Source organism: Diuraphis noxia, unplaced genomic scaffold (assembly GCF_037042655.1).
Source record: "Diuraphis noxia isolate RWA-SAM2 unplaced genomic scaffold, SU_Dnox_SAM2 contig0002, whole genome shotgun sequence".
In the NCBI taxonomy this organism is placed as follows: domain Eukaryota; kingdom Metazoa; phylum Arthropoda; class Insecta; order Hemiptera; family Aphididae; genus Diuraphis; species Diuraphis noxia.
In genome coordinates, this window is record NW_028301712.1 from 40494703 (window position 1) to 40638881 (window position 144179).

A 144179-nucleotide genomic window follows, 5' to 3' on the forward strand; every position below is an offset into this window, starting at 1 on the left:
TTGTATAATCAGTGGCGTGGCAAAGGGGATAATCGAGAGGTGGCCATCTCTCAATTTTATAAGGGGTGGGTGCAGTGGCGTATATAGGAATTAATTTCGGGAGGGGTTTATAAAAAAATTTATATAAGTATTATTATAAATTAACTTTATTTTAATAACAAATTATTTCTTTTATTTCTATTATTCATTTTTGTTTTATCCCGTGTTGCGCTGTTCGGTTTTAGTTGATACATTGATTAAACAAATTCGTAAGTGCCGTACTAACAAAAAAATTCGGGTGGGGGGGGGGGGGTTGAACCCCTAAAACCCCCCCTATATACGCCACTGGGTGGGTGGGTGGGTAATAATTTAGTTTTATAAGAATGTTGTACAACTCAACTCTATAAAAATACATAAAGCAAAGTAATCTTTAAAAAAATATTGTTTCATTTCGTGTTATTTTAATTTATTTTACAATTATCTGTATGATTATAAAATTGTTTGCAAGAGGCTGTGGTTCAATTGTGGGTAGGTGGGGGAGGGGGGAGGGAGATTTATTCTTCCAAAGTCTTTTTTTTTAAATAACCATAATTAAATTCCTATAAGCACTTGACTTTAAACAATTTTAAAATAAGAAAATAAAAATTTATTAATTGAGATTTATTTTTATTTTACTAGTTTAAAATTACGATACCTCAACAATATTATATACAATTATATATGAAAATAAAATTATACGGCTCATAGTTAAAACAATTTTGGAAACGATTATTATACTATCATTTACCTCATTTAATTTATAATAACAAATTAATATAATACTATGATATACGAAATTTAATGGTCAAGGGAGGTGATAGCCCCCATTAAGATGATAATATAAATTTATATAGCACGCCACAACCAATTCCAAATTACGCCACTGGCAAGAGGCAATCACTCCCCACCACCATAAATGTTTTTTCGTAGGATAACTTTTAAGAGAGAGAGATAAAAACCCAGTGTTCAAGAATAGCTGTTGATGGATGGCTGTGTGTGCCTTGGTATAGGTGGATAGGTTGTAGGGTGGGTATCGAAAAATGTACATACCTCTGATAATATTTGAGTTTGCCACGCCACTGTGTAGAATGGCATAATGTTAATACAATTGTTTGATTTAATGTACGTACATACGTTGTACTGTAGATTTTATCTACATTGTAGTACATAAATACAATATGTGGATGTATTAACAATGATAATGTAGGTATTGATAAATAGTTATAATTTTAAATTTTAAGATGCAATAACAATAATAATAATAAATATGTGTATTATAAGTAATATTATTATTGTTATTACTTTATTATGAGAGACGAGAGTTTGAATGCGATATCGTCAGAGAGAGCCGAACATTTTTTGTCCCCTGGTAAGCGTGAGGCTTACGGTGACCACGGACACGAGGAACATGATCAGGCCTACGCACGCCGTGACGAAGCGACACCAACACCTTTGCTTCTTCCCCACTTTGATCTTCTGCATCAGCTTTTCGGCTTGCTGCGTGTCCAACGTAAATTGCAATCCACGTAACATGGCGCCGCAATCCTATAAAATGAGACAAAACAAACGAACGGTAATGGTAAAAATGGTATTATATAGTATTTAGTATTTATAGGTACCTAAATAATTTAAGTATTCCAATAAACACCGAACTTTTGCAAAGTCAAAATGTCGATTAGATATTTTATAGATAGATGGATCGATTAGCATCAGAATGTTATAAATTTTAAAACCATATAAAAATTACAAATCGTATAGGAAATTAGAGATGCCATGAACTCTATACATCTAGCACATTGCACATGCAGTAACTCCCCACATTAGTAATGAAACTCATCAGCCAATGCGGTTGTACAATTATTTTTTGGATAGGAAGATTAAGTTGTTTTTATGAAATTCTATTAATATCTTTCATATTTTTACGTCAAGTACCTCTCTGACAATTCTTTTTTTTTTAAGTGAGAGGTTAAATAATTTTTAAAGGACTACACAACTGAAAAAAAATTTTTTTTTTTATATTTTTGTGAAATATAACTAAATAATAAAAGATTATTGGCACCACTAAAAATTGTTAGCGTCCAATATTTAGCCAGTTACGGGTATTTGAAAAATACGCGTGACGTCATAATTTCGCCGCCGCCGTTTACTCTGTACACGGTTTTAAGGGAATATTACAAGTCTCGCTGTTTAAACGCGTATAACTCGGCTAATAATAAATTTATTGATTTAGACCCTTATAATAATTTGAAGCTTTAGAACTAAATTTTTAATTTAATATTATTTTCTTGTAAAATTATTAAACGGTTTATTTATACGGAAGAAGAACATTTACGGCACGTGTCAAATAATTCAGATAAACACTCCCAAAATATAATAAAGCATGAATTATTACTAATTTTATTTGAATTATCTGTAAGTTGTTGTGATTGGTCATTATTATCACTTTCAGAAAATTCCTCAAACTCTTCATCTTCTTCTGACAAATCATCTTCCGATGGAAGATCAAACGATAATTCATTTACGTTGTCACGACGTAAATAGTCATTTTCGATGTCACATTGTATACCAACATCATTTGTACCAAATTTGATTTTTTTTGATTTTATTGTACTTGTAGAAGCACTATCAAAACTGCCGTCTACAGATTCACTTTCTGATATATATGTTTCGATGTTATTGCATGAATTGTTATTTTTTTTCGGTGTACTTGTTTTGGCAGTTACTGAATTTACCATATTTTGCAATTTTGTTCTAGAAGAACGTTGCGAACGGTTTAACGTTTGATTAGAATCCTGTTGTGAAAAAATAGTAGGGAAAACACCAGCATTTAAATGAACAAGGACCTTAGAATTCGGCATAAGTTTTTGACGAAGTAAATCAGATTGATTTAAATCATTTTTGTTAAAATGTTTTGAACATATTACAGCTGATTTTCCTGGAACGAAATTTTTTCTTTTACAGAATTCACTCCATTTTTTAAATCGTTTAGGAGATTTTTGTCTTTTAGGAAATGTAAAAAAATGTATTTTTTCTGGGCCTGTTTTAACACCTTCTTCACTATGATTAGAACAACCATAAACGGAACACAACATTTTAATAGGTGCAATCTTTTATTTTATTGTATAAATATAAACTATACTGCGCATACGAAAACTAAACATACGATTACACGAAACACGATGAGTACGCACTCGCGACGTACGACTGAGGCCTAGACGACGAGTAGACGACTAGACAGTATTATTTATATTAATTATTACAGTTTTTATTTTGATACACCACTGGGCAAATATTGTTATTTATATTACGATAAACACAACATTATACTAAGTTAAACAATACTGTAAATATTATCTACAAACATGTATAAATAATTAATATAGTTACATTTACACAATAATAATACGGTGCACAACAGTCCTAAAATAGTCTACAGTCGTATAAATAAATGTTTGTTTAATTTTTAATTGAATCATATGATGAACTTATTATTGTAAAAAACATGCAATAAAAGAAAAATTTGTGAACTTTAAATTATTATAAAGGTCTACATCAATAAATTGAGTATTAGCCGACTTATAAGAGATTAAACAGCGAAAGTTGTATTACTCCCGTAAAATCGTATACAGAGTAATCGGCGGCGGCGAAATTATGACGTCACACGTATTTTTCAAATGACTGCCGCAGGCTAAATAATAGTTGTAAATATATTTTAATGGTATCTCTGTTTTTATTTCACTTAATACTATATTTTAAAATAGACTTATTTTTTTGAGTGTTATGGTCCTTTAAGATACTAGTGCCATACAGTTTTTAAATATTAAGTTATAGATACTTAAAAGTTTGACACTCAACTTAAAAATTTGTTTTAACTGTTAAAAACTGAGAGGACTTTAATTTACACATTGAAATGATGATGCCTCCTGGAAAACTCTTGCCCACCCACAAGTAATCGTATGGGAATATAATATACGTAATATAATCGATAGAAATGTCTAAAATAATTTTTATTGTAGACATTTTTCTTTGTCTGACAAAAATGGAATTGTTGAGTCATCAACCACTTCCCATATATTATACGGTTGTCCGCAAGTTTTTATTGTATTATTAATATGGTTATACTTATAACACATATGACATGTGATATTAGCGCGTTTCAGTGTAGGTCTTAAGATCAAATATTTTTTACAGTTCCCTAACTTCTAAACAACTGCAATTGTATGTGGTACGTTAACCCCAGCTGTCATTCATGTATAGGCACTAGGCAGTAGGGTATTAATTATTTGTTAAAACGGGAACAATTATTATGAAATGATTCATTACATCTTACATGTTTATAAAAAAAATCTCCCAAACGATCATCAAATTGCTCGACAGCATTCCACCTTTCAAGCAATCTCGGCTCTCGAAATAAAATAATGGTTCGACAGTCTCAAGCACGTGTAATAATACATTTAAATAAAGCTATAATATTGTATGTTATAATTATGTATGTCGATGATCCACGCCGTTCACTCCAAGAATCAAGACGTGTTTAGAATGTTTAGATTAATCAAAAAGCGATAATAGGATACCTATCACCTATGTATAAACAGAACTGGTATATTATATCATCACCGAAACCACGTTGAATGCACAATGCATCGAGTCAAGATACGTGTGATATTGATTATTGACCAACAACAGCATCGTATGAATTATTTTGCAAAAGCCAAATAGGTTATTTGTACTATATTGTCTATACATATTATAATAGTTAGGTAGACATAAAATAACGACTTAAAATTATGCTAGTACAAGTAGTACATTAAATGTAGTACATGTCATGATACTTTAGGTTTTATGGCCGTGGCCTTACAACTGCGTACCGTGTATTAGCTCGAGGATCTAGTTACGAGACGCCGAGGTTTGGAATAGCATCCTCCCGGATCGTCATAAGGACCACTAGCACCGGACCCGAAGGTCTGCATCTTACTGATTTGGGTCAGCTGAGCTTACGCCTTAGGGTCCATCCTCTCACCAAGGTAGGGTGGTTTTGTTACTATCTAGCGCTGGTCCCACAACCACCGCGTTTCAGACGAGGTAGGTTTCTCAACCTTGAGGGGCACCGAGTGCAGAACGGCATGCCGGTCTGGCGTACGATAGGGCTCCCTCTCCCGCGGTACCGACGAGGTTTAAAGTTGACGTCGGTGGGTCGACGTCGAGAAATGTTATAATTAAAATAGGTTAAAATTAAAAGTGATGGAATAAACAAAATAAATAAATATTATAAATATTGACCATATGTAGGTATAACATTTTTTTGTTATTCGTCAATAATTTGTTCATAAATAACGGTTGTGATCACCCATATTATGCAAATTAACCATAATCTACAACTTATAAGTAAAGTAATTTTAACCATATTATTGGGAAAAGTTATGTTATATTTATTATTTACTTTATCTACTTATAATATCTACCGGCTACCGGTTACCACAATAACAACGCGACATTATAATTATTAAATTATATAGAAATAAAATTAAGATATTAATCGATTATAAATTTTTATTTTTGTATTACCATCATTTGTTTTTTGTCAACAATCTTTTTAGAAATATTTAGCCATGTAGGTTTAAGTATTATACTGCTATACCTACCTGCATACATAATATGTATATATTATATAACAGTGATAAAAATAAAAATAAAAATTATTTTGATAATTTAAAAATGTTATTATTCAAATAAAAAATTATACTAGTACAAAATATGTATCATATAATTGTAATAAGATTACAATTTTTAAGTCTTCTAGTTAATATTAGCATTAATTATACTGTTATATTAAATTAATTTTTTTAATAATTTACTAATCACGCGTTTTATTGATTTTTACTAAATAATTTTAAATACTGCAGCTTGTTCTGACGTTTTTTATTCGAATAATAAAGTTTAGACATTATCCGAATAATACAATTTAGAAATTATCTAAATAATTTTTTATTCGAACAATACTGTTTTTGAACATTATTCGAATAAATGTGAAAAAATCATTCGAATAAAATGTTATCTTAATAAAATTTCATTCAAATATCGCCCTGCTCTGCCAGTATCCATAAGACAACATTTTACTTTTTACTTTTCATGAGCATTTTTGAGTTTTTTACTTTTAATGTTACAAATTCACACAATTGATTCTTTCGTTAATTAGAATACAAAATATTTAAAATACATTTCATGAATCAATGTGATTAAGATTTGTAAAGTTGCAGAATCTACATTTAAAAGCAATATGGGAAAAATATCGAAACAAGGAAATATAATTCAATTCTTAATAATAAAATCTTCAGTTCATTCCAAAATCAATTTATTGTTCACTGCCATTTCAAACCACATTTTAAATTAATCACCATTAAGCAACCATTTACTACAGTCTACAGATTGTAAATTTAATTTTGAAAATAGATTTTACAATAAAATTATATCACTTTAATAAAACCAATGGTCAACCACAAATTATAGAATTAATTCATTTTTAACAAAACAAATTCATTTTAGAAATCAAAAATTTCTACTTCAAAAAGTTTTACTTATTTTTGAGGAAATACTGCAATTGTTATTTCCGAAAAAAAAATTGTCCTCATATATTTATCGCATTTACCTATTTCATTTTTTGCATATTAAAACGCATATGTTATGGTTTTAAGCATACTCATATTTTGTTTTAAAGTGATGGTTTAAGTCTTGAGACCTGATAATAAACAACAGAATAGGTTGGTAAAAAAAAAGATTGGCAGTTTATTCTGGCTAGCATTAAAGAAATTTAAATTTTCCCCTGAATATTTTAAATGATTATTATAAATAGACATTCACGTAAGTATTAAAGTAATGCATTTCACTTTTTTCCTACAAGTCAGTCTCTACATTTATTGTAAGCAGTAGCTGCTAATAATTAATATACTTAATAAAATAATAAGTAATGCTGCTAATGCTGGTTACTAGTTAACTGCTAGTTACAGTGTATTAATGTATTATATATACTTAGATGTCAGAACAGAATTTAATACTACATTTTACATAATTTTATGCGCCGATTTGTGTAGCTATTTAAAATAAATAATATGTATAGAACACAAATATTCATAAAAATAAGTCATCTTTATTAAAAATGTATAAGTTAAAACTAAAATTAATGCAAAGACTAGTAAAGAATAATCTCTATATTATATAGTTTTAGGTTCTCATTAGCATTTAAATATTGATATTTCGCATTACGTGGCATATTGTTTTCCCGATTCACTACTATATAAGAATGTGTCCTTCTGGTAATGTCGTTAATATTTTATCACTTTATTTAAAATCATTTAGACGGAAAATATATTATGTACTATAGCGGACTGTACATCATCTTATTTCCTGTGATAAATATTTAAGGCGTTTGGTACCGGTTCTGCAATTCCGAACTGTACATGCCTGTGTATATATTATAATATTATATATATATATATATGTATTTATGTATATGTCTATATGGCTCTATATATTGTATTAAGTTGTTCGTCTTGATCGCGTAAATACTTTTCATCGTTATATAACTGTATTTACATATTTCACTGAAATAATTTCAAGGAGCAAAAATAGGGTTTAAAAAAAACCTAAAAATCTAACCAATCTTGCCACAGATTGCCTACAGAATTATCTGAATAATTTGTGTTCACGATAGTTGATCCGATATTTTGAATATTTCTCACCCAAATATTATGGTTTATTAAATATAATGAAAATAACGCAGGAACACATAATTTTTAAGGAAATTGAAACTACCATAAGACAAATGTCAATTTAACGTTTGAAATTAGTCTACAAAGAATGTAGTAAGACGTGATCCTAAAAATAAGTTGTTGTGAAATTATGATATTTTATTTAAAACAAAATTTTTCTTGACAACCTATTCTTTTGAAAACAAAAAATAATATAAAATAAAAATTTAATTGTGCTTGGACATTTGAATTTCTTCTATAATTTTACCTTATAATTGAATACCTTTATATAGGAACTTAAAATTTAAAAAAACTAAACAAATTTAAAAATCTTTATGCCTTTCTAACAATTCCATTATACCTATTTAAAATTTATAAATTCAGTCAAAATATAAAAACGCCAAATCAAAGATAATAATATTATGTATAACCTAATGTCCTAATACCTATATATTGTTTTTGAAATAAATTTGCTCATTTTAAATATTATACATTTTAACCAATAGTCCCGGTATTTTTGTTGACATATAAAGAGATTTGTACACAAATTACGCGTATATGACATAATATAATTCTCCTGATGTAAGTACCGAACTATGTATTATGATTCGGATTCTTGCAAATATATTATGTACCCATCATATATATTATATATATATAATGCACACGCGCGACACGCACAGACTAGAATAAAAATGAATACGTGCCAGTTATATATATGCGACTATATTATAGTATTACCTAATACTCTATACGCCGAAACCACGTGCTGAAAACTACCTATTCCGTATTTATATACACATTTCACATACTAGGCCATATTAATATAAATTTATACGGACATAACAGGTGATCTGAGCTATACACATCACATGAGTCGACGACGTCTGAAGAATTGTCGGGGTTCATAAAAAAAAAAAAAACGAAAACAGAATTGAAATAACAGAAAATAACCCATTCTTACGCTGCTGTACAAGATATTATTTTTTCCACTTATAAAATGCACATTTACAACAAAGTTTAATATTGTATGTTTATAGTGATGTCCAGGTCTTGCACACATGTAACATAAAGCGATCATATACATAGTGTGATAAAATATACGGCCGTATTATACGAGTATAATGATATAGTCGATACAATAGACGTGGCTGCCACACGTGGTCTTGTTGTGGGTGTGCTGCAGCCAGGTTGAATGTTGTAGATATTATACCTACACGGTCTACTTAAATTCAAAACTACCTCAAAAATCACATCTTATAATATATTGCACACATCACGTTCCATATATTATAAATTATATGACTTATAGTTCTATCGTTTTATATCGAAGAAGATCATTCATTATTATTATTATTTCAATAATTATTATATAAAACATTTTGAAAACAATTTTTTATACACAATCTGAAGTTATTAAAAAACAAAATTTTGGAAAAATGATATATCTTAAAAATTTTCCGTTGATTTTATTTTTAAGTTTTTTAATTTTTTAAATGCAAAACATAATATAGGTACCTAAACTTATGAACATTTTCCGGTAAAACACGATTGCGTACGGTCTGTATCGACATACGCAATCGTGAACATTAAATGTTCACGATTGCGTACGATTTTTATCTGCAACTTTGAAGCACTGTTGCCATTTTCTTATACTTATTAAGAAACATATAGAGCGCGTGGCCCTAAAAATAAATTCTAATATGATTGACTTTGGAATTGTCCAAGATCGACCGGTCGATTGCGATCGACTGTTAAGCGCTCAATATTGTTCTATATTATAGAACATATAATTTAAAATTAATTGAGATTCGATAGGTGATATTTAATAGGCGATAACGAAATCGGTTATTTTACTAGGATATTTTAGGATACTCGCACTCGATAAAATATTATGAATACTACAGTATAGGTACCTATCATCATTTAATAACTCAGTGAATAACCGTCGTTGGACTAATCAACTTCATCGCGTGTTTAGTGTTTTTCGAGTGAAATATGGAATATTATTTTTAATTATTTTATTTTGTATACTATATTATAACATATTTGTCGAAAATTGAGATTTTTAAGTGGTACCAAGTATAACATTTTTTACTATATTATTTAAACATTTTATTATTTTTAATTATTTTATTTTGTATACTATATTATAACATATTTGTCGAAAATTGAGATTTTTAAGTGGTACCAAGTATAACATTTTTTACTATATTATTTAAACATTTTATTATTTTTAATTATTTTATTTTGTATACTATATTATAACATATTTGTCGAAAATTGAGATTTTTAAGTGGTACCATAGCTTAAGTCATAAAATTTAAATTTTACTGATCAAAAATAAAAACATAAATTTGGCAACGTTGCACAGTAAATCGTACGCAATCGTTTGACTTTTGGGGTAAATATTAAAGTTAATGGTTTAACGTACGCAATCGTGTTAACGTACGCAATCGTGTTCTCAAAAAGATACATCGTACGCAATCGTGTGGTACCCACATTTTCAACATTTTCAACAATTTCAATTTCGTAACCGGGAACAAAAAAATATTTATAAAACAATATAGTTCTGTAATGTCTTCTAGCAATTACCTACCTACATTAAAAATATATTTTCAAATACGTTAATGATTATTCTTTAAATGAATCATTTATAGTAAACCGGTGGTATTGAGTCGAGTTTCGAAAGGGGTGCGTATGTTCACTGTACAGTGCGTTCCAAGAATGTGCGGACAGCGAACAAAGGCCACAATAAAATAAGACTATTATGTTGTATTGTTGCGCAACGCGTTTGTTTGAATATTACGTAAAATTGGTTTTATACACAAGCATCATGCGCATGTGTAGGGAGGATACAGAGACCATGTCATATCGTCAAGGTCATCCGGAAAAAGTGGTCGCGGTCGACACGGTTAAAGCGGACTTGAGAAAGCAAACAGGAGGATTTTCGTCAAGAGATTCATCGTCGTCAAGTTGACATGTCCGAATCGAATGCATCATGAATCATGATTAATTCGTTTGATATACCACTGAAAAATGACCCCATTTTCGCGGACGATTATAATATCCTTTTGCTGTCATAGAGGGATGTTTGTCAAAAAATTATAGGAACATGCAGCTTGAACTTTTTAAGTAATATACCTACAGGCTACAGAAGTACTTTTTCAGGGCTCAGAAAAATATCGGATGGTATTTCCTCCTCGCTTTTGCATAAAATATGGACGAGTAAATAGTAATCAACAGGTATTATAGGTACAACCTAACCTATTATTCGCAAAACATAATAAACCTACCAAACTATTTTAACTAATTTATATGTTCTGCGTTGTATAGTATAAATTCAAATCAATAGGTGTCATATTAAAATGAAAACAAGTAAAAACCTATTATATTATAATATTATATGGACAAGAATACGGTAAAACATTCGATTATTTTGCTATTTATTACAAACAATTCATTTCGAAAAATTGCAAAATTTATCTGAGGAAACGAGTTAAGTTAAAAAATATCACCTTGTATAATCTATATATCATGTATGCAAATATAATTATTTATGTAGACATACTCACGTAGAAGTATATACAGGGTGATTATTTGAATGTAAGACATTCAATATTAAATTTATATGAAAATAAATATTGTTTTGTACTATTCTATTTAAATGTGGCAAATAGTTTAAATCACTTTATATTATAAAAATTATGTAAAAACATACGTTTAGAATCACACCGTATATATTCTTATATTATTTTTCGATATAAACCCATAGGATAAAGAATTGTATAATATTATAACATAATATAGGTATATACGCACTGCCCATTGTCGGACGATACGCTTATTTCCGACTTATACATGCCCCGACCACCTTGACGACGATTGTTTTTTTTTTACGTAAATACCGTTGGAATGCGCGATCAACAATTGTATTCTATAGATGAGAAATGTACATTTCGTTTTTTACGTACACGCAAACCTACCACGCGTATATTTTAATACATTATAATTCAAAATAATATAATACGACTACAACAGCTGCTGAAATAGGCGTAGTATGTACAGCAGACCGTGTGTACGATCTTCATCGAGCGTGGGACGCAAGAACGAATACCTAATTATGTTTTACTCATTTTTGAAAATACTGTTCCCTGACGAATGAAGAATAAAACGACCACGCTAAAGCCAGACTAACATTAAAATATATCTATACATTAAATAACACATGCACATACCTATTTTGACTTGCCCATATTTCAAAACGCCTATATAAACCTGGGGACTTTAACGATCAAAACCACAATGCCAAATCGTGTTGGAAAAAATATATAAAAAAGTTTAAAACATTTAAACGTCGCTGTGCAGTATGATGCACCATAATATATGGCTCTATAATATATAATATTACATAATAATATAGATTTTGAAAGATCTTGTGTTATTAAGCTGAACCCCAATTTCGACCTCCATCCCCTACTCGTATTATTCAAAAATACTGAACATATGTAGGTGTATCGTGCATTATGTTACAAATTTTATTTTTATGCAATGAATCACAATTCACATTCCTACGTACCTAATTATAATATTAATTATTATAAATGTAAAATGGTTTCAATTTATTTTTGCACATTCAGCAACTTTCGTTTTTTTATAATATTGTATATTGTAGTTATATTACTTATATTATATATAGATATTAGATTATTGTTTATCAGCTTCCGTTTTAAATCCATTCGTTTCCCATAGTGCAAAATGTTATAGCCGTTATTATTATACGTTATTTCTATATTATTATTATTATTATTATTATTATCTAACAAGTGGCTATATAGTTAGTTCTACGCACGTAATATGACTAATATATTATACATACTTATTATATTAACACGTATACACGGTATACCTAATATAACCATTGCAGCATTACAAGCATGTTACCTTCGTTTTCATATTATATATACCTATATACAACCTATACACATAATTTATTCTGTGGTCATTAAATGTAATAAGAATATAATAATGCTCAATAGGTACTAATATTGTTTAATTGGTTCTCAGAACACGGGGTCACAAGTTTACTACATAGGTAATTAGAAGGAAAATTAATTAGGGTATACTATATACATATATACACTAACATACATTTTTTGTAGTATTCTTGTTATATGGATATTGGATAGCCTAGTAGAAATGGTTTTGATAATATTCAATTAATTTTTTTGGTATCTATGTATAGTAACCTACCCTTAAATTTTATAAATTGTAATTTTAATCAATCTGACTATAAATTAAAAAGTTTTGGTTTTATCATAATTTATCACTGATAACATTTTCTTGGATTTTGAATGCTTAACACTTTAAAACGAAACTTATTTCAAAATATGTTTTTGTTTTGTAATAAAATATGATAAATTGATAACTTACCATTAATAAACAATTATAGACAATAGAAACAAAAATATAAAATATTAGGAATATTTTTCCTAATATTAATGGACTCAAAGCAAAAATTATGGAATACAGATCAGTGAATTCAGTACTGGAAGACAGTATAGATGATGCAGTTAATTATCCAGTTTTATTTCTCAATTCATTCAACCCTCCTGGATTTCCACTACATTTATTAATACCTATTAAAAATTGGTTGTCCTATAATGCTTTTAAGAAATCATAGTCCACCAAAATTGTGCAATGTGACACGTCTACGGAATACGGATTATTGGTCTACAAAAGAATTTGATTGAAGCTATTATTATGACTGGATCTGCAAAAGGTGAATCAGTTCTTATTCCTCGCATACCAATGATACCATCAGATTATCCTTTTCAATTCGAGAGAATGCAGTTTCCTGTAAAAGTATGTTTTGCCATGACAATAAACAAATCACAAGGGCAAACCTTGAAATTTGCAGGGATCGATATACGAGATAAGATTGTTTTTCACATACCTACAGTACATTCAGTACGCCCACGAGTTTAGTTATTTTGGCACCAACCAGATTTATAGCTATTGTAATTTATAGAGAAATATTATATTAACGGTAAAAATCAGCTTAATAAATAATTAATATAATATTACATATTTTTTTAAACAATCTTATTTAAATTTAATTTAAATTGACAATATTTAATCTTACCAGATAACAACAATTAATAAACCCGACAACGACGGATAAAATTCAGCTAGTTTTATTTTAATTTATTTATGCATGGGCTATTGCCTATTTGTCGTCGTATTTTTGAGTGAAACAAAATACAATAGAGACATACACAGTGGAACATACAAAACAAATAAAAACTACCTATACCAATACATATAAAATATAGGTTAACGTTAATCTAACATAACCTAACGAGAATTTATTGTATAGTATTTAAACAAAATAAATTCCTATTAATTTAAAAAATCACAATTTTATTTGCATTTCAATTCAATTTTAAAATACTTAATAAAAGATGTCCTCCTATTATAAAAGTAATTCACTCTATTATACTGCATTATGCATTTAGCATGTTGTTTCATGTAGGAATATCATTTTAATCTGCATAATTCGTATAATGTGCATAGGAGCTATACACAATTTAAAAAATAATAATTTGTCATCTTTAATGTTAATAAATATAATAATGATTTAATATAAATAAAACAATTATTGAAAAAAAAAAATATTGATCCAAAAATAAATAATTACGGGTAGGTACCTTAATAACAAAATTTAAAAATGTATTGGCTATCCACATTTTATTGATTGTCAAAAACTGAAAAACACAATACGTCAATACCTAGATACATTGTTCCTAACAAAATATTATGCTATTTATAAAAAATATCTAGGTATTTTATTAGCACTTAGTATATAGAATATAGATACCTATTAAAGAAGTTAAAAAATTATATAATCAAATAACAAACATGTTTCACACTCTTATACTTACTTAAGGTACATTATATGACAGATGTAGAAAAAAACGAAATAGGCTATAATAAGTATAATATGAATTTTTTAACAAATAGTTGGTATATTATGTCAGAATAAGACATGTAACTAATGGTAAGGTTAATTATAATTTATAGGCTATGTACCACGTCAATCTGTCCTTATATGTACCAAAAACTTAACCTTTGGTGAAAAGTCGATTATTTTACACGAGACATTTAACCTTTATACACGCAGCTCTTCCACCCGCTGGTTTTAATTTCTTTTCGCTTTCATTATAATTCTCACGTTTCATACAGACAACATAATAATTAATCATGTATTTTTAATTATTATACATGATATATGAACATTGTTAAGAGTGTTAAGACACATTTATTCATTATTGTACTTGTATACCTACAAAGTATTTAAGTAGTGCATATGTATATGTTATGATCGATTTGACTTAATTTTTATAAACCTATTAAGTGTTGACATGTTGTCATGCTATTATAGTGTATTGTATATAGATATTAAGTTCACTTTCACGCAGATATTAAAACAAACCTGTATTTTAAAAGGAAATAATGGATGATATCATGCACTTGTTATAACAAAAATAAAAATTTTTTAGTATGTGTTATTTTATTTTTACATCTTTAGTTACTTCCAATAAATTGAAGTAAATTACAAGAATACAATTGCTAATTGCTGGTTGTAAATTATGTTTTTATACATAAATAATACATATTATATACCTTAAACATAAGAAATGTACCTTTTAAAGTTTCAACATCACCTTAAACTGCCTGTCAATATTACTAATAAGTTATTAGTAATCACAATATATAGCGAACATAATAATCAATCTATATATTAGTCAATTTCCTATTTGTATTTCGGTATTGGCTATGATAAGTATAAGATCAATACCGATCATTCAATGTGGCCATGCTAGACATTCTGTGTTGTCCTATCCTTCAAAAGTCTTACTGTTGCCTATCTGGAGAAAGGATTTATCCTCAAAGTTAGAAGAGTCATTCAGGATCTTCTACAAAATGGCGGAGGAGACCCTAACTCCAGGAGAGCGAAAAAGGGTTCACCAGGCAGTGTAGAGGCTGCTGGAACTAAATCTAGTATGGGCTTCGATAGTGGCAGGCTTTAGCCGCCTCAAGAAAAGGATTTCATTACGTTACGTCTAGGACTGCTGGCTTAGGCCGGTCTAAGAACTGAGAAGAGGTTCTGTTTAACGTGACGTCCTTGGCAGTGAACTTAGGTCGGTTCACGAATATTTTTGTCTTACAAATAAATAAGATACATATTGTATGTATTTAAATTCCTGTGAGGACATAAGCAGAGCACTCTCGTCTATCCTCATGCTAGCGGTCAGTTTAATTAGGTGTAATTGGTTTTCAGCTCTCGAAATGCTCGTTATTCACTTCTACCTCAGCGCACGCTGTGGAAAGTGGACTTTGACCTTATGAGAGCTTACCTATAAGTTGCATATATTATTGTTTTTTTTTTTTTTTTTTTTTTTTTTTTTTTTTTTTTTTATATATATATAAACGATGCTACATGGAGAATAGGTCACGTGAAAATAGTTTAGCTCTCATGTATAGTGATGCCATATGGAAAAAAGGTATATAAGATTATGTTCACGAATTGCGTTTCCAATTAAACTAAAAATGTCAATACTTGATAATTATTGTTCATTGTACCAATGAGATCGCACCGTATTTTTTCTATCGAATAGTTACAGATTTACAACCTATACTTAAGTTATACACACTTAACGAAGGTTTGAATTATATTAATTATTATCCGTATCCTAATACCTTAGTCTTAAAAAAGAAATAATATATGATTAATACGGAGGAATTGCAAGAAAAATACATTAACAATACACTAAGTTTACAGCTCAGTCAAGTCTGCAGAATTATAATATGTTATTATTTTATGAGAGTGAGAGTAATTTTATATGTAATAGTGTACCTAATAGTGTAATAGTAGGTAGGTAGTAGGTACCTATATAAACAATATTAAAATATCCACAAATATAAGCATAATACATAATTTATAGCTTTCTCGTTTGGTTCCGTTATTAAATATAACTATTCAAATTAAAATATGTATATTGCGTAGACACGCCATACACATAACACTATTATATGTATTATGATACTACTCAATGTACAATTGCCAATTGATACATTATTTTTTGAATTAACAATTAACTGTTATTAGACGTATTATTATGTATATTACGCATATCCAAAATTATATTTTAGTTGCTTGGTGATGAGGCGTGGTTGTACACTCAATCTGTGAAAATACACTGCAGAGCGTACGTGCCCGCCGAAGTTTATAGCTCCCGGATGGATGACCACCCGGAATTGTTAGCAACATATCCTTGCCACACATACATAAATGTTATAATCCTACCAAATTAAAAACCTCCGAACAAATACACAAAAAAAACCCCTACCGTAACACTCCGCGCCCAACAGTCTATGTTCGTGGGTTCCCCTAAATAAATTTAAAAAAAAAATTTTATTTTATACAAAATTTAAAAAGCGAATTGTGTTTGTTCGTAAAATATATGGATTTCCAAGACTAGTATAGAGTGTATAAGTTTGGGTGGCGGAAAAACAAATCAATGATTTTAATGCTGTTTCCAAAAATAACGTGATTAGAAAACATAACTAATCATGCAGATGGTTACGGATTAACAGACTGAAAAGTGTTTTGTTCGTTAATAGTTTATGATCTCGCTTTATTATTATTATTTTACAGTCAGTAGGTACTTGTTAAAAAATACAGTATTACTGTGAAGTAAAACGTACCATTTATTACTCAGGATTTTAATCGTGGTTATTGTCCGTTTTCTATGGTGTGTAAGCAAATAATTTTTATATGTATGCGTATAATAATGTAAAGGTATGTATATTAAGTGTATTATTAATAGCAATCATTTGGCCATGACATACTCCAGATTTAAATTGTTTTCAATTGCACAAACATACATATTTAACTATCTGTGATATATAACTATTAATATTTGAATATTTTGTAAATTTAATGTGATTTTAAGGAGAAAAACAATTATGTTTTGATAAAAGTTAAAATATTAAGCCATTATCATTATGACTGGCAAATAATGCAGTTGGTCCAGAAACAATAGTGTCAGCTGATTTCAGCCACAACAATAATCCTGAACAATACGTACCTAGGAACTTGGTAATATCAAAACAGATGAAAATACAAATTACAATTTCATGAATTCAATCCAAAATTTAGAATATTTTTATACAGTAATTCGAAAGGTTGGACAAATACATATATAAATCCTACATATCCGTGAAATTTCATATATATTAGAAATAAGAATATGTGTTATTCATTAGTCATTAATATATACGTAATTAGATAGACGATATAAAATTATAAAGGAATGGAGATATTATGGAGTATTTCAATCTTCAGTGTACCCTGTCCCGCCAAATTTAAATTTTAAACTGGTATTTAACTCATTAGGTCCTAAAGATCACAAAATATATCTTGGTAACCTCAGTATAAATTTGAGTCTCCATAGGATATATGTGTAACATTGTTTCAAATACCTATGCAATTACACTACAGTACTACACGTATAAATGCAAATAATTGCAATTACTGCGTCGCGGTCATAGAGTAGAACAGATAAAAGTAAAAAAATAAAAATGCAGTGTAAACTCCCACTGATTCAAGATCTGGCCGTGTTTTCGATATCATAATATTAATATGTTAAAATATAATAACATGTGTGGCTGTAGTATTTTTTGTTTATATGGAGCAATTTCCCATGGCAGTATTATAAGCTGTTTATATAAAATTATAAACACTATTATATTATAATAAATTTTAATTTATTAAAACGAGTGTTAATGTACGAGTATAAATACATGGTAATTGGAAACAAGTCGATACCGTGACCTGCAATATTTTATGGCAATATAATAAATTATTACTAGGTACAATATATTCGGGTGTAGGTATTATACTAAACGTTCACTCATCATAATAATAACATTCTAATAAATTATTTTATATTATATTATATTCCGTTCTCAACACACAACGTAGAGTACCTACTTTTGCGAGCTTATACCTAACTGATCGTATTTTTTTATTACACTGTTTTTTAATCATTCACTCCAATGTCATCCGCACGTTATAAATAATTACGCATAACGCCAATAAGTGTTAAAATAAATTTGTGGTGGTTTTTATTTATGTGCTGTATATTGCGTGTTAGCTTATGAATTATAATCAATCATACTCATATTAGGCTACAACACACTAAAGCAAAAGTCTGTTTTTAATATAATATTATAATTGTATAATACGATAAGCTTCTTGTATTACAATATACTACAGTGAAACCTCTAAATACTGGACACTCTCAGTCGCTTAAATGTCGTCCGCTATTAAGAAGGAAAATACAGTGAGTACACATTTCACCGTTCCCAAAATTCCGTCCGCTATTTGGAAGTGTCCGCTATTGGGAAGTGTCCGTTAAAGGAGGTTTCACTGTATATTATACATCCACAAATAAAATTATTAACATTAAGTAGCTACGTCGCTGGAAATTTATTTTGAGTAAAATTCTTATAGCCTATAGGCGTATGTCTTTCTGGTCAATTTGTAAACGTTAGTGTGCCCGCACGACAGAGTTTTGGTTTATTGTATTTATTATTTGCAAATATATTTTACACATACACAAAAGCATAAATCTGCTTTAAAAACACCTATTTTGTTGTTTCTGACATTAAATGATACCACAAAAAACAGTTTATGAAAATAGATCACACTTTGATACGAACAATATGGGTTAGGTATAATTTAAGAATTTTACGAACGCATGAACTAAAACCAATTTGTAAGATTTAAAAAAATAAAATTAGAATATTATCACTACTATAAGTAGTATTATACAGGCCAAATTTACTGTAATAACATAATGTATTGTACTAGCTGTAATAACATAATACATTGAAATGTATATTGTATAGGTACCATACTCATTCATAATATGATCCAAATGATGTTATACTGTTTATAAAATATATTAAAAAATAATATAGCCATTTTCAAAATTAAGAACTGAGTTTTTATTTACCGATTATTAGTAGGTATAGACACTAATAATAGTCTTGCGTGCATAATATAACAGAATGAATAATAATAATAATAAAAAAAAGACGGCAGACAGTATACTTAATTACGTCTATTGGTCTAGAATAATGCAAATTGTCATTTGTTATAATATTATAAGTATATTTACCTAATACAAACGAAATATTATTACAATAGATTTATATTAATTCAAACACATTTCATTCATAAACAAATTCATTTATTGGCGTTATGTTTAAACATGTACTACGTTACTACGTCTAAAATACCTGCAGGAAATATATTCGCGTTCCATTTGAATGCAATTTGTATATATTCTATATGATGGTCATGCTATGTAATACTCTATGATTATATATAGTTGCATACTTATATAGATAATATCGAGGTGGAAGAAACTAATTAAAAATGATACTGATAAAAATATTAACTCACACATGTTAAAATAATATTAATAATATATATTATACTTTCCCTGTCAATAACACTATACCATGTTGCTTGATCAGTGTCGTACGCAGAGGGGGGGGGGGGCGATATATCACTCCATGTGCTTTTTTTTTTTAGAATTACTGTAAAAGCCAGAAGAATGAATTTCCGCCTTGACTAAATTTTTTTTTATATACCTAATAATAAAGATTGAAAATAATATATTTTTATTAATGACATCCCCCCCTATACCAAATTCCTAGGCACGCCACTATGCTTGATAGTATGCAAATTTATTTTGTACACTTCATATTAATATAATAATGTATCGCCATTATGTATGTATATCTATATTTTTGTGTGCGAAAGATATATAAAATAAAGGTAGTACTTAACATTTGAGTTTTAAATACCTATTATTTATCTATCCATATACTATGATAAGGTCTACGTATTCTATAACGTATAAAAAAATAACGTTAAAGTCTGCAATCATTGGCGCAAATAAACACAAAAATATTATAGTGGCGTATGCCGTATGTACCCAAAAATTGTATACGAAGTAAAGTCGTGAGAGGCTTTACCCTTCACACTTCTCATATATCGGTATTCCTCCTTATAATCATTACATACAGTGATAGAAGTATGAAATATTTCACTATGAGATCAAATATTTCACAAAAACGTAAAACATTACAATTTTTTCCATACAAAAATTAATGATGATCATTTATCAATAACTTAATGATCTAACCAAAAAAAACTACCATTAACGAGTAGCTAGTAATTATCTCCCCTAATATAATAAAATATTGAAAGTAATTTATGACAATTAAACTTAATATTAAAAAAAAAAATTATTATGACTGAAAGTATTATAAATAAAAGATAAAAACCAACTTTGTGTTTGTATAGACCTGTAAATAATTTGTAGAAAAATTAATTCTTTTTAACTTATTTTAAAATATACATTTCTAACTTCTTAACAAAAAATTTGAATTAGGTACAAAATTCTGTTGAGATTCGAGGTGCTGGCATTAAAATTCAGCGTGGTAAGCTCCCTTCGATTTACGCCAATGTAATTGCAGTTGCTGTTATATTTTATTTGTTGGAGATAAAAATCTACGATGTTTTTAGTTCAAGAAAATTTCTTATTGTGGCATACTAAAATGTATTTGTACTTTGGTCTTTATATTATTATAATAGAAGGTGATCATTTAATGTGACGTTTGCTCTACAAAATAACACGAGTAACATTCTTATATGTATTTATATAAAGGCAAACGAAAAACGTGTCCACTACAACGCAAGGCCTCACAATATACGAATATTTATTTAAGTACCTACGAAAGTATAACCCAACTCTACCTGGTTGGAAATCATGTGGTTTACATGTGCACGTTTAACTGAGTACCCGCTATCATGAATAGTCGTATTAAAGATGTTCGTTTGTAATATTGGTCAATAGGTCGACGTATAGGTTTTACAACCATAATATGTGCCTAGTGCCTAGATATTTAATTCTACAAATATAAAAATTAACATATTATTAAATTAATATTATTTAAACACAAATTTATTACTCATCATTAGAGTAGCCGTATATAATTTTATTATTATTATTTAATATTCCCTGAGGGCCTGAGGTAAAATATTATATATTTTGAACGTATCATTGAAGGACTGAAGTATCAATAAACGTTGTATATAATGGGTAATATAATAGAAAGGGTTATAACGCATACAATAAATTACTATAGTTGTCAAATAAATGATGTGTTTAGCAGAATATGTTATAGAGATTCTTAAAAAAAATTATTTATATTGTTATTTAAATTCAAAACTCAGTAAAATGCATTAGTGTTTAGGCGTGTTTTGACTTATTAGAGTGTCCTTAAAACAAACAAAAAACTACCTAAGAAATACACAATCAGCTAGTATAACCTATACGGCCTTGCTTCAGAATCAAGCCTGTTGTATTTAGTGTACATAGCAAGAATATCAATATCTTAGAGTACCTACCTCATAATGAAATAAAATATAATAAACAAATGTACAATATAGATATCAGGCGCTATATTATTCGGGAAGCATTCCGCATGGTTTAAACGTATTAACATTAACTTAAAATAATAAAAAAAATATTTAAAAATGAACCGTTTTATTTAAAAAAATAAACAATTACGGTAGTTCGTTTAAAAATTAAATAAATCATATCTTATCATATATATTATGCATAATGTAATAATATAATAATAATATTTTATATTGAACTATATATTCAATATTGAAATATTACGAAACATAGACTGAACCTATAATCATTGTGCGTTCGTCCGGTTATCAACATACTATTGATATCTAAGCATTCTGTAATCTGTTCTGAAGTGACGGTCGAATGAATTATTTTTTTAACACACAGAATTAAAACAGAATATCGATCAAGATGCATTCTCTACTGTCCATCAAATGAAAAAACCATTTCACACTTGACATGCTGATAGAGGGATAATATTATATAAAGGAATATGCTGGTAGGTAACTACTCGAAAGCAATTTTCATCATCGCAGACGATATGGGAACAAGGATTTTAATTATTATTTTGAAACCTTTTGCAGCCAAATTTTGATGAAAATCATATTATTATTGCTTTATGCTTTATGCAAAAAATAAAGAATATCAACTATACCTATTTTAATCGCGTTTCATTAGAAAACAAATGATTTTCAACGAATAAATTACATAAATAGTAATAGACATTGGTATTTTTTTTTATAGTAACTATATAGTTTTAGATTCTGAGGAAAAAAATTTTGATATTTATAAATTTTCCAGTCGTAAGTAATGCCTAGTTTAATAGCCACCGAAGTAGGTAGGTTTATGTTTATATTTTCCCGCGTTAAATATGCCGTCATGCGGAACACGTGTGTATAACGCGCACGGAATCTCACTCTCTCACTATCTTTCTATATCCCTCCTTGCCACTCTTTTTCTATACATATTATTTTTCATACAAGTCCAATAATAATAACAGTGTGGATTGAGATAAGTCGTCGCAGAGCGGATAATAATAATAATGACAATAAATTATTATTATATTATTATTTGCAGCGCTCGGTTCACCGCGTGATCGACGTCATACAGGTTACCCAGCGGCCAGCAGCCCAGTATTTATATATTATTTACCTACCTATATGTATACTATGGTAGTACGGTGCCTGACTCGGGTCGAGCCGGTGCACTCCCAAGGCCACAACGTGCTTTGCCATTTTCACATCGCCTCTCCCGTAATTTGGGTCAATTCGAATCGCTTCCAAGGCTCGCGTGTGTTTCGAAACTCCATATTCGTTTAGTTATTTATTCACACAAATATAATATACGAATACGGTTTTACTTACAATGCTCTCTTTTCATTAGTTTTTAACCATTTTCGACTTTCGTGGTCCTCGTAGACACATTATTACGATATTAAACGGCATGCTTACGTATATAGTTTATGGTGCACGTACATAAGTATACACATATAGTATGCGTTTCAAATCGATTTATGATCATCTATACGACTATATCTTATTATATGCACATAGCACACGTAGAAACGATTAAACAAAATATTTAAAAAAAAAAAAATAAACAATCGCATCTAAATTTGTCTCCACAGTCACTCGAGAGGCTATAACGTGATTATTTGTACTTATAGAAGAACATTTTTATGACCACAAACGAATGTGCTGATTACGTCAGGTTTTTATTGATAATATGTTCCATAAAAATTATTCAATAATGATAAAATAAAAATAAAACCAATAAACAGGTATAATAGTATGTACTAACTAAATGTACGAGTATATTCGGGTAGGTTAGAACTTAGGTATACTTATAGGTACCTACGCCTCCTTATTTGTTTTAAAATTGAATTTTATTTGTGACTTAACGAAGATTAAAAAATGAAATGTTTAACTAATTGAAAAAATCTACTTTAGCCGATTAGTTTCACTTTGCACTATACACTTTCCGCACTGCTATACGGTTCTATAGTAAAATTAAATCTAAGCAATTAATGATTGTAAGTACAAAAAAAATGTCTATTTTATCTATACTAACTATACAATATTACTTTCGACTATGTAAAAGTACTGACAAATTATCTACGTATGCATGTGTTAAAATATCTACAATGAATTAAGTGAATATAATATATAATTACATTTTTTTAGATATTAATATTAGTTTTTTTAAATATAATTTTAAATTTTAATCGTTTACACACGATACGATATTAATTCATGTGGCATATAAATGTGTGTATATAACATAATATGCATGCATTGGTGGTACAGTGTGAAGTGTGGCATGAGATCCCAGATTCCCACATAATAATCGTAACTATTATTTCATAATCAGTTATATAGTATATATATACTATATAACTTCTTTCTACAAAATATATAGGTGAGTAGATAATCCGTTTCACTGTGGACGAAGTCATCTGAATTTTTTCGGTCATTGTCGTTTAAACTGCAGATTATGCTGCAGGTATGCAAATACTGCGGAAAACATCGAAAAATTGTCATCGATATTTTATGATACCTACACATAACGATGTTACGTAACTAAAATATTTATACCAAGCACATGCATTTGTGGGTAGGTTAAACCTAACCTACTAGGTTTGTCGCTATACTGGTATCTTACACGTTATGTGGAAGTTATTAAATATACAGCAATAGTGCCAACATTCAATACCAATTGTTAAATAAACCTATAGAAACGTAGAGTTAATGGGGTCGGTATGTGTGCATTATTTAAAACAAGATTTTAACTTAAAATGCAAGGGGAAAAGACATCTGTAATTTTTAATAGCCCCTAATGTGTGCGAGAGTGTATGCAGTATAATAGTATAGTATACACAATACAAGGGATAAAAAGTAAGCTTAACACAAATCGTATTTTCGCCCTACAGTTCGCGCACGTGCATTATCTTGTGTAGTTGTGTTTTTGTGCATACTGTATCGTATGAGAAGAAAATATATATTGTATACGAATGATTGCAGTTTGTATTTATTGTTGCAGGTTGCATATATAAGACTATGTAAGTATTACCCCTTAAAGAAATGTGTGGAGTATACTAATCACTGTCCTTATAATTATGCAGTATAGGTGATAAGAACTATTCATATTATAAAACACAAGAAGGAACCACTCTGTAGACAATGCAACGAACCACTCTCAATCATACACATAGTTCTAGCTGTCCGCTATTCTTCAACGCAAGAAATATCCTTAACCAATCATTGCAATCTTTATCGATAAAGGAAACACTAGGAGAGCATAATACGCACTTAATCCATAGCTTCTTCAAATCTATCAGCATCGAATCAACAATTTAATATTGAAAAAGACAGTATTACTAACGAAAATGTTAATATATACAATCCTGTAAAAACTAATAACCCCATAACCATTGTATAATAAATCACCAAACACGACTAAACTATCTATTAATAATAATGTAAATACAATCGCAGGCTATAATGACCTAGCTGTTAAAGATTTTATACTCAAAAAAAAAAATAATAATAATAATAAATAAATGAAATAAGTAATACGCATATTTTATATAATATTGGTATTTGGTACATAACGGCGCCGCGCTGCATGCGCTTAAACAATAATTGTGCATTATAAATTATGATAATATACTGGACTCGTTTCCGGATTCGTACACAGGCACGGTAATTAGTGAAAAATCCGTATCCTACAATTTCATCAGTAGCTGTGGAGTAGTACGTAATAAATATATATAATATTATATAGATCGCTCGACTGTTTACATCGTCGCGTAATATACCGATGATGCACTTGCGCCGTCCGCGCTGCAGTGTACGCGAAGCATTACAACAGAGGTGATAATCGAACATTTATATATACGACGCGGATGGCGTCCGTGAACCTATAATATCATATAAATTACAACAGCGCCACAATCAAGTAGGCATGATTTATAACACCATATTATTATTATATTTTATCAGTCTATTATATAATAATGATGACCACCAAAGACATGTATTTCCGAAAAAATCGAAAATTTTATATCCCAAGTTTGTTTTACATGCAATATGCATCTTTAAACGTGCACAATATGTGCAGCTCTCGTGCGAGATTCGGAGTGTGATGTACTGATGTATCTATTTCTAAATGAAATTTGCAGTTACACGTTTGATATGGTAAGTTCATGGTCATATAATATTAAATACACGAACATGAAACGCCATAATTATTATAATAACACGAATAGTTATTGCAGTGCGATGTATGTTTTGTAATAATTCATCATTCAATTTTACATAGCAACAGCGCAACAGTGATTCCTACTGCAACCTATATATTAAAATATAGTAGTCACGTTTTGATTTTCGTAAAAAATATTAGTTATTACAATTATAATTCAAACTAGGACTACTGCAGTCTGTAGCGTAGAAAAGTAAATGATAATATGACGATTTGAGTCGAGTATGCAATGCACATATACTAAACTATATATATATATATATATATATATATATAATATATAGGGACCAAAACACATATTTCCCCAACTATTAGAAAGTTTATATTTAAGATTCATTTTTTCGATCCACCCTAGTTAGTATGCATATATGTATAGCTGCCAACTGATATGATATGCGCTTTAGTTGTAGTCCACTATTTCGAAACTATTTTTTTTTTCAGTATTCTTTGAGTTTTCACACAGTGATCTTATCGCAACAATGATAATATTCACTAATCGTCTGCAAACGTGAAGTTTTTTCTTCTTCGTTTGTCGTAAGCTCGTTCGTTACAGGACGCTCGACGTGGTCAACCGTGCGTTACCGCAACCGCAGTACAATAGTACATGTACAGACAATATAACATATTATAATATTGGTCTATGCAGGGTATGCAGTATCGACATAATAACGCGCGAGGTACCTTATAACCGCATTTCACGTTGCGGTCGAGAGGGGTCAGCCAAAACGAAGACTAGGGAATATTATAATATATCTAATATAATACTATTATTATGCACCATACCACCCGAAGACGACCTCAAAAACGAGCACATCTCGCGCATACCCATAAACCGTTTATATTATTATATATAATAATATAATATAACATTAAACATCGTCTTGTTCATTGTGTCACCACACCACCGAGACGCCGTCGCTGTTGCGCAATGGTCGCCGGTCGTAGATACTTGTATAATGGCCATAATAATATAATATTAGCTATACTGCAGGCATGCAACAGGCGGTATTGTTGGCTTACAAACCGCGATAAACTGGGATCACGCACATTATATATATATATATATATATATATTATATATTGTATACTTTAGGTATATCATATATAACCATTATATTTATAGGTGGCATACGTTAGTGGTGTATATTTTATATTAACCTAACCGTCATTGCGGTCGTGCGGTAATAATAGGTATTTGAATCTTCACGACTAATTGGGCGGCGGCATCCATCTGCTGTATTACAATATATGGAGGTATAGGTATATAAATAAGTGGTCTGAAGATTTATTACCGGGTATTCGTACACACATAAGTCTCATCCAACCCCATCGTATATTATATTGCAACGGCTATGTCATTTAATCCCGTGGGTTAGTATACTTATGGTCTTCCTTTGCATGCATAATATTGGTTGATGGTGTGAATAATGTATCTGTATAATACTGCAGCTTAGGTACTTGCAATAATAATGAACACGCGGAGTGGCGATCGTGTCTTGTATTTATTTACGCACATTTTTGTAATGTATTGTGTATATATATATATATATATAATTATCATAATATGCAGAGAGCGTTTCGTCTTCCGGCCTATAAGCGTCCGCGTGCAGTTCGTGACGCGATATAACTGCATATATGTATGAACTGTGACATTGTTATTGGTATGTGTGTGGATATTATAATATATAGGCTTGTCTAACCACCACCATTACAAGCTAAAGCTCCTGCACTCTCGGTATGTCTTGAGGACGAGAATATTATATGAGATAGGCAATCACCTGTAATTATATTTAACAGCTATATCTGTCGGGAACCGGAGAGCCGTTTGTGGTTTCGATTTATGCACTACAATCCGCGAAGAGTCAATAATCTTTTTTATAATCATTTATAATCAGAGATGGGCGTAATACACATCACTTCGTAGAAATAAAAGTCTATGAAAATAAGTTTTGCCTATGGATTTCTAATATTTTCAAATTCCTACGCTAAAAACTTACGTAGTGGAATCTTTTAATCGATTTTCAAGCTTTTTTGACCAACTAAATAAAATTGTTTTAATCAACAGTTTAAAAAAATATCAAAAATTCAAACTTCCTTTAAAAAGGTTCCTTAAAATTAGTATAAATATTTCAAAAAATTCATTCGTGTATAGCAAAATTATAATTTAATTAATATTATAGAAGAATTTTTCAATTTTCTGATATTAATATGTTTTTGAATAATAACTGCAAAATAACAATGCTTGAATATATACCTACAATGTCATTAAAATTTTAAACTTCATTGATCAATAAAATGCATGTGGCATTATTTAAATTTTTTAACTTTTTGTTGGAATTATAAATAACCTATATTGAATTATATTTCCAAGCTTTTTTAATTTTCACTCAATTACAACAATATTTTAAAATATATAAATCGAAAAAAACAACTCCAACATTCTATAAGTAGATAAAACAAAGAAGCCAAGATGTTTTGATTATTAATTCAAGTCATTAAAATTATGTATTTTTGAATTTTAACATATAGAAACAAAATAGATTTATTAAAAACTGATCTTGCGAGAAATTTTAGTTTTTTTAACATTTTATCTTTTTTTTTTTGGAGAGGGAGAGTTAAGGGTTTCTCCGAATGGTATCTAATTATTCCATGCCGAAATGTTTACTCAAGGTAGAATGTTATATTTACGTAATAAGTAATCACTAAATACTACGTAATAACTAATTATAAGTAATAATTAAGGAACCCTTAGGATTTATATTTAATACATTTTGTAGTAAGATAATCAAATAATAAATTTTTTGCTTAAAACATTAAAATATTATAAATCATTGAACTTTGAACGCCCGCAATACCTACATGATTATATTCTATATGTGATAAGTCGTTTGTTTAAATCGTTTTTTAGATTCTGAATGAAGTGATGAATGTATTGATTTTACAATAATGTATGCTTTTTTTTGTGTCTGTCATCACGCTTTGCCGCTTTGGAGTAGAAACGATGCTTTGATTTTTGACTGCAGCCCCTCTTTGAAAAGGAAAATTTATCTGGTTGGTACTTTGGGGAGTCAAAAGTAAATTTGGGATTTTTACACATAATCAGTTTTCGACAAAATTGATTTTTTTTATTTTGCTGTAACTCAAAAATGAATCATTATAATACTTGAATTTCCACCTCATGTTTATATTACCGTTATATATTTACGATTAAATTTCAAAAATATTTTGACATATAACATTATCTTATGATATTTTCGATTTTTCTAAGTTTTTTTTTTTTGAAATGCCTTTAAAAAAAATTTGGCTCTCCAAAAATCTTTAAAATTTAATACAAGGTTTATTATAAGGTGTACCTACTTATTGTTGTAAAAAAAAATCGGAAATCGTTAGTCACAATTTTTGTTTATTAGCATTTAAAGTCCAAATGATGTTTACGAAATATGTCAAAATCACGAAAATTTGCATGGAATTATGATATAATTTAAATATAGGTAATATAATGTATCCTAGACTCGTTTTTTGTGTACAATGATACCTGTCATTGCATTCAAATTTAATACATCCATTATAGTGACCTATACTATCCATCTCTACTATGCAGCAGACTGCAGAGTGACACACACTTTTTTAAATAGTATATTTTTCGATTTGTGTAAATTAGTGACTCCGTTATAATTTATATTAATATAGTAAAATCAAAAGCTATATGCCTCTATTGATGTGTCACATTATAATATTAAGCCATCACTTCATATATATATATATATGTATTAGCTAACGCGTTGTATGTTGTCATGTATTAATACGGCTTTATATTATGGACTTTTTTTTTTTTAATTAGCAATGGCTTGTATTTAATAATAATATAATATATACCTATTAGTTTATACTACGATTACATCAATTAATTAGATGAAATTACATGAATTTTATTCCTGAAACCTGTGATTGTCATATGGGTTTCAGGAATAAAATTGGTTTCAACTCGTCAAAATAATATTTGTTTACACAAAACATTTTGTGCGATCGTTTTTACAACAGACGTCGACCTTACAATTATTAGAATTTGAAATTTTTTTTTATTATCCATCGACTTTATGATTTCACCCTGACTACATAAACCACCAGGCACCAACTAACTCTATGCAAAAAACCTTCAACTGTCTAACAGATATGATTTAGAGTAAAAGATTGCTTGGTAAATACCTACTTAATATTACAATTATCTCTAGTCAAATAAATTTTAAAGATAAAATAAATATCATCAAAAACGATGTTTTGTAATTGGTAATTACTATTTCTTAATAAATATAATGGGTAACTAGATTAATAATAGTAATATACTTTTCCTGTTACATAATCACATAACGGTATTAATACATAACTTTTTTTAACGAACTTATACACAGAATATGAATTGATATATTTTAAGGTCATCAATTAAATCGAGAAAATTTGCAGTTATTTATTAACCTGTTAGATACCTATTATATATATATATATATATATATAATATGTCATATGAGAATAGATCCTTATATTTGATTAGTAATACTTATATTACACGATTTGGATTAAAAATTATTATCGGGATAAAGAATTTTGTGTTGTATTATGTGGACTATAAAAATAATAAAACTAGTTAGAATATATTATTATTTATAGAAATTAAAGTATCTATATAATTATTATATATAATAATATGCATAATGTATATTGTATAATTATATTAACTATATTATTATAATTTATAACTATTTACAACAGTATATATAGCATAACATACGATTATTCTAACGTAGATAAGTTTAACAACGTGAAAACTAATTAAAAATAATATATATAGTTGGTTACATAAAATACGATGAAAACCATAATTCGTACTACCACGGTGTGTGATCGTAAATTATACACTTTTTAAAGAACTAACTATTGTTATGAAATGGCCCATTTAGAGTATGCTATTCACTATTCAATGTACTAGCCAATAGCTATTTATTACATGATAAAGTAGCAATATTGGACTTTAATAAAAGTATACCCATATGTATTGATGTGTTGATCTTTTGTCCGAATATAATATAATATATATCATGCTCACTCGATCCGCATTGTTATTATTATCATAAATTCAATACTCCACACAAAGTATATTTTAATATTTTATAACTGTCGTCACTATACATGTATATTTTTAACGTTACAGGGTAGTTTTTTATTTTTTTTATGATTTTTTATTCAGGGGAGGGGGTCATTACTCATATATTATGTAGTAACTGTACACAGATTAAATTAACAATATAATCAGAGCGTTACAATAATTCCTCATCACTCATTCATAGAGGTATAATGTGAGTACGACAGCGGATCCGTTCATTTTGACATAGTTTAAACATTGGGTTAAATTAATTAAGGTAATTATCAAATTAGATAAGACTATCTTACATTAGCATTGTCTTGTGAAGGTTTTTGTTTGCAAAATGTTTTTCGTGTTATTTTCTTATACGGTACGATGAATTTAATTAAAATATAACATCTAAAACAATGAATTAAGTGTCATTGGATGAAGCCTAGGACAGGAATATATAAATAATAAATATTTAAATTTTTTAACTACCTAATAATATTAACAACGGATACAACAGGTCTATCCTATCTTTTGTATCTTACACTAAGTATGTAATAATAATATAGTATTATTATAATACTATTATTGAATTAATTACGTTTATTATAAAATATATGAACATAATTAATTTAAGATAATTCAGCATAGTCATTTATAATATACAAATAGTAAATACACCAATGTGGTATAAGATTATAAGAGATAATAATAAGGTAATTTTAAATTTTCAAGTGATATAACAGTAACTAATTATAATATTATAATTCTTTAATTCATAATATACAAAATTTTCAAGAAGAAGAATTCGATACATATCGACTGGGAATAGTATTAGGTATACCGACTCGTATCGAAGTCTAAGCTCAATGCAGGTCGGTATATTGCTCGTATATTGAACGTGTAACTTCTTGAACCGTCAAAATTAAATCGATACGTATCGATACATTCCAATTTCCTCCTTGAAAATCTTGATATAATGTTGGCGGAAAAATTTTAGAGTGAAAAAATATTCATTGTTAAGTTTATGTACATAGTATATTATATTATTATATATATATATATATATATATATTGTCATCACTTATCACAATGTTATAGCATGAAAAAAATTACAATTTCTAAAAATGTGTTTTTTTTAAATCTCATATTTGCATCATATGTAATACATATATTTTTGTTTTGAACTCAGAAACGATTTCGGGTTTTACCCCGGATGTACAGACTCGACCGTGGAGCTTCCACAAGATGCGGACATAATATGTTCTTATAATATTAATTATTATATTTCTATGTGCGTATTAAAACGTATAATACATATTTTATCGATTCATATATTAAATGTTGAGTTTTGTAAACACGAAAACAAAAATAATAATAATATAATGTGGTCGAGACGGCGGCAGCGAGAGGAGGTCGGGCAGTATTATTAATATTATTATTGTTGTATCCAGTCTGGACGCCCGTTTACCTTGCAAGGACGGTCACCAACACGTAAACATTAGACTGGTTAGATTCTCTATTCAGCATAGGTATAAGCATACACACATACGCGAGTATAATACGTATCGGATTGCACTTATCGTAGGTCACGAGCGTAAGGACCTTTTTGTTTTTATGTTTGGTTTTTGGGAGGGAGCTCCGAGGGTATATATAATATATATATATACATACGTACGCGTGGTCCGATGAAAGTAATCGATATGTATATACATTATGTACAAGTGTGTTTGCTGTGAGCTTGATCTCAAGGTTCCTGGGAAGATCGTGTATGGTAAAATTCCAAGATAAACACAAATATACTATCTCAAGTCCGCGGAGAGAACTGATATCGAAAAAAGAAAAAAACAGGATCTATAATATGCGTATTACTTCGTATGTGTAATACGTACGTATGCGTGTATATTAATATTATATTATTGTACCTACACATGCCATTACAACACCATCATTATCCAAGTCACAAAAATGCATACCCCCCAAATCGATTCCAAATCATGCGGACGACCTCGTTTATGATACATTGATACAATAAATAATATAATAGACTATTGATCTCCGAATGATATTCTAAAAACATATCATTGCCTAATAACATCCAAAACGTATTTCAAAGTCCAAAGCGTATTGGACAATATTTTGATTTTTGACTGTGTACGACGATATTTGTTTTATGCACAGCACTACAGCGTAATATAGAAATACCTGCGAGAATTATATATAATAATTTAAATATAAGATATTAATATACGATTCTTTTCATAATTAACAAATAATATTTGCTCTCAATTCGATTGTTATATTATATCTACTTTAGTAAACTACAATTCGTACACAAATAAAAAAAAACCGGAATATTTTAAAACGTATAGACATTTTACCAAAGGTGGGCATTAACTAGTTAAAAAGTTAAAGTTAAGTTAAAAAGTTAATTTTTTTTTAACTTTTTAACTTAACTAGTTAGTTTGTTTTCTAATTAACTTATGAACTTAACTAGTTTAATTTACAGTTGAAATAACTTAGCTTTTATCAGTTGATTTTAAAATAAAACCAATAAGTTAAAATCATTTTGAAATTTTTCGTTTATACGTAAATATTACTTCATCAGTATAAAATAAAGATAATCCAATAATATAATAACACAAACATTTCTATACTTTTTCTTGATAACATAATTTTGAGTATAATATATTTTATTTGCAGTACAAATAAGTAATAACAATAATTTTAAATTTATTATCGATAAGAAAAATACAGCTGACCACCAGATTCTGAAAATCGGAAACAAAGTTCTAAAAATAACTTGAAAACTAAATTATCGTTTAAAGTAAATAGTGTATATTTATTTATAATTGATAATATTATGCTGGTCTATACTTGTAGTCTGTAGACAATAATACAATATTATGAATTATAGTGCGCATGCATCGACCAGTCCCTTACGTTGTTCGTTGTTCGTAATCGTACTTTGTCATAATCAAATTGATTTATAATTTATAAATTAGAAACTAGAAAGACACATTAACTCTTTATGTGATTTACTTAATAATTAAAAAAAAAATAGATTAACTTTTTTTAAACTGAGTTAAGTTAATTTTTTTTTCCATATTAACTTTTAACTTATCGAGTTAAATTTATAATGTGTTAACTGTTAACTTTTAACTTATCGATCTTGTGTCCTCTTAACTTAACTTAACTTGAGTTAATTATTTTCATTAACTTGCCCACCTTTGCATTTTACTATTGAAACCCTTTAGTACCTACCAAATTACCAACTAGATCCAAATGTCTTCAATTGACCACCCTCAAATCCTCAAGAAATCAAGATGATTTTTATTTGTATTGCTCTAAAAGCGATGACAGACAAAAAAAACCACATACCTACATCATTAAAAAACCATTACATTCACTGCTCCGCTCCAAATCTAAAACAATAGTTTATATCTCAGACTTTATTATGCATGTAAACATTGTAACATGTAATATCACTAAAATACTGTTAAAGTCTATAATCTATATCAAACACACTACACACATAATTATTTTGGCGCAGAAAAGGTTAATGGAAAAATGTTATACAGTAAAGAATATTACACATCAAAACCTCACTTTCGCTCTCACTTCAATCGCACAACACTTAATTCAATAATTATAAGACATAAGCTATGAGTGTAATAGCCTAGACACTTGGTAACCCCAACACTCCATTATTCGATGGAGACATTAAAGTTTGTTTTTGAGTATAGTTCTACCAGAATTTGACGAAGAAAATGTTTTTGATTATAGAAATCTAGTTATATTGTGCAACACGAACAATCACGATCTAAAATAACACTCTTAATTCATATGTTATAACACTATTTTATTCCTGCAATCTTCTCCTGGTTGTAAATATATAAATGTATCTATTGATATTTTTTAAATATTAATTTGCTAAACTATTAAAAGTAAAAACATTATATAGCAATGAATAGCTTATAAGAAATAAATGTGTATACATAAAATGAACCTATATATTTAAAGTAATAATAAAAAAAGTCATACGAAAGTAAATCTATATAGTATATAAATAAGTTGGCTCTCCAGTAACCAGAATGAAGGTACGGGAAATCTCTTATGAAATTAAAAGACGGTCAAAAATATCCACACTGCCCCTCCCCCCCCCCCCCCAACAATCCGATCAAGGGACACCTGAACCGATGCGGTACAGTCGTTAATTTGAATGTAAAAATTGTAGCATATTATTATATTCATGTGGTTATAGACGGCCTGCAGCTGCGATTTTTGCGAATTTCGCCCGATTTGGGCACGGTTTATAGAAGTGCACCAACACCGCGGGAATGGCTTGGAAATCAACAGTAATCTGCAGAAATTCATTGCCAACGGTTAGACGCAATAATAATCGTCAGCTTGCTGCCATAATGTATACAGGTAATCGATATTTCGCCACGGCGGCGGCGGCGGCGGCGGTTGATCGTGACACGCGGACAGTCGTGTTTCACATAATATGCACACTCAGTACTCGCATTATATTATATACATGCAAAATATTAGTACGCGACACGCGGCGGCGGCGATAGATTAAAATCTCATCGTCGCATACGGCGATTATCCTGTACGCAAAACTTAGTCGTGGGTATAGATACATAGCGGTAACAGTGATCAGCCTGCTAGTGCGGGGTATAGCGAGTAGTGGTAACTGTGGTAGTGCGTGTCGCGGTATAATCATAATAATATTGTACAGTGGTGACGTGCGCGTGCGCGTATGAACTCACTCGTGGCGCGAATTATCATAATAATAATAATAATAATAATATTATATTATTGTGCGCGTCGCGATATTTATAGTCCGCGAAGGGCAAAATCGAAGGACGGTGTCTCGACTTGCGCTGCCCCCCGGACAGTCGTACCGGGATTATCAAACAGTTACGCAGGCGATCGTACTTGCCGGGTGGTTCAGATAAATTCAAAAATAATTACAAATTACAAACATCGGGTACTCGTATTTTGCACACCGTAATACCTCATACCACGCATATGGCGTACACTTAGGCAATGTGAAGCGCCGAAGTGACCGGAAACTATTATACTACCACCAGCCTTATATAATATATAATATAACTTATAGAACCACTACGCCATATCGAATTTCAAAAGTCCAAGCTATTTAACTACCTATCGAGTTACGGTAACCTATGAGTTATCACCTAGAGCCCTACAGGAAAAATTCCTTTATATTTATATAGATATGATGAGTGATATTTGGCTTTTAAACAACATATAATTTTTATAAAAAGGTGTAAATGTGTAACGCACCGCATCTTACAGACTATACAGTATTAATATTAAATAATATATTAATATATTATGTTTATGGCCAATCACTTATTAAAACTACGAGTGCACTCTGTCATTCATATGCATGTTCAGTGCTCCCTCTCAGTGCCAATAGGATTCGTTCATGTAGACCTAGATACCTACGACAGTAAGACGAATCTATAATAATAAATGCGTTTGTGTGTATATTAATGTTATTGTGTATATTAATATATTGAACCACCTCATTTAATTTTATTGTGAAATTACTGAAATTACATTATGTATCTTAGTGACAACGGATAACGGATAACTACAATAGCTTAGATTAGAAAACTCAAACTAAAATTTAATCTTGTGGCGTAAACATCCTAGTAGGTATAACAATCTACAGTATGGCTGTATCGAACATGTATAATACTATGATAATATACTTAATTAAAGCGGGTATCACAATAATCAATAGAGACCGATTTATAAACATTTTATATTATTATTATAGTTTATTGCATCAAAAAACTTTAAGTACCTAAAAAATATAGCTTAATTGTTATCTGTTGCGTTATTTTCAGTTCGGGATGAACAAAAAATATGTCTATTCACAAACATAATATATTATACGATGATGATATTATCAAAGAAACAAATAAATATAAATTTGTTACAAGGACGATGCACTGTCGTCGTTTGTACTCCGTATAGTACCTATCATTAAGTCTATTTCTAATGTATAAAATATAATCAAATACCTATGTACATATCTAAGTACAATGTACATATAGGTAAATACGAGAAAATTAAGGACTACACAAAGTAGGTAAATAAGTACCTCCTACAATCTATATGAAAGACAAGTGCTGCAATAATCAGAAAGTTAAAACGATTAGCCATGGTGGTTTAACCACCTACTGACTGTTGTGCATGTCCACCATATCCGAACAAAAAACTCGATAACATGAATTAACGCTTCGCAGTAGCTGTAATTACAAGAACACACACAGCAGTTAACGTTTGATGTATATAAATATAAAGTACATATGGTCGCGTCTGCAAATAAGTATAATTACAAGTTGCCAAACGTTTATGTTTATATATATTATGTATACATGTATGATGTATTATATACACAGTATATTATGTGTATATAATATACCATAATATACAATGCAATAGTATTTACTATTTATTTATTTGCAGTTTCGAGTGTTTAATTATTGCGTAGCCACCAATTGTTTAGTTAACTGTAAAAATCGACGTTAAGGTTCCCCTTGTTACAACAATATTGGTTTTAATATGTCCTCTCTCCCGAAGATAGCAACAAGCAATATGAAAAAATATGAACAGAAAATATTCAACCCATAGATGATAATTAAGAAATACAATGCTCGAATATACTACTGTAGAATTCAATATTTTAGTAGCGCTGCAGAAATATATAGTATACAAGAATACGTGATCTACTGATCTACATAACGTGAATTATATAACTACAAATTTTTTTATTTTTTTTTATTTTACAATTTGAAATACAAAATCTGCACAATAAGTATATAAATATGATATTATAATAGTAGCATGAATATTTTGAATTAAGAAATCACCCATTTGTGACACTTGCAGGATGGGAATTAAAGTACAAATTATGAACGGATAATATGTACTAGCAAATTATATCTATTATGTTATAAATACTGAATAATATGTATATCACATGATTATTTTAGACCAAGGTTTACTTGGATTTTCCAAACACATGTACAATTACAGTACAAGCACCTTAAACTTTCATGGAGATGGATATATTTTCACTTGAGAGGGTGCGGTGGTAAGAGGCGACTCCTTTGGGGAGGGGTTTTATCGGCCCTTCGGGAAATCCTTGCCAGTTAAGTATATTATGATAAAATTGATAGCTAACTGCAAGTAGTCGCTCACTACGGCTACCGGCTTTGGTCGCAAAACTTCGCTACATCTATTGACCGTGTATGAATATGTTATCGCTTAAAAGTTATAACTATGAAACGTATATTATATGACTTGTCGGTAGTCTGCTGTCTGCACGATTGTGCGAAACTTGCTGACAGTCGACTTCCGTGATAAATGGTAAACTTCTATATAATTCCTATCAGTTTGAAACGAAGTCTGAGCGAAATTTTATAGTTGTACCATCGTTCTTATGTGTAGGTGATATGTACCTACGCAGTTCCAACAGTTTTCCGAAGCGCGTGGTAAAATACGCTTTATAGATTTTCTTTCTTGTACTGTATGAATTAATTAATTTTTTTTTTTTAATACCATCGCGCAAAACAAACTTGTGATTCACAAGACGTTTATTAATGTAGGTATGCATAATAATGATATATAATTTAACGTTCGGTGTCAGGGTGGAAAATTAAAATGATATAAGTAAATAAAAATAATATTATTATGTACTCACGTAGTGTAGGTTATCAGTCTTTTGGTTGAGTCTCAGGTCGACGGAATTCCATTTGTCTACCAGAGCCTTGTTGACGCCAACGCCGTCGCCGAAACGAGGGTCCAACGCCAATGGCGATTGATTGTAAACGACCGAACAGTTGCCGGCCGGCGACGGGTTGATGTCGTCTGAACACAATCCCGCGACGCCACCGCCACTGGAGGTGGTGCTCGTGCTGCCGGTGCTGATGGTGCCGCCGCCAAACGCGGACGAGTACCCGGAAAAGCTGTCACCACCGCTACCAATACCACCCGCAGGCTTACGGCCGCTGTTGGTGCTACTGGTGCTGCTACTGCTGGTGCTATTACTACGGCACCGGCATCGGGCGCAGTGCCTGCAGCTCTTGACCCGTGGTATGCGGTCCGATTCCGCGGCGTATCTGAGTACGCCACTATCGGCATGTCCCGGCCACACCGGCCGCGGTATGCAGTACTGATGCACGTCGATGACACCCTCTTTGATGGGCGACAGCAGCCATGGCGCCGACTTCCTTTGCACCGGACTGCCCAACGATTCGTCCGAAGACGGTGGTGACGTACCGTTCCTCAGACTCTTCGTGGCCGGCGGTGAACCCTTGTCCAAGCTCGAGTGGTCCGAGGGCGGTTGGCTGTCGTACCCGGAACTACCACTTTTGTTCTTCCACGTCTCATTGTTGTTGTGGTGATGCACTTGCTCGTCATCCACATAAATCGGATTTATTCTGTAACAGCGTAAACATGAAACATAATCGGATTAGTCCCGTATATAGCAATAATATTCCTATGATCCAATGCCAAGTATTTATTTGATTTTGGAGACTATATATATAAATATAAATAATATATGATATAGTTATATTTATTCTAAAATTCAAATATAAAAAAATATTAATACTAGTGAATATTACTACCTATATATTATATATATATATATATATAAATTAAATCAATATCGTTGAATTATAATTTAGTAATATTATTTGAAACTTTGTTTTTTTTTTACTTAAAACCATTTAACCAAATTTTTTTATTCTGTTTCTATAAATATGTGTCTAAAAAAAAGTATTAGATACCTCCTAAAAGTCATAGTGTAATATAACATAATAATTTAACTATACTAGTAATTATTATACCGACTTATGGCTATATTATATTATACACTTCAGTCGCTTTCGACGACGATTAGAACTAATTACAACAATTATCATTATTCATTATTAATGAAAAACCTGAATTGGAATTATTTAGTATAATAAAAATCATACAGACAATTTGCAAGATTATCGTGTTTAATCAGTAAATACTTCATATTATATGGTATCAGATAATCAGGTAAAATGTGAAATTTTTATAAATCGATCTTCATAAACCTATATGTTGTTGATTATCCACGGAAAATTATTGTACTTATTGAATTCAAATATTAGAATATTCGTGATTAATATTATTATACGGGGATGAAACGAATAGGATTGGGTTATAGTTGATATGCTAAAAAAAGTTAAAAAATTATACAACCATACGTATAGAATTTAAAATCGAAATATTATATTGACTCATATTATTTAAGCGTATATTAATATATTATATTGAATTTATATGCTTAAACTTAGTAGTTAAGTATTAAATACTTGAAAATTATTTTAAAGAGATTCATTAAGACCATGATTTTTAGTTCCATGTGTAATTATAATATTAATTAATCGAATTTATATGTTATTTTTAGAGAGTAGTAGGGTACCATTGTTTTTATTAGAATGTGTAATGTGTACTTACAACTATTAAATCAAATATTCTGTACATTACTTATTATAATGGAATACGAATACCTGCAGATGACTAAAACCTAGATTATATTATAGCAATATTAATAAATATATATATATATATATTTATATTAAATTTATAGCCATATATGTATATATGAACAGAAAGTACTTGTTATATGCCAGTTATTCTGCACTAATAGTTTTCACTTATGTTACTTTTAACAAATTAAAGTAACATGATTTTCCCGTATTAAATACAGTTCAAAAATAATTTGAACTTTTAACTTAAGCGTAAGATGAACATCAAAACCCATTATTTTGGTAACATGTGTTCTCAAATACCAATTATACAAGCACGAGTGAGATTTAATAATTTGTTAAATTGTGCTACATTATAATTATTAGTAACATCTTATAAAAATACGAAAACAATTCTAAAAGAAAAAGGGATGGGTTTAGCATCTATTTCTATGGATAGTTTATGTTCAATAATATTTATATGAACAATTTATTAAGTATAAAAAAAAAACACAAATAAATTATGTAAGAAATGTTTAGGATTCTAATATACCTACATAATTTTATACCGAATCAACGAGTTGGTGAAGTTTTTTCGGCTGGATAATAACAACAAAATTAATTATCTGTTATTACAAAACATCAAATACACGTATTAAAATTAGTATAAGAAATATTTATGTTATATTACCTATCTATATAGGTAGTTCAACAGTACCTAGTAAATAGCTGTGATAATTACGACCATTCATATACATTGTATTATGCTCACACAACGTGGCGCGAACAAATCATGAATGAAAATGAAATTAAAGTTTTTATCACGGAAGGTTATACTTACACATATACTATTACGCTATAATATTATGTACAAATACAATAAATGAATCACGCAATGTTCATTTAGGTCTATAGAACTGTAATCATTGTATAGTACTTAATAGTTATAATATAGGTACATATACTTAAAATACCTTAGATGTTGGAAGTATTATGAATGTGTATATGGGATGTTTAAACAACAACGGATTGGATAACGTTTTTCAAGGTAAAATGACTTATTTGTAAATTATGCTTAATAATATGTAATTACATACGATTTTACGAACAAATTAGAAGTAAAATGTCGTTAATAATTAAATGTTGCGAATTCTACCGAGTTTCTAATTAAAATAATTTTATGATCTTTGATTTATATGAGCACTAGGTATTTAATTCAGAAAAAAAATATTTTTTCACCTAATTTACGTGTAACTAATTAAAATTTCAAAATAATTTAACCTATCACTGACTTACAAGTGGCAAATTAATTTTTCTACGGTTATTTACTCATATATTAATATTTTCTATATATTTTTCAAAATGTTTATAATGTACAATTTAAAAACTTAGTAAATATTTCCAACCGTGAATTTTGAGTTACAAAATATGTAGATATTTCTGATAGTAAATGTAGGTTCATCAAAAATGTTGTAACGCAAAATTGATATTAGGTTATAGATTCCATTACATTATGTTCACAATCTAATATAATATCATCTTTGCTAAATTTCAGGCTGATAAAAATATCATAGACCGAACTACGACCTTCCTGCTAATGTCTATTAAAGAATTTCTCCATACTCCTTAAATTGCAGCCACTATCGACTAATTTCGTAAAAGCGGATTATTATCAAAACATAATCTAAAAGATAAAGTTGTAATTATTAATTTTTTTTTTTTTATATTGGTTATGACATTTTTATAACAACTAGTTGGAAGAAAATTTGTTGTAACCTATACTCTCTCAATGCTCTTTTGTTGTCAGTGGGTTTAATAATAATAGAAATATACATGTACATAATACTATATTTAAGTATGGTGAAATATAGCATAGGTATAACTAGAAAACTACATATTATGCCCACTAAAACAAATACTGAAACACCTATAATTTTGAAAAATTACGTTATATTTATACTTTAATGTATTATAATGATATGTATATTTGTATAAGCTGAAATGTTCAAACTTAAATAGTTGCCAATTCGGTAAGTAATATTATTATTAATAAGTAGGTATAAATATTATTTGTCGAGTGTATAGTGCAGTATATACGTAATACGTATATTACATTATATAATGCCTATATGTAAGTACTTGTTATGTTAGATATTATGAAAACCAGTGTGTCTTAAAATTTTAACGATATATTTAAAAAAAATAAAGTAATAATTTGCTTTAGCTCCAGCTCGTGATTATAAATACATCCTGGACGTGGATGGTGCAGGTGTATAATTGTACAGTCAGTGCGAATAGCCGTGATTCATGAACGATAAATGGAAATAAAAGAATAAAATATTATTTTATATTATTACTAAATATTTATATATATATATGCATTTCTCTTTCTCATCAGACCGTATAAGGTCAGCAGGAGGAATTGCAACATGATTTTGGTCTTCTTGTGCTACGGGGAGAATAACGCACGAACAATGGGAGCTGATCACGGTGCATATCAATCGTCCGACAAATTGTCACAAAAGAGAACCGAAGGATAAGTAAGTCATGTTCGCGGGAGCTGATTTTTGTTCGTGAAAATTTTTCGAAGTCGGCTGTAAATCTCGTATCGGCCCTGTGTCTTCGTGCCGAGGATATGAAGGTAAAACGATATTGTTACTTATGTATAAACTATATTTATATATATATAAAGGCTGTATTATAAGCACAGCTCGCACACTGACACTATATATAAAAAAAATACATCGCTCGTCGGCTGCAATGCACCACCGCGATGTAGTATATATAGTGACCTTCAGATGTGTATGCACGTATTTTATTTTTTATCTCAAATATCCAAGTACGTCCTTATTAGGTTTCTCTCGAATCTGCTGGACCATAACCGGCATAATACCGCATACGCCACCTCATTAATACCTGGATGCCGTGCCGATGCAGTTGCGCCTCTCGATTTTCGGGCTCATAATTTCGGTACAATAATAGGTAACAAATTATCCTCGCGTGTTCATGATGGAGTACACCGACCTGGATTGACGGGCTGGTTCGGAGTTCACGGATTCATTGTTTGTATCACGGTGCTGCGTGACGTACATGATTTTTCGTGTAATTTACCAAAATACCGAATTTTTAATGAAAACATTGTGAGATTGTTGTACGATTATTATATTTAATAACAATACTTTACGATATCGATTCATTTAAACGATTAATTTACTATACCCAAGAGCTATTTGCTAAAACTTTATAAGACTGTTATTGGTACTGTTGGGATTACTGTATATGGCGTGTGCGAATTTACATGGTAAATAACTAAAATCTACAGTTCAGTTAGTTTTTCAAAATTTAATATATAATATGTTTATTCGAAAAAAAAATACTGTTGCTCGTAATGAAAATCAATAAACTGGTTCGATTTTTTTAATTCTCGATGAAGTGTACTGGCAAATACAAATGGAAATCTCACTTTTCAGCTAATACTGCATCTAATAAACGTTGACTGAATATCGTCATCACTAATTTAAATGATGTGTAGAAACCAGTTTTTTGCCAGCTTAATTATTCACGTGGGATTCACCTTCGCTCTCTAATTCTCCGATAAACCACTGTAACCAATCGGAAGCAGGAAGTCGAAATTACTATGAAAACTAAAGAAATAAAAGAAATATGTTACTATACACACTTTTCGAAATAAAAATATTAACACTATATTAATCATTAATAGTCATCGCCGAAGATGAAGATTATAGCGAAGTACGAATATTATATACATTTTATTTGTAGTTAAGTGATTATCGAGTTAGTAATGTTCCTTAATGAGTGATGGGATTGATATTGAAACAATAATTTGGTATTTTCTAAATTTATTGTTTAAAAATTAAATACGCATATACATAATACATAAACTTCGAAGTTTAAACCATATGATTATGATGGGTTTATATTGGCTATTATACTAGGTATTGGTGCATCGTTCAAAACTATATTATCATAAAAATATATGAGTAAACAATGAAGTACCTAGAATATGTGTTTGATATTTTGACTGTGTGAAGAATTTTCTGTCATTGGATTGAACTATACGAAAATAAGGCTACGACTATTATCTTTTTTAATTCTATGTAATAAAATTATATCCTGTTATAATGTGGTTATTTACAAAATATACCTAGTAACGGCGTAGACATGTGACTTCTTGTAGTGGTTGATTGGATAAACAGTGGCCAGCGGATCGTCTGTCGGATTGGCCGGCAATTGCAGCCATTTGTGCATCTCTGAAGAAACACGCACCCATTACACTTCAAATAATGCCTGTAAAATTGTAAAAAGGCTGTCATTAGCTTAGAAATATTATATATATATATGTATAATATTAATCAATTGATTTATTTGTAATAATTTTTCTCTACATATAAACATATATATAAATGTCAAAAATTCAAAATTGATTCAAATGGTAAGGAAAATATCAACACAGAGTTAAAATAATATTAAATCTATGTAAAATTTGACGCTATTTAAATATTATAAGTTACATCATATTCCATGTTTGATTAATAGTCATACTGTCACTCCTTTCGATGCTTATTACTTATTATACTGTATCTTCTTACAAATTTCACTTTATTGTTATTCAAACTGTTAATACAAATTCGTTTTTTAACCCTATAATTTGTAATTCTTATAATAGTATTGATTAATTCCTATCAGAATGTAGGTGATTCGAGTTTCCATATAGTAAAACAAAATAGTAGTCTAAACAAAATTATAATTATAATAATTGTCATTATATAACTTTTTAGTCATATTAATAAAATACTGTATTAATTTTACGCTTTGTTTATATTAAAATAAATACTATTTTTATATTCCATTTTTTTATTTTAAATCTATATTTAATAATACAATAAGTAAATTTGATAAGGAGAACTTTTGATATAAGTTCACATGATAAAAGAAAATATCCATTAATATTACTCTATATAGTGTATATATATTTATATAACATTAAAATTATTTATAACTAATAAATTATCGTATTTACTATTTACTAAAATCATATGCTATTATTTTTTTTATTTAGTACAGTTTATATTATTGTAACGTAAATACCTCATACAATTTATAAAGTATCTATTATTACATATATTTTTATTATTATTATATTTCATTGTAATAGTTGTATTTTAACCAACGCAGATGAACAACAAGCAATTACATACACACATCTTTGATTTTAGAGTCACAAAAAAGGCGGAGAGAAACAAGTTTGGTTCATTTAAAAATATAAAACCAGATATTACCAGTAATATTATGTGGTTTTATGTTTCATAACAAATTTCTAGAGGTATAGTTCCAGTTTAATTTTACATATTAAATTTTTTTTTATATATATATATATTTTTAGTAGATAACTATAATGCTAATTTTTACAAATTAAAAAGAAAATGCAACTTACAATCTTTTCATTAAGAAAATTTGAAAAATAAATCTTTAAGGTAAAACGTATAAACTTTATTTGTTGCAGTTTTCATGGATTTTAATAAAATACTCCATATTTAATTTGTGAGTATAAATAAGTGCTTTTGTATTAAGTTTTTATCTAATTTATGTATAAAAAATTATTGAATACCTATTAAAAAAAAAAAAAATCAAGCAGAATAAAGACACATTTTTAAATCCATTCATTAGTTAAATACTTCTAATATATATTTAACTATTTACGTAAGCATATAATTTTTTGGTCCTTTTTTAGTTCCATTAGATATCTATAGAGAATAATCAGCCCTGATTATAAGACTGAGCAAGTTACTTTAACGAGCTTCTATTTTACTGATTGTTTATAAAAATCTATAACTTACAAACAAAACCAAAAAATAATATATATATATTGTAAAATCGATATTTTAATATTATGTAGGTATTGATAGTTAAATACAGTATACCTAGCTATATACTATAGGTATATAGTATATAGCATGGTATATACTTTTAAGTTTAAGTTAATATACATATTAAATAATATATTGCCTTTTAAAACAAATTAGTAAAAATAACTTCAAATATGTCCTTATAATTTCTTGAACACCTAACCAGCAGCAAAATGAGTTTGTTTTGTTAAAATAAAATATTTCTTAGTACCTATATTGAACGTTACTTTAACTTTTCAACACCAACAATAATTATTTAAATATTGTCACAACTTTGATTGGAATTGAAAAAAAGTGTGGAACTCATCAATCCCATAGATTTAACTATTATCAGCTAGCAGTAGTAATAAACATAATATGCATCGGAAACCTTGCCACATACTAAAGTTCAATCAACCCAATGTCGTCCAGTAGACTATAGCGTTGTGTCATTGGACAATGATGCAAAATGAAAGAAAAAAAAATGTAATCAATTCTATTATGAAAAAATTATTTTTACAATAAACACACGTCCCGAGGCATCTTCCACGTGTATAGCGGCCATTAGCGGGTATACAATACACACAATACGTATTGGACAATTATTATGAGATTGGATGTATCGTATTATATTATAACAATATATAACTGTTTTGGGACGAACATTATATTATGAATTTCGAGCAATTATAACTGTTGCATTTCCATTTCAACAACAACCCCCACGGCATCGCACGACGAAATACAACTGAGTCAGTCCCTATAATGGAGACGCGTCATGTGCAGACGCTGAAATGAAATTATATCGAATTGTTAACGCCGTCGTTATAATTTCTATGGTCTGTTTGTTTACATAAGTTTTTCTCGTTGCGTAACCCACATACCTACATAATATTACGTCTTGTATTAATTTATTATGCCTAATTATTTAGATAGGTAGCTAACGAATGGTCAGTATTTGCGTGGCATTATATCCGAAGAGGTGTGATTACCTACAAATGTATGATCTGTTCAACTGTGTGCGAAAATATATCCTGCGATAGTATCGCCAATACACTGAGCTATTAGCTCTAAATGATTTCAGACTAAAATAACGAAGGATAAACTGCTGAATCAGCACATTATCAATGTAGTGACTCAAAAGATTTCACAAAATGTTAAAATATTTAATGTTTATATCACAAAAAGTATTTCACAATTCACAATATTAGGTATTTAGGTATCTTATTATTTTTATTTTTATAGGTATACAAAAACAGTAAGTAGGTACTTCAAAACTGCGTTGTCAATAATGTAATTTTTACCGTAAGAAAATCATAAGTACCTAACTAAAAACAAATGTATTTTTGAGTTGTTGCACTAATATTGTAGGAGTATACTAACAACGAGAAATGTCTAACGTACTTATATTATAATTTGTCCTATAAATTTATTTTTTCCAATAACCACATAATTCCAGTATACGATTAATTATTTGTAATAATATTTTCTTTCCGCGATCTCTTATATACTGGCTATTCGCTTTCTGCTACAATATTTCTCGTTACTCATTCTTGTCATAAAATTCCCAATGCACAGGTTAATTTTCAAATTGCCACCACTTACTTTTTCCATCTTATCAGTTTAAGTTAAAACTTAAAAATAAACTTGTTGCTTCACTACACTACTTAATGGGGTTTTACCTGCATAACTTCTCGTCTGTTCCAACTGAGTTCTTGTCTATCTCTGCTTGGTTCTGTTTTATCTCGAAAGCAAACTTTTCTAAATCACCGTTCGGTGCTTTATATTATAGCTTTTATTTTATATCTTTTTAAAGTGTATATAGGTATCAATTATATATTTAAAATTATATTGTAATTAATATTATTTATTTAAAATAATATTATTTGTTGAGTTGTAATATGAACCGATAAAGTGATACAAAAATAAAACAAATATAAATATATATATACTCGTATATGCGGGTGTGTGTGTGTACTCATAATAATATATTATACTTATATTTTGCAGTTGTGTTATTAAGAAGTGAACAATGAAATGAGACGTACGAAAAATTAGAGCAATTAATGTCATAATATTATACCAATATAATTTAGATATAGATATAATTCATGTAATTTTTTTTTATATATATTTCTCACTTTAAACCCAATGGCCCATGTTGCCGAGGGTATTATTAATAAATAATTATAATTATACCAATATAAATAGGTCCTTTATATTATACAGACACCTTGCACCGTGTTTAAATAATTTGCAAAAAACGAGTTTAGAAAGCAGTTAGAAGTGAACGCATATACTTAATGTAATACATCAATACTATCATTTTATGTATTCACAAATAAAAACAAAATTCAATCATATTGTAAACCAATTATTATTTTTTTTTTTGTGGTGATTATTATTGAAATAATTACAACGTTTTATTTGAATTTTGAGTTATTTTAATGATATTCATTAGTGAGTATATATTGAAATATAATGAAAAAATGGAATATACTAAATTACTAATAGACTAATAAAATTACATTATTATATCAAAAGAGTAAAAAATCCATGATATCAATATAAACATTTTTATTTATCATTAATTATCATGTATAATGTATAATGAAATAAGATTTTTTCATTCGGATTTTTAAGTAGGTTCGATTTAAATTTTTTAACATCTGAAGAACTTAACATTAAATGTCGAGTTAACGGTAGTTTTTTTTTTTTTTTTATTTTTTTTCTTTAACGGTAGTAGTAATATTTACTTTTCGACAGATCACAGATTAATTCTCCAATCCCTCCCCCTCCTCAAATGGTGGTCCAGTGTTATAGTAAGTAAGTATATACTAAGAACATGCTAAAAAAAAAATATATATATATATATATACTAATATACCGAGAACGTGTGCATTAAAGCAATAAATCGGTAAGCAAAATGTATATAACAATAATAATAAAATAGTACTTACAATTAATTTAAATTATAACTATATTATGGACTATGATCGTCACCTATCGTTTTTTACATTATATCTACACATTTTCGATTAAAATATTCACGTTTGTGATGCTCCTTGAGTTAAATCTCGGACGACCAGAAACAATTTTGGGAAATCTTAAAAACTATTGTAATATACCATTATATCGGTGTAATGCGTAAATATAATATAATGGGTTTTGCATATTTTGTTTTTTTCGCGCGCGATGTATGATATTATTACAATACATGAACCTGTCAAACAATTACATCACAATATATTATAATGTCATGTTGATATATTTTTCATTTTTTTTCGACCGGACCCTTTTCGTTATATTGTACATTTTGGTGGGAGTATAATGAACTGTACGGAATTTGTCACCTTCGCCAACGGCGTATATAACATTCGACAAGCTGTTATATATTTTCTTTTTTTCGTTCACGCAACGAGAGGGGAACACAATGACGTGGATTTTTTTCTATTCTATTCGTATTTCGTATCGCATACAAGCTATAATTTAGATTTTCATTCAACGTGAGCTATATCATAATGTGCAGGCTTTAAAAACAAATTGTTCCAGCTGCACTGGATCATCATTTGCTCGTGGATGTATTATAACTTTAATACCTACCTTATAATATACCTACACATTGTGCGGGCTATAGGATTTTGTTTTTCGTACAATATACAGAACGAGTGTATACTGTTGCAGTTATCTCTTGTTGTATTACAGTGGTCATAGAATATATTATGTATAATTTAGTATACCTATACAGCTATATCTACAAGCATATTATAATAATATGGAGGTACGTTGAACTTGAGACCTGTGGTAGTGGGGCCATTAAAATGAGGGGGAGGGCTTGTGTGAGTACCTATATCTCTATATATAATACGCATATGTGCATGTATTTGTCACGGTCAATAATATAGTTGTACATTAGATGTAATATGTATCCATAACCGTATAACTTTTACAGAAATTCGAAATTTCCAACATCTGTATTGATAATATTCTATTGTTTGACTCTGAAAAATAATCATTCGATTACCGGTACCAGAAAGTCAGCTGATAAAAAAAAAATCAAAGTCATTACATATAAGTATTATATATATATATATATATAGACTCGCGGAGGCGAATTCATAATTTGCCTGCAAATGCCAAAGTGACATTATTATAGATAGTGAAACCTCATGATCTATGTAGGTACCTATCTACCTATAAATTATGTTTGAAAAAATAAAAACTAATGTTGCGAACACGACGCAGACAATATTACAAGACGTGAACATTATATATTATACTTATAGGAACAACAATAACACGAATAATAAGATACGTCAGAAAAAAGTCGCTATAGATATTATATATATACGTTTAATGCTGGAGTGCGCGTATTAGCATTAAGACTATAAATACCTATATAACATATATATTGTAATTATTATGCGGACAAAAGTCTTATTACTCCCACGGATGGAAACACATTGCCCTGAGGAAGCGTTGTATGTTTGTGCGCGGATATGTGTTTGCCATTTGTGTATTATTTATATTATTTTATTACGTTATTATGTTCGTGTCGTAGGTATACATAGGTACCTATATTGCATATTGTATAACGAATGTGATGATTATATTTGCGGGACAACGAACGCAATTAAACGAAATCACATGTAGCGGTATAGGTACCGTACCGCTTGATTATAATTATTGTTTTGCCACGCGAATATTATAGCGTAAACCTACAACGGTAGTGGGAATGATTTTCGATTTTGACCGTAATTAATTTTCGGATCAGCAAACGGAAGTCGATCGTAACTGAAAAACTAATTTCATTAGAATACCTCGACACAATATTGTAATAATATTATGATGTATATCATACATAATATACCTAAGCATAATATTGACTGGGCGTACAGCCGCTCTCCACATTGCGCAATTTAAAACGTTCGTTAATAAAGTAGGTACGCTAATTTGTACGTCTATACCATACTCACTTATAGAAACACAAACCTAATCAAATTAGTTGGCACTCGTATGTGTTTTCTTATACACGATACACATATGCTCTTGAAAATTGTAATTGTGATTGTCTCAGAAACATTAAATCGTTTAACGGCCGTCGAGGAATTTTTTTATGTTTATATTTGTCAAAATGATTTGACCATATCATTGAGAAACCAATAACATGATGTATTCAAATTTAAAATAATATCTAATATATTAATTAATAACAAAGAAAATTTACGACTTCAGAATTAATATCTATAGAGGCATACTATAGGTATAATATACATGAGCCTAAAACCCTGGAATGTTCAAGAAGTTCAATCGTTTCCTAGTCGTGAAAAAAAACATTATGCAGTTGGGTGTGGAGGTGTTATAGTGTTGAGAATGATGAGATGCAATCAAATGGGCGACACTATTATATGTCTATATATATATATATATATATATATATATGTATATTATATTATGTAAATATGTAGTATATAGGTCCGAAGTATTAAAACTATAACTAAATGTTTATACAGAGTGGTTATTTTTATCATAAACAAGGTAATATAATAATTGAAATTCCCATTATTTTTTAAGGTTGCGTATTTATTAAATTGTCTATAATGTCAATATTTGTATACTCAATTTTGATCTCAATTAATTTTTTGATTCCTTAAATTTTTCATGTTGTCGTCTGGTAGCATTAAATGGATCACTCTGTGTGTACACTGTACACTGGTATAATGTATGTATATTATAATATGATGTGCACTCATTACCTATTATTATAAAAAAAACTTTAAAATCCCAGTGACATAACTCCAGTCTCCAGCTTATATATTATTGTCTGTTGTTAACTGTTAAATTGTTAAAAGAGTAACGCGCCTTTTTTCTCTCTCTTACTGATTGGATGAGTAAGTCCAACCCGTACATATTTTATATATAGCTATACCAAATAGTAAATACACATAGGTAAGCATACAGGTTGTCACACCTATTCTTATTTCTCAGTGAGGAATTTTATTTCATTTATTATTTTTATTTTATATTCATGCGGAACCTTTCTCTCGTGGGCCAAACTGTTATCGTGTAGTCATCATAAACATACGCGCGCGCACACACACACACACACAACCGCGCGCGCATTCGTAATATTTGTGTGGTTTTTCTGATGGTTACCTACCTGCATCGTTGAATTGTGTTGAAGTTGGACTTGAGTAGGTATATTCTATTCGTCTGTACTTATTTGAATTTCGTTCGTGTGCAATATTATTTTAAAACAATATATATCTATCTATTCAAAACAGATTAATTCGCTACAGGATACACATACACAGTTTGTTTAAAAATAACAAGCCCATAACCAGGCTATTTAGATTAAATTATGTATTACTGTTAAGTTCAGGCATTTTATGGACCAGAGGCAGTTAGTCGTTACTAACAATAAAAATAATGCTAGGCATGAAACTTATTCTGCTAGAAATAAGTGAATTCGTGTTGTTTCAATATTATTTTCAACTCATAGATTGTATTTTGTTGTTTTTAAAAAATGTGCAATTATTATTAATTTATTTATCATAAAATGAAAACGAAATCTTACTACATAACAATATTTTTCTTAATTTGATTATATAACTTTTTACGAAAAAAATTATCTATCCAAAACTAATTATTAGATGTAAATTGAATATTAATGTTATTCAAACAATTATTATTAATACGCAAATTATAATTATATTTATATAATAAAATAATATTTTTGTCATTATCAATTAAATAAGTACAATATAAGGTATGAACACTTTTTAATGGTTAATAAAATGTAATAATATTTTTCAATGAACTGAATGAACTGAATATTATTAATATGTGAATACAATAATTACTATGGATAATACATTTTCCACGAAATCGTCCTTGTCCTTCGTCTCCTTATGGATGACTTATACACAACTATAATATGCATGGGATATAAAAGCAAGTATTTAAACTTCAACTTCGGTTACTTTTATATTTTCCAATGAATAATAATTAATCATTAAAATTGTATTAAGGTGTCGAGCTCCTCAAAAAATAAATTATTATTATATTATAATCTTGCCATCGTGAATCTCGTGCGGGATGTCTTTGTATGTAATATGATTCATACGAATTTCATATTTCACTATTGTATCATGATCTGTGATAACTATCGAAATAGGCTTATTTAATTTTATGGCATTACGTGTAAAAAAACTTTACATAATCACACCAATGTATTAATTGGTAATTCGTTTAGTATATTTTGATGTAATATTGAATTTGTATGTTTAGAATATTTCTATGAAAATAATAAGTGAATAAACAAACAATTAAATATTAGATAACTTAACCAACTGCAGGACCAACGTGTTTAATGACAACGTATCAGTAGTTATATGACAATGTGCTATGTGCATAACTTTCAATAAAAAGATCATGACTTTGCATTTTTAAAATATGTTTTAAATAAACACTTCTGATATAGCGTTAAATTTTCGTCGTTATGAGTACCTTATACCATAATTAAAATCGAGAGTCGTAATTATTGTAAAGGTATATACAAAAACCCATTTTTAATACACCTAAACTTTTCAAATATTTAATGATATATTTACTAATAGTTTATAATTTATCATAAAAATCAAATATTTTTAGTAAATGAAATTTTTCAAATTAAAAACATATGAATGATAAAATAAAAATCTTTTGGTGAAAATTAATAGATATAGATGTTTATTATATTATTTACAAGAATATACTATTATTTTTAATTTAATAATATAAATGATTTGTCACCAAAAGCTTCCAAATGATAAATACTTAATTATTTATGAGAACGTTTTAAATTATTCCACAGATTAATTAATTTGATTTGTTGATGACATATAGTTAACTAAGGGTCGGAAATTGAAGACATAAAAAAAAAATATTAAGCAAAAAACATCAACAAAATGCAAATATAACCAAATTTTCTCTGAAAATGTACTAAAAAAATGTTTTGAAACCATGAAAGTATACATACCACGATTAATAACACATTATCTCATCAATTTTAATAAATTTATTGTGTTAATCAAATGTTTACAACCTACAAGTTTATTAACATTTATTTCTCAAGTTTAAAAAGAATGAATATTTTGTTAAATTTTAAATAAATAGTTGTGAAATGTAATTACAATTATTTTAATAATATAACAATAATAATTCGACATAAACCATTAACGAAAAAAGTGATAATTTTTTAAAATAACAGTAAATCTATCAAGTTACAAAAAATGACTTTGTCGATAAATGCAATACGGAGGTTAATTATTTAGATATTTATTTATTTATATTATGCTATTGAAACACATTTTTTTAACTGAAAACATCATCTAAATATGTTAAAAAAATTGGTAAAAAAGTCATTCATTTCCAAGCCCTATTTATACAACACTATATATCTACACATATTATATTGCATTTAAAACTATATCCTATTATTGTATGTTGGCCTAAAATATAATCCATTCAAATTAATCACCAGTCACCTATAGTTTTAATTGCCTAAAACAATAAATTTTCTAAGAATACTCTTATTGAAACTTATGGTCATTTTTATATTTTGTGACTAGATTTATATGGTTTGTAATTACTATTCAGCTAGAAGTAATAAGAAAATTATATTATTCAAATGTCACCGAAGACAAGTCAAATAAGCCACAGAATTAAGATTTTGGACTTAATTTAAAAAATAAAAAATATTTTAGACTATCAATATTATCATATTAAATCCAAATATATGAATATATTTCATAATCAAACCATTATTTTTTTTTATTTATATATAAAATTTCATTTTATGTTTAAAAAAATATAAGGTAGGTATATAGAAGTTCAAAATGCAACTATAAATAATGTGATAAAAAACAAATTTTTATATGATAAGCAATAGTAGGTAGTTAAATTTTAATCTAAAATGATAAAAATACCTACTTAATCATATTGATTTTATAAAATTTTATAAAATTATATTATTATTATATTAAAATATTAGCAGCATAAACTTTAACTTAGAAAGTAAAATGTGTTTTGTTTTCAGTATTCATGAAATATTATATGTATATTTTTATATTTGTATATTATACAAATTAAAAATACATTCGGACAATACGAACATTTAAGACAGCATAATATAACTTATGCATTATTCATGCATTACCTAGTACCCTTGAATTTTTTTCAGCAAATAGTTATTCTTTATACCTATCTCAATTGGTTTTTTCATTAAAAATATTGACTGAAAGTTAAATATGCCTAGGTAGCCAAGGAATTTAATGTCGTAAATACAAAAAATGCCACTTGTTTTTATTTTGAGAATACATTACTATACTTCAAAAAATATATCCAAGTTTTTGCCAACTTTACAATATCATAAACTAAATGTTTGGTATACATTACTATAGTTAACGATGCTGTATAAAATGTTATATATATATGCACCCAAACGTTAATAAATACAATGTAATGTGGTTCGATAAAATATTGTAACATAATTGATAATATATAATATTGTATGATATTATACTCTTATCGGTGAATACCGGATAGTAGTGCATTTATATTATAGTTTTAACATTTTTATTGAAGTCCGTGTTACAATATAATAATATTAAGGGCTCAAAGAATAATAAATGTTACGGATGCCAGTATGATGTATTGATAAAATTTAAAATTTGGTAAAACTAAATAGCAAAAATTAAATTAAAAATATGTGACAAATAAATAAACTCACTGTAAGTAATTCGTAGCACATGTGGTAATCTGCGATGAAGCTGATGACCGGTGCTATGCAATGGATGTTGGTAGTTAAAAAAAAAAAAACCAAAACCATAAAAAAAAACTATATTGTATAATATTAATAATAATAATAATAAACCGGCAACGAGAAATCACTATACAGGTCCACGTGCTACAAGTCTGTTACGGCAGTAGATCTACGCGGTTGATCACTATACACAACGAGCACGCAACGGTGACTGAACGGTCTGGGTAGACGACGGCAGATCGACGGAAAGTGAAACTTCGCAAAGCCTCCGCACCCCTCTACCGGCCGTGTGGCTATTTATATTATTATGTCTTATTCATTTTTATATACCAATACGTTGTAATATGTTGTTACGTTATTGTCACTATTGAGTATATAGGCAGTCTTATTATACATATAGAAATCCGTACTTGACACGTAAAAACAGAAATTTAGATAATATAACTCAACACTGCGGTGTCATATACTCATATTATATGTCGTATTATAGGTACCGATATATTACGTTATATATCTGACCAAAACAATCGTTTCCAAGCAAATATTAATATTAAATGACAAATGGCGCGGGCTAAAAGTTTCGGGGATAAATAGTGTTACACTGTTACGTGACACAAATACATACACTTAATATATAACTATAGACATCGGGGGTAGCTTCTCTATTTCACGGCCTGTGTCGATGTGCAGTGATATGTTAAATTTATTTGGGTTTTCGGTGAAGTCGAATTTCAAATTTCTCAGGGATTTATATAATACGACTCTATGAGCGTGAGTGAATATAAATTTTTAAATATTGAAACATTCAGATTTACGAGAAAAAGAATAACCACATCTGTAGATCCTTTTCTAATAAATAAAAAAATAACAGGTAATAATAATAAAATTAATCCCAAAAAAAAAAAAATAATTTATAGTAATATATTATTATATAACTATAGATAACTCATTAATGTTTAATAGTCTTGTATGTAAAATAAATGATATACATACAACTATTATAACATTTATAAATTATAACCATAACGATTTTGTCTATGTATGATGTATTAATTAACCATTTTTATTACTTAATATATATAAATATATATAGTTACTAATTATTATATACAAAATAAAATATATAAAACAAGTATAATTTCACTTTAACAGCGTAATACTCACAAAAGGTAAGTTTCTAGAGTTATCTTAAACCTACCTGTAATAAAATAAACATCAATAAAGCTATGAATCGAGTTAAGTTACATTATAAAATGCAGTTTTTATTTAATTGACATAGGTAGTACTTCTAAACTATTGTCTATTACACGTATATACTGTTTGATCAAAATCATACAACGATACAACTATGATGTTATATTTTAAAGGTCGAAAAGGCTTAACAATTTATTATAAATAAAATGAGCTGAATAAATAATTGTAAGAAGCAAGGTAAGATTAGAATATTTCAGTTTACATTAATAGCGATATCAAATCAAATCATGACATGTACAACAATGTACTGTACTTAGTAATACAAACTGACAAACCGTTTCTCTCAAAATCGTTTTTCGTATAATCGTATGCAACGATTTACCGCCGAATTCAAATTTAACACATATACATTACACTATTAATAGTGACCTACTCATTGTCAAGGTATTATATTCAACACTTAACTGTACATCAGAATGGTTACACTATCTACCTTTGTTTCTATGAAATACCTATAAATGGAATACCTATATATCATATGTATATATGTATTAAAATTGTATGGGGATTTAGACGTTATGATGAAACCTTTTCGGTTATAAAATAAAAATAAATTTATATTTTAACTATAACTTAAAACAATATAGTGTCAGTTTTAAATTTTATGTATATAATAACATAGGATGTCCAAATCACTTCAAAATTTTCGTGTTCGAATAACATTAAATACTAAATTGTTCCCGTGCTTTTAACATCCCGCCTAACTGATCGATAGTTTGAGCCCTTTCCGTTATAAGATTTTTTTCATTGTTTATCTCATTTTGAAAATCACGCAGCAGATCATCAGTTTGTACTTGTTCCATATCAATTTTTTCCATCATCTCATGTAATGTCTTGTTCAGCTCACAAATATCATCTTGCAACTTCTCATTTTTCCCGTTTATTTTCTCCAGCCGTCTCCTAGTGTCGTTGATTTCCTTACGAATCGTATCATCTAGATAATCGCCTTTCGTACTGTTCGAGTTTCCTCCATTGTCTTTCTCGGTAAGACTTGCTTTTATTTTGTTGTGATGTATAATTACCCGCATGACGTCCATCCATTCTCTCCTGGCGACCTATAAAATGGTTGTCTGAATAACAATATTTCTCATACAAATCGGTCGTTCGGCACAACAACCTTATAATACTGTATTCCACGTTTGATTTCGGTTTGTAGATCTCTTCTCATACCCACTATGAGGTTCTCTTGTTTTTCCAGGAGTCGGAGAACAATTTTTTGGCGTTCCCTCACCAATATAGATAAGAACCTTTATATTAAATTAATATTGTATTTTTTTTACGATAGTACCATGTGACAACACTGAGCACGTGTAAAAATGGTACTTACATTTGAACTAAACAAGCGGGATATGTCTTATATAGTGCGTCGGTAACCTCAGTAGTGGGTTTTTCCGCTAAAGCTCTCTCCCACATCATTTCGGATACTGAGTTCGAACAGGTAGATGCCGGACTAGTTAGGGTAAGTATAGAAGACGTCGAAGCAACTTCTATTTCGGAAAGTTTGTTGTTACGCTCTTCGATCTAGAAATTATTTTAAACAAGTTAAGCAACTGCGATCATTTTTCACGAATGGCTCAAGATCGTAATTAATAAAACGAATCAATTTTTATAAGATAATTTAATCTCAAATAATGAAATGTAAGTGTAAAAGCGAAAGTATAAGCTAGATGCACTATATTATAATACAGAAAAACCTGATAAATAAAATATTAAAAACTGATATTAGTCAAAAATATGAAAAAAACTAATATTCATTAGATCAAAACTTGTTTTGTATTACTGTATAATTGTATTATTTATTAGGTCTTTCTGTAACACCTAGATAGTGATGAGATATTTAGATAATCATAGATGCATCGAACATATTTTAATAAGATGTATTGATCTTATTTATATTTACATCTCGTATTATTTTTTTCACTCTTTTTTTCAACGTTGATAGCATTTTCATTTTTTTGAATAGATGTGGATTGAAATTTTCACATCCTTTGTTCTCGATCTAAAATATTTAAAAAATGTTCATGATAAATTATTCACTATTCACTGTTTCTCGTTGTTGTCTCACTATTAGTTTTTCAAGCAACTTTTCGACGTATGGATCACGACAAGCAGTACTGTTAGGATCCTCTTCGCTCAACATCTCTTGTTCGATACTGCTGTATATTTTTTTGAAAAACTCGTAAGTAGAAATTCGAATTTCCGGTGATTTTCGTTTTAGTAAAATCGATTTAATTTCGGCCGTTAATTGATACATTCTGTTCTCCTGTCCATTTTTATTATTCTGTACGTTAGGCATGTCCACTTTTAAGTCTAATGGCTTTACTTGAGGGGCGGGTCTAAATTTAAAATGTTATAAAACAATTAGTATCTACAGACTACGAGAAAATATCATCGGTACTAATATATTTGTATATCTTATACAATTCTACACACAATCAAGATGTTATGAAATGATTTCTTAGACACTCATTATATTATTATACCCACAAGTTAAATATATACCATCAGTACATGTTTCATTTTTGATTTTCAAAATATTCATGTGTACTACAAATATTTAAAATACATAGGTTATTTGTGTTCATTATATTTTATAACTATAGTGTAAGACTATACGCAACTGGTAGATGCTTGTATTACTAACAATATAAATTGTTATCTTATACATATTTTATTCAATGTATAAGCGCAGTATATTCCCAAAAACGGTTAACTTAAATTTATTTCATGTTCATCTTATTAAAAAGAACATTAAAATATTAAATATATACTCGTAATGACAGTAACCCACTCACATTTGAATAACGTTTGTGCCTATAAGATAATAATGAATTTTTAAGTAAACGACCTTACATAGCTTGACCACATGTATTAACCCATCCGCTTGTCGTATCACCCATCGTAACAGCAATGTATGCGAATAAACCAGAATTTTCAGACAAAGTTTTGCACGCTATGTAAGTCCGTCCATCGTTCGATAGAAAATTTAAGTCGATAATTTCCATTTCTCGGTTTCTCACAAATTGGGACCATTTACTTTTGTTATTTTCAATCTAAATATACGACGATTTTTGTACTCTGGAATATAAACGAATTAGACACTTACTTCTTTTTCTTTTTGCGCCTCTAGATTAGGTTTGTTAGTAATTTCCTTAAAGACGCCGTCCAGAGACAACATGTCTGGTTTAGGTGGTTCGTTGAATGGATACCTGAGCTTACGGCTGTTCATATTCAAAATCAATTGTGATAAATAGATATTACGTGTTTGTTTTTCATTTGTAGTCTTATACGTTTCAATTGCGAGTTTATCTAACCATTTCTAGAAATGTAAACATACACAAATAATAATATTAAAAGATCAAAAATATTTAAATATTCAATATAGAAAGTATATGTAGTACGTACACTGCATATTTCTTTGTCATTTTCAGATTTTAACGTATTAAAAGCTCCATTATAATGTTCTAAAAAGAATATAAAATCCTCATCGACTTTTTCGTCAATGGTTTGCATTATTCCGGCTACCATTATGCTTATTCGGTATGTGTGTTATGTTCTTTTGCAAATAAAATGATTTTGATTTGTATAGCATAAAAACTAATTTCATTATTTAAGTATAAATTGTATAACATAACACATTGCTGTAGCTACGAGAAACGATTATTTTTAATGTAAATAGCTATTGTAATGTTATTATACATAAAATTAAATATATAGATACAGAATTGTAATTATTTGTATTATTTAAAATGTATTTTCACTCTTTGACTATTAAAAACAAAAATATATACGTATATTTAAAAAATAATATTTTTAAATATAATAAAAAAAATTCGTTGTTAGAATTTAAAATTATAATTAGTTATTAGTGGTTGTAGGTATAGGAAGTTACGATAGTATATTTTAATATATATTAAACTAAAAATTAAGTTATAATAAAAACATATTTCATTTAGAAATCACTTCAATAGGGACAAGTATTTAGGGCCGCTCTACAATAAAAATACTTTTATTATATTATATTTATTTATTATTTTTATTTATACTGAGTATTTTAACATTTTAATACCCATCGATTACTGTTTTGAATAATAGCAAACATTTTAAATTAAATAGTCAAAAGCAGAATATTTTTGTGAATTTTTATTTTTAATAATTGAATTTCAAACGATTAGTTTATTTAGTTATAGGTTACTATTCAAAGTTTTTATGAGTGAAGTATTAAACCTGTGTATAGCAATATTGAAGTTAAATAACTAATTAAACTAAATAACTAATAGAATTCTGATAAATAATTTTAAGCAGAATTTAAAAAAAATTACCAGCTTGTCCTTAAACTATACGAAATTTAAAAAAAAGTAGAACTTTTGCCAACTTTTATCTGACTTATTTAATGACACACCTAAACAATTAGATAAAGTACCACGGTTCTTGAAAAAAATTATCAGCAAATCTAGGTTTATCGAAGGACTATCTTTACAATTGTTCCCGCTGTCTCTCTGATATCAGAAACAATTTAACATTACTCTATCGTTGGAAAAACGCCAGACGCACGAAATGTGGGTGCAAAGGTTTCTATGGCATGTATTTTTAATTCTATAGTTTTGTAAAACACAGAAATTTTATGAAGGCCAAAGAACACTTATGGTCAATACTTGCACGATCTCTTTGTTTCAGTAGTTTTTTAATGTACAATATTATTATTACTATTAACTTTGCGTGGTAGAAAATCGTAACATATTACGTCGTGTAGGCGAAACGGTTGTATTTACGATAACAACGACCTCAAAATTAGTTAGATAAAAATACGTATGTAAACTATGCGGTGTGCTTGATGGATATAGAATTAAGGTAAATAAAGGTTGCACGGGGTTCAGGGTGACAGGACACCAGTGTTTCCATAAATAATGATAAAAATGAATTTTTAAAAACCATCTTCATCCGTAATGTATGCATAATTATTATAATAATGGCAAAATAGTAATCTTGTTTGTTACGACACATTATGTACACTTTTCGATATGAAATCAAAAATGTCCTCGACAAGGCACACTAACCTTACTGGTTTTATAATTTTTACATTTTATTTGTTATGACCAACGCCGTTGAACGTATACCAGTCAGACGGGATGCTGGTGATATTGTTAGGAAATTTACAGAAACCGGATGAATAATAATGTGTATTGGTAGTAATTTTTTTCGATTATTAATGCCAATTTGTGTTCACACATAATATGACAAATCTTATATACATGTAGGTATATAAAAATTTACAAATGAAATGACATCAAACTATTATTTGTAAAACACCCGTCCAATTGGAATTTGTACGAATTCAGGTTTTTTTTTTGTTTACAGACATTTGCATTTGAAGATTCGTAATCATTATTATTAACAGGAAGTATATAGAAATGTTTATTTGTTATACAGAAAGGAAGTGTGAACTTGGAGTTTTTCGTTGTCATGGGCGGCCAGTTATAATAATATCCTGATAGGTAGTAGGTACCTACCTCAGGTCTCAGAATTATTCATATACGTCACACAGGGTATAATTATTAATTGCTATTTTAAAATTGTTTGTTTACAAACAATAAATTTTAAATTTAATGTAACCTACAACCTAGGTATCGTATTAAAATGTTAATAAGTGTTTAAAAAAGTTGCTTGCTTTAGATTGAATAAAATACAATAATACCAATTATAAATTATAATAGGTACTTAATGCGTTTGTATGTATATCATTATTTGTATATTGTACTCATAATTAAACTACAATAGTTTATTAATTTTATGTATATTTTTAATAAATAAACTATACAATAAGCCAATGGTGGGAAATTAAAGTAGGCAGTAATCAATATGGGTAATACATTTATTAATTTCTATCTATGATTTAAATCTACAATGAGTCAACTAAAGTTAATCTGAAAATATTTTAAATATTGGTAGTTGAAGATTTATTAGCGTTTTTAAGTTTTACCCCAAGGTAGTATACTAGTATGGACTATGGAATACTCCGTAGTGCGTATTACGAACACAAATTATTTTGAACATGGGTGATTCACAATCAAAACATTTAATCTATAAAATAACTTCGATTATCTTGAATATTATAATATCCTTGACAGAAGTATTATTTATTTATATGTTGAATAAATAATAATATAATATAGTTAGGTTTTTCCAAAATATATCAATTGTGTTCATTTTTGTATGGATGTCTGTATTTTATTTATGCGTGCACATTTTATTAAGTCCGTTAAAATAATGCTGTAAGACTATAGTAAACTTAAAACATTACATTTTTATTTGGCTAGCATTGTGAGATTTAAAATCAAATTATATAGTTTAAAATAATTAAACATGTTTATGTGAAGAGTAGGTTTAACGATGTACTCAAAGACGTGCTCAGGAATTTTAAATAGGAGAAGATTTTTAATATCTAAACCAAGGATCGATGTATATCTAGAATATTTATAGACCTTATAGTTACATATATTATATAATTAATACAATTATAATATAATAAATATATGTCCTTTACTCTTACAATTTATATTATATAGTATACGATTATATTACCATATCAATGGCAATATTTTTTTTCATGAAATTATACTTGGTCATTTTTCTGTCTTAGATTATTTAGCGAAGTTATTTCAATATGCTTAAAACTAAAATAGTATCATAAACTCAAATAGTTACTTTATAATAAGTGCAATGATAATGTGAAGTATAAATTATTATCACTAGTCACTACAACTGTATTAGTCATATTAGTTACATAATCTATGGTAAACTATACGATAGGGCTGTCGGTATTTTCGGTATACCGTAAATATGAGTATGCTGGTCATTCAGTATACCGGTATTTTGAAATTATTTTGCCAAACGGTATACCGTGAAGTACCGTATATATGGTTTATACCGTAAAGTTTACGGCGTAAACCGTATAAACAAGAAATTTATAAAATTACCTCCTTTTAGTGTTGGAAATTCTGGTCTTTATCATTTGTATTTAAATTGAACTTGTACAACAAGAAACCCGATTTCTAGATAATCGTTGACTGTCAAGTGACGAGTGCCAAACTAGTAACTGCCTATTAAGTTTTAACCAGTTACCGCTAACGTTAACGTATGTCTCGTAGGTATATTATATTTTTGTGTAGGTGCTAAATATTCGTTTCGTACGTCTTTATTCTCGAGTCGAGTGAATTAATTAATAATATGTTATTTATAAAGTATTTCGTAGCATAATTATAAAAGTATTACAGTAAATCAATGCATGATTATTATAGCAACTTACTTAACTCTTGAGTACCTGTCGTTTAAATGAGTTGATTGATTGATTTGAAATTTAAACTTATACTGTAACAGTGTAACTTAAACAATATAAATATAATATACCTATTCATGTAATCATGTTGCTCTATAGGTTAGGTTAGGTTAGACAGTATGAAAAAATTCAATTATTTCATCAGTCACCTATACTCATGTTCTTTTTTTAATTGAAGCAAAGGAGGAACATTTCGTTAAAATTAATTTTATATATAAAATAATTATAATTTCAAGTATTAGTGATTGCTGTTTTCAAGTGTATCAATGACAACAATATTCTATATAGTATTTGCTGTGAAACAATATTAAAGTAAAATATATCAGTACTAGGTAGATTTTATTTATTATTTCGGTATGGGTATACTGTCCCATATCGGTATTTTACTATATCGAATCGTTTCAGATTCGGTATTCCGAATCATTTCGGTTTTTCGGTGTATCAATTCATTTCTGTTTTTTTGGTATACCATTCAACCCGGTATTAAAATCAATACTATAATACCGAAAATTATTTTCAATACCACCAGCCGCTACGGCATACGATACTAAGTAAAACTTACATTACATAAATAGATACAAACGATTAAATGATGAAATCGATTTAAAACTTATATGGTCTTCGTCTTCTTATAATATATAAGCCTATTAAGCCTACATGGTTACAAGGTAAATATTAAAACTGTTAATGTATCATCAAAGAATACAAATTAAAAAAAAAGTTTTAATACAGACAACTATAATTTGAGATGTACCCCATAGGCCATAGGTATTAAACTGGTTGAGGACGGACATGTAGTAAAATATGGAATATTTTCACTATTTTACCGCAAAACGGAAAAAATGTAAAATAATTTATAGGTAATTCAAGACGAAGGCGTGTATTATATGTGTGCATAAAAGTTTTCAGGTTAAGGCTGAACATTCAAGATATATTGTTGGATGGATAGATCATATAGACGTTCGTTATATACTGAAACTAAAATTAGTCGGCAATTCTTCTCAGAAAATGGAATTTATACACACGCATGCACACTATTATATTATATGTATTTTTTTTTTTTATAACGCATCATTATAAGACCTAGCTCGTGATACAGATTCAGAAGGATAGGAAGGCACTTAGATACGTTTTCGGGAACATTCTGCTATAATATGTTGGAGTACCTATCAAAAACGAACATTAAAGTAATAATTATATGTTATACACGGACTGTTGACGTGGCATAATAATATATATAGTAGGTGGTGCTCAATATTATAATAATAATAATAATTGTGTGATAACGACATAATCGGCATCGGCCTCCGCCGCCACTCGGACACATCAAAAATGTATTGGCGCCAATCGTCGTCTTTGCTGCTGGACAATGTTGGTCAAGGCGCCGCGCGGACACGGACGCGCCGGGCCAAGGACCTTGTGCGTTTTAAATGTTTTCCCAACACGCGCCGCCGCCGCATGCCAATTTTAATGTAAAAACACACACCCGAATCGTTTTATAATGTGTCACCGATCAATATAGTGTGATATAGAACAACGTATGTGAATATTATTCGATCTGTTTGAATACACTGCACTCGTACAATGTCGCGTGGCATGATGGTAATATAATTTAGATTGTGTAGTGCAATAGCGCCAATAGCCAATAATAGTATATCGTGTATGAACTATGAAGGTATATGGACACCGGTGTACCTACTACAGCTGTATCGACGAATAATGAGTCCTACCTATAACATACAAGTATAGACTTACGATAATTCCGAATTGATGACGATTAGAAATCGAACACAAAAATTAATTACCTAATAAATGTTCGATTGTGTAGGTGCCTATGTGAAAGCAAACATTATCATTTTTGTGCAGTTATCAGCTTATTGTTTATCAAATTAAAACCAAAAAATAAAAAATAAAAAATAAAAAAATACTTCACAAAAATATATAGGTACTTACTTCATAAATATGATTATTCGCATTCTTATGATTGTGCATTTTGCACCTATGATATATTTGTATCACTTCGTCCACTTCAAGTCCCTTATCACTTATTTTTCAAAGCTATTCCATAAAGAAGTTTAGACATCGATCGTTCCTCAAGTAAATTGTTCTATAAATAGATTCAATTTTGTTTTCGTTAAACAAATGTTTAATAATTGAAAAATAATTATAATTATTCATAGTATAATAAATTTGCTATAATTCGTACAATTGTAAGTTGTAACTAGCCACAGTATTATAATTCGTTCTATAGATGTTGGACAATGATCAATCAAATATTCAAATCTCCATAAACAATAAACACTCAATAAATAATTTAATGTATACTATTTGAAAAATCCATTGTCAATACCTCCCAATTTCATCACGATACTGAGTGGGTGGTCGTCAGTGATTATTATAATTTTTTTCTGTGTGGAATGCAACTTGGGAATTTTAACACTGAAGGCTTCTCTTCAAAACTATAGCCAGCTAATTCCGATGAAGGTGAAAACCAGAAAATGTTTATGATTGGTTTGTATTTTTTTTTATTGTAAGATAGAAATGTGAATACTGAATACAATTAGTAAGAACTGCCTATGAGTTTAAAAATAAATAAGTTCTAAATCATTTATTTTATTGATTGAGTGGTTAGGTTGTACGACCACGATGTTTATACTCACTAAACTTAATTTATTCATTATTATTATAAGTAAATCTCGTTTTTAAAAAGTAAAAACCATTTATCAAAGGTGAAGATATTTATAAATATATTTTCATTATTATATTTTGACGTTTTTATCTAGTCGATATACGGCCGTGACATTTTATAAACATGGCTGTTCTAAAATAACATATAGTATTTTCTATAAATAATATTTCCTTTGATTGGGAAATTATTTCTGTGTATACCTGGAGGCGAACGCAAAAAAAATCTTGAGGGTTTTTGAAAATAATACTTAATTTTTTAAGTACTACTTTAGAGTTAATGATATTTCGGGAATGATATATGAAACCATAGATATACTTTCTTTCCCTGCTACGTCTCAGCTTTTGTTTAGTCTCAAATAAACGATGATCTTTTTATATATATAAAGCTTTAACTTTAATAAATTATAGTATCATAAACCAATTTGAAATACACAAATGCAATATAAATAAATGTTTAGACAAAACAGAATTAAAAATCTATGGTGAACAACTGCCTCAATAAGTCATTATGTAACTCCCTGCTAAGGGGGGCCTTGCTCGGGACACTTATTTCGTGAAGTATGATATTGAAGAACCCAGATATGGAAAAAAAAGGGAAAAAATGCAGTTTGTATCTATTTATGTATCTATTTAGTTTACACTAAATTCCATGTATAACCTACACCATTCATAGAACATATTATTATTATAAGTATTAAATAAATATTTATACACTTTAATATATCAGACGCTCAGACGCACATTATTATTATGATTCTTAATTGTTATTATTATTATTATTATTATTATTATTACACCGGTGTACTACTATGTTATGGTGTCTGTTATTCGGATTGGATAACTCATACATATTGAGCACGCAAATGACCGTGGGATTCGTTTTTCTTTAATCTCCGAGCACGATTAGCCACCGGGCACGTAGTATGCTTTTGCGTAATATCGCCAGTGATGCGCAAGTGGATGACCGACACCGATTTGACGAATATTAGGACCAAAGGTCATTAATAATTCTACTCGGGTCGGCGACGGTGCAGGTACATAGTTACATATATAATACAATAATACAATAAAACTATGTAGGTAGTAGGCACTATATAAAGACATAATATTAGTATATTCTTACATCACATTTGGGTACGCGACAATACTACAACAACGTGCACATTTTGTTAAAACGTATTTTATTTTCTCAATCGTCCATTTTTATTTTGATAATATTAATAATATAAAATACCAAAGTACCGATATATATATATATCATATTATATACGACATAGTCGTTGATATTCAATCTATCGAGACATTATGTCTGCCACGTCTATCCCATATTTTATTTTTATATTGTCCTCCGATGTCGTCAGACTACTCCGTCGTCACCACTAGCTGAGAGATGAGCAAACACAGTAGGTACGTAATAATAATATTATTATTATTATGTTTGGTAATTGCTCTCATCGACAATTAAATGCATCGTATTTAATCGACGTCTGTATGTGCTAATAAATTAGATTTTTGCGAAAATTGCCTATCTGACCCAGTGTGCCAAATTGAAACAATTGATCGAGGTAATTGGGGTGATAAAATTATTTCAAACGATTCACAGAATGATCAAAATGTCAAGGCTTATATATCGCAAAAACAAACCTTATCATCTCATATCAAAATATTTTGTAATATTTATTATTAACTTTTATAGCAATCACTGAAAATATTTACTGGTAGGTATATATTATACTATCGTAATTTCTTTGTTTTAATTGAAAAATTATTGAAGTATTTAAAGATAAGATCCCGTTTTTTAATTAATTGTCCTGTTCGTCCCAACAATGCAATTCAGTCTTTGTTTAAAAATTCCATTTTTATTTTTTTTTCAAATAATAGCTGCATTTAATGTTGTAAATATTAATTATAAGTTTAGGTTAGGTGTATTCACAAGATGCAAATAGGACAAATAGGTGAGCTTGGAAAGAGTATCCCAAAATTTCAGCAAGTTCACCCAATTCAAAAGCTAATACCTACTTAGTACTATGCATATGTCATTTTTAGACAATATTATAGGGCTTTAGCCCACTAAACATTTTTTGCCATTTCACCTATGTATAGATATTTAATAAATATTATATATTTTAGAGTCAATCTGGATAATGTTAGTATATTCATATAAAATTATACAAGTCAAATTAAATTTTTATAATCATTTGAATTTAAAATGTTTACAGTATTGGATATTCTCTTGATTTCTCTTGTACCGATATTCTTATTTTTTTGTCATTCAAAAACGAACTTTTGTAGAAACTTGAAATTTACTCCATATGTTTATTTTATCATTTTCTATACTTGTTACAATTTTCAGAATATTTCAACTTTTTTAAGTAATTTATAAAAATTTGATATTTTGTTTTTTTTTTTAGTTTTCATTGAATTTTAAATCATTGTTTATCAAATCATTATTGCTTAAATTATAAAATATGTTATACTGTTATAATTTATAAGTTTGTAACCATAAAAAAAGACATTAGATAGGTAACTGATTATTGTCAGTGCGATAATACAGATTTAATTGATGTTCAATCGATTTCGTTTAGGTACCTTTAACATTTAAATGAGTTCGTCTCAGCAGTATTATTTGTCTGCACTGACCGTGCATTATCTAACTAAAAATTTTGAGCTGAAAAACAAAATTTTAGATTTTGCATATTTCTGAGGAGAACACACTAGGCAAACAATATTTCTAAAAATTAAAAATATGGTTTCAAAATGGGGCATAAATGTTGAAAGTTCCAATACTCCAATCTACATAGTGACTGATAATGCTAAATATATTGGCAGTAGATTTACATATTTCAATGAAAACCAACATTTGTATTATATTCTGTGTACAGCGCACATATTACGGTTAGCAATTAATTATGTGGTAAAAGAAAATAATATGGGAGATTTTTAAAGAAATGTCGCTCTTTGATCTCACATTATAACCACAGTGCTAAATCATATGAACAATTATATGACATCCAAATAAGATAAAATTTACCTCAGCATAAACTTATTCAATCCATTGCTATTAAATAGAACAGTATTACCTATATATTTAATACTTGAGTGTATACTATATAGAAGAAGAAGTGCAAGATCATTAGATTTCCAAAATAATAAAAAATAAAATAGTTTTATACCCAGAGATTTTAAATTAATTGAAGGTTACGTAGAAGTACTAAAACCCATTTTTGAAGCCAGCAAGGAACTTTGACAAGAAGAAATTCCTACTTTATGTGTGGTTAATCCAATCTTATGTATTATAGATACCAAATTAAAAAATTTCATTTCCAAAAATAATGATTTAATCATCGGAATATCATTTGCAAGATATGTGCAAAAATATGTATGTAAAAAGTAAGTAGGTATGTATAAGTATGTAAAACTAATTCTGTGTATATGTTAGCTACAATTATAGACCAAAGATTTAAAATTGTTATGTTGGAACCACATGAAGTAGATACCTACAGCAAAAGAGACATTTAAAATAAAAGTTGAAACTCTTAGTACACCATCACCCGATACAAACATTACAAATAAAACAACATAACATGTATTGGAGTCAAGTAAATCTTCATTATGGGATATTTTAAATGAACAATCAGATATTATAAAACATATGGAGTACCAGATTGATTATGTTTTGAGAGAAGTGAGCTCAATTATTATTATTTTTTGTGATAACTGTCATGAGACTAATTTTAAATTTTAAACATTTTTGTAGCTACAGGAATATTTAAAACTTCCACTGATTTCTCCAACATCAAATCCTTTAACTTGGTAGAGCTCTAACTAAACTGCGTTCCCAAATGTATTACCAGTTGTGATGAAATATCTTGGTATTCCTGCCACGTCCGTTTGCTCTGAGCGCATGTTCTCAAAAGCAAAACAAATCGTTACTAAAAGGAGGCAGACTTATTCCTAGATCAGTAATACAATTGGAATTTCTTCATGATAATATATAATTATTAATTATAATGATAATATTTTAATATTTTATGTATATTTTAAAAATAAATAATAAATATGTTGAGCTCGAGTTCGACTTGATTCTAGGTTTGGTTCGGTTCTGGTTCAAAAAATAAAATTTAAATTTCGGTTCAAGTTCGGTTCGATTTAAAAAATCAGGGTTTGACCCATCACTAAAGAAAATAATAAACAAATTATTATTATAAATTATAATACACTTTTCAGGTAGGCAACATGATATTATATCTGATATTAGTGTGGTATCATACGTATTTTGAGGCTGATCATCAAAAAAAATAATAATTTATTGTACTATACTACTATGCTAGTAAAATATAGTACCCTAAGAAAGAATTATTTTATTATTGAATTTATTTTTTAATAGAAAATTTACTTTTTTTTTTAATACCTAGGTACTTTATGGCTTTATTTACTTTATTTTATACATTCAAACCTTTCAACACAGGTATCGAAAATTGAATATTCAAAGTTTAAATAGTTTATTATCGCATAGAGAAATAAATACCTACCTATTGTTTTCTTATGAATTCAAGCAATTTCATGGGATAAATTCCCCTTAGACTGTAGGATTAAAATTCAAGGCCAAATGAATATATTTGGTTAAGTTATGGTTTACTGGTATAATACATTGAGTATCTTTATTCTTACATCGTATATAGGTAATCCATATTCCATCATAATAGTACAATATTTTTCCAGACATATTTTATAAATGATTTTTATGATATGCCATATGCAATATGTATGGTATTAAATTACATAGTTACAGTTAACAAAAATCAAAGTGGAGGATCAATGGCTCCTTTACCACTTTTCCTGGCACCCTTGCTTCGAGTTTTTAGAATCAGAACTATTATAGAAGAAATAAAAATAACATTTATTCAGAGTATTAGCAAGGGTATAGTCAAATCTACAAATGTGAAACCAGGCCCACCAATAGGTAATAGGTTAGATGAAAAAGTTCACCCTTTTAAAGAGAAAATTCTAGTAGAAAATGTATGAAAAAAAAGAAATTATACGACGCGAAAAGTTGGATAAACTCAAAAAACTAGTTGAATTATTCAAAATTGTAGTGTATGGAGGCACAGCCATGAGGATTTTTGGAAAGTCTCCTAAGCTTATAGTCATAAACCCTGAAATATCTTCGATTTTTTTAATAATATTAATAAGGAATATGGTGTTCGTTAAGTGTAAGTTTTATTACCATTTTTCTGTATAATGTATATACTTTTCAATTGTAACCATTAAAATCGCTGTAAGTGTCATCCGACGTTATCGAATTCTAACTAAATGAGTTGTGATTTCATTTCAGTCTGGAAATGATAATTTCAAATTTGAACCCCCCTTCCTAAATATTATATTGGCTACTCCACTTCAAGGTTCCAACGGGCAACGATAGAACACACCGTGGTCCTATGAAAATCGATTCTTCTGCACATCCTCAAACGACACCTGTCTGTAGTGAAACTCTGAAATCGGTCTCGATGGCACACGGGGATTTACAGAAAACAAATTTGTGAACTTTAAATGGCAATAAAAAATAATCATACATATTTACCTGTTTTTAAATAGACATAGTTAAAATATAAATAAATATAACATATAAACTTATGAGGAACCTTGTATTATGTTTTTAAACTTACTTTTTAATCGAATAAATAATTTTTAGAAAATTTTTTAGAAAAACCCAAAATCAATCAAAGACCTAACCAAACCAAACATACTAAAAATTAAAAAATTTACATTTTTTCATTTTTTTTCCTCCGATTATTTAAAAAATACTGGGAATTCTCTACTTCAACCTCCAATCTACTTGCTTCCATACTTCCACCGAAGTATATATAGAGACGTACGTGTCCCCCCCCCCCAACACGTAGGAATTTTGAAATTTTTTTTGGCAAATAATTAGCATGTATTTTAATTAAGCGTGATATCAAAAACTAGGTGGGGTTTTCCAGATTCCGGAAAAACCAGACTGAAGCAAATTTTAAAAATAGCGTAGCAAAATGCAGCAAAATTTTGATATCAGTTTTGAGTCGATTAAAGAATGTGCTGATGCTACGTCAAGATAGTACTGTCATGTTTGTTTCCGGAATCCCGGGAAATTAAGCTAGTAGCAAATTCTAAAAATGTCGTAGCAAAATGTAGCAAATTAATAATTATATGGTTTGATGTTCTACCACTAAGGGAAGGTGCCAACTTGACGCATATCGATCGGACAATGTGTAAATGCTGAGTCAAGTTGGCACCGGCATATTTAAATTTTGATTTGCACTTAAATGAGATACTTGTAAATTCTAAAAGTGCGCTAGCAAAATCTAGCAAATTCCTAGAAATGTTTTGATGCTCTAATTATAGTCCTAGTGACCTAGTGTATTTTGCCGGGCCAACTTGATCGACATGTGCGAATCAGGAAAAAAAATTTCGCGAACCAACGGATGGCGATAGAGTTGCGAGACTAAGCATGCAAATACATGCTAATTGCATGCTAAATATTGGCCCAGAAAAGAATTTAAAAATAGATGATTTTGATGTGTGGGGGGTTAGAGACACGTGTCTACACTCTACAACCCCCCTATTTTTCGATATCACGCTTAATTAAAATACGTGCTAATTACAAAACTTATCATGCAATTACATGCTAATTATATGCCAAACAAAATTTGAAAATTCCTATGTAGGGGGGGGGGGGGGTAGGAGACACGTACGTTGATAAGAGAATATTTTCTACTTGAAAAGTTGTACAAACATTTTCGAATACCTCACCTCTGAAATTATTTAACTAGATAAAACAACAATAAAATTGTAATTAATTTTCAATCCCCCAACATTGAAAAATCGTGTGCCATATATGATATACCTAACATCATGTTATACCGATATGTTTTTAATTTTTTCCGACCGACCATTCATTATTGTTCATTTGGCGGGAGTGTAATGAACTGCACGGAATTTGTCACCTTCGCTGTTCGCCATTGGCGGCATTGGCGCACGCATAGGTATAAAATACGACTATATACAATATACATATTTTCATTTTGTTCATATACACGTCGAGAAGAAAACGCAATGGCGTGGTTTTATTTATTCTGTTCGGACCATACAATCATTACAATCTATATAATTTTAAGATGTAACGCGCCGTGGTCTGATGAAAATCGGTTCAAATGTCATGTATGAATTTGGTAGATTTATTTGTAGAAAAAAAAATATATCGTTAAAATATCGCATCTGATAGAATATGATATCAAGAGGATGTTCAACGCGATGTTTGTTTTCTCTCTTTTGCCCACGAGTAACATGAACAAAACGTATTTACACCAAGTCACAGAATCGTTTTTTTTATGTTTTTGAATAATCTTAGTTTAAAATCACTCATCACAAAATCAATAGAGAATAATATTTTTGAGGATATCACTTAATGACATATCGATTTCTGAGAAATCGTTTCTCTATTTATTTTCCCCAAACAATTTAAATATCATTTAAATTAACATTTTTTTTTCATTTTAAAAGTCGAATGCTAAATCAAATATTAACTTAAAGATTAACCGTTATATACCATAGTAGTTAGTATACATAATACATTTAAATACTAACCGATATGTTATACCCTTAAAAATATTATCCTCTACAATTTTTGAAATAGATAATTTTACTTTAAGATTTATCAATAATTATAAAAACGATTTTAAGTGAAAGCGGTTTATCCATGTTACGCGTGAGTTTGAGTGAGAAAAACAAATCTAATTACCTACGCGGACAATGAAGTTCCTTTTAAAATAATGAACTATTTAACAATAGTAGCTGTCTATCTTAAATCGTGTCTAAACTGTAAAACGACTTAAAGTTAAAAAATAGATTATTATAAGATCCTATGTATGAGATATATTATTTTATTATATTTTCTATGATCTAAAGCCCTGATTTAAATTTATCATAGACCTTTTATAGTAGATAGGTAGTTAAAAGTCGGTATTATTCATAAATAATAATAATATTATTATTATTATTATTATTATTATTACTATCACAGTTATTGTTATTGTTCTATGCAGTTATTTTTGCTTTCACATTTGTTTGTACTCTTTGAAATGTTATTACAACGTCTTTGGTTATAGGTTATCAATAAATTGTGAGGTTTTCGTCAATCATTTTGTGGATGATTTTAACAGAATAACAGATGACCACCAAGTACCAATGACAACAATAAAAAACTTTTATCATTATCTTTCGAAATTTCTTTAGTTCTCTTATGCGATCTACGCAAATTTAGTGCGACTTAGTAGTTAGTTGGTGTGTTTATGATTGTTGATTGTTGACTACTGACAGTATCTTTGAATTATTATGTTCATTGCATAAATAGGTGTTAATAACATAAATATAAATAGTATATTGTGTACATTATGAGTTTCTTTGGTAAGCTTTTCGGTAGCAAAAAGGAAGAGAAAGGGCCATCAACCGAAGATGCAATACAAAAGCTTCGATCCACTGAAGAAATGCTAATAAAGAAACAAGAATTTTTAGAAAAAAAAATTGAACAAGAAGTAGCAATAGCAAAAAAAAATGGTACCACTAATAAACGAGGTAAATTGACGTTATGACTACATTTATATACTAATTTAAGTTGTATTGGCTGTATTGTTCACTTTTGTTATTGGCTTTCAGCTGCATTGCAAGCATTGAAGCGTAAGAAACGGTACGAACAACAATTAGCCCAAATTGATGGTACCATGTTAACTATTGAACAACAGCGAGAGGCATTAGAAGGTGCCAACACAAATACAGCAGTATTAACTACAATGAAAACTGCTGCGGATGCTCTTAAATCAGCCCATCAAAATATGTAAGTGAAATTGTTATTGATTTATATCCATCAGGTTAAACCTAGAGATTTAATTGTTAAATAAATTGAATATAATGCTGAAACTATCATATTCATATAACATACTATTAAGACAATACTTAATATATATAATTATATATAGTGTATACATATTACATTTATCTATCTAAGTTCTATAACTAATCAATGAATCACATACAATTGTTTCTTAACATGTTGAATGCTAATATCAACATGTAGTTGACACAAATAAATGGGGGCCCATGGCTAATAGCAATGTGTTATTGACATATTATAGTAACCAGTTTTGTATTATGACAGGCACCCGTGATTAAATTCATGTCGGCTACTGGCTGGCGTATGTAAAATCGATGTTAGCATTGAATGTGTTAAATTCCATATTAACTCATTTTAAATAAAAATATCACTAACAATATAATTAATTAATTTAATCAGCTTCTCCACTTGCTAGTTATAGAAATTACATTTCCAATATTGTATTATAATAACATAATTTACTTTAACATTTTATTTTGATATTGATATTATACTGAATGTGTTCAGTGACTAGTGTTTACCAAATTTAATTTCACCAGCCCTAGAAATAGCTATGTTAGGTATGTGATATTATATATAGGTATATCCAAATTTTTATTATTTGTGACAGGATTTGAAATTTTGTAAATGTATCACTGAATGTATTATTGACTTTATAGGTTCTTAAATAATACAAGAAAACGCAAGTTTATCAGTTTATCTATGTAATTTAGAATAAATTAATTGAGGAACTGAAATTTTCTTAACAAAACCAAACTTCAATCTTTAGTTTCAATATTACTTTTATAAGAATCTAATTTAAAGTAGTCAATCTCAAATTACAGCAGTGTATCAAAATATGTTGATATTAATTTTTATTATTGTATTCTTCAACTACTGAATTATATTTATTTTATATCAATACCTTGATGATAATTGTGAGTTTGAATGAGTCATATTTTTTTCACTTTCAGCATATGCTTAGTCACTGGTAACTACCTAGTTGGTTACTAATAATTTAATTTTCCTGTACCTAATTGTTTAGCATGCATTGTTTAAGTTTTTTTTATTTTCTTATCATTATAATTATTCTATCTAAAACTTCAATACCATGTTTTTCATTACTTAGGTATAAATATTTAAATTTAAAAAAAAAATTAAAAAATTAAAAAAAATTACAGGTTTTAACCATTTCATTACACTGGTACTCTACATTATTTTCTATTCATTATGTATTTAATAGATTTTATTTTACAATATCTATATTGTTTTTTATGCATAAAGTATTTAAAATCTCATTTCATAATTAATATAGGTTTATACTTTCAATTCAGTCCTTGTATTAATGATACGATTCATTGTAGAATATTTTTTATTGGTTGGGCGGAGTAAAATAATCTCTAACTCAAATTATAATTTTCTCAAGATAGCATACTCACTTCATATGTAGTATACCTTTTCATAATATATTTATCTAACTTAATGAGTCAATAAGAGATTTTTTAAACTTTATAACTATTAAACTATTATTTTGTTTATTAAATATAAAAAACAAATTGTTTATTAAAAACAAAAAATGACCTCTTAATAATATATGTAATATAATTATTAAATAAATACAAACCATTGTAGGTAAAAAATATTATATATTTTGGAAAATTTTTACCCTTCACAACCAAATGTAAAAAATAAACTACGCCACCGATAGAAGGTTAAACTAATAAATCGGCTGTCGGAATCTAATAAATATCCTTAAAAAGTATAAAATATACACATATGAACTAAGCATTTTAATTATTTAAATAATCATAAGATTTAAAGAATATATTGAGTAATTGTTATTGATTCTAAGAGTGTGTGTCAGTAAATTTAAAATAAAAACAAACACAGAAATTTACTTTACAGTTAAAAGTTAAACAGATAAAGATAATTTATTGTTTGCTATAATCAATAATCAATACACAATTATTACATGTAATAAAGTGTAATACATAATTGGAATATTACCAATTTATTTCGAATTTTTATAAAAAAAATTAGCAGTAATAAAGGATGAAATATGTAAAAAAAAATTGATTAATATAACCTCAATATAGTTTAATAATTGTTTATAATATTAATACTGCTGATCTTATTACAGGAATGTAGACGATGTTCATAATATGATGGATGATATAGCAGAGTCACAAGATTTATCAAAAGAAATATCAGAAGCTATTTCAAATCCAGTTGCATTTGGAACTGATGTAGACGAGGTAAGAATAATAATTTATTTTTCAAAATTAAATGTAAATATTTAATCATTTTAACATTAGAAATTTATATTATTAATTTGTATTTGATAGATGAGTTGTATAGATTTTATTTTGTTCTTCTATCAATTAGGACATTAATAGATATACATCAAATAATTCTATAATTGTTAACACAACCAAAGAATTAATAATTACATTTAAAAATATTGAAATATACATGTATAAGCCCTTTTTTGGTAAAACATCTGAGAAGAGCAACAAAAACTATGAGGATTAGTGAGCTTAGCAAGCAGGAAACTAAGTCCCTTACTAAATCATAAATTAGTTTTGAGTATTGTCATTTATTCCTATATTGGCTATGGATAATGAATTAGTAATCTTGGTCATTCTGGCTTACCCTTGGCTGTGATATGCACAGTTCGATCCAATATTATTTTGAGTTAGTAAGTCCACTCTCTAGACTTATAACTGCTATTATGATACTGGTAAAATTTTGTAAATACGTTAAACAGATATCATTGATTATTTTATCCCTAAAATAGCTCATTCTGACCAGTATTTAATCAACAGTTACATGAACCAACTATCAATAGTGTTGTAATTTTTTAACAGGATGAATTACAAAAAGAATTGGAAGAGCTAGAACAAGAAGAATTGGACAAAGAGTTGTTAAATACAGGCAAAACACCTGTCACCGATTTGCCAACGCCTGCAGTGCCAACATTTGAGCCTAGTGGCCGAGGCAAAGGTATTTTTAGTGAACAAACTTATATATATATATATAAAATATTAATTAATTAATTGTTTTACAATTTTAGCGAAAACTAAAGTTGAAGAAGATGATGATGAAATGAAAGAATTAGCTAATTGGGCTTCATAAAAAAATCTTTAAAATTACATCGAAATATTTGATGGTAAAAATTATAAGAAAAATATTTTTAAATTTATAAATGATCAGTTAAATTGCTATTACGTTATTACATAGATACTATTTAACACGAATTTACTGTCAACATACTTATTTTTGTTTATACCATTCTTTTTTTCCAAGCAAATATAAAATAAAATAATTTGCTGTTAATAATGATACCCAATCTTTATACTTGATCCAACAATTATTATTTATTTAATATAATTTACCAAGCAGTGTTTTATGAAGAAAAAAAAATAGTAAACTATTCACATTAATCTAGCTTCTTGTATATACATACCTCCTTATTATTAATTGTGAATATATTTTTAATTCAATTCATAATTAAAATAAAACATTTTATATAGAATAGTATGCTGTTAAATTGATTTATTTTACTTTTACACCTTTTTTGTAATTATAATCGTAACTAAAAATATATTAATTTTATAACTTAATACTTAAATATTTATTTTAATTGATTTATTAAATTGAAAAATTAAAATGTATTATTTTTATCTAAAATATTTTGGGAAAGTTTACATACTGCACTGTGCAACAATAAGTTTCTAAACTGTCTTAATCTCCTATTTTATTTAAATATTTGGATTAAAACTTAAATTATGAATATAGAAGGGTTGTAATTTATTGAAATCACTAATCTCTATTAATTTCATAATATATATATATTTAGGTACATCCTTACAAATTTAAATTATATATATGTTTTTATAGATAGTGGGCTATATCTAATATTTTAGTAGTTTTTTTTTCTATCCGTAATTTTTTAAAACATTAGAATCACTACAAACTTCTGGTGGAAAATATTCAAAAGATAATGATGTTATTTATGCCAAATATGCAATATAATATGTAGCCTACAAAAATAACCACAGTAAAATACAAATGATGCTTTATTATGTATTAGCTTTGAATTTAAACTAATAAATAAAGAAAGGCAACTTAGTGAATATCAAAGCTTTAATATTCATTAATATACCAGTATTCTGCAGAGTACAAATATATATATATATATTTATTTATTTTTGTGAAAATCTTAGTAGGTACTTCAATGTAAGTTTTGGACTTGCGTCATATTAATGGTCATTGCATCATTAAAGTGTTTTTAAATTTATTTTGTCCTATTATTTTACTTATTTTATTGACATCCATTAATGTGCACTGAATTCATGCATTTTACAGGAAAAAGTCTGCCTATAAATTCATAGAATTAATAAAACTCTGGGGCCCCCAAGGTATGTCCAAGTTGGGGGCCAAGGTGCTATATCCTTGCATAAGAAAAAATACTAAACATTTAATTTTTCATATAAATTATATTTGGGGCCAAAGTGGTTTAGTGGTCACTCAGTTGATTGTGATTCACACAGTCATCGATTAATTCATAGCAAAGTGCAAAAAAATTATGTGGATTTACGTGATCACCAGTTTCTTGTGCTGTCGTCCGATTGCGTCTTCTGGTTTCCAACATGCCCCACTCCTTTGAGAGTGAAGACTGTACATGTCTCCTCTTGGAGAAAGGGGGTAGTATCATGTATATAATGAATAGATAAATATATCACATGATCTCCCTACTACCCACTTGTATGCACATTGACAAAGACATTAAGGTCGTTTCAAAGAATAAATACAGAAAAAAAAATATACAGCGGTAGTGTTTATAATCTAGTATAATATTATTATCTAATTAAATATTTCATTGGTTTTTCATTTGGGCTGTTAATTGTTATAAAAATAAATCATAGCATGTACACTGTAATTGCAGGTTATAGCTGCATATATGCATTATATTAGCATAAGAATATTATTTAACACGTTGCTGCCAGCGTCTGTATAATAATAACTAGGTATTGATAATTTTTAGACCGCCGGCTACTGCACCATATCATTCGTAGGAGGCCATACAGCCGCGGGCCGCCGTAAATTAATTTGGATGTATATTATTAACTTTTCCGTGGCACTACAATAATATGCTGTGGCATAGTGGGAATAATTGCAATTTTTTTTATGCAATAAACATTATTTTAACATTTTTTTTTCAAATTCAATAGGTTAGGTTATGTATATACAGGGTGTAACAGATAGAACTGACTTTTAGAATAACTTTTGTTCTAATTAATATTTTTTTTTGATTATTATTAAGAGACCCTTGCGCTACACGTACAATATAAAATTTATAATTTTAAGTAATTTAAAATGTATTTTGACAATTATTGTCATTTCTCGTGATGACGATGATATCGTTATTACAGCCGTCGTATTTGCAATTTCTAGTGAAATTTGTTTTTTTCATTGATTATTCTCTTATGTCTTATTAGTTTTATATTTTAACCTTTTCATTGCTTTATTATTTATGCTCTGTAACCTGTGTATGCTGAATAAAACAAAATATTATTTTAATTTATAATTTTGAGGGCTTTATTATCTAATTAATTAAGTTTAAATGTGAGCCGAGGTTTCTAAAAGTTGTACAATTACCGACAGCCAGTGGTGGCACAAATAGCTATTTTTTATGAAGCAGCCACCTCATGAAAAATTGGGGAAGGGTATCCCAATAATTCTTGCAGTCCTCAAGACCTAAATTACATAAAAATTTATACTCACACATTCACATATGACCTGCCTTTAATATGAGTGAAAAGTTCAGCATACAATATGAACAAATTTGTTGGTGGGTACTTATTTAAGGTTATTGCTTCTTAGGAAAAAAAGTTCACACCACCACTGCCGACAGCTAATGATACAGGAACGTTATAAAACATCTGAAGCAGTGAATGGTGTAAGGTGTAACAGTGGCACCCAATCCTATTACTAGGTGTAGCAGTTGCTACACCTTGAAAATAAGAGGTCAACATCAACATAAAATATGTTCATTATTAATTATCATATTGGTTGGTACCTATTTACTAATATTATCAATTAAAATATGATAAAATGTATAAAATAATATAATTTTGAGTTTTTGAGGGGATGGGTGGTTGAGAAAAATTATTTCTTGCTACACCTGAAAAATATATCTTGGGTGCCACTGGGTGTAAATATACAATTCAGATTTTTAGATTTTGGAAAACAGAGGCAAATACATTATCAGTTTAAAAGTAATTTTATTTTATTTATGTTATAAAATATATATTCCATAAAATATTTAAAAAATTTTTTTATGAAGAAAGTATGTTGGTTATTATTACATTTTGATTTAAATAATATTATAATTTAAAACTGAATATATCAATAATAAAAAATAATTGAACATGGATATCATTGATATTAATCTCTTAATTGTAGATCTTTAGCCACAGTATGACGACAAACATACATCATACCCATTTTATTATTTTCAAAATTTTCTATTGTTTCTGTTCGAACTTCTTCCCAAGAGTAAAGATCCCTGAAAAAAATAATAGTTGTAATGTAGATAACAGGGGAAATGAAACAAGTGTATATCCTTAAACTGTTGACATAAAAATGTAATTTGAAAATATGATACCTATATAAAGGACGAACATATTTCATTCTTCCAGTAGTATTAATAAACTTAAATACGAGTTCTAATTGTTCGATCCACTTGAATTTCACACATGTTCTAAGCCACCTGATAAAAAGCACATAAAGGTATTATGATGCCTAAGTTTTTTTATAAAACTAACAATAATAAATATTTTATTTTAGTTCTTACCTGAATACAATTTCACGGTTTCCATTACTATTGTAATCATAAACATCTTGCATAGCTTTTACTTTTAACAAAGTAAAATTATTCGATTTCAAAACCAATGCTAAAAATTGTATAATTTGTGCTGTTTGAAATTTATCCAAGTCAGACTTCTTAAAATTGTTATCAGAACCATTCCACTGTTCCCAGCGGTTTAACAAAGAGACGCATGCATCTTGATAACTTGTATCATACCTTTAAACATAATAAATACTTAGCTTTTAACACAGTTTTTAAAGATATTTAATTAAATAATTACGAAGGTATTATTGGAGGCATGCCACAAGTATACAGCCATAAATCCCAATCAATTTTTGAGATGGCACTGTCTTCTTGGAAATAGGATAGCAAATATGATTTAAAATCTTCCGTACCAACAGATTTAAACTTGAATTTATCAATATAGGATTTGAAAAATGTTTGAAATTTAACTGTAAAATATTTTTTTGATAATGAGAAGCCTGTGCAGTTATTTCTTATTCAAACGGCCTTACCAGCTCCTAACAGCTTTTCTAAATAGAACAAAAACGTGTGGCCTTTTTCATAAGGGCAAGTAGAAAATGCGTCATCTGGATCAATACCACTTAAATCAACTACTAACTTAGTTAATGGATTTTCCGCACCTAGATTATCAACCTGCAATGCTTATTGTCATTGTTATGATTTTTTAGTCAAGGTAATCACAAAAGAATAGTAAATATTTACAGATTGTTTGAGATCTTCAAGACCACCTAGTGCAGCAAATTCTCTAGAACTTTCACCATTCAATAATCCATGTATTCTACGTTCCACATAAACTGTAAATCCTTCATTCATCCAAAAATGTTCAAAATTGCGATTTGTCACCAAGTTGCCAGTCCAACTATGCGCTATTTCATGAGCCACAACATTTACAAGACTTCTATCTCCAGCCTATACCAATAAACAATAAATACATTAAATGGTTAAAGTTATATTTGATGTTACCTAACTTACCAATAATGTGGGAGTGACAAAAGTCAAACATGGATTTTCCATACCACCAAAAGGAAATGAAGGTGGCATAACAAGTAAGTCGTAAATTTTCCAAACATATGGACCACAAACATTTTCAGCAGTTTTTAATAGTTCAGGTGTCTAAAAATATCATACAGATTATTAAATTGTTTAAGGCTCTGTTAAACAGAACGCGTTAAAACGCGCGTTAAAGGGCTCGTCGGTGTGGTGCTTAACGTTGTGCCGCGTTGTAACAAATTACAAAATCCCACGACGTGAAGATAACGCTTTCTGTTTAACAGAACCTTTACAGTCATCAAATATTCATTAATACTATATAATACTTGTTCAAATTCATATGCGGCTCTGTCAATTTCTTCAGGTTCACACCAAACTTTTGATATAGGACTTAAAGTTTTACAGACCAGATTGCCAATCGCTAGGGCAATTAAATATGATTGCACAGGAACAGTTTGTTGGAAAAAAAATGTGCGTGTTTCTCCATTGTCAATTACTTCTAACGGAACTGCGCTCATTAATACTGTTAATGGTTTAGGAGCTGTAATCTGTAAGTTATTCATTATCAAATCATCAATACACCTAATTAATTAATATTTTTGTAAATTGCACAATTTTTGTTAATAGACATACTTTTGCAGAGTATGTAGATTTTGTTGATGGAGTATCTTGACAGGGTAGCATGGAACGAGCATGAGCAGGCTATACAATATATACCATTGATTGAGAATAGTCTAGATATTAATATAAGAAAATTTACATACTTGACATTGGCTAAATAAATATGGATGAACTTTGCCCAGAGTTTGCTCAGGTGTAAGCCACTGTAAAGCTGTGGCAGTTTTTGATGTTTCATAAGTAATTCGTATGATGCTCCTTAAGTTCAAGAATTCAAAAATCAAAAGCAAACAATGTTATTTAAAAATTAAACGTAAAATAAATTATTTATTACTTATTTTTAGATGGTATCTTTATTTCTAGTTTGGAACCAAATACTTCTAAGCGATCACCTATACTATAATCTAACAATGTTCCATCATCTTTGTTTTCAATACTTGACACATTTAAATCAATATTGTCCAAAATCTACAATTTAAACGTTTTTGTGAATTATTTTTAAATCATAAATTTATTGTTTTTACCATACAATATGATCACAGCTCTCATCAATTTTAATTATGCTCAAATCAACAAATCCTTTAAGCTTTTCATTTTTAAAATCAGCAACAAGTTCTATATCAATATGAGTAACAGCAACTTTTTCTGTAAAATAATTTCAATTATATTTTTATTTAAAAAAATAATACAACAATATGTAGAAATGTCTGAGGTACAAACAAAGCAATTAATATAATTATTACATTTTTAGTCAGGTAATTCTCTAACTTGAAATATCAATTACGAAAACTATGAATATTTTGATTTTATTTCTTTACAATTATGATATAAAAATCAAAGATACAAAGCAAGTATCAAATTTGATTATTGTTGCAATTGTACGAGTATAAAACAGTTAAGATATAAATTATATTATTATCCCTATTCCCTATTATATTATTATAAAATAATACAATATAATATAGGGTATTTTTTTTCATAGGTAATAATAAATAATATTCTATTTTATTCTCCTGCCAACCACTGTAGTTAAAATATACCTATCATACAACATGAATTATATGTGTTAATAGTCGAAACATGCAAAATAAAATAACCATAGTTTATTTCAACATGGCATGATTAATAGACATTATAATCAATAACAGTAATCATAAGTTGCAAAAAAAAAAAATACCTACGCATTTGGGATTACGTAAATATTTATGGAGCAATAGATTACATTTAAATTAATAAAAAAGGGCCCAACATACACGTGCTAAAAGACTCCAACTAAATCTCCGACTTCGTATGCTTAAATCTTTACTAGTGAATAACAAACACACCAACCTTAATATAAAACTACTAATGTATAAATCCCTCATTAAACCCATTTGGACCTACGGTATCCAACTGTGGGGAAATGCCAAAAAATCAAATACAAATCGTATTCAGACTTTTCAAAATATAACATTAAGAAAATTAACAAACTCCCCCCGTATGTTTCCAATCATACTCTCCACGCAGACCTAAAAATTAAAACTATTAAAGAAGAAGCTGCTATTTATTATAAAAGATTTCATAAAAGGCTTGCAACTCACTCAAATCCTTTAGTCAAAACACTCTCATCATATGCTATTCCGGGAAATCCTCCTAGGCGATTAAAACGCAACTGGTGCAGAGATATGCTGACTTAATATCATAATTTAAAAAACAATCAATAAACATAGATGTATCTATGAGAAAACTTAATGTATAACTTCAATTTATAAGTGTCATCAATGGGTGGCTGCTTTTATCAAGATATTCATGTATTGTTTTTATATTTTAGCTAATACTTTTATTGTACCCACGAGGTACAGATTGTGTATGTAATAATAATAAAGAAAAAAAAAAAAAAATTAATAAAATAATTGTTAAACATAACAAAAAATCATTTGTAAGTATTATTAATATAGATATGAAATAGTACTTTAAAGAAAATTATTAATATAGTTCATGGTATGAAATAGGTATTATATAGGTAGCATTATAATTTAAAATTCGACTATAAACTGGAAATGTATCTATAACTTAGATTATGATTTTAAAAGCTAGTATATTATAAAATGGAATAGATATAGCAAATACTACTTCACACAGATACCTAGATATTGTAGAACATAAAAAAAAGCAAAACTAGACTATTTAATTAAGATAGGCCAAATTATAAATTATAATAACTAAATAATTTTTGAACTTTAATTAATTCTTTTCAGTTAGTATTAGGTCAGATCCACTCCTTCCTCATTTCCAAAGAACCTGCCACACTATATTTGAAGCATACAAGGATAACATTTTAATTAATATTATTGTTACCAAAATAACCCAATGCATTGAAAATCTTTACCCATCCAACTTTTCCCCAACCAGCTCTCAACGAAAAAAAAACACCTAAGCAATATACACATTTTTCCATACCTTGAATTTTAAACATTTTAATATGTTTTTTCAATCGTTTTTTGTCTGTGTTACAACTGTAGGCTAACAACACGAAAATACAGATAATGTTCTTACAGTTAGGTTTGATAATAAGTCAATTTACATAAATATTAAACCAAACAATACAAAATTAGAATTGCTGAACTTACATTTTGATATACTATGCTTTAGTGAGAATAGTGAGATGGAGACAACATATGCGAGTATGACATATTAAACCTTTTAAATTACGTACCAGGTAAAGAATAAGATCCTGGGTCGTTAGGACTAAGTCGTTTGCCTGATGACATTTTTTCACCCTGTATGGATATATTTACTGCTATAAAATGAAAATTGATCAGAAATAATATAACCAACCGGTTAGACTTTAGAATTAAAATTGAAATTTATATTATGTAATTATTGATAGACTAAAACTGAATGTGAACTTTTTTAAGATCATGCAGTCAAATTTTGACACTCTCGACTTCACTATTTCAGATTATTCAGTTCATTGGTTCATAACACAACACACAGAGACTGAAATGCCAGATGAATATACAACTGAGTAACTGACTAACTACTAACTAATAACTTATTCATAGAATTGACTACTATAGTATCAGAAATCAGACCATATTGTCAATGATCAAAGTATCAGACCACGACAGTCTACCATACCACCAAATACCACAACAACCTGTTGCGATAACACGTTATCATTTGGTGGTGCTGAGTGCTTGATACCAAAAAAAAAAAACAGACCATGAAATTTATTTTGATTTAAAACACCGCTGTTAAACATATTCTGCGATCTGTTGTTTATTATTTTAGCCGTACAGTTTATATCACAATTTAAGATATACCTATCTTATAAATCGTGGTTTTTAGTGTTTTTACTCATATTAATATCATTATTTAGTCATAAAAAACATTAAAAACCACATCTTGGATAATTAAACAATGAATATAATATATAAATGTTCGCAATTTTCGCATGTGTTTGTAGGCTAGTAAATGATAACAAATCCATTGATCCATTCACACGGATATAGTTGCAGATGGAATATTTTAAAAATATGCTCACAGACCAACTTACTTCAATATAACTACATTAAAAAATAAAAAGCCCTTGGATGACTTAGTGAAGCCCTAGAATAATATTCCTTTTTTATTAAAAATTATAATTAAATATTTAAATAGATTATTTATTTATTTTGAACGTAAAATGTTTTATGACAGTGACATAATGATCAATGCTGTACGTTTGAAGGACAGAGACAATGCTGTGCCCGTGGTTATGGCGTTATGCGTCGTAGGACATAGTTAGATACATCTATTCTGTGGTATGTGTCCTCTTCAGTATGCCCATGATAAAATATGCGAATTTGCGGTGTAAAAAAATTCTTTTTATGGGAACTATTTCTGAAATGTTTAATGTTTATTAGCGCTATCTATAAACAAATTAATGTACTAAAAGTACAGGTTTCAATTATTTTGATCGTCCGTCTACGTCCTATCATCTATGAATGCTTCAATCTTCAATCATGCTCAATGGTCAATTCTAAATAAAATGGTAGTGACAAATGACAATGGGTTAAAAATTAGGCTTAGAATTTAAATTGTTTTATCTAAATTTCATAAATTTTTTCGAGTCAATTATTTTCAAATCTTCCAAAATGTAAATGTTAAGGTAAGTGATGATTATTGGTATTAATATTGTGTAGCACTATTAAATGTAAGATTATTTTTTTTAATTCACCTGACAATGTCAGCTTAGCATTTGTTTTTATACTATTGTTTAATGCATGGTAATTAACCACTAATTTGTGTAATTTGTGTTTCATAGTGTTTAGTGTTTTAGTCATCCAGAGGACCAGATTAAATTTGGTATGTTGCATTAAAATGTATTAATTATTCAATGTACCTACCAATTTAAACTATATAATAATTAACCATTATTCATTCAATGCCATTAATTTACTGTAAAAATCTAGATGATGCCTTTATATTTTAACTTCTTCCTTTTCAGATTCATTGGGCCGACAATGGTAGAAACGTTAAATTCTGCATGTTATAACCTTAACAAACAAAGAGCTACTAAGTGTCAGTATGATTTCAAAAATAAACAAATCCAAAAAAGTAAGTTTATTGTTTGTTATAATATATTTAGTATTTATATAGAAATTATTCAAAAACTATAATAGGTATTACTGTAAAAAATATATTTTTGTATTTTAGCTAGCATAATATAACACATGTCGCGTACCTAATAATGTATTATATCACATTTATTTGCATTTACAATTTATCTTATCTCTTAAGTTGATATTTTATACTCAAGTATTGTATTATTTGTGTCTTCTTTTATAAAAATGTATTATAAATTAATATATTATTGTTACATAATTGTAATTAATAAATATCTAGTTTTCTAAGAAATTGTAAAGCATTTCTATATTTACATAACTAATTATCTCTATTTTAATTTCGTTTAAATTAAATAGGTATAACGATTAGTCATTTATAGATTGAATATATGCAATTATTTACCAATTGAAAATATTTATCTGCAGAAATACTTCTAACATACAGTTATTTGAATTATTTATTTTTTAAATTGTTATATTTAGCTGTCCATTAATATTTTTTTTTTTTTTTTTTGTAAGATGATTTATAAATACATTATATTTTCTATGTAATTTATTTATTTTATAATAGTTTTTTGAGAAAAATACCTTTGTATTTAATTACAATTTTTATTTTTAGAGGCAAGCTCGGAGTTGGGTTGAAGCATTATTTCAAAAAAGAGATTGTGTAACTTTTATTCCTTCCAATAACGATAAGACTAGGTAACTTTTAGCAATAATTATTATGTAAAATTTATTGTTATTGATTCTAATAATTTTAAATTAAAATATTAATTATAGATGCAGTTGTGGGCTATCATTAACATTCCACTGTGGTGGAGGAAGTGGCTCTGTTCAGTTAGACCCTGACAATCCTAATGAAATATGGTCTTCATTAAAACATACCGTAGTTTCAGCAACAGATGCCTATGGAACAATTGAGTTTCAAGGTGGCCCACATCCTACAAAAGCACAGGTAAACTAAAACAATAATAAAAAGCATGGATGATGGCTGAGAAATTGTTTTATAGTATGTTAGATTGTCACATGACACTAGACCAGAAACAATACTGCACTTATTTAATCGAGAGTGGGGTCTAGAACTACCAAAATTATTAATAACTATTCAAGGAGGAAAAGCCAATTTTGAAATACAGCCCAAATTAAAAAAGGTATTACGTAAAGGGTTGTTAAAAGCAGCTAAAACAACTGGTGCTTGGGTATTTACTGGAGGAACAAACACTGGTAATTTTAAAACATTTTTTTTTAATTAACTATATCTGTAGTATATTATATAAGTATAATTGTATATTTAGGTGTTACTCGTCAAGTGGGAGATGCACTTTTGCTCGATTCACAACGCCCGGGTAGAGTTGTATCTATAGGTATAGCCCCATGGGGTATTATTGAAAACAACCACGAACTTATTGGTCATAATAAGGATGTTCCTTACCATTCTATATCATCACCTAGATCTAAATTAGCTGTGTTAAATAATAGACATACATATTTCCTTTTGGTGGACGATGGCACATCGGGACGTTATGGAGCGGAAATTGAATTACGAAAAAAATTGGAAAAATACATTTCAATTCAAAAACTTCATCCAAGTACTTCTATCATTTATAAATTACTATATAGTTTTGAAAAATATTTTAAGGGTTATTTTTTTACAGGCGCACATTATAGTACTCCTGTTGTTTGTTTAGTGATTGAAGGAGGTACTCATACAATTAGAGCTGTGTTAGAATATGTTACAGATACTCCTCCAGTACCGGTGGTTATTTGTGATGGTTCCGGCAGAGCAGCTGATCTATTAGCTTTTACACACAGGTAAAAACTTATCATAGCTTGAAATCTACTTTATTTGCTTTTTAAGTATTAGTAATTAGATAAAAATGAAAAAGGTGGCCTATACCTTTTGAATCAGATATGCAGTAGACAGTGGCGGACAAACTGTTTTAGAAAATATGAAAGAATACCTGTTAAATACTATACAAATTACATTTGAAGTTGGGCAAGACAAAGCTGAACGCTTATATGAAGAACTTATTGAGTGTACAAGGCATAAAAATATGGTACTTATAAAATTGTGATTTATTCAAAGTTATGAAACTTATTTTGCTTCTTTGAATTATAGATAACTATTTTCCGAATGGGCGATGGACAAGAAAAGTCACAGGAATTAGATCAAACTATATTAACTGCATTATTTAAGAGCCAACATTTATCTCCATCAGAACAGTTAAGTTTAGCATTGACATGGAATCGTGTAGACATAGCTAGATCTGAAATATTTGTTTATGGACAAGAATGGCCAGAAGGTAAGTCTTTAAATGTTGAATATCTAATTTAATCTGGAATCAAATAGTAATAATGCATGTTATTTCTTTGTAGGTGCTTTAGAGGAATCTATGATGCAAGCTCTAGAACATGACCGAATTGATTTTGTTAAATTGTTGTTAGAAAATGGTGTTAGTATGAAGAAATTTTTATCTATTTCTAGACTTGAAGAGCTATACAACACTGTAAGTTACATTGAATATCTTGCATGCATTTATTTCGCATCATATTTAATTTAAACATCGGTATTTGAAAGAAATTTAAAATTATTATTAAAATTACAATATCCTCATAATAAAATCTGTGCTGTAAATGTATATATGTATTGGTGTTAAAAATATAAAGATGATACTAGGAATGCTTTCTTAATAAAGTAAAATAATTTTTAAGGTGTTTTTAAATCTCATCATACATTTTGTTCCACTGTAATTCTGTTGTTTTATGCTAGTTAAATTTAAAAAAAGGAAAACAGAGTTGACCACCCATATGGAAAACAAAATCTGTATTTACAATAACTCAGTGTATACATTAAAAGTAATTTGTTATACACCAGTAGTTTACTAATTTAAAGTAATTTGTATACATAAACTAAATGTTCAATGTCAAATTAAGTACATTACCTCAATAATAGTTATTTTAATTTTATTTTTTAACAGTTGTGTCATAACTATTAGATATTTAAATACTAAATAATGAAATAATGTGTAAGTTAAATGTTACTTTAAACCAATTTTTATATGTAAAAGTATTTAATTTGTTTTGTCCTAAAATAATAAAGCATTCTGGTGAACTATATAATGTAGTTATTCAATTTTACATGTTTATTAAACATTGATAAATTAGTTTTATATTTAGCTATAAATTATAAATAAATGTCTATACGCATTAACAATTTTATATAGTCATATTAATATCTTTTTTTTTCAGAAACAAGGACCTACTAATACATTAGGATATATATTACGGGATGTTCGACCTCATATTCCTCAAGGTTATATGTATACATTGCATGACATTGGCTTAGTAATTAATAAATTAATGGGTGGTGCATACAGGTAGAATTAAAATTTTATTTTTATTGTTGAATTTTGTTTTTGATATACATTCTTTAAATAGAGCTCAATACACCAGACGTAAATTCCGTACAATGTATGCTCAAACACGGCGTTTGAACAATACGCACAGAAACAGTGCTTCATTTACACGTTACTATGGAAACAATTTAACATTGGGTGTTTTAGCCGATTCTGAACATTCTGAAGAAGAATGTCTTTTTGAATATCCATTTAATGAGTTATTAGTATGTGATTTATTGTTAACTTGTTATTTATTAAAAATATCCTTACATTCTTATTTCTTAACTAAACAATTAAAGAACTTTTTGTATAAATTTCTGGTTTTTGTATAAAAAAAACATTGATTTGTTTGAATGAATATCTGAGAACTATGTATTTATATCAAGTAAGATAGCTATTAGCATTGAGTTTAGATTATTTTAGGGAACATTTAATTTTTAGAACAAAATATAATATAAACATTTTGATAACACATATTGTACAGTATAACATTTATTTTTAATTTTAATAAAAGATGTATTTCATATTAGACTAGCGTCTAGCATGAATGACAAAGGCTTTGATTGAAGTATACTTTACGAGTATAAATACTGTTTGGAACCTTTATTATTAGTTTAATGTATTTTGACTATTGATTAATAATTTAATCAAGGGATGAAGAGTTCTAATTCTGGTGTAACCTACATAGTTATTTTTTCATATGAAGACTTGTCAATGTTTCATCTGGAAAAATCTCAGTCATTCTTTTAATAATATACATAATAAACATTTTGTATTGGATCTACATGTTTATCATTCAGAAAATATTATATTTTAATATTTCTTAACCTGATATCATTTTTCATTTTTTTGTTTGTCCTAAGATTAATAATTTTTAAAAATATGAGTGCATTATATCTAGAGTCCTGCTTATTTAATTGTTTCTAAGAATTACATCTCACATTTTTAATCATTATTAATAAAAAGTTAATAAGTTTAATAAGTTTTAAAATAAAATAGCTTTCTACATATATTAGTCTGATTTTTAAATTATTTCTTAGATTTGGACTGTGTTAACTAAGCGTCAAGAGATGGCATTATTAATGTGGCAGCATGGGGAAGAAGCATTAGTTAAATCACTTGCTGCCTGTAAGCTTTATAAAGCCATGGCACACGAAGCAGCGGAAGATGATTTAGAGACAGAAATATATGATGAATTACGAAATTATGCCAAAGTGTTTGAAGATATCTGTATGTACCAACATGTATAAATTAAATTAAATTAATCAAATTGATAAAATATAATTTTAGCACTTGAGTTATTGGATTATTGTTATCGTCAAGATGATGACCAAGCCCAACAAATGCTGACGGTTGAGCTACAAAATTGGAGTGGTCAAACTTGTCTTAGCTTAGCCGTGGCTGCAAATCATAGAGCTTTGCTTGCTCACCCTTGTAGCCAAATAATACTCGCTGACCTATGGATGGGAGGTTTGAGAACAAGAAAAAATACCAACATTAGGGTATTAATAATATTCATACTAAATTAAAGATGCATTATTCTTATAAAATATTTTATTATAGATTTTATTAGGATTGCTATTTCCACCATATATATCTAGGCTGGAATTTAAATCTAGAAAAGAATTACAGTCTATGCCTCAAACTGAAGAAGAACATTTGTACGGATTGGAATTAGAAGAAGAAAATGAAAGTGTGGAAGGGGGTGTAAATCGGTCACACTTAAATCTTGTGGAGACAAATTTAGATGTATGAATTAAAATTTATTTTTTCTATAATTTTTATTAATATATAATACAATTTAAGGGTGCATCATCAGCCAAAGAAAATGAAACAGCTGAAAATGGAACAATGTTGCCAAGTGCTTCAATAGGAGGTACAATTAAACATTCTGATTATGAACATAAATGTGTAACCCCATCATACGAATATAGTGTTTATGATTTAAAGAGACAGCGACCATTGCCTTTACGGCACAAGATCATCGAATTTTACACTGCTCCAATAACAAAGTTTTTGGCGAATTCTGTTAGTATTACAAATATATTGCAGCATGATAATTTTGATACACTGCTAATTAATTTTATGTGCTAATCAAATTTACTTGATTTTACAGGCTGCATATTTTGTATTTTTGGTTCTTTTTACATATGTGGTACTTGTTCGGATGGAATCAAATCCATCTTGGCAAGAATTGTATGTAATTGCATATATATGTACATTTGGTTGTGAAAAAATTAGAGAAATAGTTTCATCAGAACCTACCAGCATTAGGTAAAATTATAAATTAATTTTACAAAATTTGTACTTGAACTTAATATAAAAACTTTTTTTAGTGATAAATTCTCTGTTTGGGCATGGAATATGTGGAATCCATGTGATGCTGCAGCAATTATTTTTTTTTTAACAGGACTTTGTTTAAGATTACAACCATCATCACAGGCCATTGGAAGAGTTATGTTCTGTACAGATATTATTTATTGGTATTTGCGAATTTTGAATATACTTGGTGTTAATAAATATCTTGGTTAGTAATTCTTAAATAATTATGAAATTCTAATATTCTTTATTCATGAATATTTCTTTATTTATTAGGACCACTAGTTACAATGATGGGTAAAATGATAAAAAATATGCTCTACTTTGTTGTGCTTTTACTTGTAGTACTTATGAGCTTTGGAGTAAGCAGACGATCAATTTTATACCCTGATTCTGATCCAGAATGGATTTTAATTAGAGAAATATTTTTACAACCATATTTTATGTTGTATGGAGAGGTATTTAAAAACAATTTACTTAAAATTGATAGGAATACTTTTATAATTTATTATATTTTATTTAGGTGTATGCTGATCAAATATATCCAGGATGTGATGAATCAGCCGGCATGCCAAATTGCCAAACTGGTAGATGGGTTACACCACTAGTAATGGCTATGTACTTATTAGTTGCCAATATTTTACTTATTAATCTCTTGATTGCGGTTTTCAACAACATTTTTAATGATATCAATGCTATATCTCATCAGGTAATTATTAAACAATTATAACTTGTGTAAGTGTACAGTGTACTAGCATGTAACACAGAACACTGTAATTGTTTATTTTTAAATTAATGTATTTATAGATCAATAGATTATAAACTAAAATATCATGTCTGCACTTATAGTCGTATTGGCTACCCTGGCTACCTAAATAAAACTTATTTCACTTGTAAAAACATTTAAAATAAAGAGTCACTCGATTTTTTTCAATGTTAAAAAAGATTAACAAGTAAAAAAACTCATTAAAATGTATGTAACTACTTTCACCTGTACATTTATCGGGCTCAAATCTTTAGTGTACTCTACATAAATTTTTTGAGGGGTATATTAAAGCAACAATGGTAACCAGTAACCATAATTATTTCACATCTCATTAGAAAGATTATGAATCCTTGAATTAATTAGTGCAAAGTACATAAATTAATTCACTTAACTACACAAATTACTGCTATAAAAATAAAATATTGTACCTATGTTGGTTACCCACTTAATATTTAAGTGTGTTTTTATAAATGCATGCTCTTAAAATATTATTCTGAAAATTAAGATTTTGAACTTTGTTTGGTGTAAGATATTAGATGTAATACTTTTTTTTAGGTATGGATGTTCCAGAGATTTACAGTTGTTATGGAGTATGAACAAAAGCCATCACTTCCTCCACCTTTAATTTTTTTTTGTCATGTTTTCCTATTAGCAAAGTATCTTTGTCGAAAAATTCAAGGCATTCAAGAGACTTATGACAATGGCTTAAAGTTATTTTTGGGTAATGAGGAGTTAGAACAGCTATACGATTTTGAAGAGGAATGTGTTGAAGGATATTTTCGTGAAAAAGACTACAAAGTACAAATGTCTATGGAAGAAAGAATTAAGATGTCTTTAGAAAAAACTGAAAACATACAACAAAAAGTAGATGATATTAACCAGAAGGAAAACTCACAAAACTCATCAGTACAAGTATGATACATTTTTTAATTCTAATTTATTTATTTATTTATAATGAAGATAATTTTAGGCTTTAGAATTTCGACTTCACAAAATAGAAGACTTAATGGACCAAACATTGTCGACTTTAGGTGTAATACATCGATTCATGGCAACACAAAATGGTGACCAAGATAGTGGTAGTAGCAGTGACAATGCTCAGAAAAGAAGTAATTCTTATGAACCAGATTTTGATTCTGATCAAAAAATTCTTCCTATAACTGGTAGAACAAGATGTATTAGTGAACGATCTGATTTACTATCAGATATTTCAGATGCATTACCTTCTGCATATCGCAGAAAAAAAAAGTATTCATTTCATGAGAAACGCCCACCAAATTTTTCTGATAGTAACTTTTTATTATCACAATTTGATGGTGTTCCATCATTTAATGATAAAGCTGGTTTAGAACTGTACAATTATGAAAGTCGCCGCATGTCAGTCAATTCGGCAAGAACAGCAGATAGAAAATTTGATACTGAAAGTACTTTATCGCCAGATTTTAACAGCAAAGAAGTGGATGATGTTGATAGTGGCGATATTGATTATAAATGTGATAGTGGTGATCAAGCTATTGCTAGATCAAGTGTAGATCGAACAATTTGGGTAGAGCCACTCATCAAAGTGTTTCCTCCAACACCTAACAGACAAGTTTACTCTAGGTAAATTTTAAGTATTTATTTATATTTAATACCATTACTTTTAAGCTAAATTACTCTAATATTTTAAATTGAAACTGTCTAAACTTTAAAAAATTATATTGAAGTTAATGTAACTTAAAAAATTATTACTGTTCGATGACAATTATAATGTTATTCTAAGCTTATCATTAAAAAATAAACTAATTAAAAATGTGTTAAAATCGTCTTAAATTTTCAAATAAGTAATTAGTTACTAATCAATTATGTTTCTATAATAATATGATGCTTTTAAAATTAATATAACAATGAATGAAATAAAATGTGATATATTTTTTCAAAAAAATGAATTAAAATTTTGAGGCATGTTTTACACCTTTTCAATTTAAACCATAATCAATTTTAGAATTTATATAATTATTTTAATTTTTAATTCTAATTGATATGTGCCAAAAATAATTAAATTTCCTTCATCAATAAGAACCTTTATACATACAGTATAATATCCTTAATACAGTAAGAATTCTACAGTATTCCTTTATAGGAACATAATTATTTCCCAATGAATTGATTTTTGCAGAATGGTGAATTATAAACGCCTAGTGGCTTTATTAGTTGTTTTTGTTTGTATAGCTTTTTATCTCCACATTGTGACCTTTCACCAAATCGAGGAAATACACCAGTACCCCGTACCAGGCATGCATCAGAGATGTCAAACCCAGAAATTGCTAGATACCTAGAAAAAGAACATCTTAGAGATGCAGAGGAAAATGATTACCATCTAATGGAAGGCTTAATAAAACAACATAAACAGAAAACTTCAAATACAATTGATATACCTATCATTGCCCACAATGATCACGTAAGTAATATTTTGTATTGATTATGATGTTAACAGTAATAATATGTTACTTGAATTCAGATGATCCGTCTACGAACACGTACAGATATAGATCCAAGTGAACCACTTTCCAACACTATAAATATGACGGAAAGTTCAACATCCTATAATCCGCTCAATAGCATGTCTTCCAAAAATTATGATTAAACCAAATATTATGTTTAAATCAAATAGTGAGTAGAGAATTTTTTTTTTTCATTAATTATTATATTATCAATTTTATTTATTTGGGCTCTGATTCAAAACCTTAGCGTACTTAAAATTGGGCAATTTTATTGTATTATTATTTTTTTTTTTTTTTTATTATTCACTATTGTTTTTCATAAAAATTGTAATATATATACAAATAGTTATAGTTACCTACCTATTCCGCATTTTTTTTTTCTTTAATGACAGTTTAAAAAATTCTAAACAATATTTAATTTTAATTATATACATTTTTCTATGCACAGTCTATAATAGAACATTAAAATATGTTTTTTATTTAAATATAGGCTATTTTATCTAAATAATTTTAGTTTATTAAAATATTGTTTCTTGGTCACGACATAAAATTTGTTGTTTTTCTTTTATTAATTTGCTACTCATTATTTTTGGATTAAATTGATTTCAAATTAAATCAACATTGCTATATTAATTTTAGATTCTGAGTGGATTGATGAATGTTTTGATTTTACAATGATGAGTGTTTTTTTTTTTTTTATGCATGAGTACAGTATACACAATTTATTGTGTAATTTTAAATTCAATATCTTTTCTGGTGGAAACTAAATACTGTTGATACTTTTGGGAGATAATAATTAAATATTTCTTGTACTTTTCTTAATAATTTGGGAAAACAAAAAGAGGAAAATGTAACTGTTCTTCTGTAATATGTACCTACTGTAAGTACATAACATGTACAATGTTAAATTTGAATTTAACGTATGCATATATTTATATTGCTGTTAAAATAATTTATTTTACTATTAGTACTGACTAAGGTAAGTTGATTTAATTTTTTCCAAAAACATTGCCTTTATTATATTATTAATATTTAATTATTATAATAGTATATATGATTTATATTTTATATTAAAACTATAAAATTATGATTCATGAGAAACAAGCAATACCTTAAAATTAATTTAAATGTTTTGAAAATGTAATTTTGTTTATAAAATATAATATACACTAAAACAAACAAGTTTCAAGTCCCCTTAAATAATATTTTTGAATAATTACAACCAAAATAATCAAAATTGTTACCTATTCTTAATTTAGGTAATAACATTTTGTACAAATTTTAATGTCTACCTACCTATATGAAAAAAATTGTAATTATATATTATGTTTTAAATTTTTTTTTATCAAAACAACATACTTATGAAGAATTTCAAAGTAATACTGCCTCAACTATAAAAACTGGATATTTTATAAATTTGCAAAATATGTTTGTGATTTTGAAGAATTTTGATGATATTTCTATAGCTTATAAAAGTTGTGCTTATCATATTTATCTTGAATAATATTTTTAAATAGTTTTGATAGAAATGTATTCAGAATGTTGTATTATAATAATCATTCATTGTCGAGCTTTTCAACCAAGTAAAAAAAATTTTATCGATATTTATTGAAAAAAAATCGAAAATATCTATGAATACCGCTAACAGTCAAAATATTTTGAAAATTATACCATGTATCTATATGATATTGAGTCAATACTGCCTTACCGTTGAACAGTGTGAATAGGTACGTATAATAAATTTATTAAGCAATAGCGTCATAGAATCAACTTAAGTGGGCGCTTGTTCGGTTTGCGCTTTACAGAAAAGTTTCTGGTTCGATGTGCGTTCTTCATACGTCGTTTTTATTTTTAATATTATTATTGGCATTTATATCTGTCAAGGAGGGTGGACCGTCCTCAGCTAATAATCTACCCCTATCATACTTCCTTCGGCCAAACAGTTGGGCATACTACTCGGAAAATATTAAGCCAGCCGGTAACACATTTCTTGTTCTCTTCCTGTCCGATCCATTGCCATTTGTGTGAGCAATTCCAATACAAACATAAATACAAGTTAACAATTTTTATTTTATTTTTTTATTATTATTAGATAAAATAGAATATTTACAATCTGTAATATTTGTACATTGTACATATACAATAAGTAAATTTGATAAATAATAAATAACATAACGTGAGTGATATGAAGAGGGAAACCCACCAGTATGGATACCCTCTAACAATTTAACAAAGTGTCAACTCACTGATTCAACGTTGGTTCAAGTCAGTGAAATGAAAAAATTTGTTGTAAGCTCGTGTCGATATTGTTGTCTGACAGCCTTAATTTGGACACCGAAATCATATATGTAAAAACGAGGCAGATTATTGTTGTCCAATATTCCCGTACCAAACGTAGATCGAATGTAGAACGGCAAAACCAGTAGAACGCATACCGAACTATACCACCCTTAAGTGTTTTGAAAATGTCATACAATAAAATATAAATAATAATTTACATTAAGGTAAACATTTTAAATCTCCAAAAAAAATATTTTTGAATTTTATTACAAGATAACTAAAACACGTTATTCAATATTTAAATATGTATTTAATTTCATCAGAATTTGACCTCAAATACTTTTATAAGAAAATTATGTTTTTTATTTTAAATGTTTTTTAAATATCTAAAGTTAATAAAATAATAACAACTTATGAAGAACTTTGTTCAAACTTTGTTTTATAAGTTTTGTCATAACCCCTATATTATGGATGTTAAAGTAAAGTATTGGAGTGATAAAATAATTATAATCTATCTATAATTCATTAGCCGAGTGGCAGAATTTTTTTGGATAGATAATATCATAAGTTTATGTTATTGTCTATTTACTACGGAATTGTGTTGTGGTGATCTTTTTATATGTGTCAGTGTTCCCTTGTCTAGAACTAGATGGCCGCTCGTGTGGCGAGAATCCACTCGGCCATTCCGTCCCACAAGAATCATGTTGAAAATAATTCACTACGCAATCAGCACAATCATATTTTATAATACAATATTAAATTTACAACATTTTCATTTACAAACTTTAAATTATTTACTGCAATAACTTGAAACTAAGTACAACAGACAACTGCCATAGTCGTCCATCAACCATTGTTTTTACAAACTTACATTATATAGAAGTACCTGGCGGCCTGCAGGCAGTGGCGTACTTAGACCTGTACTTCGAGGGAGGGGGGATAATTAAATTTTTTTTTCATATTGGATGACCTGAAACCTGAACATAACAAAACGTATCATACATTTTAATAAACTACTAATTTGTATTCGTGTTATTATTTTTAATTGACATGACACCCTAAATTTTAGTTTTCGCATTATAAAAATTTCGGGGAGAGCAACCTCCCCCCATTGGCCGCTAGTACGTCACTGCCTGCAGGTCTTAGGTGTCAACATTTTTTACGCATAAGCACGTGTTTTTAAAACAGTTATATATATTACAAAAATTACAGCGATTGGTGAAATGTAAAATTGCAAGTCCCAAACGATAGTAGAGTATCAAAAGTATTATTTTTTTGGAATTATAACTATACTGTATAGTACAGGATCATATATATAGTTTGAACTGTTTCGACTAAGTTTAGAGTTTTGGTTTATATAGTTATTCATGTAAACAATTTTACAGTAATTCGTAGTTGCATAAATCTTATAATTCTTTCCATTAATAAAATAAGACAGAGTAGGTTTTATGTTATATGTTTTAGGTTTTATGTTATTAATTGTAAATAGCAAAATTAAATCGATCGGTGTAATAGACTAACCGGCAAAACATTAAGCTAGAAACTATGAAAAATTTAAAAATTGTTCAAATGGATGTCTTTTATTCTTATCTGAAGTCCGAAGACTGATATTATAATATGTTATCAGTAAAATAAATAAATCACTATATCATTGTATACTTTTCGGTCGTCAAAAGAATGAGAGGCATTGTTGAACTATGTTTAATATTGTAATATTTCAATTCGCTTGCGCATTTAAACTTAAGTTCAAAATATGGACTGGATTTTGTAATTCTCCACCGATTTAACTGGCGTGCACAAAGTACACACTTATTACAAGCATCACCTAATACTTTGTGGAATTTCGTGATGGAAACGAAATTGTTTTGGCTGCCGGCACTCCGGCAGTCGATACAACTGAATGCGTGACTGTAAATTAACCCTTCCACTGAATTCTTATCATTTAAACAGTCATCAGTCACGTGACAATGTGTAAAGACGATAATAATAAAATTGCATAGTACGCTGCTTGCAGTTGTTAGTCATCGTACTTCACGAGCTATACCAGTACTAAAGAGCACGGATGAACTGAGTCCGAACAACAAAACTCGAATTGTTATTAGATTTTGATTCGTCTTAAAAATTTGAGAAAATATCTGATTACAAAACTGCCTTTTGTGGTACATAAAACATAACTTCTATTGTATGTAAGTATATATATATATATATTGCGTTTATTTGCATAAATATTAATAAATAAACCAAAATACGTCATTAGTATAATACGACATATTATGGTCTTACAAATATACCGGTAACATATTATTATACTTCGATAATAATAACTTAATAAATTAAATGCCTACATCGACAAAATAATAATAATAATGATATCATCATATAATAAATAGATTAATATTATTTAACTTCAAATGAATAATATTGATAAATAATAAATACAAATAAATAATTTATAAATATATAGGTATTTGAATAAACATATTATGAATGTAGTATGGTATTATGCTATCATAATAAATATTAAATAAATTAACGCGGAATCGAAGCTCCTGTAACCACCGAGGTAGGTAGATTATACTATATATGTATAAAAAGTACCTAAACCTCGACTTCTACAAAGTATAAACGATAAAATAAAAAAATACTCGCATGCCAATATAGGTATGACGCGTGCATTCGACAAATGAAATCGTACAGCCGATAAAATTTGTCGATTTACACACATATTATTACCTATTATGGCATGTTTATGACATAAAAATAAATTATACATTATATGGACCCTACTGCTGATTAAACGGCAGGGAAGTCGCCCTTGATCCTTAAATTTATTTTTATTTTACAAGTACCTAAATATCCAAACCGCTTAAATTAAAAACTAATCATATATTATACCTATATCAGATATTAGAAATACCTATTATATTATATTATTATATAGATCGATATAATTTTTTTTTTTTTTGTAAATTTTTTTTCTTCGCGCCTCTCAAATCCACGTCGTTACCGTATACATTAATAATAATAATTAATATTAATCGTAATATAATATTATTCTTAATTATATCTATCATCGTTTCGTCGTCGATCAGCTGTTCATTCGTAAAGCGTGGAGTCCAACAACGGCTCCCTCTGGAAACCACGGCTGCCACAACCGTCTGGGCCCTTGGGCATCCTGACCACGTTGTCCGGCGTCACAAGGCCCAAACTGGGACGGCGCCCCCTGCCACCCGATGAATCGGAGTCGACGGACAGACGCCGGCCCATGCCGCCCTCGCCCATCGACGAAGAGCTGCTCTTGCGCGACCAGTTGTGGAATCCGTCCCTTGGTTGACTGCCGCAACAGAAGTCCGATGTCGAGTCCTTGCGCATCATCATATCGCCACTGCTGCTGCTGCTACTGCTGCACCGCCTCATGTCGTAGTGGTGTCCGTTGTCCTGTGTCGAGTGCCTGCGCATGGCCACGGGCTGTTGCTGTGGCTGTGGCTGAGGCGGCTGGTTGTGGCCGCAACAACAGCACGGCTGCTGCTGCTGTTCGGGGCCGCGGTTGGCCAATGAAAAGCGACGCATTCCGAATGTTTCCGGTATAGACACGCCGCTGCTGGAGCGCGATCGGCCCGAATAATAGCTTTCCGAGCTCGAGTCCCAGCCGGTCGACATGCGCCTGTTGTGACCGTAGTCGCCAGGTTGCTGCATGTGATGCTGCGGCGGCGGTACGTACGAATCGCGTCGGGAGTACCCAGAAGCGGAGCTGTCGGTGCCCGAGTCCCTGGACCACCTGCGCTGGTTCCAAGACGAGTCGGACCGCATGAGCGTGTTGGCCGACACCTTTCGCTGCATGCGCATCTTTTGCCTGTCCTCCGCCTCCGAACCGCTCTGGCACGACGACGAGTACTCCGAGTCGAACAGTCGGTTCATCGGCGACTTTTTGGCGGCCGCGGTGGCCTTCTTCTTGGACGCGGGAGCGTTGAGCTCGAGCACGCACATGGACTGCCCGTCCTTGGCCTTTTCCGCAGACCAATCTTTGCTCATCGCGTTGTGCGCCGATTCAGTGCGCACGAATTCGATCAGCGCGCTCACGTTGCTGCCCATCTCCGGGTGCTTGTTAACGAAATGACGGACATCGGACGGTATGGGATTGCCGGGCCGGAGCACGCGGATCAGCGCGATCTCGCCACAGCCACGGAATAATTCAGCCACCGACTCGATGGTCACCGGTTTCTCTTCGGGCAGGTTAATGGCCACGACGGTCCGGGATGGAGTAGTCTGGTCGTACGCGGGCAGCGGCTCCTTGCGCCGCAGCTTCGTCCCGGACTCGTTTACCTCAAGCTTTTCCGACCTGGTAATGGCGTACGCGACAGCTCTCCAGTCCTTGGCCAGGTGCTTGACCCGCTTGAACGATGAGATGAGCTTCAGCGACACGTATCCTTCTTTGTTGCGGCGGACATGCTTCAGCAAAAACGCGTCTTTTACGATGTTCGCGTCCGAAAAGTAAAATTCCACCTGGTCAAGTATACGCTTGGTGGTCTCTTCGTCTGGCGCTACGAACGGCGTGGACTCGTCGCCGGACTTGAGCTGACCGCCTTCGTACGCCGAATCGGAAGAGTCCGTGTTGTTGATGGCGGTAGCAGAAACGACCGAATGGTGCCGGCCACCGTCATCGGTGCCGGACCCGCTAGAGTTGTTGGCCGATGACATACCACCTGTTTGGCTCAGTGAACGCGGGTAAAATGGTGCCGCGTCGTAAGACAACGATATGTCACTGTCCACGGACGATACGCTAGCGCGCTTTAAGTCGAATGCCTTGCCGACGATCGGCAACGGGGCGGTTACTACGGACGTCTTGGACGAGGGCAGTGGCGCTACGATCTCTTCGGTAAAGTCTTGGTCAACTGTCGACGGAGTAGTCGCTGCAGGAGTCTGTTGCTGCTGTTCTTCGACGACGGACGCGATCTCTTGCTTGATCTGTTCCGTTTCAGTTGATGCGATCGTTGCTGCCATCTTTTGCGCGCGAACATTCACCACATCACACGGAACACTCGACGGCGGAGGTAGAAACGCGAATACTTGATATTAGGTAAAGGTAGGTATATGTTTCAAACTGCACTATGCGCACAGACACACGCGCACTTGTCGTTAATACACGAACACACACACACGCACGTGGAACGGGTTTCTCCAAAACGCACGCGTCTTATGTCTCGTCGTCGACGCGTGTAAAAATCGAAAGTAACACACAAGAGCTCACACTGAAACGCGCGCGCGGCAACCCCCCCCAAACACTATATAATACTATATAATAATAATTATGCAGTTGGTATATTGTATTATTATAGGGTTATTCTGTTTCGACGGCGGTCGCACTCACGCCCTCCACAGTCCGTACGAAAAATCGTTGTGCACACGACAGGACGACTGTGTAAATTACTCGAACGAGACGCACCCCTGGCTTCAGGTGGCGACTGTGCGGGCTAGTTCAATGACGGCGGCGTCGACGGTCGGTGTCCGCGGTCGTCTGTGCGGCGGCAGCGCGGGATTTATGGTGTCGGTGGCGACGGGTCGCGTATTTAATCTACGGCTGTACGTATTAAAAAATCAACTAAAACGCTGCCGCGGCGTTCACCTGCTTATATAACATGTGCGCCGATCCGTCCAGGGTTATTGGACCGCCGGCGGTTCAATGTCGCCGGGCCCCCACCGCGGCCGTCGGCGAAACGCCGCGCGTCGGCCCGTCCGCTGTCGTGTCGTGTTGTCCCGTGCGCGCGGCGAGCGAGAGAGCGAGAGCGAGAGCGAGTCTGCTTTATCCCGCGCACACGTACACGATGTGTGGGGTGTGTGTGCGTGTGTGTGTGCGGTATACCGATTTGCGCCTTTTACTCTCGATGACGGCGGCGGTGGCGGTTACGCGTTGTTGTTTACTTCACTTCCGATTCGCACTGTCCCACACGCTCGTCGTTATAATATGCGCGCACGTTCTCTTCCTTGTTCCGGACAACGCGGCATTGAGACTTTAATGTACATGTAATATCCAAGTGTTTGCAAGTGTGTGTGTGTATGAGCGAGAGTGTGTGCCCAGGACCTTGGGTGTGAAGGTGGCCGCCTGGATCGAGTCTCTATATTATCTCCTTTATTATACATTTATACATACTAAAGGTATATATAATATACTATTATTATTCGAACAAACGTCGTGGTCGCCACAAACCATAATATGCATATTATACAACCCATGTATATACACAACCTTACAGGTAAATAATATATGATACCCGAAGATACGCGTGCGCTCAATATCAATAAGAAATAAAAATGTATATATATATATATACCTATATATGATATATAAGGTTAGGTTAAGTTACACCAGGTTTTTTGTTTTTCTTTTTTCATTTTATGTAGGTATATCGTACAATTCGTACAGGTTTATTGTACGCTGCTAATATGTACATTAAAGGTCCTTCGGACGAATTTTGTAAATTTTTACGCTTATTCCCCCACCCACCCTCGTGACAATATTGGCAGAAGGTATATCGATATTGCAATATAATATATATGATATCCATTTGTGCTCCGCGCGGAAACGCAAGACAATAGAAATCATAATCTTGTAACGTATTGTAATGCACAGTCGAGTTTATATATTAATGGTCTACATACTTATTCTCCGAATTCGTCCTTGATAGTTATATATTATTTTTTTTTTTAATCCTTTTTCGTCGACGTCGCGACGTCAACGATTTTTAGGAGCTGTCCAAAACGACTAGACATCAAGGTACAACGAGTACCAGTCGTGTAGCTGTTAGGCAATGGCATTTTATGATTGATCCCTAGAACGGTTTTTCAAATATTTTAATGGATTTCATTTCGTTTCAATGAACGATATATTTTTTAACGCCCTTTTTGTACTTGCATTCATATTTTAGATTCTGAACGGTTCAAAAAGTACACATTTCATCCTTTACTAACCAGTGGCATACAGTCTGTTTTATATTAGTTATTACTCATTGATTTATGTTTAACACGCACACGCAATTAGGTATCAAATAGTATAATTAACACCTACGTTTGAAATTACATCACACAAATTTCGGTAATTAAACCGTTATTTTGAGAATAGATATTATGGAAATACCGAATACACGGTAATAAATTCAAGTATACTCATACCTGAACCGGCTTCATCAAATAAATTCTAGATCTAATGTTCGCATTATAATATTATATAATAAGTACCTATACCTAGCTTATAAGTAATCACTATATCAACCAGTTTTTAAAAATGTACCTTATATTTTATAATATCGAAAGTATTTTAGCATTATGTTTCTTTAAATGTTCTCTATTCATTTGCATATTAATATATTATACACATTTAGTTTTTCTCAGCGATTTTACTATTGAAAGCCCATAAAAATCACACTTTTCTTAAAATAATGTAATATAAATATAAAATAAATTATTAATGTTATTTTATTTTTTATTAATTAACGATCGTGTTATATTAACTTAATTTTATTAGGTCTGTAATAAACAAAATATTTAATGTTATATGCGAACGATCGTTTAATGATTGTTGTTTGTCAATTTATTATCCTTGAATGGGTATTCAGTGAATACTATTTACATTTTAAAGTTTATCAGAATGTATTCCATATTATTAGGGTATGTGTCAAAACAACTCGTATATCTATGTAAATAATTATAAATATATATTTAGACGCATCTAGCCTTATAATAGGAAGAAATAACAATAAAAAATAGAGATTCGATGTGTGCGTGTGTGTGTTTAATATTTTTCAACTCTTTCGAAATAAACATTTATGTTCCGATATCATATCCTTTTAATTCAAAACCTTGACTTTTAAGGTTTTTTGTATAGTATGTTATCACCGAGAAGCGTTAACATGTTTTCATTACCCCGTTCTACATTAATCGCCGTGCTCGTAGGTCACTTAACATTGAACCAATACACACCAACAGGCACAAAAGTACAAAATTCGATAACGCGAAAAAGTTTCCCTTGAAATTAAATTTGTATTGGTATTACGATTCAGTATAACATACTGTTATTTTATACATTATAGGTAATAATATCTAATGTGCACAAATATATAGGACGTGTATCATAATATTTACAGATCAAATATTACCTAATACCTACGTATTAAAAAATCAAATATAGCCAATATAGGCTGGAGGTAGGCAATTTTTTTTATGTAAATGGGTTATATAGATCATAAATGTCTAGGTCATATTTATAAATTCAGGAATATCCTTTTTGTAGATCAATTTCATTGCGCTATTTTTATTGCGCTTATATAGCGACTATTCTCTCGACCTTTGAGAACACAACAAATGTGTTCAGCAATTAGCGTTTTACAGCGGTTACGCGGGATATCGTAATCAAAAAACATATTTAAACCAAACAAGACCAAAGGCTACCGGGTCATTGCCGCGTGTATTCTGAACACGTAAACGGTATATGCTGATCTAATCCGAATATTATTGATTTACACGAAAAAAAATCATACCCAAACCGGTACATTAGTACATATTATACTGCAAGTGGTATATTGCTTGTGTAATACTATGATGATAAAATAATAATTTATATAACCCTCGCCGTCCTCAGTAAAAGGAAAAAGCTATTCCTTTATAGTTATTTTGTTGTTTTGATACCTTTATATACTTAATATCTTGCGTCTTGCGGATTTACGTGGACAGCCCTAAACGTATATCTACCTAAAATCCGAAGTACAAAAAACTGAAGCACGTTTCAATTTATTCACAATAACGTACGAAACGCGCCGGTGACAAAGACACAGCATACGATCGGCGTTTAAATCGCTGTAGATAGGTAGACGTATACCCCTCGCGGGTCTTCCTTCATTCTCGCGCGTTAAACCGTTCAAGGCGAACGCAGACCGAGAACGCATTGTCACAGCGTTTAACGTATAGGTTAAACCTACAATCCAGAATAAAGCATTAAACACGGCAAATTGTAATATTTTTGACTAAACATTTAATTTTTCTGAAAAAATATATTGGCTAGCAATGCTAGCATGTCAATTTCGCTTTTGGTTTGGTCATTAGCGTTTGCGTGAATTTAAATAAATGATATTGATGTAGCATTGTGCTACGGGTAAAGTCGAGCTGAGTCGATACACATCCAACATTCTGACTTTTATATTATAATATATTACAGCTACGTGTCTTTTAGACTATAGTAAATTCGGTCCTCTATTATAGCCGTTCAATAATAAGTATTATAATATAATTACTTAAAATATATACCGTATTAACATTTAAGAATATTGGTCACATTCACCATAATAATAAATCAAAAACATCAAAACATGAAATAGGAAGCATTAGTTTTTTAAATATTTTACCATTTTGGTAATTTCTATTGACTTATAAAATATAATACTAACTGTTACTATACCTATAACTATTATAATAACAATGATTTGTAAAAATGACCTAAAAATATTTGAATCGTGAAAACATCCATATTAAAGAGTGAAGTATAGAATACTTACTATAATGATGTATATTATTTTCATAAAAAACAAATTATTAAATCCAGGAAGTGAAATTCACATTGGTTGTTGCCATCGAGATTTGGGCGATAGTGCGTGATCTAGGAGAATTCATGGTCATCGAGTTCGAAAACGATTTGTATGACCAACGGTAATCATTATTTGAATTCGCAGCGACCTACAATTTCTTCAAGTATCGAAACGATAGGTACAGTAAAAAGAAAAAAGTACAGCATTTTGACAAATCAAACTCAACGTTGATTAATTAATACTCATTATAACTTACAACTTACAAAATAGTTACCTATTGAATATTACAGTTATAATTATTAGGTTTAAATATATTATATTGTATTGGTTTCATGTTTTTATTCGATGAAATGACATTGTAACGTTGAAATAGCCATTTATTAGCTTCTTTTTTTGTGGTTTGAGAATCATAAATCTAAATATTGAAACGTTCTTAACTATATTGGTTTATACGAGTTATAAAAAAGTTTTCACCTTAGAAAAAGCTTGAAACATTTATAGATTAAACCATATTGTATAATATGCGTAATTTGGATGTTTTAAAAGTATTTCAGTATTTGGGTATGGTCTATGTATAGTGACAAAATTTAATATACGTATCATTATTTATATATATATACCTAATAAAGCAATTATAATATTGGTTAGGCAATATATGGCTAACCTATATTAACATTAGTATTAAAATTAAAAATACCTATAAATATACTACTTATATTATTCTGTTAAGAATATGTCTTAGATTAAGTATTTAGGTAAAATTTGTGTAGTTATGTCCGAATATAATACCTAATACCAGTATACCATTGATTATAAATACTGTTTATAATATTTAGTATTTATAATCAATGCTAATACCTACCTATGCTAGAATTAGTGAAAAATTAACATATTCTATATTTCTACAAAACAAATTCGATTTTGGAAAGTCATTTAAATATATATTTATTATATTTAGAGCTACCTAATACCATTGATTAAATATACTGTATTATACATATTTAACTAATAATGCTAATACACGTAAGCTGTATAGTAGCGCACACAAAAAACTTAATATTTTTATAATATTATATTAGTTTCAACAATATAATATGAATTTATATTACATATTATATATACTGATATCAGTTTTTATTTTCGCCTCATTAACCGACCTCGTACAAGGATAAGTACCTATAACGCCAACACGACGACGGCTTGAACTGAAACACACGAAGTATTATCTAATATACCTCGTTGCTCGTAAACTCAATAATATATTATACCCCTGTCCGAGTGACGAGTGTAGAATGAAAATAAAATTTTTCAATACCATTGGTCAAGGCAATTGAAATAGCAGCTGACAATGAAATCGGAATAGATTATTCCGTGTAGCGATATTCGCCCAACACTGAACGATAAATGATTGTAGCTGATGGTAATATTAAAAACATAATAATTTGTTGAAATAAATAATAACACATTACAAATTAATATCGCGTTTCTTCGACCAATTTCATTATATATCCATGGTTAAATTATGAAAAAATAAGTTTGTTTAAATCATAGATATCAAAAAATTATATTATTACCTAGGTACATTATAAATTGTACAGAAAACGAAAAACAGTGCTGTGATATAAAATAACTTTGTTAATGAGCAATGTTTAAGTATCCACGATTCGCTCTAGATCGCTATCTCTTAATAATTAATAGCTAAGTATATGCAGGAAATTAGATTCCTGCTAAGCAGAATGTTCATAGATGCCGGTTCGATAATATTCTGACAATCATAAGAGTTTTCATGGTTTTTTACATTGAATTGTTTGTATAGTGATAATTTTCATTCTGTATAATTCATAATTACTATTATCTACGTAATTTGATTAAAAAACCGTAGTTTTGTAAAAAAAATGTATTCATAGTGGCATAGTGCTGTTTAAAATTGTTTATTTTAAACGTAAGGAAATAATAATTATATGGTGTATTTTTGATTTTCGCTTAGGACATAATATAATATCATCAAATTTTTATTAGAAATTTAATTAAATAACATATTATATACTATTATATGTATAATAATTAATATTACATAGTCTAAATATCTAAACTTTATTTGTCTTTATTTTATTTCACAGTTAGATTCATAATAGATAGTCGAACTATTAATAATAAACTAAAATATTTAAAAAAAACTGTAACAATTAAGTATTATAAAAATTGGTTGACCTGAAATATACATTATATGATAATATCAATAATAATATAATATCCAAAATATTATATCTTGTATATCAATATAATTTGACCAAAAAAAAAAAAAAAAATTGACAACGAGTTAGTGAAATGCAATTTTTTTTGCACCGAAATAAATCAAGGAATTTTCGCTTGATGGTCAAAAAATAAAAATAAAATAATATCACATGGTGTTTTTCAGTGGCGTAGCCAGGGGGGGCTAAGAGGGCTATAGCCCTTCCCATTAACTGTGTCGACCTTAGAATTTTATCAAGATTAAATATTAATTTTCTGCCATAACAATAATTGAATACAACAATAAATAAATAAATAAAAAAATGCATACAAAAATGTATACATATAATTGTAAATAGTTAATAGCGTAAATAAAAAAAAATATTGTATTTGTATTTTTTGTATTTTTTTGTGAGACTTAGCCAAGCCCCCCCCCCCCCCCCCCATACACAATTCCCGGCTACGCCACTGGTGCAGTCTTTTATAGGAGGGTACTTTGAGTGGTTAACTACCTAGGATTCAAGAAGCTTGCAATTCATTGTTTATAGATATGAAAAACGTGGTGATTTCTAACTTCGGTGATGCACTAATATATATAAACACCCCGATGATGTATCTTTACGTGGATTGGAGCACAAAAAACTTGCATCACTGTTGTGAAGGCGTGCTATAAAAAGTGCCAGACCCAGTAATAGTATTCTTAATATTATAATTTACTAATATGCGTATCCGTACCCACGTATAATCTTTATTTGGACCTTTGATGGAGTAAATTGAAATTTTTATTTTAGTTTGCTATAAATTATCTACTCTAATACAATCCGTATATATCATCTATTTATCTACACTTTTTATTCGTATCATTAAAAATAATCGATTACAGGTATGTACAATATCACTGGAGTGACATTATTTTGTTAATTGTCTATCACACGCTAAAAATATAAGAAGAAATAGCAAGTCATGCGTTGCTACTTATATAATTTAAAAATTGAATTGCATTGTTGAACGTTGAACTCTTATTTATCTCATCTTATTTTTCCTTGTATAAGTATTGATTTATACCTATATATATTTATAATTTTAATATAAGTTTATGGTAGATGATGACTAATATTAAAATATCCATTGACCACCACGTTGATATACGTAATAATTAGTTTATATAAACTATATTATATATACCATAGAATATTAAATATTTATTATATGGTAAATCACTATGTAATTTAGAGAACTGCACCTGCACATCATATTAGACCAATACAGCGAGAATGTGTTTGGAAGATAAAAAATATTATAAAACTGTTAAATTGTATCGAAAATTTATACTTGATACGTATCAATAGTATTTATTATACAATTATACATGGTATTTATACTATCACTGTGCAATTTAATTTATGGTATTTAAACTACCTACCATTAAATAATTAGTAAGATACACTGTTTAACACCTCCACACAGAAGTTTGTTTATTGCATTAGCAACGTTTTGCTGTATTGGAATAAAAGTAACACCAGAAAAATAATATACTATAAGCAGGTAAATAGGTAATATAATATTTATAATAATGCAGCATGATAATATACTGTTGCAGTAGCGCGTTGCGTACACCGTACACACAATATTTTTGGGAGACAGCTCATAATAATTGGTATAGGTATTACACTATCTAGTGTCCTAGCTACACATAAAAACTATAATATTTAGTAAAATAATTTTGATGAAGGAAGGAACTTTTTCAGATGGATGGAGTAGTGATCATTTATATCGGTGTGCACTATTAGTCTATATAGTTATGTAAATTTTATAGTATTATGCCATATTACCATTATGTACAGAATATTTAAATTAACAGTTAATGCGTGTCTATAATACAGCAGGAACTCATAGAGATTGATGAGTGATTTATTAGAACCTCTAACATTTCCACCATCGATGATACCGCAATGCTCTGTAAACAGTGTATTTACTACATAAATAATCTATATCTAATTTTGTGGATAAATTGTTAAGAAATATGATCAATACGACATGCGCATCAATGAAAATTTTGGTCAACTCTCAATAAAGATAGAACAAAATTAAGTCAATGTTAACTTTAAAAAAAATAGGTATAATATAACTCCATTATATGCAATTAAACCCCCAAATGAAATTCAAAATCATGCGTTCGAAATATTTAGTGTTACCTTTATCATTTAATTGTTGTTAATAAACTAACTATAAAACCTGTATTTGCTCAAGGAAAAATAAATAAATTTAAAATACGGTGCTACATCAACTACATCGCTGTATCTTGCTGTTGTAGAGTTCCTTAATTACCACGAAAATCTGCAACGGTGTATTCATTTTATAAACTAGTTCGACTGTAAAGGGCAAAATTCATTCGTGGAGGATTGTATATAATGTTTGATATATTTTCAAACTAACTTTCAATTCGTTGTTCAAACTACTCTTTAAATACTCTAAACGTTCCTGATATAATGATATCTCTACATAAATAATTATAAATAAATAAACAAGTTTTCGTCAACATTTGACGAGTACCTAGTTTTTGCGTCTATAGCAAAACATATTATATAGATATTGCCCTTCGTTGTACATTTGATCAATAAACGCCAACGCATGGGCGAGTCGACTAGTGTACTAGTGTATAACGTTAAGAAATGTTTAACAATCATTTGATTTTCATGCGCCAAAATATAAGGGATGAAAAATGAAGCAAACAACACGCCCAGAGTCTCAATAAGGAATAAGTGTGTTAAACTTGGTGCCAATTGGCTCTATGATTTCTAAGTCTATAAGTCTCTTATATGGACGAACATTAATTTATACATATATTCAATAGGTGAAATATACATGTATTATATCTTAACCACTCTAGATTCTGCGTGGGTCGCACGTCTATATACATGAAAAAACCGTAGAACAAACCGTGAATTTCTTTAGCTTGCGTGTACCTATATTTTATATTATACTATTTATATTCCCGAGGCGATGTTACGAAAATATTAATAATAAACAAAATGATAATTTGAATTTGACCTACAAGCAGCCATTACATATATACGACAATATAATATATATATATATATATATATATATAATTTTTAAACAATAACGCACGAGCAATGTCAAACTAAGGTACCGCAGAACTAATAGTATATATCAAAATAGACAAAGGATACCCGCACTGAAATACTGTGTATTTTGGTGAACGGGTACGGGTAATGAATTAAAAATAATAAACTATATTATTCCAGTTTATGTACTGTTTAATAGACTACATATATAGAGGATTTATCATTTTTTTTTTACACGTTTATAATCGCAGAGAAATTTAAAATCAAATTTATAATCGAAAATAGTCAATATCTATAATATTTGGTATTCGACCTGCATATACGTATATTAATATATTATTATTTATTATACACTCCAATATTGTGACCAATCTGGTAACGTACATAGGGAAATGTACATCCTGCAATGGATAGGATTTAGGACTTCTTGCATTTGCATGCTTTTCTTTTTTTTTGTAGTGACTATTTTAGGTAAGATATTATACATTTATGTGAAATTGGTGACATTAGATACAATGTTTAACTTTTGTCATATTGTGTTCAGGAAAACCTATATATAACGCCCATGTTAAACTGTATCATAAAAAAAATACTCATCCAGCGATTAGCACAAAAATAAATGTTATTACACTCGGTTCGTTTTTCGAAAGCATAAACGTTTTTTAATATAAATATTTTATAGAAATTAAATGTATCTCCAAGTAAGTAATGTAAATGTGGTTTTTAAATACTTACATTAACTTTTGATTCTGTCTCTATTATTATTATTAAACTACGGACAAGGTTAGAACGTTAGAAGTTCACGGTTATTGAGAATCGATTGAAAATAAATTTTTCAATCAAAAACTGCTCGATTGGGAAGATAAGATTACTTAAATAACCTTAGGGGCCTATGTTAGGGTCCACATAATATATGGGTACAGGGTATACGACGCATGTGAACGTCGAGTCAAATTTACCAACGGCCAACGGGTGGACATAAAATTACAACAATAATAACAATTATAGCCATCGTAGAAAATATTATATTATGTTTTCGTATCGTGACACGTTGGATTCGCTTTTACATGAGTGAAACACGCAAATACCCGGAAACGCAGAAAAACAGTTCTTACGGTGTGTGTGTGTGGATTTCCTTGGGCCAACTGCATACACATATACGACATACCTAACCTAACCTACAATCATAGTGCACATATTGTACACGGGGAAATGCAGGTGAACATGTAGGTACCTACCTAATACACCTAAAGATTTATTACATATTATTATGATTTGTTAAGTATTCTATATTCTATTTATTATTATTATTATATGCGTTTGAATGCACGCGCAAACTGCAATATTAAATGCGAAGGCAACGTCGTCGGCGGGCAAGGAAACGCACGGAGATTGTGCGACATTGGGACGGAACCACGGAACGGTATTATTATATTATTTATTAATTATTATATTGTATGATTTGAGTCGCGTTTTAAATTTTTCCTTTGATATTGACTGTCATTACTCATTACAATTTTCGTTGCGTGAAACAGTAAATCGAAATAATTTGTTCTGTTTTTATTTTTTTCGTACTGAACTACGAGTAAATAACAACTTTATAGTTTATACCTAAAATTTATTTACGTCACCGACTGTTATAAATTAATATTTATTATTTATTTAATATCTTATTATGTAGATACCTCTCGTAGGTATGTTATTATGTTAAGTCTTGAATATAAATAATATAATATATAATATATAATATAATATTCACAAATAGAGCGGGGGACTCAAATGATTTTCTCATTGTGGCGAGAGTGAGTAGGTTACGTTTAAATCTTAGATTATAATATACAATGTACTATAGCTATTGCCTATTACTTATATGAACCAAATTATAAACAATGACAAAATTATCCGTGGGAGGCTTTGCCATCCATACCTTCTAAGAGATTTTAAAATATAATATAAATTTCTTTTATCATATTATACAAAAACAAATATCTTCTAATTTCCTTATAATACATATTACATAGGTAGTTATAATGAAATACACACTTCAATTGTATATTTTTATGGTTGCTGTTTTATTTATGTGAATTTTAAGAATGGGTTAAATAGTCGTCTTTAGAGTTAAAACACTGTTAGAATATCTTGTAATTTTAGAAATGTTAACACTTAAATTACTTTTTAATTTAGATTTTAGGTAATAATCGTGCATACAACCAGTACCGGATCTACAAATTATTCAACCCGGGGCACAACATAATATTAGCGCCCCTAAAAGTCACCAAATCATAAAAATGATGAGTTTAAAATTTGAAATTTGCGCCCCTCTATGATAAGCGCCCGGGGCATGGGCCCCGGATCGCTCCCCTCCGGATCGCTCCCCCCTAGATCCGGTACTGCATACAACTATAGTAAGAATAAATTAAGAGGACGTGATACCCACATGTGTTGTCTCCGTCTTACAAGTGCGTAACATAACAAATTTAACGCTCAGTAGATCACGTTAAGCTCCGATAGTTTAGAATTTAGAAAATTTTTTTTTTTTTAATTGACTTCTTATAAAATTTAAAGGTAAGATTATTATAAAGTCAATCTCATAGTCTTTTTATCATATATTAATTTTAACTCACGTCATGAGTATTATTAGATGTACAAAAAATTTACAAATTTAAAATACTTATCATAATTCGCTTTTAAATTAAAATAAGGGGACGAGAAATGCAGTGTTATGAGGGCAAAACAATATGTGTAAACAGTTCAGCCCTCGTGTGGCAGTGCCGTTTAAAATAATAATAATAATAATAATAATAGAAGAAGAATATTGGGTATAACCACTGACATATAATATTTTAATATAAATTCCATTATTGTTTTGATCCCCACCGTGTTAAAGTGATTAAGTAATAGTTTTATAATATTAATATAATATTGTAGGCACTGGATTTGTAATCATGTTAACTATTAGTGATTGCTAAAAATAAAGTTTAGGGAAATTGGGACAGCTCTACTGTAGGAGCCTGAAACCGTGAGATTCGTCTGACGAGTTGATAAACATTTTTTTGTTTTTAGTTTTTATTATTTTATAATATGAAAAAAAAAATAAAAACATAATATAGTATAATACAATAAATTAATAAACCTATAATACCTACCTATGTCACTACACTGCGGCTAAAGGTATTTTTTTTTATCATCAGCAGATTTTAGTAATGATTTCACACCGCTGCACGTGTACAACAAACACGAAAACAGCCCGACTGTATAACTTATAACTATATTACTTATACCCGATGCACATCTCGAATTCCATAAGCAGCTAGCGATAAGACCTCATACGACCTCGGAGCCGAATCGGGAAAACAGCAAATTTACAATATACCTATATAATCTATGTCATTATATACATATAGAAACGCGTACATAATAGCGTATAGTTCTCTTCTTTTTACATATATAATATGTATAACAAAATATTTATTATATATCGGTCCAATTATGGTAAAAACTACTATGATATTATAATATACGTATATAGTGTCTGTGCCGTCTGTTACCCGGTGCACTTGACCTAGTTTCAAAGTACTAACCGCCGCGCGCATGAATACCTACACCAATATAATATAATATACATTGTGTACCAGCCACAAACCATGGTTCGGTTTAAGTATCCGATAGGTATGTATAACAACATTTTACCGTGGTACCTTAAATAATTATTATTGATAATACATCATTTTTTTTATATCATGTATTTGAGTGCATGAGTTATACATTACACGGTCTATCCTTTATGCATATTGGGGGATGGACTTAAAATGGCAAAATACCTTAAACCCCCCCCCACCCCTCTAAGAATGTTATCAAGCCCTTTAGAAGGTTAAGTTTGTAATATTCGGCACTTATAAAGTATTTTATAGATTTATATATATATAAATTTTTTTTAAAACAAAATTCTATACTATGCCATCTGTTACAATTATTAAACAATAAGCTTAAGGATAAAAGATAACAAAACAGACAGAAGAGATAGAGTGAAAAGGCCTCCACCATTGGAGGTACTTCAACATACATTATATATAAGTTGGTAATCATAACGTTAAAATTAATTCATAAATTATCATATTATCGCTTATTTATCTGTATTTACTTTATTTGCATTTATAATATATGGGTACCTGCAGTTTGAGACTAAAATAATTTAGTTAGTTGATTGAAGGTTGAAGCTTGTTTAATTTTGAAGACGGGTAAAAGCTCTTCACAGATTTGACTAAATGTAGTTTTAACTATTTAATACCAAAGTATAACATCATAGTTATTCACTTTAATTTTCAGATACTTTCCTATGCTATTTTGTTTAAATTATGTGATAGGTACCTAGATATCACGGACTATGATTATAATCATAGAATTTTATCATCCACACCCACAAATTTTCAGTCTCATTAAAGTTCTAACAGATTTTCAAACAGACACGTACATAAAACTATCAAGTTTACATATAACTCCGCGAATAACATCTCAAACATGTCAACGGACGAAACAAATTCAAGATGCTTTGACCAGTATAATAGTAAATTGATTTCAAGAACTTCATTCATTGAATTAGTTGCATACAAATAAAAACGTGTAAGTATTAAAACAGAAAAGTATAACAGCAATTAATATTTGCCTTCCTAAATTTACTTTTTTTAAATTATAAATTATTATTTCCAGGTTATTTCATCTTCAATTGATCGCGAAACATAAAATACTATCAAAACAAATCTTACAAATCAACATAGGTAAATTTGTTTTATTTAATTTCACTTATAATTTTTTAATTGGCTAACTTTTTATATTTATATTAATTCGATATCAATTATATATATAATTTTTTTAATTAGCTAACTTTTTTTTATTTTCATAATAATATGACTTTAATCTTGCATATATCTTTTTTTTTTGACCAACTTTTTTTATATTCAAAATTATACGATTTTATATAAATTTATTATGACAATTATATTTGCATAAGCTCAACTATTTTATAAATTTAAACTAAGCTAAACTTATATTAGGATTATAGACATCTTTATCGAAATCTATTGTATACATTTATATTAGGATATAAAAATTTGTAAATTTATACTATCGAAATACTATCGAAAAAATAATCGATTTTAATTTTGGTGCAAATTACAATTCCGATTTCTTACTACCTGAGGATGGGGCAAATTACATATCTTTATTTTGGTGCAAATTAAAAACGCATTTTAAAAAAATGGTGCAAATTACACATGTTGTAAATATTTTGGGTCAATTTTGGTGCAAATTGACTACAGCCAGATATATAGTGTGTCGCCGCATGGTATAAACATTACAATACGCTGCTATATCCATCAACCGACATCCCTTCCTCGACCACTAAACTATTTACATACCTATAATATACCTAATAAGTATTGACGTACATTTTGTTATCATTAGGGGAGAGGTAAAATGTTTTTTTAAGAGCATTAAATGCCTATATATAATATAATAATTAATATCATATATTTTTAACTTGAATTATATGTATTTTCAAAAAATTATAATTATTGTGCGTTTAACTATAATATATTAGTATATTATTGCATACGTCGGCATTTTAACTAAACTTTTCAGAGTCGTTTAAAGTGTACAAATACAATAACAATATATTTCTATGATTTGTCATCTGCTTGCAGACAAGATAGCGGTGATCAAGGAATGATAAACTGAAAAATAAAAACGAAATAGTTTCAGAAGTTCATATCATATCATATCGCAGCCAATCATTGCCTAATGATTAAGTGTGATTTTTCTTCGTGATTCCTTGAACTTAGGGCTCCGGTGCCATCATTTCGAGATTATATTTATATCACCGATCATTATTACGTCACTGAAATGTCGCCATTCATTAATTACATATTATGATATGAGCTCGCGCTCAACACCGTTTGTTAAAAGAGTCAAGAATGTATTATACCACGTTAATGCGTTATACATAATTAACATCGCAGTCTCAATAATATGTCTGCAAATCAATGATAACTGCAAATAACCACTAATGTACCCTAACTTCAGCTATTTGGTCAATAATTATTGAAGTTTATAATATAATACCTATAATTTCGATAATAATAGTATATTATAGGATTATTTATGTTTTTACCAATTAAAGCTTACATAAACTGAATTTTATTAAAATAAAAAGTAAAATTATATTGAGCCCCAATAATATGGGCTTTTTAAAATTATTTCCTTTATAACTTACATATGAAGCATAATTTATTCGACCCTAAAAAGTGTACACTATATTGATTTTAGTTTGAAATAATTGAATCTTATTTATTATTTGTTGATAAAATGAAAATAAATATGGAAAACACAATTCATAAAAATGTTAAGTATGATTTAGTGGGAAAATATGATAATATTTAAAAATTTTAAATTATAATCAGGATAATATATATATATATATTAAATATTTAAATTGAAGAGTAGATCAATATTTTTCAAGGATTAATTTTAAGGTCTTTCGCTACATGTTAATGAATAATCCAAAAACACGAATAACGTTTAGTAAATGTATACAATATTGTAATATGTAATAATGTGCGAATGCCAAACACGACTGGTTTTGACTTTTTATAAAATTAAAATCAAAATTAATATTATTAAGTATTTTTTTATACAACAAGATATTTACAAATTATCAACAAAGTACAAGTAAGTGATATAATACTACAAGTTATTTTGTAAAAATACATAGTTGTTTAAGATTATGAGCGAATCGATTAACGACATTAATAACATTGTATTTTGCAATGTTATATATTCCTTTGTGTTTCTATAAACGATAAATAGTAAATGAATGTTTAGATCTCAACTTTGGCGGTGGATTTTGATAAAAATTGGATCTAGCCATCTAGGTGATACTTTTCACTTTTAAGAGGTCAGTATTTTATAAAATAATTGGGGAGAAAAAAAATGAGCAGGTTAGTTGTTCTGCTGTTATAGTATGTTGTACATATTTTGTGTGAGTGGGTCATTATAATGGATGTATTAAATGTGAATTCAGTGGATTTATCTTTCAAAATTAGAGGTATTTTCCAATAAACACTTTTTTTGGTTGAAGGTGTAAAAACTTATCTTGTATTACATTTTCAGACCTTAGATATAAAATAAAAATTGTCAATGAATTTTGAACTCAAAATAATTTTAACGAATTTTGTCAAATTACTTCCTTCAGACGCCGATAATAATTATTTTGGATTTACGGTCAACGTTTTTTTAGTCACACTAATAACATAATTAGGGATCTTGTACTAAATTTTAATGATTTAAAATTAGTTTTTGTTATATTTTTTTTATTTAATTAATTATAAAATGTTTCAGCACATATTGCTATTGTAACAATTTTTTTTTTTTACAATTTGTGGCTTATGAATTTGCAAATTAATGACATAGATTATTAGTGCCAGTATGTATAAATATAAATAAAAATAGAAGTAAAAATGATGTTGAGGTCTTGTATATTATATTAATAATAATCTTCATTTTCTTGTCTTCACTGTCTTTTAGTAGAATGTCTTGGGGTAGTCGAGGCCGCAGACGTTTGTTGACGGTTTTTTCTCTAGGTTGTAATGTCGAGCACTGTCCAATATCTTTAGTTTGGCGTGGAAGTTTTTAAACTGGGTTTTGATCCATGTAATATTAGGGGTATTCCCGTGGTATTATGGATCTGACGATTTCTCATAAGCCATCGTGCTTTAAGGCATATCCTTAGGAATTTATTTTGTAAAATTTGGATTTTATTTATTTTAGTGGTGGAGGCAGTGGCCCATATAGGACACCAATACTGATCCTTATGGGACTCCAGATTTTATGTTGTGTTCTGGGGATAAGTTGGTGTCTATTATCGCTTGGAATGATCTATCAGTTATAAAAGATGTGATGGTTTTTAACAGGTAAATAGGGAAATTGAGTGCTTTCAGTTTTAATTCAAGCTCATGGTGCCAGACATTATCAAAAGCCTGTGTTAAATCAAGAAAAACTGCTGTGGTGTATTGTTTGTTTTCAAAGCCTTGTACAATTATTTCAGATATACGTTAGATCTGGTGGCATGTGGAGTGTTGTGTTTTGAATCCGAATTGGTGTTTTGGGATTATGTGTAAATAGGGTTTTATCCTATTCAGTAGAATCCTTTAATATAGTTTAGATAGGGTCGGTAATAGGCTGATTGGCCTGTAGCTTGTGGGAGAGTTAGTCTGTTTTCAGGTTTATGAATGGGGACTATTATAGCATGTTTCCATATAGGGGGGAAAGTAGCTAAACGTATAGCTGAGTTGAATAGAGAGGCTAAAAAATACGCTAATGCTTTTGATGTTAGGTTTTTTAAGATTTTCTTTGTTATTAGGTCGTGACCGGGACTTTTCTTGATTGCTAATTTTGTTATAATTGATTGTATTTCCTTGAGGGGTGTTGGAGTGATATATAGTGGTGTTGTGGTCATAGTTAGTTTTGTTCGATATTATTTCTGTGTATTTGTGTTGATAATAGGTATCATCTTCCGTGGTGAAGCATAATTTGAAATAGTCTGCAAAGGCTTCGGATTTTTCTGCATTTGTGTCATATTTGGCTATTCCGTCTAAGGGATATTAAATTGCGTTGCTTAAGCATTCTTTTTGTAGCTGATCAAAGACTTGAGTCATTTGGATTAATTTTTCCCAGGTAGGCATTGTAAGGGTTGTATCTTATGTTATCTAATTCCCATTTTACCCTTCTAATTAGCTGATTGAGTTTTTTTGCCCCTAGGTTTCTAGTTCTCTGCCATAAATTTATATAATACAATATAAGTTTTTATAATCAAGTCTTAATTTAACTACAATTTCTAAAAAAATATTTAATTTTGATTTTTCTTTAAAAGATATTTGAAGTTCAAATTTGTACGAAACTCTAAATTTAAAGTTTGAACGAAAAAAACAAATTTTGTTATTTCAACAATATTTTTCTGTGGTATTTGATATTTCTATATATATTATTTTTTATTTAATTTAAGCAATGCAATTTTCAAAACATTTAGATTAATTTACAATCCTTGCAGCCCTGCATAAGTCCACCGCAATAGTTCAATAGTACCAGTTATAGTAATAATGATAGATGATTATCATTGTCTGTAAATTTAATTGTGGAATACATTACAAATTGTTATAGCGTAAGGTATATATAGCACTTTGTGTAAAGTAAGTGTGTATTGAAATAATTATTGACTACTGTCATCATTGCATTTATAATTATGAATTATATTTTTAAGTCGATAATAATCATAATTTGTTAAAAATCCTAACAATTAATGAAGTGTAAATAATAATTAGATAATTTATATATGTTTACACATTTTGAAAAATTTGTCTAAAAGATCTATATTAAAAAATCACCTAAATAATATATTAAGCAGTGAATTTCTACATTTTAAGTCAAATTGTTTTATTAGGTACATAGAGACCATACAGTGCTCGACTAGGGGTAGAGGGGGACGCAGGAGGACAGAGGAGCGATTGTAAACTCCACCAATTTACAGGTAGTCGATTTTAGGGTTGGATTTTATAGCATGTAAATTCCACCGATACGTATTTTTGACCTGAAAGCACGTAAATTCCATATAAAAATCCAAATATACATCTCTTTCCAAAAGCTCTATTAGATATTATCCAATTACTATTATATTATTTATTTTAATATTGTGTAAAAAAAGATATAAGTATGTGAATATAATATAATATATAAATAATAAACCTGTACATAAATTATGTAGGTACGTACTATACTTACATAATTATTTTCTATTATTTCTATTTGATTTTAATATGATTTTTTTTTTATAATTATTGTATTTAAATACAATAGATATATTATAACTAGGGCCCGGATTTAAATGTACTCAAAACCATACAAATATGCTTTAAAAATTAGCCAAAAATGTCCTCAAAAAATGACCTTAAAAATGCCATTTATATTTATTTTTTTATACATTTTGTTATTTTAATTTGGAATTTATTATTAAAATATATTTATTACTTTATTGAAAAAAAAAATTGGAAAAATTGACTTGATGCTGCTATGAAAAGACATACCGGTGGAGTTTACATTTTTTTTTTCGGGTAAAATAAACGTACCGGTGGAATTTACATGAAAAAAGGTCTAAAAAGGTCGCAATCGGTGGAATTTACATGCGCCCGGACAGAGGACCCTATCTAATTTTTCAGAACTTTAAACGTACCACTACTTTTATTTTTAAAGGAAACGCACAGGATACCACATCATTCTGCATTTTTATCAAAATTTAAGTGATAATATTTTAGTTTAATTATACATATTTATAAATATTTTTTACATGATTTAAAGAAGGGTATATGCGGTGTGGGGTGTAGTTCCCACGGCTTAGTAACGTTCAATAAGTAATTATTATTATGCGTCTTAATATAGCTCAATTACTAGTTTACTACAGAAGTGTTGCTTCGAATAAATTCATAAATTGATACGTTGAAAAAGTGAAATATTATAAATGATTTGTAATTATAATTTATCATAAGCTGAGTGGGTAAGTGGAATGGGTAGAAAATCTTCAAATTTAAAAGTAATATGATAAATCATAATTAAAATATATTTTCACGTTTTATACTATCCTATACAAAATACAACTATCTATTGGACAAAGAGTTGTAAAATATTTCATACAAAATCCATCCGACTAAAACCATATAATTATGTATACTATATTTATAACTAATTTTATAACAATTATACATTTTATAAAAATATGTTTAGACTAAAAGTATATATGTTTATATACTTTTTATTGATCTTATAAACTCGGCAACTATTAGTTATTACTTATTAGTTAAAATTTAAACACGTTTACAGTATTTACGGTTTTAATAAATATTTTTAAAAACATATAAACATATTGCTCATTGCACATAATATAATATAGTTTTTTCTCGGATATCTGACTTTTTTTTCTTACAAAAGGAAAATAATCGTTTTAAGAAAGTAACACATATTATGTGGCTTGAATAAAACAAAAGTTTGAAATCCAACTGTATTGCATGATAAAACTAATTTTTAGCAACATGACAAGTTTAACAATAGTATTATTATAGTATCTATATATATTATATAGGCACCTACCTACCGGATCTATACTATTGTTAAGGTTAAGGTCGGTAATTAGTTGAAGAACCTATAGTAAATAGTATATAAATCAATAATGAAAACAAAGAAACAAGGAAGAGAAAGAATTCCATAAAAAACATATATTTTTACGCTGCAGGAAAACTACCTATTAACTTAAGTCATTCAATTTATTATTATACAATTCATCAAGACTCTGCTACAACAATGCGCTTTACTAAATTTTGTACTCTCAGCCTTTGAAACATAAATCATCTTATAATTTTAATTTTAATGGCAACCAACAACATGAAGTTAAAACAAAATGATGACATTTTAAACATATAAATATTTTTTATGTTTATATGAAAATATTTAATAAAATGTTATTAAGTTACATGATTTCGAGGAATATAATATGTGTTTAAGTATTTTGTTTTTAATAAAAAAAAAAAATTGGAAATGTAGGTTTTTGTTCATTGTTCATAATACCTATAATACTTCTGTAATAATTTATCACTTGTACAAGAATGGTAAAATAGTATTAAATAATAAATGTATCTCTTAGTGAAAAAATAATCTAATACAACTTTTGAATGAAATCATCAATTAAATAATAATAAAAAACTTAAGAATAATTTCGATTGAATGTCAAAATGTAAACTCAATTTCAAAACCTAATGAAAATGAGTTCTGCAAGGAAACAGACTTAATATAATTTAACAAAATATTACATACGTGAAGATAGTGGGCCACAGTTATGTATAAACAGCTAAAATAAAACTGTAGCTAAAAACAAAAAAACATAGTTTTTGTATTAAATATTCGTATAGTAATATAGTATAATATAGGTATACTTACTCGTGCACTGCTGTCTACTGATGTTTTTACAATTGAAGCATATTCAAGGTTAGGTACTCATTAAGGATGCTCGTTCACCTTTTACATTTATTTATATTAATATTCAAATTATAGTTTAAATACCAAATATTATGTTAAAAGTATATTCCATAAAATGTGTATTATATACCTAATGTATATACAGAGCCATATTTACGCACAGACAAAATAGACATTTGTCCCTGCACGTAGGTAAGGGGCCCACCGGTGACTAATACTGACTATGTAATATATTATATATGGGCCAACTTTTTATTTTGTCCAGGGCCATATATTTGGTAAATCAGGCTCAGTATATATACATACATGATATCATATACTTTGTATTGCACTTAAACATAATTCAAAATATTTTCATAATTTTTGACCTATATTATGATTTTTTTCAAATTTGAATTAAATAAAATTCAGATATGTTGCAGATATCGGATATTAGGTACCTACTTATTTCGATTCATTCAACTCTGGGCAGACACGCAGACGGTGATAATATGTTATAAGTGCATTCGGAAGACAATTCTGATTGTAGTTCTAAACCGCACTTGTCAATTTATTTTCAACAATTCCAACAGCAGTTGGTTGTCTTCTATGCGCTTAGAAAATTGTAAAATTGATCTTCTAACTTAACCTACAGTCAGTATACCACCAGGTATAAAGGTATTACGTGATGGTGACACTTTATAGTAGTATACCTTAGGCTTATACTAGTGTTCATAATGTAATAGATAAAATACATGATTTTAAACCATTGTACAACTTAAAATTAATAATTATTACATATATATATATCTCGCTTAACTCAAGATGCATATAATAGTATAAAAATCTCATTAACATAAGTGTTTAGTAATTATAGTTATGATTAATTCATTTTATATTTGTAAAGTAAGTGATACAAGAACTTAAGTTGAACTTATAGATACTTTGACTTGACGTGTATAATATACTCGTAACTAAAAATAATTAATTTATACTATGCAAAAACGAGTATTTGATTATAAGTTGAGATAGGATGTCAATGATCTAAAAAAGTATTATAAACGACCCCAAAATTAATATTTTCATTGTTTGTCCAATAATACTAAATTAATTTTTTTGAACAAATTTTCCTTAAAATTTAAAATTCGAAAAAATATCTCATACTGTACAATAACTGATCTTTAACTTGAAAAAATATTACTATTATTAACCAATTTACTTATAATGCTTTATGTATAGATTGTAAATATAGCTTTTTTTTTTTCTTTTTTTATTTGAAAATATACAATCTATACCTGTTGGCTTAATAAGTATATGTGTTTAGAGTACATTTTTAATTACAGTAATGAATTAGCATAAATAGAGAAATCATCCATTAATGACACTCATAACTTACTTTTTTTTTTCGATTTATTAGTAGGTTTAATTTGTGAGGGATAGCAAATATAGCTTTTTAAAATTAAAAAATAGCATTTTATAGGATCAAAGGAAAAAAAATGCAAAAGTCATCAATATCCTATTTCTTATTATAAACCATAACATATATGGCATTCCATAAAATGAAGTAGCTATTACAGAATAACCTATACCTAATACCCTATAAACGTCGCAGTAAAAAAGTGAATATTTGTTTCCATTTAAAATTAAATAACTACTAATAATAAATAATATTATAGAGGTAGGTACCTAATACTTATGTCAATACAACTTCAATTAATGTATTATTGTCACGAGTGAGTATCAAGTCCAATACTGGCTATACTAGATTAGTATTGAATAGAATCACTAATAATTACCAGTACCTAAATTATAAATTATATATTTATATTGCTCATGGTCTGCAGTTGTCAAGTTGAAGAAATTTCATCGACAACATAATTTATACGAATTCAACAGCAGACAACCTATACCGAAAGTACACCTATATATAAACATATATTAATATAGTCAATTGTCACACAGTGTCTCGCTCTTGAGTATTTTAAAACAAACATTCGTCAGTTTTTGACCCAACAATCGCTGGTTTGGTTTTAAATTCAATTTAGAAGAAACGTATACATTTGGAGTTGAGTGATTTTGAGATTTAACATAATTAAAACTTGGCCAACGAGTTCCGCCAAGGTTCTCGCGTTTTATTCGAGTACCTAACGCAATTATTCTTCATAACGAGAATGACATTTTATTTTTTCTATCATTATCATCGTATACTATAATATTATAAATTTTATTCGAATGTAATAATTATGTCATTCTACTTTCAATTAATTCCCAAAATGTTGATAGTTATTATTCACGTGGAATTCGTTTTTCCATTCACCGTATACCTTTTTTTTATGTAAATATAATCAAATCTATTACCTATGCACTACGGTATATCATTTTTTTGTCATAAAATGCAAGAGACTATTTAAATAATTATAAAATAATGATTAACTATTTAAATAGCCAAATATATAGATATATAACAAGTTGTCTAATGTGATTCGAACATTTCCTTTTCTTAAAATATAATATCTACCCGATACATGATTTAAAAATCATCGTGGGATAAAATATTATAATACATATTCTTATTGAACGTTTAAACAATATAATATTTTGAATATGACCGAAATAATGATTTACAACGACAACTATAATATAGGTGTACTCGCAGTCTGTCTAATTTGTCATAATGGTTGGCTCTTTAATTATATATTCCATAGGTATATTGCTTATACGTAGGTACACGTATAATAATAATATGTACGTAGTGTCTCATCGATAGTGTGACCTTTTCGATCGAAAACGATTCTAGGCAATCTGGTTTCCATATAAATTAAGTGTTTACGCGTACACAACAAATATAAACTTGTGCACAACTTTGATATACCTACCTTGGTTATTCATGATAAAATATTATTTTTATTTTTATACTATTGAGAAACCATGAAATTTGCAATCGTTTGGCTGTCTCTATTTATTTTTATTTAAACATCTTTGTTCAATAACCTAGAGTTGTATATATAATAGGTACACACGGTGTACTATACGTATGGTGGTCAGAATGCATACTTTAGTAGTAAGTAGTAACAAATTATTCAAGAAAGCTGAAAATCAATTATTTCATATTTTAGCCATTTTAGGTATATTGTTATGATTTTAAAAATTAGTTTTAAGATAAATTATTTTATATTATTTGACCTACCTCGTTAATTCAGAAAGTAATTCTGACTAATATAATAATAAATAATAATTATACCTAAATAATATATTTTTTAATATTAGTTTTTTTTTTTTATTATTATAATACAATAAGGTACTCCTAGCTTGCGCTATCTATACCTAGAGATGAAAGATGAAATACATTTTGGCGTATTAAGTGCGATAATAAATAAGTTACAATTTTACGTTAGATGAAAACAGTAGTTAGAAAATTAAGTTAGATATAGTGTAGAACACTCAATAGGTATATAGAAAAAAATCTCTTGGATCTTTAAATCGATACCCGTTATATGCTTTAATGTTTAAACACTAGATTCAATATTAGACTATATATAATATATCATATAATTAAATAAAGTAGGACATTATAGGATGTAAGTATAACAGCTGCAGGTGTACAGCTCCCGAAAAATAGAGAATGATAATAATTGATAACTACTGCAGTGTAGAGTGACTAGAGTGTATTTCAATATTTTTTAATAACGAGTTATTTTATTTATTGATCTATGAGTTTATGACATTAAAAAAAGCATGCTAGCCGATAAAACTCGATTATACTACATCATATAAGATGGTATAGTTACGTATTTACAGATATATAATAATAATTAAAAATAAAATTCTACGTTATACACCCTGTAACGGTGTAACGTTATAAGTTATAAGTCATGTTATACTATAAAATATTCTTCACACTCGTTGGAGGTAACTGGTAATAAATTGTAATTCACATGCAACAAAATATAACGTAATAACACTAATAAAGTAATAACTAATGTTACGTTTTAAATATTGTATCGACAATCCTGAAAAAACGACCACTTACAAGAGTTTTGTGTACCTTTCTTACAGGGCTATAGACATGAGGGGTTTATGGGATCCAACCCCCTCCCCTTATAACATGGAAAGTATATTAATTATTTATTATATAACATGTATGATTATTATGATAACCCCACCCCTTCATACTAAATTTCTGTCTTCTGTGCACCGTGTGTCTACATATATACATCTACCTGCATATATAAAGTATCTACATACACACTGCACCGACTGCAGTTACAACAAAGTTGTCAATTTATCAAATTATCATGCAACTTGCTGTTTTCACGTATCATATAATCGTTTGTATATATTCATTCGTATAAATTACAGGGGGATTTTTGCCCCTTCTCGTCATTGTTGTCAGTGAATGTTTGACACGGCCGGAAGACCTCGTCCTAGTTCCGGCTTAATAGACAAAAAAAAAAAAATGACAAGTGTGTTCAAATGTAATTAATAATAATCAGCTAACAACAACAATATAAGAATAAAACCAACTCGTGTTTATTATATATGTACGTCTCGCCAACCATCGTGACGTACTGAGTACTACTGACGTATACCAAGTATATTATATAATATAGGTAAGTACATACATGTCATACTCAAAGAGCATGTATTATAATATATTAATAAATGAATAAGTACTTTACCACTGTAATTCACCTGTCGCTCATTTACGATTAAATAATATAATACGTATATTATATTTAGGTGCCACTCGCATGACGCACGCGCATGACTCGATTCAAATCGTCTCCAGACATTCGAAAATCCGTTCACTTTTATTCAATCGTCTGAGTTCAACAGACACGGCAAACTACAGCTGATGAAAAAATCACTAAACTACGTCGGGTCTATTTATTTTTTTAATACCTATTTGAAACGGTTGAGGTCACAAAATATACGGCAACTCTCGAGATCCAGTGCCATCGGTTTCATCGATTCTCTCGCACAATATTTTTGCGATTAGTTTTTTGCTCTTTTAACCAGAGATAAAATGAGATCGCGATTACGAACACCCAAGCACTCAGTAATTTATATTAATCCTATTGCTTTCTATATACAGTAAATAAGGACATTGTCGTGCTATATAATAATGTTTACAAATTTTGCTTGTAATGACAATTGATAAATCTTTCAAATGTTTGGCTTATCCACGAAGATGTCTGATTACTAATGACTAATAAGCATTGTTGCCTAAGAACACTTTTACAACTAAAACTGTATTAGGTACATATTTGATGAGGCACAATGAATGACCTTAAATTAATTTCAAACTCATATAATATTGCAGTTATGATAATATATTTACCATGTACCTATATAACTTTTGTGTGTGTTTGTGTATATTTTTTAGCTACCGGCAATAACAGTTATTTATTGCCAACTCATAGGAAATGTAAAGGACCTCCAACCGTTCACCTATCAGCGTTTATAAGTTAAACTGTGTACATATACTATACATGGGTTAATACAAATAACTCTAATGACAGACCTCTTCGATGCATATTGTTTAACTGGAATATTATATTGTTCTATTATTAACACATGATATTATATGGGACTCGTATAATTTAAAATTATTATCTATTTACCTAAGTACCAGTATGCTGACGGTACCTATATAATATATACAATATACATTATACATGTCTATGTATAATATGATTATATATTATTTCAATCTAAATTCCGATATACAAGGACAAGCGAATCAGTGTCTTAAGAATAATATATAATACATGTATAACAAAAAAAAAAAAATCGTCAAAACGTGTTTTACTTTTGTCTTAATTAAATCTAATGAAATATCGGTTCAGTGTTGGGCACAAGTTCACCACCGATATAATAATATGTATTACCACTAATCAAATGTAAAATTATGAAATTCATACGACACACACACGGGCCCTTATTATTCGTGATTCCCTTAAAAAATGTGTTTTTGACCACCCCTGATTACTGCGCTGTAACCTGCCATTATAAAACGCAGTTTCTGATTTGAATTTTGAAATGCCTATACCGTTTACCTTGGCACACACATGGCCATTCACCGAGTGTATTATTATTAATTTTCACGTTTCTGCTACACGAGCTATATAATATAGCCTATATTATATAGCTATAATATACTAATAAGGTTTATAATATATATACTAATAATATAATACCTATCCATATTCGTTTTTATTAAATTAAATCGAATCTAATATGTATCGAAGTATCGTCGCGTTTTATTCGAAGAATCTACAATATATTACACAGGGTTGTTCAGAAGTGTATCTAACCTTGTACATCACTCAGTCATACCACTGTCCACTCATGACCACTACCCGAAGGCCTAACATTTACGTACGTAAAGACGCAGAGACGCAGAGTATATATAATATATATAATATACTCTACCGACTACCATACTAAACTGTAAATAGTTAATACAATCTATGTTACTATTCTAGGTTACTTTAAACATTAACAAAAATATTTGACAGTGTAATTTGTACATAGGTGCATATATATATATACGTATATTTGTACATACCTGCTTAGTATCAGCTTATAATTCAAATTTAAAAGTTTGAAAAAAACAAATATTTCAAATAATTTTATTTTTTAACAAGAGTAATTTAAAAAAAGCGGGTATGTGGGTAACGCTCTGTTATACAGTAGGTACACGTGGGCAACTGTAATGAATTGTGTTAAATGTAAATTCAATGATATAATATTATTATTGTTTTGATAAGAAAAACGATTCTGAAATGGAGATGAGTTGTGAACATATAATAGGTTATTTTGTATAGGTAATATTTATTATATTGTTATTATTACTAATATTACTACAGTACTACACTATAGCCGGTTGGTTGAATTAATATTATCATATTTATATATAATAATATACTTTAAGAGTTTCAATTAGCCACGAATAATATTTTTAGATTACAACATTATAACTAAAATAGTTATTCTTGGTTATTTAATACGTAATTTATGTAAATATATTTTTAGATTTTTTGTTAACAGAATAAATACTTACGAAGAACCTTGTTTTAAATTTATAATCTTTAACTATGAAGTTTGAACGTTTTATACATTTTTAACAACTAAATAATTTTTAAATGTTGTATATAATACAATTTGTCAACATTTGAATTTTAAATGCTTATTGCCTATAAAAAAAATGTACCTACCTATGTATTTTTAATATTTGTCAACTGATATTGTAACTTGTAACCAGGGCCGGCCCACAGTATTTGACAGTCCGGGCAATTTTTTAAAAGGCGCCCTTAATCAAATGCTCCATAACACATTTAATACTGTGTATACTTACCTACATATTTTGTTTAAAATTCTTATATTTATGGATAGGTAAAGGATCGCAAAACTTATTTGGATACAATTTATAGACGTATCGGCTGTAACACATACCTACTTTTTTGGTTTTCCCGAAATAATGATATCGTATCATTGTTTATTCTTTTTTAAATTATTTGTAATATAATAATAAAAACTGAAAAGTGGAGTAAAATCTATGAAAAAAAATATATAACAAAATATTCTGTCATATATAATTTAGTCATTTAGGTATATTACTGTAAATTTGAATAAATTATATACTAAGCTAAAATTTATAAAATATTCGTATATTAAAAGCGTCCCGGGAAACCGCCCGGTACCCGGTAGATAATGATATTTAAATTAAATTGTACAAATCAATATCTTTCAAATATAAAATTATATTTTGGATGGATTCTTCGTCAGGGCCCAGTGCGTCATGGTGTTCTGGTACCGGTATGTTGAATTTTTGTCTTGCCTCTTTTGTGTCTCTGCATTCGGTAAAAATGTATTTGATTGTAGTTGTAATTCCACATGTAAGGCATATTTTTGGTGGCTCTTTTTTCATAAGGTGGACATGAGTGTGGTGCATATGGCCTATTCTGAGGCGATTAAGTAAATAACATTTTATTGACATTTATAGACAAAAAATACTAAAAAATTTAAAATGTCTATAAACAGCCCGAAACGAGTCAAAATCATATGAAACTTTTATAAAATATGGACAATGAAAAAATAAAATGATGGAAATCTTATGTAGATACGGTTATTCGTTTTACAACAAAATAAAAAAATCATTCCACGAGAAGTGGATATTCAATGTTGTAAAAATGTGAGCTTAAACTTTGTGGTGGACATTTTTTGTTGATAAAGGTAGACAAACTTATGAGGAATCTTTAGTTAAATTTTCTAATCTTAGATATTAAAAGAACATTTTTTATGAATTTCTATTTCGAAATAGTTTTCAATTTTTTGTGATTTTTACGAATTTCGTCAAAATTTTAACAATAGATACTAATTTTTTTTAATTACTACTGAAAATTATTTATGAGAAATCTTTATTTACACTTAAAAGTTCTTTGACTAGCGATAATTTTTTTATCAATATTAATTTGAATGAAAATTTGGTAATGTACCTATATATTATATATTATCTTAAATAAACACTTAGTGAACATTTTAGCACATATACGGTTATTCTTTTTAGAGTTTCACCAAAAACCATAATCTACCTATTATTTTGTCAAAAACCGATTTTGCATATAAATTTCCTACACTGGACTTTTAATGAAGAACTTTCATATTTTTAAAATTTACGATATGCATCATAATTGCATCTATATATCATTCAATTGATATTAAATAAATTATGTTTGTGATAACAGAAAATATCCAAACTCATCTCGACATAATCCATATCAATTGGCGTAATGTTGGAAAATTTTCCTTAAACATCGAAAAACACAGTAGTTATTTACACTCTATGTGTAGATCCAACGACTACAATACTGTAAAAATTGACAGTCAAAATATGGTATAGTGACTATACTATAGTCTCATAATTCACATTAAATATCTTAGAGTAATATTGGATAAAAAAAAAAACATACATGGAACCCTCACACGTTTTCAAAATATCAACAAGAATAGCAACGTTTATACCCATTTATTAATTGTCAAACTTCCCTGTTGATTTGGTCGAATTAGAAGTGTTTTTTATCACCACGATGTTTTAAATTAAGTTAATTATATTTGCCAAATATTGTATACTGTAAATAATGTAAAAACCTATCATAGCACTCTGTTAAACTAATACCTAGTGGCTAGTGATCTTATAATCATGTAACTTGTAACCAATAATATCTAATATAAAAATGTCAACAATTTTAAACCTATATATACTTAAGTTAATTGATAAATGTCAGGAGAACTCAAATAAAAATTATAAATTATGTTTGTGCATCGTATTTTTGTAAACTATAAAATACAATATAAACAACTAGAACAATGTATAAGTATTAAATAGTGCCTCGAGCTGTAGCAGAAGCCGATATTTAATTTTCATCGTCCACTGATTTTTACAACGTAAATATTAAATATTGTATAATGCAAAATAAAATGAAAAAAATCAAGTAAATCTTTGTAATAAAATATATATAATATATTAAATATAGGTATATTAGCTATCATATTATTATATCAGTTTCTTTTATAACGCTACAAATTATGATATAATATGTATAGAATCTTATAACATCAATTACCTATATGTAAACTAACAGTGACTGCGCTAGGGGATGAACACTCCGTGCAAATGCCCGAAACCCCGTGATCGGGAGGGGGGCATATCTACTTATTTGTTTTCATAATTTTATGGCACGCAGAGAAAAAAATTAAGGCATCACCAAACATATTGCCTTGCAGGGCCCCAAAATATACGAAGTGCCGTCACTGCATATAATGATCAATGATCATATTATATCTTATAATAGGATGCATATCATTACAATATCGTAATGGCAGTATTAATAACACAATACTATGTATATATTATCTGTGTAAAGGAACGTGAATAACTTTATTCAATTTTATTCTCGTACGCATGCGTAATTTTGCTCCCTAATATTTTATAACGTTTTTCCTCCAGGTTTGAGCTCTAATTTATTGAATATTTTAACGTATTTTTTATTTTTAGAAAGCTTGATATTCTTGAATATATTTTATGTGTGTACGTTTTATATAATTTAATTTAATTGATTGTTAAAATATTAATATTGTAAAGATACAGTTGTGTTGTTTAAGTTATTGGTAGACCTTACACTTACGACTTACGACTTACATAATTTAATATGTATAGTATAATATTATCACTAATTTTACAATTCTACAAAATACTTCAAGGATATTATAATATGTATAATATAAATACAATGTTTACATGTATAGATTAATTATTGATAAATTAAGGTGCTACCTCAATTTATATTCTTAGACACATTGAGTAATATATATATATATATATTAAATATTAATTATATATATTCTCCAAAAGTGTACTTCAAGTTTTACCATTTCAGTAGCCAATAGTACACATTAGATATAAAATCCCTACCCCTAAATACTCGTCCTCAAGACAAGTGTTCAAGGAAGAATGAATTGGTAACGAATAGGTTTCGTGTTGATATTGTTAAACGATATTCAATAAAACGAAAAACATGTCTCTTACATTATTGTTATATTATATATATATATAAGTATTAAGTACCAAAGAAATCGGTATTTTAGAAGAATATGACCTCGCAGGTGCCAAGGCGAAAACCATCATGGTAATAATATTTAATTTAATATAGTACAGTGTACCTGCAGTGTGTAAAAAAAGCCAATAAAGTACATTGACATTCCGATCACAGAATTGAGGCGTTATACATACTAATAATGATTATAGGTGTAGGTACTGTAGCCCAGTGGCGTAACTAACAGCAAATATTTGGGGTAACGAACACTTTTAAATACTTCACCTTCTCCAATAAGCATAATGAGTGATGAGTACCACTTATACGCATAATTTCCTCCTAAATTATTTTAAAATAATCATTATACTTATATATTATTATTATATTATACTTATCATTATACTATTATTATACAGTTTTATAACACGAAAATTCCGGTAAAACACGATTGCGTACGATTTTTGTCTGCAGCTTTGAAGCACTGTTGCCATTTGCTTTGAACTTATAGAACAGGGGTTACTTCCATAATTTTTTTTTTTATTATTATTGAATAACTATTTTTTATTATATTATTTTAACATTTAATTATTTTATTTTGTGTACTATATTATTATAACATAGGTATTTATCGAAAATTGAGATTTTTAAGTGGCACCATAACTTAAGTCATTTTTCCAAAATTTAAATTTTACTGATCAAAAATAAAAACATTAATTTAGCAACGATGCACAGTAAATCGTACGCAATCGTGTAACGTACGCAATCGTGTTTTCAAAAAGAAACATCGTACGCAATCGTGTGGTACCCCGAAAATTCACAAATAACGTATTTTTTTCTTGATAACTATTTAAAGATAAATAAATAGTAAATACACACTGACGCGGATTTTTTTTACTAAATTATATAAATAATTTTGGGGTAACAAAATGATACTCTTGCCACCCCATAAAAATGTTTGGGGTCACGACCGCTACCCCTCGCTACCCCATAGTTACGCCACTGCTGTAGCCTGTAGGTAGATAGTATATAGCCGTGGTAAAAACAAAATCATAATATTTTCAATATACATAAATGTTATGGCGTTTCGATGAGGCCCGTGACGAGCTTTATTTAGATACGGAAAGTTCAACAGTATGTTATGCACGAATGGTTAATTTATTATTTAATGTTATTATGTACAGAGTGTAACAGGTCTATTTGACTAATGCTATAACTTTTTTTCTATTCAATATTTTTAAGTTTTTTTTTGTTTTGTAATGATTTCAAGAGTTCTGCGCTATAATTTGTATATGTTTCATTTTATTTTATTACAAGGAACTAAAATTAAATAATTTACATTTTGTATTAAATTGTTTCTTATAATTCAAGATAGCTGTTTTATAAATAAGAATTTAAAAACAGTTTAAATTTTTAAATTTGGATAGGTCATTGATTTTTTTAAACAATTTTCAAAGTTTGTTAACATTTATATTTATTTCTTGATAATCAATGTTTTTTTTTTTTATCATTAAAAGGTAGGTAATTTGCAATAACAAATACATATATTTTATCATTACTTAACGTGACCAAGTGATGCATACCACCACCATTGTAGTTAAATAAACCTATTACACTCTGTATACAAGATTTATTTACTTCGATTTTTGATTATTCTGCAAGTCCAATATCTGTTAATAATATTTTAATGCACATAACATAGTATTAATTACTTATCACGATGATAATTTTATATGTGAATATTATAAACAAAATGTGTTCCGGACCTCGAGATGAAAGATGAAACTAACTAAATTATAATAAGTACCTGTTAGTGATTAATGATAATATCTAATTTATTACTGTATACTATTGAAGTGAAGTATAGGTAATTACTAATTGTAATTAATTTGTTGGCCGAGAAAGTCATTATTTTTTACTCGAATCTCAAGATGTGTGACGTAACGCATCGAAAAAAACCCGTTTTTTCGTCACTTTTCGTCGTATAAACGGCCGCCGCGCCGTACCGATACAGATTTTGTGGTTTTCGCGTAATATAATGAGTGTAGAGTCTACATATTACACAACGCGATATATATATATATATACAATATGACGGGTATATTATGTAGTGGTATATGCGGTACACCGTATAACCTACCTACACAACATCGGTAAAAAAACACAGTATATTCGTCTGGTATTGTGCTCGTTGATTTAATACAAGTACATGTGCATATATGACGATGATAAAACAATAATAATAATTAATAATAATAATAATAATAACAATACTACACTATTATGTTATTATAATAATATAATATAGGTATACGGGTTTGTTAGTGATTATAATATCAGTAGGTAATGGCGCGCGCTGTGCATATTACGGAGACGTGAAATAAAAATCACATTGTCGAGCTCTGAACAAACAAAATAATATTTCCTTTCGACCGGTAAGGTCACCCGGGTTGACCAGCGAGTTGGGTGGGTGGATGAATCATTTGGTACAGAGGACCTCGACCTACTTTATCCAGTCAACATTAAACCAGCCAGGAAAACCCGTTTGCGTGTATATATTGTGTTTTTTTTTTTTGCTAACTCTACCGACTTCCTTCGAATTACGCGATAGCCATTTTAAATAAACGGTCGTATACATATATTATACATTATATATTATTTTTTCAAACGTTATATAAATATACAGTATACACATATGAGTATTCATTAAGTAATAAAAAATCTTTTAAAATGAACATTAAGGCCATCATGCACGATTACTGTTTTCGATTTGAATGTCTAAAAAGATACTTAAATCGTACGTCGCGAACCGCGGTGCAATGCTTTATATTCCATGCGTATGACTACTTCCCTTATATATATTATGCAGTATCGCGATACTACATACACTTTTCGTACCTATATAATATATAAGATTTATAAGAGTATCTAAAGGGACTTGGACTGAAGTCGGTTTGAATTGCACGGGAGTATAATATTCTATGTTGAATGTTGATTATTGAGGTACATCAAACCAGTTCAGAAACGACGTGTTCGTGATGCAAGATACATTACCGTATTTATAATTATCTATTTCACCCTATGTATATAAGCACGTAGTATTACTAGTACAGTAAACTATACAGTATAAAAAATATACGTATAGTTTACTGTACTATTTGTCATGCCTACATAGTACATATGGGTAAAATACATCTAATATTATAAATATTAGATGTATAGAGTTAACATTGCCGTGGTCTATTATACAATTTGTAGCGGTTGAAATACATAAGTTGTACGTATATCGTATATGGGTAGGTATATGTATTATATTTTAATAGCGTCTACCAAATCTTTACGATAATTGCCAATTTATGATTTTATATTTATAGTATATATAATAGTTATATACTATACCAACATCTAAAAACTTGCAGGATGTATAATAAATTTTACATTAAAATCGACTGACATAACCTATGACATATATTTCAATATTCGTGGTATATACATAATACATATATATATATATTATATACTCACATATTATGTTACAACAGTTATGTTAATACTCGTACGAATGTACGATTGGTAAACGTAAATCACTATATAGATTTGGCTATGATATATTGTGCTGTAACATTTGTATCTCCACATACTATTATAAATATTATTATAGACTAAGATTGGGTAGTATTTTGAATAATGTATAATACAGCTGTTTCTCAATAGTATTTAATGATATATTAAGTGGTGAATTTAGGGTGGCTATATTTTAAGAGTTTTAGGGAAATTATCTTATTGACCATGTTAATTTTTTTTAAACTGTTAAATTCTAAGATATACACTTATAACACTAAAATAATATGTTATTCAAAACAAACAAGGGACACGTTCTTTAGTATATAAGGGTGGAGAAAGAAGGTCTAAGATTGTAAAGAGAAGTGGGTGAAAATAAGTGGAAGGAGAAGTGGTGGAAATAAAATTATTTTCGTCCAGAGCGCATATATTCTAAATATCCTACCTACAGACTACAGGCTATATGTATATTATCAATACTTTTAAAAGTATTTCAAATGCTCAAAAAAAAGTATTCAGAAATATTATTATTAAAATGAAATTTTTATTTAATATTTAGCATTATGTTGTAAATAATAAACCATCACAGTTATATACATTCAAGTACAAAATACTTTAACATTGGCTATAAATATAATAATAATAATTATATACTTTTATTTTGAAATACTATTTTTTATAAGTTTTTGAGTATTAAATACTATAATACGCATACTTATATGATTTTATAATATAACTTTATTGTTAAGTATTTTACTCAAATATTGCTGGTGCTTATAGCCTATTTTAGTTATATCGAATAAAATTATATTATAAACTCATATATTAATAATTAATATTTAAAGTAAAATTACAAACGCTAAAACAATAATAGTTGCAACTTACAAGCAAATTAAATTATAGTATACTTACGTTGTATAAATAAACTGTATGCTAGATAAATCATTATAATAGTATACATTTTTTACACATAATAAAAATTGCCATCTATTGAATTATACCTATATATTTATTAAACCACGAATTCTATATTAAATTTCACTAATCAAGGTCAATATTTAATGAGACTTCTGAGTTGTTTTACACGTTGTTTTATTTTATTATGTTGTAATAAAATGAATATTAATTAGATGATCCTTTCAATGAAATTCTAATATTATTCAATCATTGAACTTACAATTGATTTATATAAAGAATAATGTATTGACACTTGCAGACACTCATTACTTGTATAAGCAAAATATTTTTTACCTTGATACCATACCACTCCGCACTCCTCAAATTTAAACTTTTACAAGTTATAAGTTATAACTCATAAACTACTCGTCTAAAATTAGACCATTTATGTACCAAAAACCGAAATGTTTCAAAAAATAAAAAATATTGTGCTTTATAATAAGGAAATTAAAAAATAGACCACGTCTATTACTCTATTATACAGTTTGTTGCGGTTATTGAGATACATAAGTTGTACGTATATATATTAATGTATTATAATATTTAAATAGTGTATACCAAAATTTTACAATAATTGCAAATTCATCGGTTTATGTATATAATATGTATACTGTATATAGT

General features: G+C 28.9%; 6 protein-coding genes across 10 annotated transcripts; 2 read left to right on the forward strand and 4 right to left on the reverse strand.

The window, feature by feature from the left end:
* Positions 1–341: 341 nt before the first annotated feature.
* LOC107164394 (uncharacterized) lies at positions 342–57195 on the reverse strand. 2 transcript variants are annotated; one of them, XM_089220569.1, is made up of 4 exons: positions 56948–57195; positions 45435–45577; positions 39466–40204; positions 342–1563 (listed from the first exon to the last, which is right to left on the reverse strand). In XM_089220569.1, the coding sequence occupies exons 2-4, from the start codon at positions 45536–45538 to the stop codon at positions 1357–1359; spliced, it is 1050 nt and encodes a 349-aa protein (XP_089076695.1). In that variant the 5' UTR covers positions 45539–45577; positions 56948–57195; the 3' UTR covers positions 342–1356. The 2 variants fall into 2 exon arrangements, with proteins under 2 accessions (XP_089076695.1, XP_015367690.2); XM_015512204.2 differs by lacking the exon at positions 56948–57195 and adding an exon at positions 44733–44913 and having other exon boundaries at positions 45435–45572.
* Positions 57196–58890: 1695 nt separating this feature from the next.
* Positions 58891–61809, reverse strand: LOC107164400 (uncharacterized). Its single transcript, XM_015512212.2, has 8 exons — positions 61640–61809; positions 61341–61553; positions 61088–61287; positions 60300–60570; positions 60135–60233; positions 59562–59755; positions 59352–59481; positions 58891–59289 (listed from the first exon to the last, which is right to left on the reverse strand). Exons 1-8 carry the CDS (start codon positions 61760–61762, stop codon positions 58897–58899), a joined length of 1623 nt encoding a protein of 540 aa, XP_015367698.2. The 5' UTR covers positions 61763–61809; the 3' UTR covers positions 58891–58896.
* A 14671-nt stretch (positions 61810–76480) lies between these two features.
* Positions 76481–80502, forward strand: shrb (charged multivesicular body protein shrub). The gene is made up of 5 exons (XM_015512208.2): positions 76481–76868; positions 76950–77127; positions 79304–79418; positions 80031–80166; positions 80237–80502. Exons 1-5 carry the CDS (start codon positions 76688–76690, stop codon positions 80296–80298), a joined length of 672 nt encoding a protein of 223 aa, XP_015367694.1. The 5' UTR covers positions 76481–76687; the 3' UTR covers positions 80299–80502.
* Positions 80503–83430: 2928 nt separating this feature from the next.
* LOC107164393 (leukotriene A-4 hydrolase) lies at positions 83431–88760 on the reverse strand. Of its 2 annotated transcripts, XM_015512203.2 has the most exons (13): positions 88365–88760; positions 86199–86314; positions 86004–86137; positions 85816–85927; positions 85685–85753; positions 85378–85599; positions 85034–85174; positions 84764–84970; positions 84553–84694; positions 84318–84489; positions 84023–84253; positions 83834–83938; positions 83431–83734 (listed from the first exon to the last, which is right to left on the reverse strand). In XM_015512203.2, exons 1-13 carry the CDS (start codon positions 88417–88419, stop codon positions 83614–83616), a joined length of 1827 nt encoding a protein of 608 aa, XP_015367689.1. In that variant the 5' UTR covers positions 88420–88760; the 3' UTR covers positions 83431–83613. The 2 variants fall into 2 exon arrangements, with proteins under 2 accessions (XP_015367689.1, XP_089074922.1); XM_089218796.1 differs by lacking the exon at positions 88365–88760 and having other exon boundaries at positions 86194–86314.
* An 803-nt stretch (positions 88761–89563) lies between these two features.
* On the forward strand, positions 89564–99587 carry Trpm (transient receptor potential cation channel, subfamily M). 3 transcript variants are annotated; one of them, XM_015512213.2, is made up of 25 exons: positions 89575–89801; positions 89958–89998; positions 90141–90250; positions 90878–90960; positions 91039–91213; positions 91269–91482; positions 91554–91847; positions 91914–92070; positions 92168–92315; positions 92378–92561; positions 92635–92765; positions 93508–93635; positions 93697–93880; positions 94697–94886; positions 94947–95158; positions 95220–95405; positions 95463–95684; positions 95773–95930; positions 95993–96183; positions 96252–96433; positions 96499–96684; positions 97297–97653; positions 97712–98343; positions 98953–99181; positions 99242–99587. In XM_015512213.2, exons 3-25 carry the CDS (start codon positions 90221–90223, stop codon positions 99365–99367), a joined length of 4599 nt encoding a protein of 1532 aa, XP_015367699.1. In that variant the 5' UTR covers positions 89575–89801; positions 89958–89998; positions 90141–90220; the 3' UTR covers positions 99368–99587. The 3 variants fall into 3 exon arrangements, with proteins under 3 accessions (XP_089074921.1, XP_089074920.1, XP_015367699.1); XM_089218794.1 differs by having other exon boundaries at positions 89565–89801; positions 91554–92070; XM_089218795.1 differs by lacking the exon at positions 89958–89998 and having other exon boundaries at positions 89564–89801; positions 91554–92070.
* Positions 99588–103679: 4092 nt separating this feature from the next.
* On the reverse strand, positions 103680–107113 carry Achl (La ribonucleoprotein translational regulator Achilles). The gene has a single exon (XM_015512215.2). It carries the CDS (start codon positions 106503–106505, stop codon positions 104601–104603), a length of 1905 nt encoding a protein of 634 aa, XP_015367701.1. The 5' UTR covers positions 106506–107113; the 3' UTR covers positions 103680–104600.
* Between the last annotated feature and the right edge of the window lie 37066 nt (positions 107114–144179).

What these genes read in the sequence shown, in the direction of transcription:
- LOC107164400 (XM_015512212.2), bottom strand. Translation starts at nt 61,762, where the DNA reads ATGGTAGCCGGAATAATGCAAACCATTGACGAAAAAGTCGATGAGGAT. An exon ending in AGTTGCTTGAAAAACTAATA is followed by an intron (nt 60,234 to 60,299) that starts GTGAGACAACAA and finishes TAAATATTTTAG; the next exon opens with ATCGAGAACAAAGGATGTGA. An exon ending in CCCGCTTGTTTAGTTCAAAT is followed by an intron (nt 59,482 to 59,561) that starts GTAAGTACCATT and finishes TTTAATATAAAG; the next exon opens with GTTCTTATCTATATTGGTGA.
- LOC107164393 (XM_015512203.2), bottom strand. Translation starts at nt 88,419, where the DNA reads ATGTCATCAGGCAAACGACTTAGTCCTAACGACCCAGGATCTTATTCT. An exon ending in ATTTATTTAGCCAATGTCAA is followed by an intron (nt 85,754 to 85,815) that starts GTATGTAAATTT and finishes TATATTGTATAG; the next exon opens with CCTGCTCATGCTCGTTCCAT. An exon ending in TTGAAGATCTCAAACAATCT is followed by an intron (nt 84,695 to 84,763) that starts GTAAATATTTAC and finishes TAAGCATTGCAG; the next exon opens with GTTGATAATCTAGGTGCGGA.
- LOC107164394 (XM_089220569.1), bottom strand. Translation starts at nt 45,538, where the DNA reads ATGCACAAATGGCTGCAATTGCCGGCCAATCCGACAGACGATCCGCTG. An exon ending in CATGTCTACGCCGTTACTAG is followed by an intron (nt 40,205 to 45,434) that starts GTATATTTTGTA and finishes ACGCTGTTACAG; the next exon opens with AATAAATCCGATTTATGTGG. An exon ending in AGACTGATAACCTACACTAC is followed by an intron (nt 1,564 to 39,465) that starts GTGAGTACATAA and finishes CTCATTTTATAG; the next exon opens with GATTGCGGCGCCATGTTACG.
- shrb (XM_015512208.2), top strand. Translation starts at nt 76,688, where the DNA reads ATGAGTTTCTTTGGTAAGCTTTTCGGTAGCAAAAAGGAAGAGAAAGGG. An exon ending in TGGTACCACTAATAAACGAG is followed by an intron (nt 76,869 to 76,949) that starts GTAAATTGACGT and finishes ATTGGCTTTCAG; the next exon opens with CTGCATTGCAAGCATTGAAG. An exon ending in TTGGAACTGATGTAGACGAG is followed by an intron (nt 79,419 to 80,030) that starts GTAAGAATAATA and finishes ATTTTTTAACAG; the next exon opens with GATGAATTACAAAAAGAATT.
- Trpm (XM_089218795.1), top strand. Translation starts at nt 90,221, where the DNA reads ATGATTTCAAAAATAAACAAATCCAAAAAA. An exon ending in CAAAGTGTTTGAAGATATCT is followed by an intron (nt 94,887 to 94,946) that starts GTATGTACCAAC and finishes ATATAATTTTAG; the next exon opens with CACTTGAGTTATTGGATTAT. An exon ending in CAAAGTTTTTGGCGAATTCT is followed by an intron (nt 95,685 to 95,772) that starts GTTAGTATTACA and finishes TTGATTTTACAG; the next exon opens with GCTGCATATTTTGTATTTTT.
- Achl (XM_015512215.2), bottom strand. Translation starts at nt 106,505, where the DNA reads ATGGCAGCAACGATCGCATCAACTGAAACGGAACAGATCAAGCAAGAG.